A 142460-nucleotide genomic window follows, 5' to 3' on the forward strand; every position below is an offset into this window, starting at 1 on the left:
AGCGCTCACCTAGCATGTACGAGGCCCTGGGTTCCATCCTCAGCACCACATAAAAATAAATAAATAAAATAAAGGTATCGTGTCCAACTACAACAACAACAAAAAAAATGTTAAAAAAGAATGAAATTATGTCATTTGCAGGAAAATGGATGGGACTTGGGATCATTATGTTAATAAGTGAAACAAGCTAAATTCAGAAAGCCAAGGGTCTTATCTTCTCTCTCATATATTGGAAGCTAGAGAGGAAAAAGGAAAAGAAAGGTGAGGAATGGATCTCATGAAAATTGAAGGGAGACCAGTAGAGGAAAAGAGAGTAGAGAGGGAGGGGGAAAGAGGAGGGAATGATGTCGAACAAATTCTATTGTTGTATCATGTGCATGTAATAATAAATCCCTCTACTATGTGTAACTAGAGCTCTAAAAATCATGGAATAAATAATAACACCTATGGCCGTTTTACTTCGTGTGCCTGCTATGTGACAGGCACTGTGTGAAGTCAGCTCATTTTCACAGTCACCCTCTGAAGTGACCATTAATGTCCCCATTTGGTGGTGGTGGGGAGGAGAAGGTGGGAGGCTCTCAGACATTCAGCTTGCCTGAGTTGGACTCAGAGAGATAGACCAACTTGCCTGAGGTCCAGCAGTTTTTCTTTTTCTTTTTCTTTTTTATTTATTTATTTATTTATTTATTTATTTTTTGGAGAAATCTGCCAGAGTGGGGGGGCTTGGAGTTGTGGCTCAGTGGTGGAGTGCTCGCCTAGCACATGCAAGGTCCTGGGTTTGATCCTCAGCACCACATAAAAATAAAATAAATATATTGTGTCCAACAACAACTAAAAAGCAATATTTAAAAAAAAAAAGAGAGAGAGAGAGAGAAATCTGCCCGGAGAACCAGATTCTTTTTGGTTCATAACTGAACCTCTGGACCGGTAAGTTAATACAGAAGGGAAGTTCAAGAGGTTTTCTAAGAGAACTACAAATTTGATTGTTTTCTCGGTGCTGGGTCCCTCACCACACACCAGGACACACAATTGTTGGGTGAAATGTGTCTTCTAATTACAGCCTGGGGGGAATTTGACAGGGTGTTGCCCTCCTGGAAGGCCAAGAAACAGCCAGCCTATGCCAGATGACTCCAGGCTCCTGACTTGGCCTCCCTCACCAGCAGCCAGCCTCCCACCCAGAGCAAACCCTGTAGTATCTTTGGTCAAAGGCCCCCTTTGTTGAGTCTCCAGGGCCCCAGCATTTGGCATCATTGTCTCCGACCCTCCCATTAATCCCTGAGGACAGGGAGTATTAGCTCCAATCTAAGGCTCAGGAATCAGAGGCCCACAGGGGCTCCAGCTCAGGATCACTCAGCCAGGAAGCAACCCAGGGCCGCCAGACTGCAGCCTGCTCCTGGTGGGCCCTGCCCTTTCTCTGGCTGCACCTTAATCCAGGCTCTTGAGGTTTCCTATTTCAGAAAAGCCTTCTCTGCAGAATTCCAGCCTCTTCCCATCCCTTAGGGAAAGATGCTAGTGCAGCAGGGGGAAAGTTTATTTTAATCCGCTCCTCCCTGGGGCCCTCCCAGCCTCTGTTTCCACCCCAGCTCCTGTGCCAGACCCAGGGTCTTGCATGGGGGTCAGTCAAACAGAGCTGCTCCAGCCCCTCCTCAGGGACACAGCTGCAGGGACTAGGTTGGGACAGGCTGGCAGAAAGCTGAATCCACCCCCTCCCCCATTCCCTGTCCCAGCCCTAAACTCCAGGAGTGGCATAGGACGATGTGGTGCCCAGGAGGATATCCAGCCCTGAGAAAGGGGACCAGCTCAGCCAAGCGTCCCCATCCCTGTTCCCTGGGACCTCCTTGTGCCTGGAGCTGAGGCCTCCCGGCTCTGCCGAGGAACACACAGGACTTGAAATGAGGGTGCTGGGGCCCCGCCAGCGCTTGCCTTTTCCTCCAAGTCTGGGCAAAGCTACTCAAAACCCTCTCATGCCCCAGCAGGAAGAGCATATGTTCTTTCCATATAGAGGAGAAATTGTTCCATTTGTGAGTAAGCCTCTTGGCCGTGGGGCCCACAGGAAGCAGGGCAGCTCCTGGAACGGGGACTTCGCTGGCCGACAGACCCTCGGCAGCTAGCCTGGGATGGGGCTGGGGGCCGGGAGGGAGCAGGGTAACAGTGTGCCCAGAGACACAGCAGTCCAGGGCCAGGGGGCACAGGGACACTGCAGGATCTTTTCCTTGAAGTGGGAGAACTTTTCTCCACTGGGACTGGGGCTGGGTGGGAGGAAGAGGAGGGAGACAGGGGTTTAAGAGGGGCCAGCAGCCTTTCCTGGCCCCTCATTCCGCCCGAGAGATTCTGGGTCTGAGTCAGAGGTGACTCAGGTGTGTTCCAGCCGCGGTCAGTTTTACAAGGTTATTTCCAGCCACCTCCCAATTTTCCTCGACGCTTCAGGGTGAGGTGGCAGGAGATGGCTCTTGTCCCCTGAACCCTCACTCATTCTGCCAGTGCTGCAGGAGCCACCGGCCCTGGGCTGGAGGGAGGAGGCTGCTCTGCCTTAGTTCTGCTGACTCTGTTTTTTGGTTTTTTATTTTCTTTCCCACCTTTTCCCCATTTGTTAAGGATCCACTGAGAGTAGAGTGGGGGGAATCGGGCTGGGGAGTGGGCCAGGGGAGCCAGGGCGTTGACCTGGGAGGTGGGTCCACCGGTGGTGGGGAAGAAGGGAATTGGGGAGAGTCTCCACAGAAAGCAATGAAGAAATCTGGGACCTTGAACTAAAGTCAAGGACTCAGGGGAGAGGAATAGCACAGAAAACCACTTGAAGGTATGTGACAGGTCATCCGGTCAAAGTAGGATTACCTTTATCCTGGGTGGGACTTCAGGGGAGCAGACCCTGCTGTCCATAAACCCAGAAGCACTCCAAGGAGGATTTATATTTATATTTATATTCTTGCAGTACTCGGGTTTGAACCCAGGGGCACTCTACCATTGAGTTATATCCCCAGCCCTTTTCATTTTCCATTTTGAAATAGGGTCTTGCTAAATTGCTGAGGCTGGTCTCTATCTTTCAATCCTCCCGCATCAGACTCCCAACTCCTGGAATGATAGCTCTGTGCCCTGCTCACTTTTAAGGTGATTAACATTTGTCATTGGATACATCTGGGCCACAAGTTGATGGATCCAGGCAAAAAAAGGCAGGTGTCACCTGGGAGTTGGAGTGCAGCTTAGGTCTCATGCTGGTTGCCTATAGGCAAGACAGGGTCCTTAAGATGTGCCTCTGGCCAGCCTTTCTGCGTGGCCATCATCAATTGGGGTTTAAGGGCAACTGCCCACTGCAACAGGGCAGGCCCCCCAGTTCTCGACAGCACAGACAATCCTATTTGCTTTTTTCTTTTTCTTTTTCTTTTGGCAGAACTGGCTCCTGAGGTATTTACACACGTGCCCTTGGAGAAGAGGGGCTGATCACACACCCTTCTCACCCGACTGAGCAGGAGGAGGAGAGTCAGAGTCTCCTAATACACTGATGCTTGCTATGGGCTCAGGTAACACCACACAGCGTGAGCCATCCATTTGTCTGACTCCAGCTGGGAAACCAGATAGAGCTCACCTGGACTTGGAACCACCACCTCTGACCCCATGCCTCCATCAGGCCAGATCTGTCATGGCCTCCAGAGACAGGCTCTTACTACCAAGGACAGCAATCACTCTCCTGGACTTCCTGCCGGGAGAAGAGATGCCCCCTCCTCCGGTCTAGAGCCTGGAGAAAGGACCCAAGATAGGGGCACTGTGCATGGAAGAAAAGGGACAAGAGAAAGAGAAGGGCTGGGCCCAGAGCAGGATGCCAGTCGCAGAGGGGAGGGGGGGGGTGGGGCTAGGGGAGGTGGAAACTAATCTGGGGAAACTGAAGGGTGGGAGAGAAGAGCCCAGAACAAAGTAGCTCTGAGGAGCCCAGTCCTGCCTCCTCCCTGTGTGGCTGGGTGGACCTTGATGGGCACTTTTCAGAGGACAGAACCAAGAGGGAGCAGCATCCCCAGGGAGCATGATTTCACCTGACAGTGTACAGGTCAAGGCAGGTCTTAAAGTGGTTCTGCTTCCTTGGGCTCTGTTGTTAGGCTAACATTCCCATTTTGCATGAGGAGGTGGGGGTGGAAGGTGAATTGGGACGAGCCTAGTCACCAGGTAACAGCTGGGCTCCTGGGGATTCTGGTTTGCTTCCTGAGGCGCTACTCTAGGCCGTCCATAAGCTGGTCTGCTGGGACGACTGAGCTTGGGTTTGGGCTTGCTTTGAGCAAAGATGGAAAATTATGCCACGTGGGGTTCCTAGAGGACTGTGTGCGATTGCGTGGATAAAACACAGGAGGTCAGGCGCCCTGTGAGTGGAATCAGAGTCAACTGCTGTCCTCTGGGGTCCTGACTCTGACCTCAGTGACCCCCATGGGAGGTGGAGCACAGGGCTCCCCAGGTTTCTCTTCCTCAGGGCATGAAGTCACAGCCTGAAGGAGGAAGTCCAGGTAGAGATTTCCCTTAGAAATTCCTTTGGGAATCTCATCTTGTCCCAACCTTCAAGTGAACCTGAAGTTTCAGAAACAACTTTGGGCTGGGAGTCATAGGAGCCGGGTGGCCTCCCAGGACAAACTGCATCATGGTATGCCCTGGGGCACGGTCCCAGCCCCTCTCTGAGCCTCAGCATCTGTAGCTAAGGGAGGACAGACTAGCATGCTCATTCAAGCAACCCTCAAGGCATTTTTGAAGGCACTGTCCCTAGCTCTCATCCCCAAGTGCCCTCAGGCTGGTTCTGCAGGCAAGGCAGCTTGGCAGACAGATGGCCCAAGGGCACCACCTGGTGGCCAGAAAATGTTGGTACACCCAGCTCTGAGGCTTCATAAGAAGCCACAGACCAGCAGACCTTGGTCATGACTCTGGAACTCAGGAAATAGGGCAGGAGAGTAAATGGCACCCTCTTAGAAGTAGGAGGGATTCTTCCAGGCTCCCAGAGGTCAGCAGTGCAGATGGGAGGCGCTGCAATCATTAAGCAACTGAGAAGAAAAGAACTATGGTTTGGGGTTGGTCAGGTCTGCATCTGAATCCCTATGAGTCCTTAATCTTACCTTGAGTTCCTCCTCTGTGCAGGAGGGCTACCTAGGATCATCTTACAGGGCAGCAGACCTCTCTGCATGAGCAAGCAGTCAAGGAAGAAGATGCTGGACAGGTGGCTGAGTCTACCCCAGTGGCGCCCAGCTCTTTGGGCCAGCTCTCAACTGTTGCTGCACATTTGGATCACCTGATGCTTAGGCAGTGCTTCTCAGAAGAAGCATCAGTATTGATAGGGACCTTGTCAGAAATTCTTGGGCCCCAAGCGGGGTGCTGTGGTATAAGCCTGTGATCCCTGTGAGTTAGGAGTCTGGGAGGAGTATTGCAAGTCTGAGGCCAGTCTCAACAACTTAGTGAGACCCTGCTTCAAAATTTTTAAATTAAAACGACCATAGATGTGGCTCAGTGGTAGAGCGCACCTGGGTTCAATCCTCAGTAACACACACACACACACACACACACAATTTCTCTGACTCCATACCCCAGATCCACTGAATCAGAAATCACAGGGGATGCTGATGAGCTGGAGTGTGAATACAATGTGCTCTGGTTCTGGGATCATTAGAAAGTACACCTCAGGGGCTCAAATGGCTTAAGATTAGAATCACCTGTGGACATTAAAAAACTGATGCCAGATCCCACCCCAGTGATCCTGGTTTAGTGGATCTGAAGGGGCAACCAGTCAACTCTAATGAGTTCAGATCCTCTGCACATACACTATGCCCTTCCCCAAAGAGCTGGGTCCTTGGAATACAGTGAGCTCCCTTCCTTAGGTTCCCCCACCCACCCATCTGCAGGTGGTCCAGGGAATAACCACAGTTATTCACATTTGGTGGGTGCTTAAGCTAGGACAGGTGTGGTGCCACGGGCACCATCTCATAAGAACCCAAAGACTTGTTATCATCTGGGTCTTACAGATGAAGAGAGAGGGAGCAGTCGTCACATTGCTACAAAATGGCAACGTCAGGATTCTGAACTAGTTCTTTCTGATCCCAGAGTTCACTACCTTCACTTCCTTGTTTTATAAAGGAGACACAGGGTGGCACCCTTCGCACTCATGGAACCTTTGCTTCAAAGCTGTGGATCTAGTCTCCAGATGAGATAGGTGGATCCTGGATCCCTGAGCAGGGTGCCACCTCAGCAAAGAATGCTACCCCTCTACTTACAAACTGAATGGGAATAGGGAGTAGAGGAATCCACTGAGGCACAGGTCACTTAGATTCCCAGGTGGCTTCTTGATACCCAGGATTGAAAGTGTGACGGATTTTGACCCTTGCCCACATCCAGGACACGTGTCTTCATTCCCTCCGAACAGCGCCCAGCCTGGGTCCTGGCACAGTTAACCTGGCTCAGAGAAGCGAGAAACAACAGGATCCACTCATGGAATAGACAAAATATACAGCCATTTTACTGCCAAAGATGCATTTTCCAAAAGCAAGAGATGCCATCTTGAAGATAAGAAAGCCTCTGGGGAGGGGAGTGGTGGAGCTTCAGTACGGCACAGCCACACGGGGCAACCCTTTGCGAGCTCGGATTCCCTGGGAGATCTTGTAGAGTTCCATCGCTGCCCGTGCATCTTCCACTGAGCTGTGTCCCATATGGTTGTTCTGAAGACAGAGGCACACAGTGAGGACTTGGGGTCCCAGTGTCACACCCCAACATCCCAATTCCTGGGGTGATCTGAGGTGAGTTTCCCTGAGCCTCTGACTCCCTGGGTTTGGAAGAGTGTCAGTGGATGACAGGAACTGGCCTGGCTTCACCCTCTGGGGTCACCGGGCACTAGGACCAGGCATTCCAAGACAAAACCCAGCATCCTGAGAATCAGGCTGTGCCCTACCACCTAACATCTGGTGGGGGAGAGGAGGCATCGGTGCAGGTGGGAGCCAGCTGAGTCTGGGGAACAACCAGGCTTCATGAGCCCAGGGACAAGCAGACAGAGCCTGAGACGGGGTTAGGGTCAGATTCAGACTGACAGCCATAGCGTTCGGCACTGGAGCAGGTACACAGAGATCCACAGAGTACACCTAATACCCACGTGTGGACGGCACCCCTCTGCCAGCCAGAGCCACCAGGGTTGGTCCTCGGGTGCCATGGAGCTAATGAGAAGCCCACCCCTGCTTCCAACCCAATTCCTGCAAGGAGAGGGAGGGCTCCGTGCTCCCACACCCAGCCAAGCAGTCTCCATTGCGGACTTGGTTCACACTCCATGCTCCTGTTCTCTGTGACTAAGACTCATCCAACTCTATCCACACCTGGTCTCCGGCCGGCCAGTCCCACCCTTCCTTCCTGCTCCCAGAGGACAGTTCTTCCTTCCACCCAGTGTTCCTCGCATTCTGGGCTGATGATTGGGCTCGGTGCCACCTCCCTTCCAACCAAGGGTGCCTCTGGGACAGAGCCTGGTCTTGCTCACCCCTGCGTCCCTTGCACCTGGCTCCATAAGAGCTGCTGACCTGGATGGAGGGCCCCAGGTGCACCGCTGGCTGTTAGCATCTGGAGGTCTCCCTGAGCCCCTCCCTCCAGGAATTCCCACCCCACATCCGCGTGGCTTCACCTGCTGGCTCTGCTGGGGCCAGCTTTGCCCACCAGCCAGAAAGGCTGGGGAATTGGAGCAATGCCTGATGGGAACTAGGGGGTAAGTACCTCAACTCCTGAACCCCACCTGGGGTACATCAGAGGTGCTGGCCTGACACCATTTCCCAGAGTTCTGTGGTGGCATAAGCTTCATTGCCCACAGGGCAATGGCTTGATTTGAACCAGCAAAAGCAAATGCCTGTTGGGTACCCCCCGCCCCTGCCTCATTCGCTCTCTCCCAGCACCTCCCGGGCCACCTCTCAAGTCAATCTCTGGCATCTCCATCCTTGCTTGCGGAAGCCCAAACGAAACACTCTCCCCCTCTCACAAGCACACACCTCTCAGGAGTAGAGGGAACAGAGTCTTGGGGGCAAATATTTGTACTGAAGCTGTCCTCGGGGTTGTGCACAAAGCCTGGAGGGAGGGGCCCGGCCCTTGGAGCAATGCCTCAGACAGGCTGCCTGGCTTGTCCTGGGTGGCCCCACCCTGAGGAGCAGGAGGAGTCCTCACCTGGATGAGCCTGTGGAGGAGACGTTCGCTCAGCACCCGCAGAGAGACCCGCATGCAGTGGTCCAGCTTGGCCTCGTGCCACAGCAGCCTGTCTGTGGATGTGTCATAGATGGCGTAGCTGCTCATGTCCTCCTTCAGGGCCTTGAAGTCATGCTTCAGGTCATGACCCACCACCAGCTTGCCTTTCAGGATCGACAGGATCTGCCCAGGAAGACACAAGCCTCACACTTATCCATCCTGGGTCCTCCAGGTAGATGGGGGACAACTGGCTACAGTTAGGGGGCTGGCAGGGAGCAGCCCCACCTCCACTTGCTGTGTGACCTTGGGCAAATCATCATCCCTCTCTGAGCTCAAACATATCTAGGAAGAGATTGGACCAGGTCCCTTGTTATATGCCATGCCAGGCAGTGCCAAAGGGACTTGTCCAGTGGCTCAGATGCATATGGGCAGTGGCTGGTACCTACTGTTTCCCATGTGCTGGCATATATCAAGATGCATCACTTAGACCACCTTTGTGTGTGTGTGTGTGTGTGTATGTGCACCCACTGGGGATGGAACCCAGAGGCAGTTTACCACAGAGCCACATCCCCAGTCCTTTTTTAAAATTATGAGACAGGGCCTCATTAAGTTGCTGAGGGTCTTACTAAATTGCTGAGGCTGACCCCTAACATTTGATCCTCCTGCCTCAGCCTCCTGGGTTGCTGGGATAACAGACAAGCACCACCATGCTCAACGGTCACATCTTTTGATATCCTCAACAACCCTACTGTGGCAGGTAGAATAATGGCCTCCCAAAGATAGGTATGCCCTAATCCCCAGAATCTGAAAATATGTTCCACAGGCAAAAGGAATTAAAATCATGGGTAGAACTTAGATCTCTAATCATATGACTTTAAAAAAAGGAAAACTTTTGAATTATCCAGGTGGGACCAACACAATGGAAAAGTCCTTATTGTGGAGGTCAGCGAGATTCCTTCTAAGAAGAACTCGCATGTTGCTGGCCTTGAGGATGGAGGAAGGTGTCAGGCAGCCTCTGGAAGCTGGAAAGGGCAAGCAAGTGGTTTCTCCCCCAGAGTCCTGAGGACTCCAGACCTGAGCACCTTAATTTTATCCCAGAGAAACCCACGTTGGACTTTGGAACTGCAAAACTGTGAGCTAATAAATTTGTGTTGTTTTGAACCATGAAGTTGATGGCTTTGTTCATCAGCCAGAGAAAGCTGCTCAGCCAGGAGGGGGTGCTGCATTTATCTGGATTTTACAAATGAAAAAACAAAAACAAAACAAACAAAGAATGGGAGCATAGGGATTTGAAGGCATTTGCCCAAAGTTCCTCTGATGATTTTTAAATTAGTTTAAACTCTCCTCTCAAAAAGATGAACTCTAAATCCCCTCACATCCAGCTGCCCATGTGACTTCTGCTCTGGAGCTGAAATCCTGAGGGCCTTTTTTTTTTCCCCCCAATTCTGTGAATTGACTCCAGGGGTGCTCTACCACTATGCTATGACCTCAGCCCTTTTTATTTATTGTTTTGAGTCAGGACCTCATTAAATTGCCCAGGCTGACCTTGAGCTTGTGATCCACTTGTTCCAGCCTCCCTAGTTGCTGGGATGACAAGCAGGCACCATCACTCCCAGCAGAATCTTGAGAGTAAGGAATGTAAGTTCAGCCACCCAGAAGCCACCATGCTAGAGACACCATGGATAGGGAGAGGCTACACAGAGACATGCCCAGGGAACCCCAGCATTGTTACCAGACAGTTCCCCTGAGCAAACTTTCCTGGGACTCCAGCCCCTGCCTTCACTATGCCATTCCTGCCCTGCTCTCCCCAGATTGATTGCAGGTGCATGAGAGAAATAAATATGGACACTGTTTGAACCACTCAGTGTTGGGTGACTTACTAAGCACCATTAGAGAACTAGCACAGTGCACAGCTAGATAGTGGCAGAACCAGGCACCTGCTTGTCACCGTCACAGTGAGAAGATCAAGCAGGCCTGCTCTAGGCCTCCAACAGCCCAGTGGCCCAGCTGCCAGGGCAGGGACGCCCTAAGAACACCCCAGTCCTGTCCTGTGCAAGTGTCCAAGCCTCTGCTCCAGCCTCCTCTCCCATGTGGACAGCCTGCAGGGCTCCAGCCACACCAGGTTGGCTGTCCAACGTGGCTGCATTGGAGAGGATGGCAAAGGGCACCTAAGAGCAGAAGGTGGCTGTGTCAACTGGGCTGAAGGGCAGCTCTGGCTCTTCAGGCCCAGTGTGGACAGTTCTATCACCTTTCATCTTTTCTCTGTATGGAGCCCCCCAGCTTAGCCTGTGCCCCAAGAAGGTACCTCGTGGCGTCTGACCTTCCCACCTCCTACTTCTCCTGGTAGCTGGCTAGTGACTGGGGACACCAAGGAGTTCCTTTATAAACATACTTTCTTGGTGACCACAGGAAGCCCAGGCTCAGACGGCTCATGACTTGTCTACAGTGACAATTAGAAGCAGGCCTGCCCATTTACTGTCACCAGCCCACTCTGCTGTTCACATGGCTCTGTTGGAGTCTCCTCTGAACAGAGGAGGAGACTTAACTCGGGGGACGGTGGAAAGTAGGCCAGAAGAACTAGGAACACTGCCCCTGGGCCATGCTGGTGCCGCTTCAACTGGAGAACTTGGGAGTCACCTGTGGATTGTCACTACAATAAAGTCTTCCCTTGGCTGCTGTAAGGGAGTGGCTTCGGGACCCTCATAGATACAGAACCTGAGGATGCTCAAGTCCCTTATTTAAAATGAGGCAGTGTTTGCAAACAGCCAACGCCACCCTCCCGTGTACGTGAAATTGCCTCTAAATCCTAACAGCTAATACAATGGAAATGCTGGGTCAAAAGTTGTCATGCTGGTCACTGGTCCCTGGTCCCTGGTCCCTGGTCCCTGGCCCCTGGCCCCTCAATGGCTTGACATGGGGAGCAACGCTGACAGGAGGCGCTGCTGAGCCCAGGTTCCCCGGAGCCCAGCGCTGGGCCCCGCCCCGGCCCCCCCCCGCCCCCCCCCCCGCCCCGGCCCCCCCCCCCGCCCCGGCCCCCCCCCCCCCCGCCCAGCCCCGGCCCCCCCCCCCGCCCAGCCCCCCCGGCCCCGCCCCGGGCCCCCGGCTCCGCCCCGGCCTCAGGCCCTTAGGATGCAGAGCCGCGGACTCTACAGCGCCTGCCCCGCCAGCGGCGAGCGGCGCCTTCCAACTCCAGAGCAAAATCTTCAGAACATAAAGCAAGAATACAGGGCTGGGGATGTGGCTCAAGCGGTAGCGTGCTCGCCTGCCATGTGTGCGGCCCCGGTTCGATCCTCAGCACCACATACAAACAAAGATGTTGTGTCTTCCGATGCAGCTTGCACTTTAGAAGGCCGGCCTCACTCACAGCACTGATGCCCAGGTCCTCCTGATGAAGACGGACCGGCCCAGCCCGCCTTTGCCCTTGACAACTTGTAATAATATGCGAGAGGCTTTTAAAAGACAAGGGAGATAAACGGGAGGAGTATGAGCAGATCCTCAATACCGAACTAGCAGGGCATGATCTGATTATGCAGAGACTCGGGTCTCTGAAGCTTTCTTGCATTATCTGCGCACCAGGTTTGACCTCAAGAGATGGCCCTGTACACTTTTTGCAACTGGCTTGATATCACATTTCAGCTCCAAAACTTTGCATCCTGAGAACACATGAACGTTTCTGAGGTCCATTTTATACAACTTGAAACATCTTTCTGGTTGCCACAAGCATATCTTTCTTTTCTGCTCATCCAATAAACAGCTGTGCCCTACTGGGACACAGTTTCCAAATAAAAATACCTGGAGCATCAGTTTAGCAAAATATGCCTTCAGTGGCACTCAACAAATGGAGTTCCCCCAAGCACAGTTCTGTAAGAAGTGTGTGTGAGAGAGAGTATGTATATGTGTGTATGTGTATTTTAAGTTTTTATTTGTATTGTGCAAAAAAATTTTGTTTTGATCTCCGGGATTCTGGCTGTGAATTTGATGCACAACAATTATGGTTAAAAACACTTGCTTGTAATTGGGAGTTCATAACCCACTTCAATCTAATGTATGAAATATGATATGTCAGGAGCTTTGTAATGTTGTGAACAACCAATAAAAAAAATAAATAAAAAAAATAAAAAAACACTTGCTTGTGGGGCTGGGGATATAGCTCAGTCAGTAGAGTGCTTGCCTGGTATGCACAAGGCCCTGGGTTCAATCCCCAGCAAAGAAAGGAAGAAAAACATTTGCTTGGTCTATAGACTAATCATTGAGGTTTCCTGATCATATAAGTTGTAACAGTGGATTATTTATGTGTAGGTATTATTGTTAAATACAGGGACTGTTTCCAGGCATAGAATATAAATCCTAAGTTAGGATGGACATTAGATGTGATTATGATAATATAGCAAAGGTCTGCAGTCCTAGATCTACAAATGTGAGGTAAGAAATTAGAACAAGAGACAGGCCATTGGCACATGGACTCTACCTAGTCATGTTAGAAAAAAAAAAATCTTGACTCCAATCCTTAAATACCTCGTGGAGTCGGCGCTCACCTCATTCATATAATCAAAGAGCTCCCTGAACACTGAGCCTCTAAAGGGAGACAAGTCTCTCCTGGAGCAGAAGCACTGGGGTTTGCTCAGGAGCAGAGTATATGTGAGCAAGGGACTGGGCCAGGCCCTAGCAGCACTGACACTTGGGAGGAACCACTTCATCTTTGTATTAGTTATTAAAAATACAATTAAAATTCTTTGGTCAGTTCCCCCAAATTCTTCTGAGGTGTCCATGTTCAACTGCTTGAGCTTTGTTTTGGCAACCCCACACCCGAAGTTACTTATAGGCTGTTCTTCACCTTGTTTCTAAGGCTGCAGAGCAGAAAGTAGCCCCTGTTTTGAGGAGGAGGAGTTAAGTAAACATTTATTTTTTGACTGTGACTTGTTCAGGACCACATTTTACAAAATGCCTTATTTCCTTATTATTATTTCTGGAAAGGAAAGTTCTATTAAAATCGTTTTAGTTTGAACATGGAATCATTTTTTTAAATTATGGCTTATTTTGAAAATTTTTGAGTTTAATTCAAAAGTATGCCAGTACCTTCCAAAGTAAGGTAATATTCAGAGACAGTTGTTCTGATCATATGGCTTAGAGAAATTTCTGGAATATTCACATTTAAAGATTCCTTATTAATGAATGACTGACTTAAATCTAACCAAAAACTGCAACATTATTCCTTGCACATTTTCATTCTATAGTGTTAACAAGCTTAGTTGCAAATAAAATATTTAAGCTATTTTTTAAAAAATGTTGTCATGCCATATTGTTAGGCAAGCAGGACAAGAAGAATGAGTCTGTTCAGGTTCAGTACAGACACTATTTTTTTTTCCCAATTATTTTCCATGCATGGTTGGTTGAGTCCACAGGCGTGGCACCGGGAGCAGAGGGCCCACTGCACAGGCTGAGGTTCAGGGGGTCTGGGCAGGGCCCGGATTCTGCACGTCTAACCAGCCAGATATGGTCTGGAGGTCATCGTGAGGCTCTCAAAGACGACTCGGGGACCCATAAGACCTCAAAGCAGCGCTGGAGGGGAATCCTGTGGGGGGAATGGGGCGGCACCGGAATCCGGAATCCGCAGAGGGGGATGCTGCCGGCTGAGGTCACTGCTTTTGCTTGCTGACATCCTTTATGTTGCTGAACAATGTGGCCTGTTTTCCCGTCTAGCAGCTTGGCTCAGGCCCAGTTCACACAAAGCCCCGAAGGAAATCGTCTCCATCCCAGAGACAGCTACAGCCGGTCCCAGACATAAGAGGACCAAGTCATGGTGATGTGGATTCCTGGGAAATTCATCACTTCCTGGACCCAGAGTCCCCCCGGGTTGGGCTTGAGGGGGGGGTTCCCTGGCACCACGGGACTCATCATGAGGGGTGTATATCCAAGCCACAAAATAAGAGGGGGGAGATAAGCAGAAGAAGGAAGAAAAAGAAGGAGAAGAAAACAGTCTAGCTGTTAGAGAGATACCTATGATTCTCCGCACAACCATGCTGGGACCTGGTCAGGGACAGAGGGCCAGACTTGCTGTGTGGCTTCAGGATGTTAGGAACCCTCTCTGGTCCTCAGATTTTCCATTTGTAAGCAACCAGGGTTCTGTGATTTCCTGAGGCTGGACTAGGGAGGGATGAGGTGAGGTGACCAGCTAGAGCCGAGGGAAGGATTGGGGGAGGGGTCGACCAGGAGGTGGGACCTGTCACAAGGCAGGCATGCCAGACTTTACTGCCAAACACAGGGAGTGGAGACTCTCAAATTCCTGGAAAGAACTGAAGTGCAGTGGGGTAAGGGACATTTGTTGATCTCTTCTTATCAGCCAGGCACTGTGTCAGTGCTTTGCTTAACTAACCACAAGCGTCCTCAGCAAGATTATTCTTCATTCCAGGAAGGAGGTGAGGATCAGAGAAGTTAAGGGGCTTGTCCAAGTGACACAGCTTATAAGTGGAAAGCTGAGATGCAGTATCTGAATCCACCTAACACTGTCATTTTTATTGTCATTGTTATTATTACCACTACTGAGTGCTTTGGGACAAAGAGCACATCCAGGCCCATAATGGCATTCACTGAGGATTTCTGGAATCAGGAATAACAGCCCCCATGAGACAGGGCTTGCCTGTCATCTGACCCAGTGGCGACAGGGTGCAGAGGGGTGTATATCCAAGCCACATGGCCGGGGAGTGATCTGCCTTATACTCCCTCTGTGGTTCCATGCTCCTTCCAAGCATTCCCCAGGCGGGCCTGACCCAAGCCATCCCAATCGCTGGGCCACACTGTCTGCATCACCGTCCCTGGGGAAGGGTTGGTGGCTGCCGTTCCAGGGGGTTCTTCCTACTGCCAAGTCTGGCAATCTTTGCAGACCAGTGTGGAGACCTCTGCAGGAGCCTGTGGGCTCTTGGAGACTCAGCCTTCCCGTCAGCCTTCCCGTGTCCATTCATGCTCTCCTGGCTGCCAGGAGAGCTGGCCTAGGGGGACCCCGTGCCCCTCTTTCCTTGTTTCCTGCCAAGCTGCTCAGTTCCCCTGCCCTCAGTTCGTGCCACTTACCCTGGGGTCAACCTGGACAATAAGGTCTTCTTCCTCCATCTACCAAGAGACCCAGCAGGTGGCAGAGCCCCAGCAGGACACCCTGACCCGTGCAAAAGTCACTGTTACTGAGCTCACTCCCCCTTCACAAGCCACCAAGTCCTCCCCTTGTGAGATTCCCTCCTAAGCCACAGGGGAAGTGCTGCTCATCATGCCCGGTTGGCATAAAAAGTATTAAATCACTTTTGTGCATTACAATCTATTAAAAGTTACTGTTAGATAATGCTGAGCACAGTGGAATATGCCTGTAATCCCAGCTACTTGAGAGGCTGAGGCAAGAGGATCACAAATTCGAGGCCAGCCTCAACAATTTAGCAAGACCCTCAAGCAACTCAATGAGACACTGTTTCAAAATAAAAAATTTAAAAAGCTGGGATAGAGTTCAGTGATAGAACACCGCTGGGTTCCATCCCCAGTACTGGAAAAATAAAAATGAAAAATTACTGTTAGTTTAAAAGAACAAGATTTGTGGTTCTTGTTTCCAATACAAGTGTGTTCAAAATCCAGAGTGGATTTTACACTTACAGCACATCTCAGTTCAGACCAGCCAAACATCAGGTGCTCACCGGCCACATGGGCGGCTGCTCTGGCCATCAGTGCAGCTCTGGAGGACAAAGCCTGAGCTGTTCTCTCTCCTTCCTTCCTCTCTCCCTCCTTCCCTCCCTCCTGTCTTCCTTCCTTCCCTCTCTCTCTCTCTCTCTCTCTCTCTCTCTCTCTCTCTCTTTCATATGTACAGATTTTTGTCCTGTCATTATTCCCTAAACAAAACAACTATTTACATAGCATTTACATTGCATGAGGTAATTAAGTATTTTAGAAATTATTTAAAGTATACAAGAGGATGTATGTAGGTTATATGCCAATAGCATGCCATTTTGTTATCATTTTGATTGATTTTACCCTTTTATTTTATTTTTTGCAGTACTGGGAATTGAAATCAGAGGTGCTCTACCACTTAGCTAAATCCCCAGTCCTTTTTTGAATCAAGGTCTCACTATGCTGTTGAGGCTAGCCTCAAACTGCAATCCTCCTGCCTCAGCCTCTCAAGTCACTGGGATTATAGGCGTGTGCTAACTCACCTGGCTATTGTGCCACTGTTTACAAGGGACTTGAATATTTGTAGAATTTGCTATCCTTCAGGATCCTAAAACCAATCTCCTATATATACTGAGGCATGACTATATGATTACCTTCATTTTCCAAATGAAAACCAGATAGGGTGAGAATAAGTATTTTACCCAATATCTCACAGCTTGTAATAGGGACTTCAGGACTGAGCCCTGCACTCCACTGAGTTCTCTAAAACGACAATCTGAGTTTTAAATCTTGACCAGCTCTTGCACATTCTAGCTATCTGATCTTGTGCAAACTACTTAGTGTAATGGGCTGCAGTGTGTCTTCTGCCACCAACTTTATGTTGAAATCCTAACCCCCAAAACCTCAGAATGTGACTTGTTTGGAAACAGGGTTTAGGTGTCCACCAAAAGCTCACGTGTAAGACAATGCAAGAAGGTTTAGAGATGAAAGGTTTGGATTAAAAAGTCTCAGCCTAATCCATGCATTTAATCCCGATAGGGTGGTAACTGTAGGCAGACAGGGTGAGGCTGGAGGAGGAGCGCCTTGGAGGGTATGCCTTGGGGTCCATATTTTGTCGATGGTGAGAGGACTCTCTCTCTGCTTCCTTGTGTAGTTCCCAGCTGCTTTCCTCCTCCATGCTTTCCTGCCATTATGTTCTGCCTCAACTCAGGCCCCAACGAATGGAGTTGGCCATTTATGAACTGAGACCTCTGAAACTGTGAGCCCAAATAAACTTTTCCTCCTCTAAAATTGTTCTTGTTGGGTCTTTTGGTTGCAGCAACAAAAAAGCTGACTACAACAAGTGTCGTGGCAGATAGACAGTTGTCCCTCAGTATCTAGGAGGATTGGTTCCAGAACCCTCTGTTGATACCAAAATCTGCAGAGGCTCCAGTCCTTTATAGAAAATGGCGTAGTATTTGCACACCTCCTACACACATCCTCCTGTAGACTGTAAGTCATCTCTGGATTTCAATAACACCTAATACAATGTAAATGCTACGTCAACAATTGTTGCGTTGCTTAGAGAAAAGTGACAAGGAAAAAAGACTGTTTACAGTTTTTACACTGCTTACAATGTTTACAGACTGATGCAGTTTCTTTTCAGATGTTTTCTTCTAATACCTGTGTTTGGTGGAATCCACAGATACAGAACCTGCCTATATGGAGAGCTGACTGTAACTAGATTACTTAGGATAAGGTCATGCCAGAGTAGGTGGGCTCCTAATGCAGTGTGACAGGAATCCTTTAAAAAGAGGAATTTAAACAGGGAAAAATGCACAAGGAAAATGCCACATGAACCCAAAGGCAGAGCCGGACACAGTGATGCAGGGCCTGCAATCCCAGCAAAGTGGGAGGCTGACACAGGAGGATCGCAAGTTTGAGGCCAGTCTGGTCAACTTAGTGAGGCCCTGCCTCAAAACAAAAAATAAAAAGGCTGAGCATGTGCAGCTCAGAGATAGAACGCCCCTGGGTTCAATTCCTAGTATTAAAACTCAAAAACAAACAAACAACACGATGGCAGAGGTCCTGTGATATTTCTACAAATCAAAGATTGCCAATACCACCAGTGAGGAAGAGAACCATAGTAGATTTTCCATTGTAGCCTTCACCTTGACTTTAGACTTGTAGCCTCCAGAACTCTGAGACAATAAATTTCTGTTGTTTAAGCCACTCAGTTTGTGATGCTTTGTTACAGTGTAGCCCTAGCAAATTAATATGCTTAGTTTAAGCAAACCTTAGTTTCCCCATCTGTCAGGAGCCACTCTGGACAGGAACTATGTACGCACCTCTAAGTCCTGAGTAAAGAGGTACTGAACTGGTATTGCACACATTGCAATGCTTTTGGACCTTACTTCTGCCCAGATAAGAGAGGTGCAGCTCCAAGAGTGGGCGTCACCCAATGGGGTTGGATTACACCCACTTGTTTGTTGTAACCCTACCCCTTGCCTCATTTAAATGGCTCCTCCCCGATAAACCTGGGTTTGAGGTGTGCTCCCTCTCTTTCTTGCCTGCCTTGCCCTCCTTGTGGGAGCTGTGGCTGAGGTGTGGTCACTGAGCCCAAAGAAAAGATGCTTTCTGTGTCTGTGTCTTGTAGTCAGCCCAAATTCACTTGGAGTGACCCTGACGGGTTTAGTTGTGTGTCCCAACAAATGGTGGCCCATATAGGAAATCTAATATGAATTTTGAGAACGGTTGGTTTGTTTTTTCTCTCTCTCTCTCCAGTAGTGAGGCCGCATATAGATTTTTAAAATATTGTGGGTTGATTTCTAAAAGGGGAGAATTAGAAGAAAGTCAGCAAATTTTTTGTTCTTAGAAAGAGAATAAATTTTTATTTAGCAATTCTAGAGACCATAAATAAATGTAAAAAATTATTAAGATGATTAATGGGATATGCTGCTAAATTCAGTCTTCTCCCATGGGAAAAGTGCTTTTGTGGGTTTTTAAAATTGTTTTTGTGAATTTTTATATTTTAAAATATTAGATAAAGATTTTTAGGGTTATATGCTAGGAATCTTCACTTGGAGAGTGAGAGAAAAGAAGGAAAAAAAATTGTGAGACTTGATACAGGGGATACTTTTCCTATAGAAAAGTGAATTTTATTTTTCTCGTTTTTAAAAAATACTAGGGGGTGCTGGGGCTGGGGCTGAAGGGTAGAGGACTCGCCTAGCACATGTGAGGCCCTGGGTTCGATCCTCAGCACCACATAAAAATAAATAAAATAAAGGTATTGTGCCCAACTACAACTAAAAAATAACATTTAAAAAAATACTTGGAGAATTTATACTGAACCTTTCCATGCATTCGTATCCTACCGGGATCAAAATGACTTGTGACCCAACTGTTGTTCTGGGACTGATGCAAGACTGGCTGCTGTTCCCTATAGGGTCTGTAACAAGACCCACCACCAGCAATATTCTGCCCTTTAAAAACCCTAATTTGACGAGTACGGTCTGCCCTGGGGCCCCCAGCTCCGGCGTCTGCAGAGCGGCTTATTTGGGGGTTGAAGGATTTTTGAGATGCTAGCAGGACTACGCACTGCTCGGGGAGGATGCCCGCTTACCCTGGCCCCGGGTTCCTGGAGCCAGATGCTTGCCCCAGGCGATGGATGACAATTTGCTGGTTGTGACCCCACAAGTGGAGGGCCACCTGTCCACAATGTACTTGCAGAGGGACCCCAGTGGCCACAGGAAGGCAGAGGACAGCTCACTGCTGGGGCGGTCATTCCCCTGGGCACAGCCATGCCCCCCCTCCCTGGGCGCAAGCCCTGCTCCAGCAGGACCAACACAAGCATGTGGGACACAGGCGCAGACAATGGCCAAGGGCCACACCAGCCTGAGCTGCCCCGCAGCAGCAGCCACAGGCTTCACTCTTGTTTCTGGGCCAAGCCCGGCTTCCGCCTCAACCTGGCTGGCCTGAGAACCCGACAGCGGGGCCATCCTCTCAACCTCCACGGCCTGGGGGACTGGCCAAGTGCCCACACAATGTGGTTGCAGGGAGATTTGGAATGGATGTGCGAACAGACAGGCCAACAGGGGGGACTCTCGCCTGGAGGCTGATTCCACGATTCTACACATAGAAATTCTCAAGCCACATGGAGAGAGCAACATGGCAGATGAGTCCCACCTTCCGCATTTTTCCTGGGCTTCCCATTGGTTCTTCCACTGTCACTCAACGGGGCTTTCAGCCTGGCCGCCCAACTGTTAACCTGCACTTCCTGTTTCACACAGGCCGCTGCCTGAGCTGCACGTCGCCTGCGTGTATATCCAAATATAACTGGTCAAAATCTTTCCCCCATAGATCTTCAATACTAACAAAATACTTCCTTTCCAGGTACAATTAGATTTGACAAACTTCTTTATTGCAGCCATCAGCCTGACTGCTCTCAAAGCTAAAGAATCTGATTTTTTTTTAATCCTTCAACAGGTTCCTTTAAATTCCTTCCTTTTCGTCTCTACGGTTGTGTTACCAAAAAATGTTACCTTGACAAAAGTTGTATTACATATGCTTCTTTGTATTTTGCTTTTATTTTTGGACATTATGAGGATACATTTTGCTCATCACAGGAACAAAAGCCTGCAACCTGAGACAATTTTCTCACAATGTTCCCATAATGACCAAAAAATCCTTATCCTTCTCATTTCTGACTATATAAATATAAAAAATAAATAAAATTACACAAGGATCTTATTTTCACTAAATCATGTGATGTCGTAGAGATAAAAAATGCACTCTTGATCCAAAATAAGTTAAAATGGATCCAAATATTTTGAGAACCATATGGTTTCATAATTATAAACTGTACCTTTATTCTTTTTTTTTTAGAAAGAATTTTAATATTTATTTTTTGGTTATCGGCGGACACAAGGGCGCGATACCGCTTGAGCCACATCCCCAGCCCCCCTAAAAGACTCTTAAATGTGAGAACTAAGAGAAAGGATGATCAAATATCCTGTAACCTATAAAAAATACAACTTGCCTAATTTTATCACTAGTTATGATAGAGGAAAAGGGCATTGATCCTTCATCAACGTTCCTTTGTCCTATTGCCAGCTGACACGCTGAAGTTAACATTCATGCTTTGAAACAGGTGCATGCCAATTTACCAGACCTGGACAAGCTCTTGATCTCATGATCCTTGAAGGGGCTACTTTGAATATTATTCCTTTTTTCTACGATTACAGCCTTTGTGGCTATGTCTTAAAACTTACAACATGTGAATTTTCTTAATAATTTGACTTAAACTACTTCCAAGATCCTTCACAGTCTGGTAAGTGCTGATGAAAGAATTGGAACTAAGTCGGACACTCTAGAAGCCACTATAATGAATAATGCAAATGAGCCCTCTGCTTATGGTTTGAGGAAAGGCTTAAATGTCATGCCAATTAAATATGTCTGTGTTACTATGGCCAAACACAATGGTCCCAATAAAATTAGGAAAACACTAAGAATCTTCTGATGAGTGTTTGGCAGAGTAATATGATAACATGAATCTTTCAAAGCTAATTAAATGACTTTAATCCTAAAAATATGTTGAAACATTCTATATGATGTTATTGGAATGATATGTTTTCTACTAATTCCCTTTGTGTCTCAATAGTAGGTCATGACAACCTCGAACCAAGAATCCAGTGACTTGAAGATATAATTCTCCAATTTCCCTTTTATATTAAGAAAGGGGGGATATGTTGGGAGCCACTCTGGACAGGAGCTAAGTACACACCTCTAAGTTCCGAGTAAAGAGGTACTGAACTGGTATTGCACCCATTGCAATGCGTTTGGGCCTTACCTCTGCTCAGATAAGAGAGATGCAGCTCCAGGAGTGGGCATCACCCAATGGGGTTGGATTACACCCACTTGTTTGTTGTAACCCTACCCCTTGCCTCATTTGAATGGCTCCTCCCCAATAAAACTGAGGTTTGAGGTGTGCTCCCTCTCTTTCTTGCTTGCCTTGCCCTCCTTGAGGGAGCTCTGACTGAGGAGTGGTCACTGAACCCAAAGAAAAGTTACTTTCTGTGTCTGTGTCTTTATCTAGTCAGCCCAAATTCACTTGGAGTGACCCTGATTCCATTTAGTTGTGTGTTGAGACACCCATCTATTATTATAAGGGAATAAAAAGTTAAACAATCATAATAGCTAACATTTTTTTAGTAGAGTTTGCCCTTGTTATCCAAGAGGCAATGATTCCAGGACCCTCTCTAGATACCAAAATCCACAGAAGCTCAAGTTCCTTATGTAAAATGGTGTCATATTTACATGTAATCTATACATATCATCACACGCCCTTGAAATCATCTCTAATAGCTTATGATACCTAATACAATGTAAATGCTGTTGATAGTTGTCATACTGTATTGTTCAGGGAATAAGGACCAAAAAAGTGTCTATATTTGTTCAGTACACTTACAATTTTCTTTCCAAAATTTTCAATCCATGGTTTGTTGAATCCACCAATGTGGAATCTACAGATACTGAGAACCAAGTGGACTCACTTGGGCACTTGTCTTCATCACAACCCATGATGCTGCTACTATTATCACCCCCAATGCCTTTTAGGAATGAGGGAAGTGGGTACAGAGAGGATGAATAACTTGCCCATGGTCACTCTTACCTGGTAAGCAACAGAGCTGGGATTCAAATTGGCCCTCTGAACTCTGGAATTGTTAATGGCTGAAAGCCCACCTGGCAGGACTGGTGGTGCAGTGAAGCTTGCTGAGGGTGACTGCAGGAGAGCACCCAGCGCATAGCGAGTGTTCAGTAAATAGTAGTTACTGTGATCTTATCTCCAGTGCCCAAAACCTGGCATGCACTGCATGTGTGCAGTTGAGATAAACCTCAGTCAAGTGTTCCTGGATTCCCCCAAGCCCCACAGATGCTGATGAGCTCACTTGCCCTGGGGAAACTCCTACACTGGTTAAGTTTTATTTTCCCTTTAGTAATTCAGAGAGCACAGTCATTCCTGGAAAAGCTATTACCACTAACTAAAGGGCAAGAGGGTGGGAAATCTTGGGACCACAAACTTGAGCTTCAAACTTAGTGGACAGTCTGTGGTGGGCCACAGTGTTGCATCAGGAGCAAGACCCCTCTCAGCCCAGGGAGCTCCGATCTCTTCTCCAAAACAGGCTCAACACAGGAGCCTATGCAGCCATCCAGGGCTCATCCGTGGCAGCCTGGCATAGAGTAAAGAATGGGGAATATAGCCAGGTCATTGTGTAGGGAATGTCAGGTGGGACTCAGTTTCCATATCACAAGACTAGGAAGTGGAACCAGATGTGAGCAGCTCCCAGATGTGAGTCTAAGGTTCTCTGTTGGTTGGAAACTTGTCAAGACTAGGATGGAGACCCCTCCCAAGTTTGTCTACTCAGCAATGTGGGGAATCCTTCGTGGTGGGGTCACAGACTACAGATGCCAGGGGAGGAGCTAGGGAAGTGGGATGGGGTTGCAGACACTTGGTTTGGCTGGCTCCTAGCCATTCACTCACCTCTTTTCTGGCCTCGGCAAACGGGGTGGCCCTTGCCATGTTCTGAGGTGTGATCCCGCTGACCCGGGTTCTGTAATCTGTGATCTCTCCCTCTGGCTGGATGAACTTGTCATACAGCACAACGCCATAGAAGTTCACAAGGCTGCAGCGAGCCAGGCCACTCTCCCGGTGAGGACCCAGCCCCACCATCTCACAGTCCATGGCCACGACCTCGGGGCTGCCTGCCATGCTCCGTGGGGTCTCTCAGATGTGCTAAAGGGGCAGGAGTATGGAAGAGCTATCACATGGGGCCAACAAGTCTCCTGGTGTCCTAGGCCACCACCCAGCTGGCCTGTACCATCTGCCCTGCCCTATCTCCACAGCTACCTGGCAACAGAGGAAGCTGGCCTCTTGCCACCCTGTCCAGATCCCCTGGCCTGCGGGTCCCAGGCCCCTATCTTGCCCAAGAGGCTGGGAACTAGAAGGCCCCCTCTCACCACCTCCCAGGCCACTGTGGCTGCTCAGTGTCCCCTTCTTACCTGCCTGCCTCTCCACCCTCCGCTCACGTCTGCCTCTCTGCTGCCACTTCGCAGCTACTACGGTTGCTCTGAACGGTGACTCATCTCCAACTCCAAGCAGGGCATCCCGACCCGTTTCAGTTTCTAGTGTTATCAAGGGAAGTCAGGGGCGGGAGGCGGCATGTGGGCTGGGCCGCTCCTTCTCTTCAGCTGCTGGCAGGTGGGGAGCTGGCAGACTGAGTCAGGGCTGGTCGATCTGGACGTTGTCCCTCCTCTGCCCCTGCCCTCCCCCTCTCAGATGACGCATCTGACGTGCATGGAGTGGATTGCAACATCTTTCTTTGCTTTCTCACCCTCCACCCAGAAAATAAACATCCCCAGCATTGGAGCCTGGGGAATGTCCCGCAACTTCTGGGGCCCGTTACCAGAATGATATTCTGTTGGTCTTTTATGAGGGCAGGGCAAGCTGTTCTTGAGTTGCGGAGGCCACTACTTGGGAAGGGTGGGAGGAGGTAGGGGTGGAAAGGGGCTAGTCCCCATCCCTGACCAGGGAACGCAAGGAAGCAGCATTGGGACTCCATTGGTTCAGGAGTGCTTCTGTCCACTCTGTCTTCAGCTGGGTTGATGTTGTTTGAGGACCAGAAGCAGGCATCGAGGGAGTACCACCAGCCCAGCCAGGCTTCTTTGGAGCCACACTCATCCAGGCCAGAACATCTAATTCTTACAGGAGTGCCTGACATGTAAAGAGCACTCTGTATTTACTGAATAAATGAATGAGCTACAACTGGGTCCAAAACTCAAGTTTGTTTTGTTTTGTTTTGTTTTGTTTGCTTGTTTCTTTGCGGTACTGGAGATTGAACCCAGGGGTGCTTTACCACTGAGTTACATGCCCAGCCCTTGGTTTATTTTTTATTTTATTTTGAGACAGGCTCTTGCTAAATTGTTGAGGCTGTATTCAAACTTGCAAGCCTCCTTGCCTCAGCCTTCAGAGTGCCTAGGATTACAGGTGTGCACCACTGCACCCAACGTCAGACTCAGTTTTCCATGAGAAACACACGCATTGCACCATATACTATGGTGTGACTTATTAGAGCCACCATGCTCACCTCCTACCTCACATCTATACAGAATAAACACCCATCAGTCTGATCTGGTTGCTCTCATTTTCACAAAGATTTGTGATTTGTAAGGGGACTTCCCTAGTTTCATGGTGTTTTTTTTTTTTTTTAACCAAGCCAGATGTCTGACTTAGACTTCAAAAATAAACCAAATAGGAAGTATGTCTCAATGATACAGCATTGTTTCTGTTTGTTGCGCTGTTGATTCAAGTCTGAACCAAAAAAAAGTACTTTTGGTTCCCATCTGAGTGAGCAACTCTTGCTTGGATTCAGTTTGGGGACTTTCTGCTTTTCAAAGGCATAAAGGTTGTTATGCTGATTTAGGGAGAAGTGAAGCGGCATAAACAGGAGACAAAACTCTTGTTACTTTATAAGAATGTGCATTTAAAACGTAACCCCTGCCAGCTGTGGTGGCTCAGCCTGTAATCCCAGAGACTCCTGTGGCTGAGGCAGAAGGATCACAAGTTCAAGCCCAGGCAATTTAGTGAGACCCTTTCTCAAAATAAAAAATAAAAAGGGCTGGGAATGTAGCTCAGTGATAAATGAAGGATATGAAAAACAACAACCCTCACGGGTGTGTGTGGGGGGGACAAGAACAATGAGTCCCAGGGAGAGAAGGAAAACAATGGGCTCCTGACTTTCACAATTGTTCCCCCTGACTGCCCAACAGATGCATTCTTCGATGATTCAGTCTAACTAAACCCTATAAAATTCAGACCCCTGTTGAAACTGAAGGACACGGACAATAGGCCCCAAGGAACTTCCCTAACTGTTCCCCTTATTGTCCTACTACCCTTCCCTAAATAAGCCTACCACCAAAAACTCCCATGACTTGGCAGTGCTGCCAAATAGGGCCACCAAAAGGAACTAACTACTCCCATGACCAAGCTCTGCTAAGACCCTATAAAACGCAAACCCACGTGGCAGCCTTCTGCCATTTTCTCCCTGAAGATGTGCCCCTGGGGTGCTGAATAAAGCATTGCTGGTCCATTGAGGTCTGCCTCTATTTTCTTTTAGTATTCACTTTCATGTGCTTTCAGTAACCATTGCCATATTCTCTCTTGCAAATGTACCCCTCCAGTGTTTGATAAAGCATTGCTGATCTATTGAGGTCTATCTTCATTTCTTCTTCTTTCAGTTTGCTTTCAGTAAAGCAGCCCTGGGTTTAATCCTCAGTACCAAAATAAGAGTCCCCCTAAAACAAAAACACCCCCAAACTCCCCCAAACAGTAAGCCCCTAAAGATTCTCTTGGAGATTTGTTTCTTCAAATTCCCATTGGACCTCAAGCAGCCAGTGGTGATCTTTAGACATCAACATCCTGCTGCAGACCCTGTGCTTCACCTGGTCCCAGAGCACATTCTTCTCCCAGTGGTTCTGTACATGGTCTGTGCAACTTGCTCCTGATCTGCATCTTCAAGTGCTTTCCCACATGGCTTCCAAGTTTGGCTTTTTCTCTTTTTCTGGGCTTGTTTTACTCATCAGTCCTCATCTTTCCATGTTGCTGCAAATGGATATTCTCCATCTTCAGGTCCTGCTTTAAATTGTCCTTTGAGCCCTACCTGATCAAGTTTTCCAAAGTCTAATCTCAGGTACTGTGACACAGCTCTTTTCTGCTTAAAAATTTAGGAATTTCCTACTGTTCAAAAACCCTCATACCTCAACTCCCAGACAGTTTTCAGGCCCTCCCTCAAGTGCCCCTTGAGCCCTTTCCAATCTCGTTTTGTACCAGGATCTGATCTACAACCTCTAGGTTTAAACCCACTCTCAGGGTTGCGTTCATACAAGTGTTGACACCTCCCAAGCCACATGCAGGTCTTGTCACCTCCTTGAAAAATGCTGGTCGCTACCCCAGTGTGAGAATGGCTAGAAGAACCAATAAAATCAGGTCTGCTTCAGAAGGGTATGTTCATTTGGGCACACTCCTTTCTCAGGGCCTGGGCTATTTGCTGTCACCTCTTCTGGAAAGTTCCTCCCCCAGGTCATCTGCCTAGCTTACCTCTTCTTCTCTGGCAGGTCTCTTCATGGAACCATCCCTGATCTCTTATTTAAAAATGTACTTCCATGGGGCTGGGGCTGTGACTCCGTGGTATAGCACTCACCTAGCATATGTGAGGCCCTGGGTTTGATCCTCAGCATCACATATAAATAAATAAAATAAAGGTATTGTGTCCAACTACAACTAAAAAATATATATATTTTTTAAAATGAACTTCCTAATCTCTTCCTGGTTTTTCTACTAGAATGAGCACCCCCCCCCAGAAACACCATACATTCTACTTGTTCATTTAATTCCATTTGCCCTCTTTTTGGTTCACTGCTGGGCCCCTAGAACCTAGTACTCTAACTGGCTCAGGCTAAATTTTTGTTCAAATGTCCTGCGTGCTCTGATGTTGGACCCAATTGCTGGTGATTAGCAGCACTTTAGGGGCAAACGTCAACCCCAATAGTCAGGGTGCTCCCTGTTGTGGAAGTTCCCAAATCTTGTTGGATCAGGTAGCAGGAGAGTGAGTCACTCAGCAAACTTGTCAGCCTTACAAAACACACATCTTGGAACAGCTGCCCACTTGTCACAACTGTAGCAGGTAGAAGGCTGTCACTGCGTGGCCCTCTCTGCAATTCCTACCACTCAGAATCCCCAGGATACAAGCCAAGCAAATGGTTTGTACTATGGTTTGGAAGTAGTTTGTGTCCCCCAAAAGTTCATGTGCTGGAAGCTTGGTCTCTAGCATAATGCTGTTGAGGTGGCACTTAGAGAGGTACAGTCTAGCCGGTGGTAATACAGCCATGCAAGCACCTCTTTCACAAATGGATTAATGTTTCTAGGGAATTCAAGGTCACGTGAGACTAGGTTAGATGCAGCCACCAGGTACCCCCATCATAATTGTACCATATAAGCTTCTCCCCTAGTCAATAAGATTCTTACAAAGAATGTCAACAGGATTTATGCAGAGTTCTTTGTGGTTTGAAGCTTCCTCTCCCTTGTAAATGCCAAGTTTGCACACAAAAGGTGTGACAGACTGTCTCAAGAGTTTGCTGTGCAAAAGTTACTGTTTTTCTTAGTAAAAACTTGTGAAATCTGTCTGATCTAAAATATGGGACAAAGTGTAGCTGTTACATACCCACCCTCATGTAACCACCCCACTGAGTATAAATCTAAGAATTTCCAGACCTCAAGGTCCAGAAATTTTAGACATTAGCCCCTTTGGACCACTGTAGATTAAATATATCTGATTCCTGAAAATTCCACAGGTGTCCAGCTTTATCTGTCCTAACTCAAGCTCATTGTTCTGCTTCCCGTCTTACCATGTGATCCATTCTACATGCAATCCTGCCATGGTGCTACCATCTGTCATGAGGCCCTCCACAAAGCTAATCAGATGCCAATGACAAAATCTTGAATCTCCATAACTCAACTAAATAAACCTCTTTTTATAAAGACTTGGGTATTTCGTTATAGTAACAAAATAGGCTAAGAAAATTCACAATGGAGGGTCAGAGGCACTTTTCCCTAGAGGCAGCTCTGCCCTCTCCAACCTGGCTGAACATGTACCTCTAAAATGTGCACATGTATATCTAAACTATATATTATAGGTTGAGTCACATGAAATGAAAACTTCAGCAATAATCAAAATCATGTGGTTCAACTTAATATATCTAAGACTGGGCCCAGAGAGGTTGGGAATATAGCTCAGTTGGCAGAGTGCTTGCCTAGCATGCCCAAGGCCTGAGTTCAACCCCTAGCACCCTATGAAAAAAGAAAAGACTGTGCTAATCCATACACATAAAAAAAGATGAAGTGAGTTAAAAACTAACTGTGTGGGGATATGGTTGTGGCTCAGTGGTAGAGCGCTTGCCTAGCATGTGTGAAGCACTGGGTTCGATCCTCAGCACCACATAAAAATAAATAAATAGAATAAAGGTATTGTGTCTACCTATGATCAAAAAAAATTTTTTTAAATGAACTATGTACAAATAAGCACTCAACATCACAACACATAAAACCCTATCATCTCATACTCATTAGAACAACTATTATTTAAAAAATAAAACAAAAACAATAGGTGCTGACAAACATGTAGAGAAATGAAACCCTGTTGGGTGAGAATGTAAAATGGCTCAGCCACTGAATTAAAAAATTACCACAAGATTCAGCAATTTCCCTACTGGGTGTATGTCCAAAAAAATTTAAGAGGATAGCAAAGGGATATTTACACACTCATGTTCACAGCTGGCATTTTCACAATAATAGCCAAGAGGGATAAACAACCCAAGTGCCGCTCACGGACAGAATGGATTAACATGGTATGTGCAAATTATTCAACTTTAGAAATTCTGATGTATGCTATAACATGGATAAACCTTTTCCTTGAGTATTATGCTAAGTGAAATAATCCAGTGACAAAGACAAATATTGTATGATTCCCCTTATGAGAAATATCTAGTCAAATTCAGAAAAACAGAATGTAGGGTGGTGGTTGCCAGAGGTTGTGTGGGTGGGAATGGGAGTAACTACTTAATGGGGAGACTTTGTTTTGCAACAGGAAAAAAGTTCTGGAGATCTATTGCACAACAATGTGTATGTATTTACACTATTTAACTGTACACTTAAAACTGGTTAAGATAGTAAATTTTAAGTATATTTTATCAATTAAAAATATTTTAAAGTAAGTACATAGTTTCAGTGAGAAAATAAACTTGTGCTCTAAACAGGGCAGCTATAAAATAAAACTGTAAGTTCTTTAGCTCTAAAAATTTTCTGCTACATTCCAGTGCATCATCTTGAAAGATGTCCTTCTTTGAGAACAAGCACTTAGCAAAGTCTAGTGCCCACCCCAAATCCCCAATCACCCTAGGTTGAGAATTGATGGAAAGAACCATTTCACCCACTTTTCCAATTGTGTTTTATTCTAGAACAAATGGTTCTACAACAAAACAATTTTCAACAATACATTTCCCCACTATAATAGCTCCATTTTCCTTCAATCCACAAACCAATTTAAAATGCTACTTAGCTGTGTTTAGCAAGGTTTTCAAAGATTTCAGATGTCAGTCCTAGAGGTGGCTGGCCAGCTTCCTCCTCTGCTGATAGGGAGGAGCTGGTGACCGCAGTCTCTGACCTGGGTTTGTGCAGTGGAGCCTCGGCTGACGAGTGGGTGGTGTGGTTTCAGTAGTGTCCCTCCCTCCCTGACCCTGTGTTGCCTTGCTCTGTCATCACTTCCTGCACACAGTGACAGGATGCTGACAAGAAACCAGCAATTGATAGCATTAGACAAGATACACTGAAGCTCCATGCCCTGCCCTCATCCCAGCCTGCATGGGCCCAGGCCCCACCTGCTGGGACAGGCAAGCAAAGACAGCTCTCTAAGCCAATACTGTTCCATCTAGGATTCAGTGTCTGGGCATTGTCCTGAATGAACAGTAAGTAGCCCATTCACTCAGGACAGGTGCAAGGCACCTAACAATGAATCCTCCTAACCACCCGTAGGCTTTATCACTCTGCCCATTTTACAGATGAGGAAACAGGCTCAAGGGTAAAGTCACAGGCTTGTCTGAAGTCTCAAAGCTAAGTGGCAGTAAAGATGGGGACTGTAAGTGGCAATAAAGATGGAGTTTGGAGGTCTGTGTCACCTGAGCCCTTGGTTGTCCTAGTAACCCAAAATTTCCCCTCAGAAAACATTTTTATAGGAATTAACCCCCCTCCCAAACCACAGTGTAACTGTTAATTATAAAGCTGAAAGGCACCAGGTACAGGGACACTTTATAGCTGCCATACCTGCCCCAGCAACTGTAGACTGTTTCCAAGGCTGGCACTTGCTCTATGTAAGGGCAACACAACTCCTCAGGGGGTGGGGGGGGGGGCAAAATTAAACCATACTGTTTCTCAGGCTTTGTGTAAAGGAGCCTAGTGCTGGATGGGCAAAGAATTCCTGATTTGGGATAATAAATAAATATGCCAGTTCTTATCCAAAGCTTCTCTGCTCTCCCTTGTGAGCTGTGACCTGTGATTCTGATGTCACGCTTGTGAAGGGGCCAAGGGAGGTGTGGGCTCTCCTATTCTATTGCAGCCTAGAAGGCAGGGGACAGGCACCATGGGACATAAAACTTCTTACAATGGCTGTAACCAGGGTTCCAACTCAATATGAGAAGAAATGTCCCCTTCAGAGGCCTTAATTCTTTTAACTTCAGAACATATTTATTCTGAATCTGAACATGACTATGGAGGAAGAGGCAGCAACAAAAACTAAATAAAATTTTGTCACATAAATTAACATAAGGGAACTCCGGGGACTGAACCCCATCCCCCCACCCCAGGGAGATGTTATCCCTGTAGCTAGCACAGCATGGTCCAGGACACATGGAGATGGAGAAAGCCAGTGACAGTCCACCTGCCATTTCCATGGAATCTATAAAGTGCCATCAGCAAAATCACAGGAGTCAGGAGAAAGAACTACAACAGCCCTCAGGGACAGAGGGCTGTTCTGTAGGCGGAGGGTGTAGAGGACAATGATCCTAGCTGCTGTGACCTTGGGACAGGTAGGCTGCATCCTGCCAGTCCTGCCCAGGATGGACAGCCCAGTGCTGCCCTGAACCCTACTTCCCACCCACCACACTCCTTTGTCTCATTCCCTTCCATCCTGTACTCCCCCGGTGCCTCCTGTGGTGTCCTGGGCCAGGTCATCAGGCCAGTATTGGTCCTCCATATATTGCTCCATGTCAGTGCTGCTATCAGGCTCTCTGTCCTCAGGATGGGCCCAGAAGCTACTGGCCGCCTGCTGTTCCCACTGCGCCTCCACCAGCCGGTACAGCTCCATGGCTGTTGTGGCATCTTCCACGGATGAGTGCCCATGCTGGCCCACCTGTGGATGAGAGCCACTACATCAATGCATGGTGACACAGGCCTGAGAAGCAATGCCCACTCCCAGGGCTTTTTGTAGGGATCCAAGAACACATACCCCAGAATGTGTTCAGAGAAGAGTTAGAACCTTAGCTGCCTACCACAGGCCACCTAGCTTCTCCAAGCCTGTTTTCCATGAATATAAGACATGGTAAAAAGTCTGATTCAAGTGCTATAAGACCAGATGGATAATGAATATGAAGCACAGTGGGAGCAAGAGTTACCAGACCCCTGATCAAAGGTTCTATGTCTGATAGTAGGAGAAAAGAGAGCAACCTATGGGGATACAAGGACAGAGCCAGGACTTGGGTAGGTGACAGACCTGGAAGAGATCTGGAAGAATGTGGCTATCATAGTGACACTGGGAAAGGTTGTAGAAACACAAGGGCAGCCTGTGTAAGTGGGAGACCCATGCTTCATGCAACATGACCTGGACCAGAGAAGGAAGAATGGCAAGGTACCCCTGTGGCCCAGCAGCCATGGAGGCCAAGTGGGCCTTGCTCCCTCCCAACCACCCCTGTACCACACACCTGGATCTTCTTATGCAGCAACTGCAGGGCCAGGTCCTTAAGAGAGACTCTGGCTCGGGTGTGGAGGTCAGGCTGACTGAGCAGGTTTGGGACATAAGTGGTATCACGGGTCTGGCTCCGAGGGTGGACGTACTTGAGGGCCTGGAAGTCATTGTGCAGCGCATGGCCCACTACCACCTTGCCCTTCAGGAGCTTAAGGATCTGTAAATGGAGAGAGGAGGCATGAAGGCCCCACTGTCAGGCTAGTAGCAGACATACCATGGAGGGCCCCTCAACAACATGTGCATGGACCGCAGCATTTGGAGGGAGGCAGTACAGAAGAGGGAGACCATGCTACCCCAAGTTTGAAACCAGGCCCTTCTTCTGAGTAAATTAGTGGTACACTTCAGTTCTCTGCACTGTACAAGGGGAACACTACCAATAGCATTCCATGGGGTGGTTGTCAGGATTATGCAGAGTCATGGAGGGGTCAAGTCTTCTAGTCTCCAACTACAAGCAACTCTTCACTGCTGGCACAGGCTTTGCTCTCCACCTAAAGACTTCACCATCAGCCTTCTCACCCCACCTGGCTCCTCCCCAACTTCTCTCAGGCTGCAAATCTCAGCTTCAATGCCGTCCTCAGGAGGCCTTCCTATGATTTCCCACTACCACTATTCTCTCCTTCAGGGGACACATTTTCTAATCACATATTTAGCTCTCAAGATGATCTAACCACCTCTTTCTCCCTGTAATTCCCAGGAGTACAGGGACTCTACTTGATTTGACTAGTAATGCTTTGATGAAAGCATTCCATTTATTTAATATTAATTATTGATCAATAAAGACCTGTTATTTGGCAGGGTGTGGTGGCACATGCTTGTAATCCCAGCAGCTTAGAAGGCTGAGGCAGGAGGATCATGATGTTTAAAGCCAGTCTCAGCAATAAGTGAGGCACTAAACAATTCAGTGAGACCCCTCTCTCTAAATAGAATACAAAATAGAGCATGGGATGTGGCTCAGTGGTCGAGTGCCTGAGTTCAATCCCTGGTACCCAAAACAACAACAAAAACAAAAATAGCATTATTTGGGTGAATTCAACATAACAGTATCTCGCACAAGCAGACATACCATAAATGGAAACTCTTGTATTAAAGAATACAGTCCTTTTTTTCAGGATATTGTCACCTTGCCTCTCTGTGCACTAACTTCCTTCTCACCCTCTACAACTGCTTTCCTTTGCAGCTCTGGCTGCCTGCAAAGGGAAGAGTATGCTTCTTTCCTCCCTGGTCAAAAATCTCCTCATACCCAGGGAGGCTGTGTCCAGGGTCATGGGCCTGGGCTTATCACCAGCTGCTTATCTCCCAAGGTCTAACTCTGCTGGCAATAAACTACTTTCGTGGCAGATGGATAAGACACACTTAGACTTTATGGTGGGGTGCATAAAATGAGATCAAGCCCACCCCAGGCTAGCTCAGTCTGGACAGAAAGTGGTTCTGCTCCTGAGTAAATGGAAGGGACCAAGGAGCTAGAAGGCTCATCACAGGTCTACCTTCCTTTTTTATTTTTAAAGTACTGGGAACTGAACCCATAGGAGTTTTACCACTGGCTACATCCCTAGCCCTTTTTATTTATTTTGAGACAGGGTCTCACTAAGTTGCTGAGGATCTCATAAAGTTACTTAAGTTAGCTCAAATTTGGAATTCTCATTCCTTAGCCTCCCAAGTCACTGGGATTACAGGTTTGTGCCACCACCAGTGGCCATAAATCTACCTTCCTACTGCTTCTATTCCTGCTCCACCTGATTGATAAATAATAATCTTTTCAAAGAAACATTTGGGCCATAGATGTATGGAAAAGGAAGACAAAGATGAAGTATACCAATATTTTCCAAACCTGCCTAATTCAAATAACCCAGAATCATTAAATAGCAGTTGTAATGCTTGTTTTAAAAATGCAAATTTATTATTTTTGGGGAGATACTAGAGATTAAACTCAGGGGCACTCGCCTACCAAGCCACATCCCCAGCCCTATTTTGTATTTTATTTAGAGAGAAGGTCTCACTGAGTTATTTAGTGCCTCACTTTTGCTGAGGCTGTCCTTGAATTCGAAATCCTCCTGCCTCAGCCTCCTAAGCTGCTGGATTATAGGTGAGTGCCACCTTGCACAGCCTAAATTTGTTCTTATATTAGATCAATCTATCAAATATATCAATTATATTACTGATGTAATAGAGCACAGCCTAAGAATGTGAATTTCACCTTGGCTTATGCATAATTTTATCCTTGAGAAACACTAAATAAAAGCAGGAAAAACTAGCCAGCTGAACTGGATCAGTATAAAGGCACAATATATGCAAACCTCAAATAGCTATCAGCAACTTTGTTCACTTGTGTGATGTCCCATACCTCTTCAAATCTATTTCTATTTGTACCAGTTTTTTTGTGTGTATGTGCATGGTATTGCAGCCTGAACCCAGGAGTGCTCTACCACTGAGCTATATCCCTGCCCTTTTTATGAGAAAGGGTCTTGCTAAGTTGCCTAGGCTGGCTTTAAGCTTTTGATCCTCCTACCTCAGCCTTCAGAGTTTCAGGGATTATGGACGTGTGCCACCAGCCTCACTTTCTTGTAGCACTTTCTGAGAAAACTCTTCTTCCACACACCAACTTACAATTAACCCAAACAGCAACCCTCCTGACACCTGTTTCCATAAGCAAAACTTCAGGTCTCTGTCAAGATAAAGTGCCCAACTTATTAGTGCGTTATGCATTTCTTAACCATTTAACATGTGCAAAACTGTGTTATCATTTATTATTAGATTTTGCTTACATTTCTGTGATATTGCTGACCAGTTCTTTTGAATATTGTATACCAACACCATTTCCCCAGAGATGCTATGATTTTTACGACACAGGTTTCCTTAGTATGATTGTTTGTAGAAATGCACACTGGAGCCCTCCCTAGATTTGAGACATCCTAAATCAGAATCTTCATGGAGGAACCAGGTGGCAAGGATCTAGATTGTTAATAAGGCTTTAGCTATTTCCTATGGTCAAAGGTATCTGATAATTCCTGTTAGAGTGGTCCCAAAACTAATCAATTTTGTTCAAAGCACTTAAAAACTAACATAAGGAAGTATGTCAGAATATCAACATCTAAGGCAATAGTACTGCGAGCCTTGATAATTTTACACAGGCACATAGCACTCTCATAACAGAATTCAAGAAAGGCACAGTGATGCACACCTAAAATTCTAGTGACTTGGGAGGTTGTGGCCAGAGGATAGCAAGGGTGAGGCCAGCCTGGGCAACTTAGAGAGACCTGTCTTGAAATAAAAAATAGAAAAGGGCTGTAAGTATAGCTTAGTGGTAGAGCACCTCTGGATTCAATCTCTAATACCAAATAAACAAACAAATAAAAATAACAGCAAAATTCAACATGGAAGTTGCTTATGTCGCCACCATCCCCACAGCCCTCCCACAAACACCAACCCTCAATCCTTTCTGGAGGCAAAGTCAGAATTTTTCACTTACCCTATTCAATGGAAAAGGAAGCTACTATTTGGAAAAGTGAGGTGATTTTTTCAAGGTCTCTCACAACCAGAGGCAAGGTGGTAACTCAAAGTCAGGGCTGCTCTGCCCAACTCTTTGCATAGACCTACAAACCCCCAACCCTGTCCTCACCTCTTTTTGGGCCACCTGGAAGGGGATGGCCTTGCGCATGTGCTGCCGAGTGATGCCGCTCCAGCGAGTGCGGTAGTCAATGATGGGCATCTCAGGCCGAATGTACTTGTCATAGAGGACATCACCATGGTAACTCACCACAGAGCAGCGGGCAAGCTCACTTACCCGCCCTCGAGGTCCTGTGCCCACCATCTCACAGTCAATAGCTACACACTTGCTGGGCAAGGGCCCTGAAGCTTCCCTGGAGGTGAGCCTTTTGCTATATGGGCCACCACTGCCAAATTCAGCCCTGGGATGCTGCCTCCCACTGCCAGCAGCTTCAGCGTCTGAGGGCACCTCCAAAGGGGCAGGCAGCAGGGAGGAGCCTTGTTCCGGTGGCATGGTCAGCAGCCCCTGCTCCTGTAGCAAGGCCTTCCGGGCCATGAAGCGTTGGTGCTGTCGGCTCCTCCTCTTGTGCCTTCTTCGAACCACATCCCTGGCACTGGGGTTGGTAAGGGACAAGCATGGGCACTGAGCAGACTCAGGGGCTTCCTCAGGTACCATGCCAGTCAGCTCTGAGCTCAGGGCAAGGGAAGCCTGGGAAGCAATCTTTCAATCGGGTGGCAGCCTGGAGAACACATAAGCAGAGGAGGTGTGTGAGGAGTGTACCACGTAGTTCTTCCTCTACCCTACAGTGCTGCATAGCTGAGCTGCCCTAGAGTGGAGAGCTCAAGGTACCTCATCAAGTCCAGGATCTACTTTATTAAAAACTGTACTCTTACGTAAACAAATACCAGGTGCAAATCACTGCTCTAAGTACTGCATGGACTCGCTCCATCTCTCCAATGACTGGGCAAAGTATTATTATCCTTGTTTTATAGGAAATAAAAAACAAAACCTGAAGCATAAAGGTTAAGGAATTTAGTAAGACATACGGGCTAATGAGAATCCCAAACCTATATTCTCAACCTCAAGCCACAGCTCACCTCCATATTATTTTACCCAAGAATTTTAGAGGTCCAGTTATAGGGAAATAAAATTCATAAAAAAGTATTCAAGTTGAGCATCCCTAATGCAAAATCCAAAATCTGAAGCTTTTTGATCACTGACAATTATACTGTGAACAAGGCACAACAGGATTTAACCTGGATCTTTATAAAACTGACAACAGGCAGAAGGAGGATCCATGGATGGCTTCCTGGAAGAGGTTATATCCATGTGATGAACAGTAGTAACCCTCCAAGTAGAAGGGAGAGGACTAAGTGGAGGGCAAAGGCTTGACAATGGAGTAGCCCACAGGTGAGGTTGAGGGACCCACCAGCCACTTGATGCCACTGGAGTGTAAAGCATAAATGGTGGTAGCTGAGTGCACTACTCCTTTTTACCATTTTATCTTCTGCCTCCAACTTTGGTGGCCTTTCCACAAAGCATCCCTACCCCAGGCTGGTGTCCCCAGGCTGTTTTCTGCTGGTTAAGGGAATGAAAGAGCCCCAGAGGCACCTAGAAAAGTTACTGAAATGTTGCTCAGTATCCCTGACCCACAGCATTAACTGTCTAGTTGAGGAGCAAAAAAATTCACCCTATGCCCTGTGCTGGCTGCATGGGGAAATTACTTTACTCCTCAGTAAGTTACATGGTCTACCTCAGGGCTCTCTGAAGGTAGGAACCGAGCCCTGTTTGTCTCTGTCCGTTTTCTAACAAGTCAGCCTGAAACCTGGCTTGTTATAGGCCACCATCTTCAGAAGCTTCCTTGAAGGAAGCTCAAGCTGGGCCTACTATTAGCCAGACTGGGGACTAGAGAGCTGGAGGTGACTAAGTTCCCTAGGACACAATCACCTCTAGGGAATTCGTGGCTTGGTAGGAATAGAGAGAGTTCAAAAGTTATAAGGGCATGCTCAGGATGGGAGTGATGAGTTGAAAAGGAAGGGTACCTGGTAGCTTAGGGAGCACAAAACAAGCAGAAGACCTGGAGTAGGGAATGCCTGGCAGTAGAGGGGACACTCTGCAGTGTTTTAGACAAGTCATCCAGGGAACTCAGGAATGGAAGGACATTCAGAAAGAGAAATCACAGGCACAAGGCCCAGAGCCAAAGCACACCCACTGAGGGAGGGCAAAAGGGTTCAGTGCAACAACTAAAAAGCCAGGAGGTAGACAGCCAGGAGAAAAGTGAGTGGGGATGGCAAGAGAACTGTTTCTGGAGAGTGAGTACAAGTTTGGGCTTAATAAAAAATTGATGGGGAACCACTGAGGGTTTTAGAAAGAGGGGGAAAGAAACACACCTGCCTTACAGGAAAAAAAGCCTGGATTGATTAAGAGCAAAGGTTTAAAGAAATGGGAAGGGGGCAGGAAGTGAAGTGAAGTGCCAAGTTTGCTGATGCCTGCATTTGCATGAGGATTCCTGGCACCTAAACCAGGGCGAGGCTTGGTGACCCCATCCTGACTCATCTATCCTCAGCTGTTCATGGCTTCCACAAGAAGTGCTCTCCTTTAAAAAAAAAAAAAAGGCTTTTAACTGTAAGCAACTCCCTCATACTGACAAAACACACCTTAGAATTCAGAACCTCAATTTGCCTTAGCCTGGCAATGCAAGAAAACCTGGCCTAATGAGACCTATACCAGTAACTGACTAAGTGAGGAGCTTTCCCCTCCTCTACTTGGGGTTGAAAGCTCTGTGGGTCAGGAGCTGAGACTGTGGTTAGAGTGAGTAGCTTTCTTGATCCTGCTGGCAAGGTTTTAAAGAAGTCAAAATTCGATTCCCTAAGAAAAGGTCTCTATGGCCTTGTACCAAGAGAAAACAACAGTCCTTTTCCATATATCCTGGTCTTGATGACACGTCACAACCAACAATTATCATGGGCACATCTTGGGACCCCAGATGTTTATAGCTGGGGATAAGTTTCGCTCAAATGGCACAATCCTTCAGCAAAGACAAATACAAATTCGTTTTCCAACCTGGATCCAGGGCTCTGAGAGTCAGCGCAGACAGCTGGCTCTCCGATTAGGAGTCCCAAGTCTAAGGGAAGGGCCTCAGCGCAGAGTCCTCTTAGTACAGGCCCCATAAGAACCAGAGTCAGAATCATCAGCGGGCAGATCAGGAAGGAGCGAGCAGTCCTAGACCCTGCCTTGGGTCTAGGACTACATGACCTCGGGCAAACCCAGGGCTTCTTACTAGGTTAAGGCTTCGGAAAGACAGTTAATTACTCGAAACATGAGGTTTGTTACGCTGCCGATTCTCAGGCCTATTCCTACCCAGTCTGAACTGCCCTTTGGCGACCAGGGACCGAGAGAGAATCTGTTTTTTAAAACCGCCTGACCTCACCCCCCAAGCTATGATTCCCAAAATCGCCAAATTTGAGAAAGCCTGGCTCACTAAGGTTCCTCGCATTACTACAAACTTCTCAGGATCAAGAAAAACAAAGCGAAAGAAACACCACACGACCTCGCCGCCCGCTGGGCGTTCTCCGCGGCAAGACGCGAGGGAGGCCCGGCTATACCGGGAAGGGCTCGGGCGTTGGGCACTTACTGGCCGCGGCGTCCAGGCCGAGCCGGGATGAGGGAGGCGGTACCCAGGCCCGGCCCCCGTACCTGCCCGCCCGAAGCGTGTGGTCGGCGGAGGCTAGGCGCCCCTACCCCACCGCGACCGCCAGCGGCCCTGGACACGCCGCGACAGCCCGCCCGAACCGGCAACGCTGACCAGGGTCCTAGTGCTCACCTGAAACCGCGGACGTCTCTTCCGGCGAGCACGTGGCGCCCAGGCAGCTGGCAGCTCCCGCAAGCCCGGGCAAGTCCGGCTACGGCTGCCCGCCCATTGGCTCACTGGACGCAGCGCCCGCCTAAGACCTCTTCTGATTGGCTGAGCCTGCCCAGATGCGGTAGGTGTTCGCGAGTCGAAGGGCGGGAGCTCGCGGAGAGGGCGTGTCCGAGCCGCCGGGTGGGTGGGCAGTTTTAAAGAGAACCCGGCGGAGCGTGCTTCAGCTCCCGGTTCCATCCCGCCTTGCTGCTAGAGTGGAGATGGTGTTTCAGTGAGCCAGCCTCGTTCCACCCAAGGCCGAGTAAATTACAGTGTACACCCACATCTGCAGAATGAGAGCAGCAGCCACTGCCTCCTCCAGAATTACGGAGATTGAGTGAGATCACAAAAGTACACCGATGGGCTCTATTTACTTTCTGTGCACTACTTTTTCATTTATTCTTTTGTAATTCTTTTTTAAATTTACTCTTTTCCTTCTGTAGCTTCAGTAAGTATACGTGTGGAAAAAACTGAAAATAGGTACAACAGGAAGAACCTACAAATCGTATTTTTTGCCTGAGACAGGGAATCCTGAAAATACAAGATGACTGAACCCTATGTGGCGCTCCTGTGGATGAGGGTTTGTGCTCCAGGGGGAAGGAAGGTGGTATGAAAGTTTCAGGGGAGGAAAGATGTGCACAGCAAGCAACTGTTTTCCTGTTATGCAGAAAAACTGGTTAGAGCCACCAGTTCCTGCTTAACCCCTACCCCTTTCCTTGCCCCAGTCTTCCTGTGGAAAGATCCCTCCTAGGTAAAAAGTGTAATATCCGATAGGAATGCCTCCGTCTGAATACCTTGTTTACTAATATTGATAAATGTAAATTTCTTTTACAAAAGGATGGCTTTTCAAACATTCATGTGACAGAATTGGGGTGATTGTGGAAATTTGAAAAATTCTCTCATACAATGAAATGCTGTATGTTTATTTTGATCTTGTCTACCACTAATAATTGCAATACATCTCAATCTGGAAGGGAAAAAAATGAACATCGAACCTTATGTTCACAAAGTTTTTTTCAGTTAGCAAATTTAAATTTATTGACATAATTTTGTGGGAGAAATGAGTGAATGCATCATAAAATATTGCCATGCATGAAAATATATTATGGTTGGATTAAACTTCATAACAGAAGTCGAATGTAAATTCGAGGAGGAAAAAAAAACATTTTGCATCTAATGTCAAGTCAGAAACAAACCCAGATTTATTTGAAAGTATTATTTTGGGCATGGAATGGGGAATGGTGAGCTGAGCACTCTGGCCATGACCTCTCCATGTTCCCAAGGATTAGACAAAAAACATTTCTTTTTTTTAAGGAAGTGTAAACATAAGCTAGAAATGGGATGAATAGAAGTGACATGATGGGATAGTAAACAAGAAAATGTTTTATTTTGGGACCATTCTATTCTTAGGAGGCTGTTAGGAGGGATTGTATAGTGGTTTAGGCTGAGAGAGGGCCAAAATTGGGGGAACATGGGGAAGGGAGGGAGCCAAAAGCTTAATTAAAGTTTAGTCATCCATATTGTTTCAGTTATTCAGTGGGCCAAGCAGTTCATGAGATCACTGATGAAGTCAAGAATGGGATCCCAGGCACTCAGAAAATAGGAGGAGTGCAAGTTCAAGACCAGCCTGGGCAACTTAGATCCTGTTTCAAAATAGGTCTTGAAATGTGATCAGCATCATCAGAGGACACAGTGGGGAATCCATGAGTTTTATCTTAGTTGGAGAAGGGTGTTTCTTTGTAGTAATTCATTGCTAACACAAAAGGGTGAGGGGTGGGTTTCTTAACCATTGCTGTTTTTGAGGAGCACAGGTCTTTGGGTAAAATTAACATTGTCAGAACAGTTATTTCATGTACTTTAAAAAAGGATAATGTCAGTATATGTGCAAAACCAGGGCTGCAAAGGCCCCAATGTATGATTTTTGATCACAAAGAAAGAACTTCTGGACATTTTATTACTTATGTGCTCTTTGGAAGTAGAGGGCCTGGATACAATGGAGGGCTGCACATACCAGCAGGAGAATATATCTACATGAGAGATTGCATGCCTACTGCACACATGGGTTTCTTCATATGTTTTATGAGTATGTGATTCTGTTTCATAACCAAGATCATTCTGCTTCAATCCCCACTAAAGACTGGAGATGAGGGAAGCGGTCAGCTTCCTTCCTTCTTGCCCCTCACAACACATTCTTGGAGGTCCTTCTTAGTTCACCTTCAGAAACAACAAACCTTCTTGGCACTGACTAGTGTTTACCCCAACCGTATCAAATCATTACCTAATTTAGAGGTGGTTGCATTCCTTTGATGTATTTCTTAAGAGGTCAATATTTAACTGGGTGTGGTGGCACATGCCTATGATCCCAGCTACTCAGAAAATAGTAGGAGTGCAAGTTCAAGACCAGCCTGGGCAACTTAGATCCTTTCTCAAAATAAAATAGGTCTGGGAATATAGTTCCTGGGTTCAATTCCCAGTGCCGCAAATAGTAATAATAATAATGACACCTTCATAACTACTCAGTTATGATAATATTATCAAGCAAAAAGTTTGAAACCTCAGGTGTTCAATAAGGATGTTATCTTGACTGTGGATGGCAGTGCTCCTAGTCCTGCTTCCTTAGGAAAACCACTGATCTCAACTGCCCACTCCTGTACTGGAAATATCCCTTCCTTCCACTTCTCTAGGGACCTTACAATCTGGAAGCACTTGAGAGGTAAGACTTGATTTGTTTACTTATAAAACATTATGCATGAACTGCTATTCTTGCTGCTATGTATACCTATTGTGAGAACTATTCTGGGCACTGTGGGGATCCCCATGGTGCTGGACCAAATACAGACCTGAAATTAATTGTTGATCTGGTCTGGGGGCTTTTTTGTTTTTTTATTTTTTAAATTTCTTTTTAAAAAAATTATTCATTTATTCTAATTTGTTACCCATGACAGCAGAATGCATTTTGATTCATAATATACAGAGCACAATTTTTCATTTCTCTGGTTGTACAGAAAGTAGAGTCACACCATTCGTGTCTTCATACATATACCTAGTGGTCTGGTATTTTTAGAGCAACAGTTTTCTAAGTGTGGTCCTAAACTAACATCATAGGCTTGACATGGGAATTTGTTGGAAAATCAGGAGGTGGGGCCTAGCAATCTGTCTTTGATCAATCTAACAGCTGATTCTGATGCATTTAAGATCATTGTGTTAGCCAGGCATGGTGGCACACACCTGTAATGCCAGTGACTCAGGAGGCTGGGGCAGGGGGATTGCAAGTTTGAGGCCAGCCTGGGCAATTTAGAGAGACCCTATCTCAAAAAATAAGAAGGGCTGTGGATGTGGCTCAGTAGTAGAGCACCTCTGAGTTTAATCCTTAATATCTTCCCCACCCCAAAAGAAAGAAAAAGATCCTTTGTGTTACAGGGTATGAAGCTGCCTAAACTCTGGGAGCTAAATGTAAATCACTTATTTTATCCAAGCAATTTCCCCTCTCTTAGCTCTCTTGACCCAACAGTGGCCAGATTTTGGACATAACCTGTCAACAAAACAATTGTGCCACTTTTATACACTCAACTCTTGAAAAGTCTCAAGATTCTTAGACCCAGGTGAATCTCGAATTGTTAATTTTTTAATGGAAATCGGACAGATTCAACCCAGGGAAATTTCTATGCTAGTTTCTCCACATATAAAAATTACTCCTTCAATCAGTGGTCCTCAGTCTCAACTGAACGTGAGGAGCTTTAAAAATTACTGGAGCTCAGGTCACACCCCAAGGTTCTGTTTTAATCGGTTTGGGGTGGAGCCTGAACAGGGAAATTTTCAAAGCTGGTCCGTTCTATTGCATTGATGACAGAACTGCGACTAAAGAAGTTACCTAGAGAATCCAGCAGAGGGCGTTACGTCCATGCTTATCCGGGGAAACCTGACAGCTGCAGTAAAGGACCAGGCTGCCGCATTGCTGCGGTTAAGGCTAGAAACTCCTGCCCTGACCCTGGAGTCCTCCGACCCTTTTGAGTATGTGATTCTGGGACTCCTAGAAAGTTACTTTGCTGAATGACTGAGAGGCAAGTCGAGTCCTCTCTAGTCCTTGATTTCTGTGTTTTTAAGATGGGAAGGGATTTGGCCTCCCTTCTTTCATTGTATATTGAATACCTTGAAATGGACAAGATGCTGATTTAAGGAAGGGAAGCATCAACACTGAAATGGATAAAACTCCTACATGAGAAGGGAGACTAGTAGTGAGATGGTAGTTTCCATCTGTTCCTATTTCAGGAAAGGAGACCTGTGGTGCCCAAGGATGATAAAGAAGACAACCAGGAACAATATAAAAAAGGAGGCTGAAGAGACCGAAATATGGAGACCTTGTATACCTTGATATATTATGACACCTCATTTGCCTAATTGTCATAATGCCTAGCAAGGTGATTTAGTTCATTTTACAGTTGAAGAATTCAAGGCTCAGGGATGTTAAGTGACTGGCTTAAAATCACACAGCTGTTAAGCAGTAGAGTCAAAATTGAAACTGGGGTATGTTTGACTTAACAGGGACTGTCTTATCCATCTCTCAAATTAGGAGTGTACTCCACTTCCCTCCCCAGATGTGTTAGCAGAGAAGGATTTCTTCCCCTTCCTTTCCACACCAGCCCTAGATACCGAGGGTTGCCTGGAAAAGATTCCACTCTGTTCCCTAGCTCTGCCCATCTTGTCCATCAGACCCCTTTCCCCCTGTGAAGGACAGACACCTGCTGAGTGACACCAATTTGCAGACTTCTCAAGTGTGAATGAAATTTCTAATAGGACTGGCTGCCCACAGATTTCAGGCAGTTAGAAATAAAGAGAAATGCAAGAGGCAGGAAATGGGACAGAAGACAGCTTGTTTGGAGAAACAGCGGAGGCAACAACAGCAGGAGCCTCTGGGTGGAAGTGAAGGTTCAGAGAAGTTAAGTACCTTTCCAAAGGTCATACAGCTAGCAAGCAGAGACGCTGTGTGAGCTCAGTTAATGGTTTCATTTTTAGCCTTCCCTAAAAGTGCACAATTCCCAGCCCAATTTAAGTCTCTGCTGCATGGGTAGAAGAGGAGGGTAGAAATAGACTGGAAAGGAAGAGGGAGGGCCTTTGAGTTTATTACTTGAGAAATGTATCTCCACCTAGCGTCTCAGTATAGGGTTTGGTGCCCGCAGAGGGGCAAGGTGGTTTCCAAGCATAGACATCAATAAAGGTTCCCAGTGGCTCAAGAGGCTAAGACAGGAGGATCACAAGTTCAAAGCCAGCCTCAGCAACCAAAAAATAAATAAGTAAAAAGGGCTGGGATGTGGCTCAGTGGTTAAGCACCCCTGGGTTCAATCCCTAATAGCAGTTTTTAAAAAAGAAGAAGAGGAGGGGGAGGAGGAAAAGAAAATGAGAACAGAAAAGGCTGGGAAATGGTTACTCTGATCGCTTTTGCCACAGTCAAGGCACTGGGTTTCCCCACCCTAGTTTTTCGTCTTCTTGACACCTCTGAGTGTCAGGACAGAAGCAGATTCTGGGGCAAAGAAATTCCTTGCACACAAGTCCGTGGCCCTCTGGCTTCACAAGAGGACCGGGCAGGTCTGACCAGCTCCATGCGGGCCAGAACCAAGTGTGTTGTCCACCTTGCCTGGGCACTCACCATCTGGACACCTCCGCATCATGAGCATGTGCCCCTTTGTGCCAGCACTCGCTGTGGCTCTCAGGCCAGAATCCACCTGGCCTGTGAGTCCCACGTGGGGACTCTTACAGGTTTGTTGTGTTAATGGGTGAATAATTAAGGGGGATTCTTTCTCCTTGCCCTGTAGTTGGGATGCAGAAGCAGCCAGGGCACTGTGAGGACAGACTTCGTCCCCTCCCCTCACACACTATAGACCATCCTTGTTTCCCGAGGAGTCTGCCTGGGCACAGGGGCATGCCGAGTGGTTTCCTGTGGTGGTTTCTAGGAGATACAGAAGGCACAGGAAGGAACCTGTGGAAGGACAGTCAGAAAGGGGGCCCCGCCCATGCCCTGCACCCTGATGCTGGGGCCAGCACCATGCGGCAGACTGGGACTTGTTGTTGAGAGGTGAAACAACAACAAAATCACTAGTCTTCCAGATGGGGCTAGCCGAGATGCTTAGCCTTGGCAGCCACCCCCCTCCCAGCCTTGGACCCACCACGGGTGGAGGTGGGCTAGCCCAATGGACACTCCTGCAAGGACGGCCAGCATTTGCCCCTTCTCCCATTACCAAGTTCATCTCTTCTCATTGCTCCTCCCTTGTTTCTGCACAAGACAGGGAGATATTTTCTTACTATTTTTTTTTCTTTTTGGAGTATTCTATTTTCTATAATAAGCATATTTCCTGTAATAATGGGGAAATCTTATCTTTAGAGGGAAGCAGACAGGTATCTCATTTTCTCTACCTTCATGAATCATAAGGCACTTTACTGTTTCAGAAAAGGGAGGAAAAAGAAAACTCCAGATAATGGTGGCCCCCACACCAGGTCCCACCTTCCACTCCTACAGGTTTACTTAATTCAAGGTGAAAATCCTCCCGGGGGTTAAGAAGTTGCACTTGTGGTGCCCAGGGAATGCATGGCAGAAATAGGAGGAAGAGGGAAATGGTAGCGGGAGGCTGGAACTCCAGCCCAGGCATCCCCTCCTTGCAGGCATAGGCTGAGTCCCCTGGTTCATTTCTCTCGCAGTGTGGCACTGATGGAGGAGTGGCGAGGCCCTCCCTGCCTGGGCCAGCCTCTAATTGCACTGGCAGGACACATCCGCTCCTTAATTAGCAAAAGCCACAATATCCTGGCAGCCCAGAGAGCATGGCCCTAATTGCATTTCTGAAGCAGCTGAGGGATAATTACCCTTCCCTATTGGTGCTTTTAATTCTTTAGCTTCTTAATTGCGAGCTCTTCCTTTTGAGTCCACCCCTCCACCCTTTGGTTGATTTTCCCCATCCAGAGTGGGGAAGGGCTTTCCTGGAGATGGAGAAAGTGAGGGTCTGGGGAGGGATGATGTGGAGAAAGTTGGCAGCACCAGCTCCGAGGCCAGCCCCTTCCAGCCATCAGCCAGAAACTGGGCACAGTCCTGTGTGGGTCTGAGAAAACACCAGGAAGTTCTTTCGCACCTGGCACGCTGGCGGGTCCTGTGATCCAGGTGACTTGGGAAGCTAGGGCAGGAGTATTGGAAATTCCAGGCCAGCCTGGGCAATTTAGTGAGACCCTATCTTAAAAATAAAAAGGGCTAGGGGTGTAGCTCAGTGTTAAAGTGCCCATAGTTCAATACATAGTATAACCCCCCCCTCAAAAAAAAAAGTTTTGTATATGGGAAAAGTATCCCTCCCTAGAAGGATAAGACTCTTTAAGCTTCAGGGAGCCAAGTCTCACCCCCTCCCCATTTAATCCATCATGGGATAGCAAGGAATATATTGTCAAATTTCTCTTAAAATAAAAAATAATAAGCTGTGTTTCCTCAACACTGTTGAGAGAGCTAGTACATCAACCTTGCTGTATTATTTCACCAACAGACTCAAGCCTAGGACTAGAGGGCAAGTCTAACTAGGGTGTAAGGTACTATTAGGAGAGGTTAGTACCCTAGTTCTTTAGGAAGCTTGCAGATGAACTTCAGGTGGTAATAAGCTAAACAGTCTCACAAAGGGGATTTGGAGAGAGTCTCTAAAGCTCCCTGGACCACCTTACAGGCCTGTCCACAAGAACAACCCTGGCTTGAAAGTCATCCGCAGGTGACTTCCCTGTTCTAAGCTCACCCTGCTTAGCACACAGCCTGGCCCTTGATGTATGAAATAGTTGGCAAAGAGGCAAAGTTCAGACAGTAGGATTCTGTGATGTGAAAAGAATAAATCCATTTTCCTTGGCTTTTTCTATACAAAACCATTGAAGATGGACTTGAGTTGATAGCACTGGTTTTCTAAAATTTCTAAAAGTCTTTAACCTGGGTTGAGAAAAATCTAAATAGTGGAAAGAAAAGATAATACTGCTATCATCTCAGAGAAATGTACCTTGAAAAAGTGACCTGCCCTTGAGCCTACCAAGTCCCACTACCCACTTCTAGTTTCCTTCCTCTGAATTTAGAGCTGTCCCCTTAGCAACACTTGTTTCCATGGTTTCCTCCATGACAACGATTCCCCAACCCCTCCTGTCTTTTGCTTCATGACAGTAATGGGTGATAGGGATCCTCAGTGTGGCCACTCCACGTAACCATGGTAACAATTAACTGAGCCTTCATTTATCTTTTGTGAAGAGGACTAGGGAATATGAAGCTTTTGATTTGGAGGGGGAGGCAGAGAAAAGGGGGGCCTGGGGCTATAGCTGTCATTTTCATAAAGAGGAGGTTAAAGGACTTGTCCTAATACTAATTGGTCTAGTTCATACATGTGTTGAACCTCTACTTTAAACATGACTAAGCTCTAGGGAATCAAAGGTGACAAGATATAGCCCCTAATCTTGAAAAGTTGATAATCCAGCACTGAAGCTCCCGGACCTGCTGAACTCAGGTGGACTCCTTTAGGAGGTGGCTCCTGATAGTAACATCATAATCAGGCATCTATTCGCTCCTAGCATCTCCTCTTGCAGCTACCAAAACAAGACTGCCAATGGCATGCGTACTCACATCAAGACTTCTTCAAGGATGTTATCAGAGAGTTTGCCCTAGAAGGAACTGTGACTCCCCTTTCTTTTAAAGAGGGAACAAGTGCCTGTCCCCCTAAATAGTGCACTTGGTGCAGGGAGAAGGAAAATTAATAAACAAATGGACCTGTCCAACTCCAATGCTACAAGGAACTTGGATGAGCTTCAGTTCCAGAGATCACCAGTACTTACCTGTCAAAGCCTTCCTGGGAAGTGGCAGGTCTGCTTTTATACTGAATTAGAAGGCCGTCATCTCCATCTATCCAGCTTTTCTACTTGTCAGTGAAAATTCAGGCCAAAAAGACAGCTGCGAAGAATGAAAGTGGAAAGAAAAAGAAAAGGTAAAATAACCATGGGACACTGAAGCAGAGTGGAGTGAATCTAAAAGTTGGGATACCTGTTTGTCATAGTTAATGCTGTTCTTCCCTCTTCTGTTTGTCCTCACCTCTGGCCAATTCTGAGGACCAATTCTGCACTTCTAGGGGAAGTCACAAAAATCCCTGGGTCCCCATATACTGATACCAATAACCTGCTCTGACTTGGAAAGATGATCATGATGCACCATTAAATAAAATTTTAAAAAGCCATGGAGCAATGTATTATGCAAGTATGTACAAGTAGCTAGGTAGAAAGGTTCATCTTTGCAAGTCAAACACAATCTGAACTAACCCAGGTAAATCCCAGATCTTGGGTCCCAGAACTCAGTTCTGTCCTTTGCTTCTGAATAGAACTAAGGCAGATTCAATCATTCTGGGTACCCTGTTCACTCAGCTAGTCAGAAAAGGATAAATGGCATCCTCTTATTGGTTAACAAGGCAATATACACCAGCCAATAAGAGAATCGTTCTCCTTTCTGGCCAATAAAATCTCAGTTATCTTCTTGAAAGGAAAGTAAACCCTTTGTCCATAAAGAAATGAAAAGAAAGGGAATACTAATTTAAAAAAAAAAAACTACTGTTGCTATGGGACATTACTGATGTAATCAATGATAGGCTGCGCCAAAGAATTAATAAAGAAAAGCACTTCTTTGGGAAAAAAAGTACAAAAAGCAGACCAGCTGTCTGGTCTGGTGTACAAGGAAGTTTCTATAGTAACATGTAAGAGAAAGGCATTTTAATGTAAACGCCCCTCAACTATATCTAGCCTGTCCACTTAGGGCATTTTTGGCCTTAAACTCCCATTGAAAATATAGAATTTTTTTTTTAAAGAGAGAGATTATTTATTTATTTAGTTAGTTAGTTTTCTGCAGACACAACATCTTTGTATGTGGTGCTGAGGATCGAACCCGGGCCGCCCGCATGCCAGGCGAGCTCGCTACCGCTTGAGCCACATCCCCAGCCCCGAAAATATAGAAATTTTTAAAAATTATATTAGCAATGGATGAAGAAGAGAAAAGGAAGGATGTTTATTTGCTGATGAAAGGCATTACAGACAAGGAGATGATGGTCACTATCTGAAACATGGAGATCTCCTTCCCTGCATTATTAAGTGATAACTCAATTTAAAACAAGGTTTAGTTTTAGAAATAGAAAGCTATCAGCTCTTTAATAAGAATTCTAGATGAAATAATGCACAGAACATAGGTCATTCTTAGTAACCTACTAATGGTTTATTCTTAAATCATTCTGAGATTGCTATGATTGCTTTAGTGAAATTATGGGTAAAATGGTTTTCCACCCAGATGTTACACATGAACACAGGCAGGTGAGATTGATAAGTCAAAAGTGGAGTCAATATTTGTCAATCAAGGGAAAGGTAAAAGATGGGAGGATTAGAAGCTCTAAGTGCTATGTTTGCTAGTTATGAAGCCAAGGCTGGGGAGGAAGAAAAGAGAATCTTGAACAAAGTGCAGGTAATGCTAGGGACTGCTTGTTAAGAGGAAAGTGTTTCTACCTCCCTGTGCTTTCTTTGAGGTCTGTGGGTAGAGGCGATTCAAAATCCAGGTTCCTTCCCTTGCAAAGAGGTGTTTGCAGGGGATGACTGACAAACCAAGGAGAAAATATCTCTCTGCAGTAGACCACCTTGGACAACATGCCTGTTTCCCTCTTGTTTACCCATGAAGAACAAGCCTATGGGGGATAGGGAGGAATCAGCTTCTACAGTATAAAGAAAGAAATTGGGCAGGGGGTGCTGAGAACCAAACTGCGAATCCCAAAGAAACTACAGGGAAGGCTACAATTACTTCTGTGAAACGTGGGTGGGGTGGGGTGGGGTGGGAAAAATTGCAAGGGTATTTGCCTGGCGCTTTGAATTAAATGGAAAAAATTCACCCTCCAGGATTTCCCTGGCCGGGCCTTGTGTGCGGTGGGGGCGGAGGGGGAGTGGATTATGTGGGAGCGGTGGTGACTTTCACTCAGCTAGGGGAAGGCAGGGATTCCCAGGAGACATTTTAAAGAATCAAGGTGCTTATGAATAATCAGTGGCCAAAGCCCCTCCACTCACTGTAACCAAGGCAACTGGAGGCAGGGGCTTGCAGTTGGTTGCCTGGTAACCCAAGTCGGGTCCGCTCTCCTCCTCCCCCACCTTCGTTAGCCCTTTTGTGACAGCTTTTTCCCCTCTGCGGCTTTTTTCATCCCTGGGAAAACAGTCATCTCTGTTCCTCGTACAAAGGGCATTTGGAGCTCCTTTGGATTAAAACAAACAAAAAAACAAAACTTGATGTTCATTTTGGGCAAATTTAATCTATACCCAAAGGTTGGCGCCCATATAAAATGTGCATCTTACCTCAGCTTCAATATCTTCTCTATTCCACGCTTTTTCCTCCATTCACTCCCAGCAAGGGGTACGGAGATTGTGGGGAGGGAGAGAGAGGGAGAGGGAGAGAGAGGCAAAGAACTCAGATGCGGCGAGTTTTCATAGAACACCAAAGCCTGGAGCTCCCAATAAACTGTCTCGCTTGCTCCTGTGCTCACCGCGTGCAGGCGCGCCTTTTCTTCCCCCACACTGCCTGCACTTGGCGCTAAGTTTTTCCTCTGGCTGTAACGAAAGGGAGATGGAATGATCTCCTGGAAACCAACACAAACTCCTGGAGAAATGAGGAAGACAAGTCCTTCCTTCCTCGGCAAGCCCTATCTCACCTCCTGGCCTCCTCTGGATTGTGTCTGAGAGATTGTAGCGAGTAGCTGGGAGGTCGAGGTCAAGTGCCAACACCTCCCAGGCTATGCGGGAATTGGGCGCTATCCAGTTTCTGATGCTGAAACTGGAATATTGGATTCGCTGGAGAGGGGTTACAAGGATTTTCAACAGTCAGATTCAGACCTCAGGCAGGAACCCGACGGGTGGAAAAGCGGGATGAGAACCTATCTGTACTAGTTGCGGTTTTGATTTTTTTTTAAAGCAGATGGGGCTCCCCTGGGAGAGATTCCCTGCGCTTCTTCATCCCCCTTCCCATGTTAATGGGATCATTTGCTGCAATCTCAAAGGGTGGAAAGAAAGGCCCTTCGCACTGAGATGATTACCTATTTGTTTTCCAGCACTTTCCACATCCACGTACACCCCTCCCTGGTCGGTTCTGAGCTTTCAGAGTGTTTGCAAGCAGAGTCCCGGAACTCTCGGTGCACAGACCTTGTGGAACGCCGAATCTGGCCGCTTTTCTTCACGCAACAGGTCTGCTGCACCTGGAATCTAAGAAACAAGGAGTACGAGAGCGCAGCGGCGACCAAGGGCTTGGAGTTGCTGGGTTTCGAGGGCGTACATTCCCGATGCCTGTGGGGCCGCTTCTCTCCCACAGAGCAGGACAAACAGCAAAGCGGCTTCATCCCCGGGTGGATAGAGAACTAGATGCCCCCACAACTCGAATTGGCAAGCACCAAGTTGGGGCGCTCTGCTGCCAGGCTCCAGAGCCTCCTTCCCTCCCCTTCAGTTTGGTGGCGTGCACCTTACCGTCAGCGATGCCAAACTCCGCGGTGCCCTCCCTAGCCTCCCAGGTTCGGATTAGCGAGTCTCAGCTCCAGCTGGCCGCTCCTCCAATTCGTAGCCCTTAATCTGGGGAAGGGGCTGGACAGGATCTTTAGCTGAAATTTTACCTGGCACAGATCGCTACAGCCCGGGAGAAAGATGGTTTGCTGTCCACTTTTTTTCTGGAAGAAAGCCCCCTCACCACCCTGCTGCCGGCCCATTGCTGCTCCCCAGAAAGCTACGAAGCAAGCTGCAGAGCAGGGGCGCGGAGAGAGGGATGGGGTTTGACAAGCTATCTTGTGAAACACTCCTTGAATACTTGCCTCTCTCGGGCGGTCTGTCTTATCCCTAGGAGTGGCCGCGCTGCTAGAGTGGGAGGCAGGTCTGGAATTTCGGCACGATCTCCCGGTGTAGACTCAGTGGACGTGGCTGCGGGGGCTAGGGGAGAACAGCTGCTTTAAAGCCGAAACCAACCCACAGGTGGCCTGTCAGGGACACGGACGTTCATGACGTCATCCCGAAGGCGAGCGGAGGGGCGGGGGTGTCACAACTCTTCACATCAAAAGTCCCTTGTGGCCATGGTAACAGCTCCTGGGGGTCCGCGCGCGCCAGCAACCAGCTGCCAGCAGCCTATTTTTCTCTCCGGCTGATGTAGCGCTCGGCTGGAGTCCGGTCAGACTTAGTTGCGAATCCAGCGAGGCTCTCACCAGTCCGGGGTCCACCTCTCAAACTCGTCCTTGGGAAAGATTAGACTCCCAGAGGGCAACCATGCAGAATCCTTCATTTCCTCAAGGACATTTCTATCCTCCTTCCACCCGACCTTAGCAGGCTGGATTTGGTTCACCTGATCTCATACAGAGGTATTCTCCCTGAACTCAAGGATGCGAAAGCTCCGCTTCTCATACACTTTCCACCCACACTGTCCCTGGGCGTCCACACAGAACCCTCTGGTATTTCAGAAAACGGCCAACACTACGCGGAAGGGGGGCGGTGGAGAACATCCACCGATCTAGAATGCATTTGGAGGTCATAAACTGGTGGGCAACAAACCAACTGAGACACAGAAGTATTTACCAATCTCCTACAAGATTTTAAAAATTGATTGGAAGATAACACACAGAAATATGAGTTTTCCAAATCTCTTGAATCTGGCGCTGGTGTTTCTGCCTGCTGTGGAGAAGTCCTGACCCTGGGTAGGAAGGACTAGGATGGAGGCCTGCATAGGACCCCCCTTCTCCATTTTTTTTTATCAATGTCATCAATGCTATTCGTCATTTACCTTTTCTATTGTTTCCTGTAGTTTAAGAGCGTAATTCCCAAGAGGAAATAAAATTGTATGAGTAGGGGAAAAAAATGTTCCCACCTCACTTACTTACTTACTTCATTGATGTTACTTCTCAGTTTTCTGTGTATGCCTCTCCACGCTGGTCAACAGGGGCTGTCATGGCTTGGCTCAGGTGTCATTATTCTGTATTCACTATTGGCGGATGCCCAACAGGTCCAGCCCTGAACTAACATTCACATCTGCGCTGCTTACATCCTGACAACACAGGCAGTAGGACATTTCCTGCTAGTACCACAGGGGTTTTGTTTTAATTTTTTCTATTTCAAAATATGCAGGTATTCGGAAACATTTAAAGATCATATTTTTCATTCATCACTCAGATATTTGGTCACAAAGAAATAATAATGATAATAATAATAATAATTATATTCTTTATTTTTTTTATGATGCTGGGAATTAAACCCAGAGCTTCCAGAAATAACATTCTTTACATTTTTTAATTTAGGGAAAGCTATTTTATTTATAAATACATGGAGAAATGGAAAGAACAAAAAAAATTCAAACCACTTCTAGGCTCAACTGTGTCATTATGTAAACCTAACAGTGTTTTACATTTTCTGATTGGTAGGTTAAATATAGCTGTAAAACATATTTTCATGAACCCAACTAACCAACCAAAGTAACAATTAAAAAATCACTACCAACACCAGGTGTCATGGCATAGGCCTGTCATCCTAGCAACTCGGGAGAATGAGGCAGGTGAGGCCAGCCTCAGCAAATTAGAGAGGCCCTAGCAAATTAGTGAGATCCTGTCTCAAAATTAAAAAAAAAAAAAAAAAAGAAAGAAAAGAAATGGGGATGTATCTCAGTGGTAAAGTGCCCCGGGTTCAATTCCCAGTACCGAAGCAAAAACAAAAACAAATAAACAAAAAACCCACTACCAACTCTCTCCCACAAAGTCACAATCAACAGTCATTAAACAGGCATTTTGAATATATGCAATGATCTCTCCCCTTTAGAATTTCCCCCCCCCCAAGGAAAAATAGACTTCTATTTATATGTACTTGCTCTCCTGTGCAATTGTCTGGAAATATTGGTTGAAAGCAAATGTAACTTTATACTAGAGAATTCTAAATCTTACCCAGTGTGGATTATTTCTAGGCTATTTAGGAAAATGAGTGCAGGGGAAAGATCACACCATCTCCATCTCTTGGTAGGAAACAGGTTTCTGGGTAGTTTAGTGTATGGGATCCTTCAGCCTTTCTTCATTTCACCAGATTGGTCTCTAACAGCACGTTTTTCTTGGAGCTATTCCATTTGGAATCTTAGAACTGTCAGCTATAGATGAAATGAGAGTAACTGTATTGATACTTTATTTCCTGTCTTTATAAAACCCTTGATATTTCACCACACATTTCACGTGGTATATCCAACTTGATTCTAAATGCTGCCCATTCTATACATGAAGAAGCAGAACTCAGACTGTTTAGTTCATCTCGAAGTACTAGGGATCTTTCTGCTGAAAAGCCCTGATTGTTTTCCTTGTATGAGTTATTGAAATTATTCATTAAGTAGAAATAAAAAAGACAATTTATAAAAATGGAAGATAGGGCTGGGGTTGTGGCTCAGTGAAAGAGTGCTTGCCTAGCAAGTATGAGGCACTGGGTTCGATCCTCAGCACCACATAAAAATAAAATAAAGATAGTGTGTCTACCTAAAACTAAAAAATAAACATTTTTTTTAAAAAATGGAAATACAACTGACATACGAATATTTGGACTTGTTCTGCTTTATTTAAAATAGAGCCAGGCACAATGGCATACTCCTAAAATCCTGGTATCTCAGGAGGCCAGACTCAGCAATTCAATGAGATCCTCAGCAACTTAGCAAGAACTTGTCTCAAAATTTAAAAAACTTAAAAAGGTATGGGAATGTAGCTCAGGGTAAAGCATCCCTGGACTCAATTCCCAGTACCAAATAAATAAATAAAAATAAAACAATATAAATCATTCAATTTGTGGTATCATTTTTCACATACTGAATTGACAAAAATAGAAATCTACTCCTAATGCTGGAGAAGGTGTGGTAAAATAGAGGTTGTAAGTTGTATAAATTCAGTGAAAAGCAATTTTACTAGTTGTATCAAGAGGCATATGCATGTTCACACTCTTTAGGTGGGTTCTTCTTCTGAATATCTATTCTAATTTATAAAATAATCTTAAATAGAGAAAATTCTGGATACACAAAGGAGTATTATTTAATATTTTTAAAAATGGAAACAACAGCTGGTTACTGTGGCCCATGCCTGTAATCTCAGCAATGCAGGGGGCTGAGGCAGCAGGATCACAAGTTCAAGGCCAGCCTCAGCAACTTAACAAGACCCTGTCTTAAAATAAAATTTAAAAAAGAAAGAAAAGAAAAGAAAAGAAAAAGCAGAAGCAACATTAATATCCAACAATAAGGGATTGGCATATCAGCTATTGAATGGATAAAATATTCTACCAACTCTAAAATGCTGAAACATGAATAGAGAAAATAGGCATCATAAAATGTCAAAGAAAGAAATGAGTAGAATACAGAACTACCTCCATAGTTGTGATTAAAATAATGGCTTTAAAATTTTCAAAAGCTCGATTACATTAAAAAAATACAAGAGAGATACATCAGAGTGTGATAAAGTTTCTGCTAAAATACAGAGATTACAGATGGCTTTAAAATTTTTTCCTTTTATCATGTTTCCCAAATTTTCTGAAATATGATCATGTAGTTTCTATAATTAAAAGTGTAATATGATAGAAATAGGGGAGTAGAAGGTGTTTGTCAGGCATCTATTACTTATCTAGTGCTGTTCCAGATGGACATAATCAGGACAGGTGTGGAGGCTGGGTCTAAGAACTGTGCAGGTCATTTCAGATCTTTCCTGGGGTATTTGGTGACCATGAGATGGTTTGAGTTTATCAGCAAAAAGCTGATAAGGGACATTTGGTTGTTAGTCAACTCAGATACACCATCAACCCAGCTGTCCTTCTCTCCAATAAGCTTGCTTCTGTTCCTGGCATCTATTTTTCCATCACATTTCCTTCCAAACTCGAATTAATAATAATGATATGTTAATAATAATATTTTCCTTACATTTTTATAGTGACATTTCACATTTTTTATGCTCTTACATACAGTGTTTCGTATAACTTTATGATAGCTACTACTAAAAAAAACCCTGAATTAGATGTTACATCATTTAATTACACAATTGTTTAATCTCTGGTTAAGTAATTTGCCAGAAGCCACACAGCTGGTAAGTGATGGATTCATCCATAATTTGACTTCTAGACACTCCCTCCTCATAGGAAAAAGGCAGCTTAATTAGAAGTAACAATGCTCCTCCTTTCTGTTACTGTAACCAATACCTGAGACGATCAATTTAAAAAGAAGGAAAGTTCATTTTGACTTACAGTTTCAGATGTTTCAATCCATGTTTGATTGGCAATGCTGCCTCTGGGGCTGTGGTGAGACAGCACACCAGGGCTCATGCACAGTGGGAGCAAAACTTACCACTCCATAGTGGCCAGAAACAAAGAGAAAGGAAGAGGAGCTAGAGTCTCAATATTCCCTTCAAGGGCTTGCCCCCAGTGACCTAAGACCTTCTACGAGGCCCCATCTACTACTATCACCAAGCTGAGACTAAAATGTATGATATATATATATACACACACACATATAAAATGTACATTATATATAATGTAATATATATGTGTGTGTGTGTGTGTGTGTGTGTGTGTGTATGTATATATATATCATTGTAACATTTTTTAAGCTTGCAGTTAAGTGACATTAAGTAAGTACTATATATTTTGAGATCCAGGGGCCTAAGTTTTAGCTTGCAGACAGGGTGGCCAAAGGTAAAAAGAAGGCAAAAAGTTAGAACCAAGGCACTAGCATTAACCTAGCATAGCTAGATTGATGATGTATCTGTGCCAGCATCTGTGTTGTGAAGAATAGCTGATCTCTTAAGAAAAATGGAGCAAGAACAGTTGGATCCATGGACCCAGAGAACCAGTAAGGAAACTTCTAATAACTCAGACTCTGGATGTAGATTATTTTATGTTTCCCCATGGGAAATAAAACTCCAAGACTGAGCCTTGGTGGAGGTCTGAATTGAGAGCATGTCTTGGTGCAAAAACCCCAACAGAGGTATTAGACTCAAATCTGTGGTAGGGGCAGGTAAATCTCTGAATTCCATAAAGGCAAATGCAAAACTGTGGCTACAGTTTTAAAATAAGACCATGATAGCTATGAATGAGCACCATCAGACACTGTATAAAGGATTTCCAAAGAACTTCAGATAGAGAGACAATCAGTAAAGTCTAAATATAAATACAGTCATCCCTAGGTATCCATGGAGATTTGTTTCAGAACCCCTGAGGACACAAAAATCTGCAGATGCCCAAGCCCTTATTAAAATGGTATAATATTTGTATATAACTCATAATATCCTCCCATGTACTTTAAATTATCTCCAGATTACTTATAATACAGAATACAAAGCAAATGCTAAGTAAATAGTTGTATACTATATTGTTTCTGGGAAAGAAAAGCTATTCAATACAGATACAATTTTTTTCAAATATTTTTATTCATAGTTAGCTGAATTCATGGATGTGGAACCCATAGATATAGAGGGCCAAGTATATGCTTAAAAAATAAGCTTCATAAAAGGAAGGAATAGCTGGGTACAGTGGTGCATGCCTGGAATCTCAGCAACTGGAAGGCTAAGGCAGGAAGATTACAAGTTTGAGGCCAGCCTCAGCAACCTTAGTGAGACTCTGTCTCAAAATAAAAAATAAAAAGGACTACAGATATAGCTTAATGATAAAGCACCACTGGGTTCAATCCCAGTGTCAAAATATCCACAACAAAAACCAGAAGGAACAGAATCCATAATGAAACAGCAGCTGATGCATTTTTAAAGTAATATGTAAATTAGAGAGAAAAAGAATTTAAACGAATGAAGCTTAATGGATGAGTTAAACAGCTGACTAATCACAGCAGACGAGAGAATTAGGATTCTCACCATCATGTATATCCACAAGAATGGAGTCCTAATTAGAATAAGATATATTCCATACTTGTATAATTATACCAAAATTATAATTTTGTATAACTGAAAAGAATGAATAAAAAAATTTGAAAAAAGAAATTATCTTGAATTTAGCAGAGAGATAAATTGATGGGAAATATCAGACAGTAAGAGGCAAGAATGAGTAAATGAGAAGGACCAAGGTATTTCTAACAGGTATTACAAAGGAGAGAATAAAGAGATGAGGAAGGAGCAATATAGAAATGACCATGGTTAAGAATGTTTCAGAATTTATTAAAATTCCAAAACCTGACCACCTTTCACAGTGTTTCTTCCAACTTGAACCTGGAAGAATGGCTCCCTTGAAGAAGGGGTCAAGAAGAGGAAGATCCACTCTGTCATCAATGAGTGCTTCCATGGAGTGGTCTTTGAGAATCATGCCCCTTGGGAACTCAAAGTGATCAGAAATTTGCCCTGAAGGAGATGGGGACTCCAGAGTTATGCGTTCATAACAGGCACAGCAAAGCTGTGTAGGCTAAAGGAATAAGGATCGCCCCATATCTTATCCATGTGTGATTGTCCAGAAAATATATTGAGGTTAAAAATTCACTAAACAGACTCTGGATGTAAATTGGGTAAACCTAAGTATCTGTTACCACATCAAAAACTCTACAGACAGCCAGGCATAGAGGTGCACAATTGTAATTCCAACAACAGGGAGACTGAGGCAGGAAGATAGTCTGAGCAACTTGGCAAGACCCTGTCTCAAAATAAATTTTTTTTTAAAAGGTCAGGGGTGATGAGGATGTAGCTTAGTGGTAAAGAGTCCAGGATTTATTCACCAGTATCACAGAAACAAAACAAAAACGACAATATGGATAAGCACTAACCAGTATAGTCCAACTGCCTTAAAAGTCAAAATAAAACAAAAAACGAATACCTGACCCTTCAGGTTAAAGAAATCCACAAGTCTGGAAAACAATAAATTTAAAAGCAAATTTCAAATACAGACTTAAGTAACCTAATTATAGAGAATTTAGCACTCTTTTTCAAAGCAAAAGCCATAAAAATATGGGCTTTTTCTTTCTTTCTTTCTTTTTGTGGGGTAGGTACTGGGGATTGAACCCAGGGATGTTCTATCACTGACCTACAGCCCCAGCCTTTTGTATTTTAAAATTTTGAGACCGGGTCTTGCTATGTTGTCCAGGCCGGCCCTGTTGGCCCTGAACTTGCCAGCCTCATGACTCAGCCTCCCAACTCACTGGTTGGGCCACCATGCCCAGCAAAAGGATGGACTTTGAGAGTCAGAAAATGGAACCCAAAAAGAAAGAATGAAATGAAAGAAATTATAATTAGATTGGAAACTTGAAAATAGACTGATAAATCAAAAAAATGCACAGACTATAAAAATATAATAATCATGTCTAACTTTGGAGGTGGAGCCAAAATACTAGACAGTAAGTCTCAAAATATTTTAACAAATCAGTGTCACATAGACCATGTAGAAATGGAGCTATAGAGCTTGCATTCTAAATTCCATGTTTTATTCTAGAATGTTTTACAACTATGAACTTTAAATTGCAATAAATCAAATGTGCATGTTAATATTTTAGAATGTAACTAGGCATGGTGGTATACGCCTGTGATCCGAGGGGCTCCAGAGGCTGAGGTACGAGGATTAAAAGTTTAAAGTCAGCCTCAGTAACTAAGCAAGGTCTTAAGCAGAAGACCCTGTCTCAAAATAAAAAATAAAAAGAGGGCTGGGGATGTGATTCAGTGGTAAAGCACTCCTGGGTTTAATCCCCCATATCAAAATAGTAGTAGTAGTAGTAGTAGTAGTAGTAGTAGTAGTAGTAGTAGTAATAATAATAATAATAATATATGAAGAAAAGGGATTAAATCAAGTGGGACATTGAAAAGAAAAAGGAGGTAAAACAAAACTCAAGGTAAATAGAAAACAATAAATGAAATGATAGAAGTAATTTTAATGTTACTAAACGTGATAAATTTAAGTGCACTAGCTTTTTTCAGTTCAAAATCAGAAATTTTGAGAGATTTTAAAAGCCAGCTGAGTTAAGAGATGTAGCTTACAGATGTAGCTAGCTTCTTAGTATGCACAAGGCCCTAGGTTCAAACTCCAATACTATGAATGAATGAATGAATGAATGAATGTATGAATGAATAAAAAGCCAGCTATAAGCCAGGCACAGCTGTAATCTCAGCTACTCAGAAGCCTGAGGCAGGAGGATCTCAAATTCAAGGCCAGTTTTCAGAAACTTATCAAGATTCTGACTCAAAATAAAATAAAAAGAGCTGGGGATGTGATTTATTGGTAGAACGCTCCTGGATTCAATCCCAGTACTGGGGAGGGAGGTGGTGTTGGGAAGAAGCAGCAGCAAAGAAGATCATATCTATAGAAATAGTAAAGATTTTAAAATGGTAATTGATTACAATGAAAAGCTTTATTCCAATACATTTGAAACTTTAAGTGGACAATTTTATAGAAAAATGTAAATTAACAAATGTAACTCAAGAATATATAGAAAATCTTATGCTGGGTGTGGTAGAATACCTGTAATCTCAGTGACTTGGGAGGCTGAGGCAAGAGAATCCCAAGTTCAAGGGCAGTCTCAGCAACTCACTGAGACCCTGTCTTAAAATGAAAAATAAAAATTGAACTGGAGAGGTAGCTCAGTGGTAAAGCACGGTTGAGTTCAATTTCGGGTAAAATAAACATAAATACAAATATATAAACATATATATAATCTTAATAGGCCTATAGTGATTAAAATTAATCAATCTTTAACAAAAATATACCATCACCACCCTTAAACACACATATTTCCAGGTTGAGATAGTTTTGTATGCAAATTCTAACATAAATTTGAGAAACAGAGTATGTCTATATTACCAAATCACACAGAGAAAGAAAGAAAAAAGAAAGAGGGAGGGAAGAAGAAAGGAAGGAAGGAGGATAAATAATAAGAAATATGGGAAACAAATGTGTAGTCCAATCTATTTAGAAATATAGATGTAAATAATCCTAAATAAATTTTAATAAGCCAAATTCACAAAATACACAAGTAAGGCTTATTCCAGGTATTGTTAGCATTTAGAAATCTATTCATGTAAATTAAATCGACTTTAATAGATTAAAAGGGAAAAGAATCTCATGAACACTGAACAAATCTAGAAAGCATTTGATAAGAATACATATTAATTTAAGATAAAACCCTTAGCCAATCTGGAATGAAAGGAAATTGCCTGTCCTTAATAAAGGGCATCTAGTCACAGCACCACACAAAACAGTGAAATTGGAGAACCGTTCTCTTTAAGATCAGGAATGTGACCTCTTCTGGTCACCACAATACTGGATTAGACTATGAAGATATCAAATTGTCCTTATTTCAGGTGGTGCACACCCATGAATACAGAAGTAATCATGGAGGCCAGCCTCAGTAATTCAGCGAGGCCATGTCTCAAAATAAGAGGTTAAAAAGGCTGGGGTGTAACTCAGTGGTAAAGACTTGCCTAGGATGCATGAGGCCCTGGGTTTCATCCTCAGCACTGCAAAACAAACAAGCACAAAGATAAATAAATGAGCCTTATTGGAAAACAAGAGTGAATGATCCTAACATAAAGATAAACATATAGATCAATGGAATAAAATCAAGTGTTCAGAAAAAAAATTTAAGGTTAATTGACTTTTTTAAGAAAAATAACTTTATTTTATTTATTTTTATGTGGTGCTGAGGATGCAACCCAGTGCCTCACACATGCTAGGTGAGCCCTTTACCAATCTGCCACAACCCCAGAAAGAAGAGTTGCTTCAGTAAATGGTGCTGGAACTGGATATTCATTTACAAATGGATGAATTTGGACCTGAAAGTCACACCATATACACAAATTTACTCAAAATAGATCAAAGCCCCAATAGGGGAACTCTTAGAACAGGGGGAACTCTTTGTGATATTATTAAGCAATCATTTTTTAAATGACTCTTCAAGTATAAGCAACCAAAGAAAATGTTAATCAAAACTTAAAATTTTGTGTTTCAAGGACACTAGCAAGAAAATGCAAACACAACTCACAGAATGAGAGAAAATATTTGAAAATTTTATATTTGATGAAAGCCTAAGAGTCAACTGGAGATGTGGCTCAGTGATGGGTTTTATCCCCAGCACCACCAGGGGGAAAAAAAAAAAAAAGCCTAAGATTCAGTGTATGTAAACAAAGTCTCAGCTACCCAGGCTGGCCTTGAACTTGTGATCCTCCTGCCTCAGTCTCCACAATAGCTGAGATTTGGGCATGTGCCACCAGGACCAGCTCATTTCTTTTCTTGTTTAAAAACAAACAAAAAAATTCAGCTGGCGCAATGGTGCACACCTATAATCCCAGTGACAGGGGAGGCTGAGGCAGGAGTACCATAGTTCAAAGCCAGCCTCAGAAACTTAACAAATCCCTAAGCTACTGAGTGAGAACTTGTCTCCAAGTAAAAAAAAAAAAAGGCTGTGACATGGCTCAGTGGTTAAGAACCTCTGGGTTCAATGCCAGGTACCCAAAAGTCAAAACAAAAACAAAACCTGAAGCATCTGTTAACAATCATTAGACATGTGGCTTTTTAAAATATTTTCTGTATTTTAAGTATTCTCAATATACTTAATAATAATTTACTTTGAAAAAGTCCATGCAGTCTCTGCACAATGGTAGAAATTGGTGTTTGTTCTTGGGGAGTCCTTTAACCTCTGTCTCACAGGTCTTCTTCACCCAGAAGAGGATGGTGACCCTTCATTTTCCACCTGATAGGCTTTTGGTGACAATTAAGTATGCTCCTACACAAGAGAGCCCTTTGAGAACTGTAAATTCAGCTTAATGCTGGATACCATTGTTATCACATAAAATGAAATGGCCAAAACATAATGAGCTAAGAATGACTCCGTCTGAGATTTAGAACTCTAGCTCATACTAATTTTGAATTAGGTTACAGATAAGGAGAAGGTATTCAATTTCCCCTTCACGTTTCCCCAGGGTGTTCCAAGCAGGGCAGAGAAAGGCCACTTGGCCAGGGAAGGAGGTGAACATAAATCACTCCCCTGGCAGGCCACAACACTATCCATCAGAGTAGCCTTTTAATGGAAAATGCCAGAGGCAGCAGCAATCCAAAGCAGCTTGTGAGAGTCATCAGTTTGCCACTGAAGTTTGAGAAAAGTGAGTTTCTGACATTCTTGGGATAAGAAGACCTCTAAGACTCACCTCTAAGAAAGGGCTGTCCTGCCTTTGGGAAAAGTAATTGATTCATTAATATGTGCAGGGGTGGGAGATATGCAGCCCTGATACCCAGAGCTTCCGATCCTTATCTACTGTCATGAAGATGGAGTCAGCCTGTCAACTTGATTGGGAGAAACCAGTTTCCTGGGAAAATATCAATAAAATCATTGTTTTCCTATCATCAGTGGAAACCTGGTTAAGTCCTCCAAAAACGTTTAGCTTTATAGGATTGTGTTTCACAGCTCTGGGCACCTTGGTTAGGATTTCATTCTAAAATAACATTTCCTTTCTCTAACAAATGTGTTCTTGCTCTAGGCTCTGAGGCTCGGTGACCTTCATGTGTTTTTAACTGCAGGAGAAACAGAGGTGAACTGGAGGTTTGTAATTTATGGCAAATATACACACAGAGACACACAATTTGATCTGTTCCCTTTGCTTCCTCTTTTTTCCCCTTTATCATATGTAATTTCTTAGAAGATGAGGTAGAGACTCCTGCTGTGACAATCATGACAGTATCCCCATTCGACAATTCAAAATTAGTAGTGGATGTAAATCTTTTCCCCCTTTTAAATAGAATCTGTATTTCAGAGCAGTTTTAGGTTTACCGCAAATTGGAGCAGAAAGTAGAGTTCTCAACACACCCTGCCCTCTGGTATGCATAGCCTTCCCCACAATCAACATAATGAGCTAAGCCCTTTTTACTTTTTATTTTGAGACAGGGTCTCAGTAAGTTGCTGGGGGTGTTGCTAAGTTGGCCCTGAACTTGTTGTCCTCCTGCCTTAGCTTCTGAGCTTCCGGGATCACAGGTGTGGGCCACCATGACTAGCAGTATGAAGCTTTTTCAAATTGGCTTCTTTTACTTAGTTGTAGATGGACACAATACCTTTATATAGTTTCCACCATATCTTTTCATAGCTTGATAGCTCACTTCTTTTTAAGGCTTCATTATTCAGTGCAAAATAATATTCCACCATCTGGTTGTAACACAATTTATGTATCCACTTACCTATTGAAGGACATCTTTTGTTTTTTGTTTTTGGGTACCGGGGATTTAACCCAAGGACACCTAACCACTGAGCTACATCCCTAGACAGGGTCTTGCTAAGTTGCTGAGGCTGGCCTCAAACTTGCAATACTCTACCTTCTGAGTCACTGGGATTACAGGCACGTACCACCACACCTGGTTGCTTCCAAGTGTTGGCAATTATGAATAAAGCTACTATAAACATCTGTGTACAGATTTTTATGTGGATATATATTTCATTTGAGTAAATACCAAGGAATATGATGGATCACATGGTAAGAGTATGTTTAGTAACTTGGTTATAAGTGGCCATACCCCCTGTAGTTTTCAGTACTGGGGATTGAATCCAAGGGTGCTTTACCACTGAACTTTATCTCCAGTCCTATTAGTTGGTTTGTTTTGAGACAGGGTCTTCCTAACTTGCAATTCTCCTGCCTCTTCCTCTCAAGTAGCTGAGTTTACAGGCCTGCCGCCACCATGCGTGGCTCATGGCTGTACCATGTTGCCTTACCACCGGCAGTGACTGAGGGTTTCTGTTGTTCCACATCCTCCACAGCATGGTGTATTGTCAGCGTTTGGGATTTTGGTCATTCTAACAGGCAAGTAGTGGTGTTTTTTTGTTGTTTTTATAGGCATTTCCCTAATGACATGTGGCGTGGTGCATCTTTTATAAGCTTAATTACCATTTATATGTCTACTTCAATGAGGAGTCTGTTTAGGTGTTTGAACCATTTTTATTTATTTTATTCCCTTCTTCCTTCCCTCCCTCTCTCCTTAATCCATTTTTAAATTACACTATTTTCTTATTGTTGAGTCTTAAAAATTCTTTGCACAAAAAACTTCTTTGCACATTTGGATAATGGTTGTTTATCAAATATGTTACTTGCAAATATCTCCCAATCTGTAGCTTGTCTTATTCTCTAAACTCCTTTAGATAGAGCAGACGCCCCTAATTTTAATAAAGTCATCTTATCAAGGTCTGTGTCTAAATTTGCTTTTCTATATATGGATGTCCATTTGTTCCAGCATCATTTATTGAAAAGATTTCCTTTGTTGTTCTGTATTGTCTTTGCTCCTTTTTCAAAGATCAGTTGACTATATTCATGTGGATTTCTTTCTGGGCTCTTCCCACTCCTTTTCAACATCATACTAGAAGTTAATATGATAAGACAAGAGAAATTAAAAAAAAAAATTTAAAGCCTGGCAGGATGGTGCACACCTGTAATCCCAGCAGCTTAGGAGGCTGAGGCAAGAGAATTACAGATTCCACATTGATCTCAGCAATTTAGCAGGACTCTGTCTCTAAATTAAAAAAAAAAAAAAAGAAAGAAAGAAAGAAAAGGAAAAAAGAAAAGGGCTGGGGATGTAGCTCATTATGGCAAAGCAACCCTGGGTTAAATCCCCAGGACCTTCAAAAACAAATACAAAAAAGAAAGAAAAGAAAGAAAAAAGGAAGGAAGATAAACTATTGGTAGAATTCACAGTGAACCTATCTTGGAAGTAAATCTATTTTTTAAAATAAATATTTTTTAATTGCAGATGGACACAATACCTTTATTTTTATGTGGTGCTGAGGATCAAACCCAGTGCCTCATATGAGCCAGGCGAGCGCTCTACCACTGAGCCGCAGCCCCAGTCCTGTAAATCTATTTTTAACTCATCTTGACTAATATTATTGTTATCAGTTTTGATAGGAATAGCCCTTATAATTGTCTATGACATCAATATCAGAGTAGTTATGGGAAGAAATGGCTACCTAATTTGTGGGGCCTAAGGAAAAATAAAATGGGCCTCTTTGTTTATAAATTAATAGTAATTTCAATATGATGACCACAGAACATTAAATCAAAGGTGGAGCCCTGCTAGCACAGAGTCCTGTGTGACTACCCAAGTGCATGAGGCTGCCCCTGACTACAGAGCCCAGAAAAGGTAACCAAAAACGTATGCAGAGTCCTTTGAACCTGGGAAGGAACTTGCATCTGCTGTGGCCTGCACTCTCATATTGGTGTCCAATAAATGTTTGTTAAATAAATCTCACTAAATTCTCACGATCAACCTATGTATTGTATGCTATTTTCTTCATTTGACTGATGTAGCATTTGAGGCTTGAAGAGTTAAAGAAATGTGCAAAGCTAGGTACTGGCAAAGATATAATTGAAACCAGAATTTTCTGAGTTCTAAACCTCTCCCCAGGCCAAAACAACATGCTGGAGATTATGCCTCTAAAGCCTAAGACAACTTCTTCCTGTGGAAATTGGTCAAAAGCAGAGCTCCATCACAAAGCTTTGGATCTAAAATGGAGGCAGGTGGATAGAGACAGAGAAAGCAAAGCAGGTGAGTGGTGAAGGCTGAGCCTTGGAGGTAGGCTAGGGAAGACAATGAACTGGGAGCCATGAGGACCTGTCCCACTTCACACCTTCCCTCTCAACACCTTCTTAGTAGAGGAGAAGTATGTATATTCTGTTCATAAAGCTTCCTACCCTTATGGGCCCCTAGTGACCTACCTCAAAACAACCAATCCTCCCTGGCTTCAAGAAATGAAGCCCTGCCCTGGAAGGTTTTGGGGACTAGTCCTCCAGAGAGAAGACTTGCGTCCCAAAATGATGGGCATCTTTATTTCTGTCTCAAGCTCCATTCTCCACCCGCCCCACCCCCACCCATTAAACTGCTGAGGTTCAGATGGAAAGGCATGTGGAGAGGTTGGTTTGCCTTTCCTCACCCCCAGTTTGAAGTTAGGTCTTCCTGCCATGTATTTCCATGGCTCTGTGGGATTTTCCTCGCCATGGTTCATAGGGTGTTTAATTTACCTCTTTCCTAGTCCATGTCCCCAGCTGGCCTGAAGCCAGTGTGCAGTCGAGATTCTGTTTTGTTCAGTACTACATTCCCAGCACGTGATAGTACCTGGCATGCAGTGTGTGCTGATAAATGTTTGATGCTGAAGGAAGGGGGTCAGGGGCTTTCCAGAGGCTTCCCCAGCATCACATCACACAGCGTTACGATAGTGATGGCAGGTCCAGAACCACAGCAGACCTCAGATGTGGACCCATATTCACTGAGCTCCTAGAGGCTGTTGAAAATGCATGATTTAAAAGAAATCTTCCAAGGAGACAGGGCATATTTCTCCCTATATATGGGTCCAAATGATTGGTTGGTGAAATTTAAGTAAGGCCTGGAGCTTTCCTAAAGAAGGCAATGTTAGACCAGGACGCAAGAAAAGACCACTGACTCCAATTAAAATCAAATTAAAGCAAGCTTATTATTTCGACCGGCCGGACTGCCTTTTCCTCCCAAAACGGCAGGAACAAGACAGCAGCCCCAGCTTTCCTACAGCCCAGCTTTATAGCCCAGAAAGTTACACAAAAGGGGGGTTACAGATAACAGAACTCTGACAAGCATCACACTAATGGTAGTTTACATTTTTTGCTGGCCCCAACATCAGAATTTATGAAGACCATTAGAGCCTCAGAGAGGGTTGTTGTCTGGCCAGGGAAGGTCAATATTTATGAGGTGTCACTAAAGTTTCAGAGAGGGCTGCTATCTGGTCAGAGAGCCAGGCATGGGTGAGTTCAAGGCACGGGCAGGCATTCCAAGCAGGTTCAGAATTTGCAGTAATTTATAGTAAAGCCGAAATTAGCTTTTCATGGCTTTGTGGTGAGAGGGCTCCCAATTTAATAAAAGATCAGGTTGGGTTTATCAGCAACAAGAAGCAGCCTGAGCATCCATCTCCTCAATAGGATAAAAGTCCTGGCGGGCTGAGTCATTTCCTCAAGTTAGGACATTGCTCACTGGACAGAGGTATTGAAAGCACTGTCATTGGGCTTTTCTGATTCTTTTTTTTTTTTTAATGTTTCACCAATATTCTTTCTGTTGAATATCTATATTTCTTTTTGCATGCTCTCTTTCTTTTTAAGACATTTTAGACTCAGAAAAGTTGACATAACAGTACAGCGATTTCATGGTTATCTGTTTGCTGATCCTGTCAACTACTTACACAACAATCAGTTGATTTTAGAGGTCAGAAAATGAGCAACTTTATAAAACTATTAATGAAACTGCAGATTTTACCTGAGTTTCACCATTTTTAATTTTTTATTTTAATAACCTCCCCTGACTCCAGGATCTCACAATACATTTAATGGTCATATCTCTTAAGTTTCCAATCTGTGGCAGTTGTTCATTCATTCATTCTTTATTTATTTATTTTTGGTACCAGGGATTGAACCCAGGGGCACTTAATCACTGAGCCACAACCCAGCCTCTTTTTATTTTATTTTATTTTTAAATTTAGATATAGAGTCTCACTAAGTTGCTTAGGGCCGTGTAAGTTGCTGAGGTTGGTTTTGAACTTGCAATCTTCCAGCCTCTGTCTCCTGAGCCACTGAGATTACAGCTGTGTGCCACCGAGCCTACCTTTCTTTCTTTCTTTCTTCCTTTCTTTCTTTCTTTCTTCCTTCCTTCCTTCCTTCCTTCCTTCCTTCCTTCCTTCCTTCCTTTCTTTCTTTCTTTTTCTTTCTTTCCTTCCTTTTTTTTTCTTTCTTTCTGTACTAGGGATTGGACATAAGCCCTCCAATGTGCTAGGCAAGTGCTCAAACACTGAGTGCATCACCGGCTCCAGTTCTTCATGCTTTCCTTGTCTTTCATGACCTTTGAATTTTAAGGAATATTCAAAATGGGGGTCAGTTATTTTGTAGAGTGTCTCTCAACTTGAGTTTTCTCATTGGTTACTTTGATACGATGTATTATTGGGAAGAATACTACAGAAGAGAAATTGTGTCCTTCTCAGCACATCATTTCAGAGAGTACATGGTGTCTATCTTATTACTGGGGATGTCATTAACTTTTCTCACTTGGTTAAAATGATGTCTGCCAGATTTCTCCACTCTAAAGTCATTTTTACCTTTGTCATTGATAAGTACCTTGGAGAGATGCTTTGAGATGACGCCAATATCCTGGTGTCCTGTCAAATTCCTGTCTTCACGATTAAAAAAAAAAAAAAAGTGGAAAAAACAAATTCCTGTCCCCTGATGTTAGACATTGTCTAGTCTGCAACAAGTATTACTACAGACATAATTTCTTAAAATAATGTTTTAATTTCACAGGTAATACATGAATATAGCTTCATGTTCACTCTACAGAGTATAACTGTAAGGTTTCTGTTTACTATACCAGCACAGGGGTAAAATCTGCTACAAGGTGTCTTTCTAGTCCTTTATCTATTTATATCAAGAATAACCTCCATCATTTTCCTGGTCTGTGGTTGCCACTTTCTCTCTCTGGTGGCAAACAATGTTATCAATTTCTTGACTATTATCCAGGAATATTTATGCATCTATAATCATTATTTCTGTATGTTATTTGCCCTTTTTTATACCAGTTATAGTATACCATAGGTATAGTTCTATACCTTAATTTATATTTTTACTTAAAATACATTTTGGGGTGGTGCATACCTATAATCTCAACTGCTGGGGAGGTTGAGGCAGGAGGATCGCAAATTCCAAGCAAGCTTTAGCCAATTAGTGAGGCTCTAAACAACTTAGCAAGACCCTGTCTCAAAATAAAAAATAAAAAGGGCTGAGGATGAGGCTTAATGGTTAAGTATCCCTGGGTTTAGTTCCTGATTTAAAAAACAAAACAAAACAAACAATAACAATAAAAAAACTACCTTGGAGATCATTCCATATTAGTGTATTTAGTGTCTGTTCATTAGATCTAATAGTGGCAGAACATTTTGTGGTATAAATTCTACTGTAAGAATATCCCATTGATGGATGTTTAGTTAGTTTTCAGTCTTTTGGTCTTTCAGTGATGTGACACTGCATTATGCAGATGCTTCTCAATTTTTGGTGGGGTTAGGTTCTGATAAACCCACAATTTAATTTGGAAATTTTCTAAATGGAAAAAGTACTAAAATCAGGTGTGTTGGCAAATGCTTGTAATCCCAGCAATTTAGGAGGCTAAGACAGGAGGATTGCAAGTTTGAGGCCAGCCATAGCAACTTAGTAAGACCCTGTCTTGAAAAATAAAAAAAGACTGGGGATATAGCTCTAAGATAGAGCACCCCTGGCTTCAATCCCCAGTAGTGAAAACAAACAAACAAACAAACAAAAAAGTCACAGTTTAGCAACACAGCGCACCATAGAGGATGGGGTGTTCACCCCGGTGATCCCGTGGCTGAAGGAGCTGTGGTTTGCTGCACTGCCCAGTATCACAGGAGAGGCTCCTATTGCAAATTGCTAACCTAGGAAACAAAGCAAAATTCAAAATTCTGAGTATAGTTTCTATTGAATATATATCATTCTCAAACCATGGTAAGTCGCAGACCATCTCTGTGTTCATACAGGTGCAAGTATTATTTGGTGGGGGGAGTTCCTTCCTGGAGATGGAAATTCTGGGTAGTGGGCAAGAGCATTTACAATTCCCACAGATATTAATGAGCTGGCTCCCAACTGAGGTTTTATCAACATGTGCCCTCATCTGCTATATGTAAGAGGAGATTCTCCCTCTATAGCTTTACTAACCTAATGCATCATCAAATGACTTGCTCTTTGCCAACCTAATGGGTGAAAAATGATATCTCAGTGTAGTATTTTAAAGTAATATTTTATTGACAAATAACCTAGATGCATAAATATATACAAATAAGAATTCAGCTCCATTATGGGAAAGGGGAGACTGCTGGGGTAGTGTCCTGGCTCTTGGGTAGGGGAGACACACAGACCTCTCTCCTTCCCAGACCCCAGGCAGCCCCTCAGCCCCAGTATCACACTTCTCCTTCCAAACCTCCTCATCCCTTGTTCTGTGACTTACCTTGGCCTCCACCTCACTTCTGCTTTCTGCCCTGCTCTGAGGTGAGGAATGGCAAGCCCTGCCCTGAATCAAGGGAGCAGAAAAGGTAAACAGATGAAGTGCCATATTTCAATATATTATTCTGCCACCATAGTATCCGCTTTTACTACTCTACCTAATGACTTACACTACTTTATTTTTTCCCAGTTCCCTTTGAGTATGTGTCTCACACACACACACACACACACACACACACACACACAGAGTCTTTAAAAAGATAGTGGAACAGCCTGGCATGATGGCACAAGCCTGTAATCTCAGTGACCCAAGAGGCTGAGGCAAGAAGATAGCAAGTTTGAGACCAGTCTCAGCAACTTATTGAGACCCTGTCTCAAAATAAATAAATAAATAAAAAGGGCTGGGGATATATAGCTAGTGGTAGAGCACCCTTGGGTTCAATGCCTAGTACTAAAAAAAAAAAAAAAAAAAAAAAAAAAAAAAAAAAAAAGTGGAGCAATCAGAACCAATATCAGCCAGAACTTTCTTGCACCTTCTGGTAGAGCAGAAATTCATACTCAATAGTTGCTAACTAGGCTCTCTTGCCCTGTGGCACTTAGGAGTTTGTCTTTCCTGTAGCATCCTCAAGGTTGCCTGGCAACCACCAGCAGGTCGGCCTCTCAGATGGCTTCCTTAAAGAAAATGGCAAAGCTCTCATTCTTGTTACAGTCCAAGCAGGGCCTAATTAGTGTGAATCAGGAATCAATCCTGGAGGGGGATGCAGGGGGGGCGGTGCAGAATGGAGAAAAGGGTGAGAAGAGCACAGAGGAGGGCCTGAAACCGGCACGTGGGAGCCAACGTGATAATAACCAGGAGTTTTTAAGGGTCTGTCTGTAAATCTCTCACAGATGAAATCTTATTTTCATCTCTTATTGCTTCCATGATGGAACATGGAGAAGACAAGAGGGATTTTTTTAGGCTCATGTCTGAGCTAACAGTTGAAAAAATATAGGATCTTTAACTTGAAGAAGACTCCTTTCAAGGATGGAAGACATGATTGTCTTCAAATATTTGGAATGCAACGTGAGGATTCAAATGGTGGTATAAAAAGAAAGCAAAGGCAGGCTCATACGGAGAGAATGGTTTTGAACATGGAAGTGGTTCATAAAGGAAGGGGTCTATCTTGGGGAGGTGGTGGTTCTCCACAGCATAGGCTTGCCTGCTGGGAAATGACATGCGCAGATGAGGCCGACGTTTTTTTGGTTTTGTTTTTCTTTTTTACCAGGATTGAACCCAGGGGCACCTAATCACTGAGCCATAACCCAAGTCTTTTTTACTTTTTGAGGCAAGGTCTTGCTGAGTTGCTTAAGACAACTCTCAATTGAGCATTTTTTCTTCCAAATTTATAGCCAGGCATGGTGGTTTACACCTGTAATCTCAGTTTACACTCAGGCTCCAGAGCCTGAGTGTCGAGAAGGGGCAAAATTGTGACGCATGCAGTTGAGGGGAGAAATAAAGAATGTCCATGTGTTTTCGCCCCTTTCAATGCTTTGTTCACTCAAATTACTCAATATAGTTTCATTCTATAGGTTCTTAATAAAAAAAAATGACAATCCTTAATGCTAGGCACTACAATAAACATAATTAATTCACAGCAAACAATTCTAGATTAATTCTAAGCACTGTAAAACACACTTAATCATGATAGGCTAATGACAAACATTTCCTCTGCATGCTAAGTTCAAAAGTCTTAAGCCTTAGGCTTTAAGTCCAGCAGATGCACACTCACCCAGACCACGGTGATCAGGTCCAGAACCAAGTGATGGGTGGTCGAGCACCCTTGGATTCAATCCTCAGTACTGAAATAAAGAAAAAAAGAAAGAATTAGGGATAATGGAGTAGGTATATAAAGAACACTTTTAGCATACAGTTTGATGACATTTTCCAAGTGCATATACCTACAGAACCATCCTACCATGATAAAAGCCAGAATACACAAAACTTCCAGCAGCCCCATTAGTGTTTTCCTTAACACAAATCAGAATTCTATTGGCACAGCTAAATGTATATGTTAATGGTTCACGTGCCATAGATAGAGCCTAACACAATTTGCTAAACCAGGTACTGTGTTTTCTCCCCAAACATCATGGTTTCCAGAGCCCCAAGGAGGAGGGGGAAAAGTGATTGTACAGCAGATAAATTTTTGAAGCCCAGCATTTGAGATGATTAATGGTCCCTGGGCTGCTGCTGTGATTCAGCCCGATATGGATTCAGTTTTGTTTAAACTCTCCCTGTTCCAGCCCCTATCACCACATTACTCTGTTATCTCCACGAGGTCACAACGATATGTGTTTAAACTACCTGGAACCTTAGCAGGAGCTCCCACCGAGGCTGCCTCACAGCTAGAGAGCCACCTCCCATGAGACAAAGAAATATTTCTAAAGTATTATCTGGGAACCCAGAAACCTGCTTTTCAGTACTTGGGGCTCCTCATTTTCCCAGCAGGTGTTCTGGGACCTCTGCAGCCCACTGTCTGAGGAGGTGGGTAAGGAGGCCTGGGTGGCCCTGTCTGGAGTGCCAGATGGCTGGGCAGGTGTTCTGGCCGCTTAACAACCTTATCAGATGCGCAGTGGGGCCCAGCCCCTGGCAGACGTTGCTGATTTGTGAAGGCCAGGGGAAGGTGGCTGCCTGCTCCTTCCCTCCTCCCATCTCTTCAACCTGCCCATCTAGTGGTTCTCAGTTGCTGACTGACAGCCTATCCCCACTGTGCCCTGTCCCTGCAGAAGCTGCTCTTCTGATCCCTAGAGGCAACTCTGTTTTCTCCCAAGCTTGCCACAGACTGGCAGGGAAATGGACTAGGGCAAAACCCTTCCTGACTGACTATGAGGAAAGATTTGTGTTAGAGCAGCAGAGATCACTAACTTCACTGTGGTTCTGGATGGATTTAGTGTTTCCAAACACCCATACTCTGATTGTTTTGCTCTCATGTGCTGGACCTAGCCTCTCGATGTTTAGTTTTTGTCACTCCAAGATGATCAGTGAGGTGGAAGAAAAAAGAGAGTAACTCTGGGTATCCTCATCCATGGAAGGGGGGGCAAATTTTGTGACAACTACAATAGTTATTGGTAACATTGATAAATATCAGCTTTCTATGACCAATGCCTGCTCCAGTTATCTTAGGACAGAGCCCAGCCCAATTTCCTTATGAATATATCTATTTTTTTTTTAATTCAACCATTGGGGACGAGAAAGTCTGATGTCTCCAGGTCTGCAATTCTTCCCAGCACGCTTACTCCTATAAAAGAGAGAAAGAGCTTCCCGGTCAGAATGGTACCTTGAACACATGTGCTTTCCCCTTTCACCACCAGAGTACCATGGTAAAGGAGTGACATAGAGAAAGAAGAAATGTAGATTCATAGTAATGGGGAATACAGGAAGAAGGGTCAGAGGCACGAAGCCCAAGCAACAGAACACACTCAATGCTGCAGAGAACCTAGATGTCACTTCCTCAGAAAAATCCCAAATTCAGTCAGATGGAAGAGAGTGGCTCACAGCTCAGCATCTGTTCCAGCAAGAGGCGGAAAAGCTTGACTGGGGATAGAACCCCCAGACTCCTGTGTGTTGATGGTGCACTAGAGTGACTTGCAAACTTGACCGCACATCAGAATTCTCTGAAAGCTCTTCAATGTTCCAGTGTCCCGGCCTCCTTCCATATCAATTAAATCAGATTACCTGGCATTGGGAGCCAGGTCTCAATATGTTTTTAAAGCTCCCCATTGAGTCCATTGGGCAGACAAGGTTGAGAATAAAGGAAATGTAATTTGTCCGTGCTGAGACACTGTAGCCATGAACGGCATTGTACTGAGGAAGAAGGGGAATCATAAGCACTTGACAACTCAATATTTTTCCAAACGTAATGTCATTTGCTGTTATTTTATTATTTTGGTGCTGGGGATGGAACTCAAGGGATCTGTACCACTAAACTATATTTCCAACCCTTTTTTACTTCTTTTGCAACAGGGTCTTGCTAAATTGTTAAAGCTGGACTCCAACTTGTGTTCCTCCTGCTTTAGCCTCCTTAGTCAGTGGGATTACAGGCATGTATCATGGCATTCAGCTTGCTGTTAAATATTTTAACTAAATCCATCTGGATTGATTTTTACTGATTTATTTATTTATTTATTTTTAACCCAAGACACTCAACCTCCAAGTCACATCCCCTGCCCTTTTTATTTTGAGACAGGGTCTCCCTAAATTACTTAGAGCCTCACTAAGTTGTTAAAGCTGGCTTTGAACTTGCAATCCTGCTGCCTCAGCCTCCTGAGTCACTATGATTACAGGAGTGCACCACAGGGCCCAGATTTTTACTGATTCTTGAAATAAAAACATGCTCATTATAATTTTTTTTTCCAAAATAGAGGCGAAGAAGTATAAAGAGAAAGGGAACCGCCTCCTCTTCTTCCTACTCCACTGTCAACAGATCCATGTATAAACATGCTGACTTTTTATTACTCAGGTGCCCTGGATTGAATGTTTATCTCCCCCGTGAATCCATCTGTTGAAACCCTATCTCCCTGGTGATGGTATTTGAAAGTGGGGCCCTTGGGGGATAATTAGGTCATGAGGGTGGGGTGCTCAGGAAGAGATCAGTGCCTTTCTAAGAAGAGATAGAGGTATTCACAAGTTCAAGGCCAGCCTCTGCACCTAGGGAGACCCTTTCTCAAAAAAATTAAAAAACAGGCTGGGGGTATAGCTTGGTAGTAGGATGTTCCTGGGTTCAGTTCCTAGTACTGAAAAAAAACAAGCAAAAATCGCTCCAAACCAAATAAAAACAAAACCCCAAATCATAAAAAAAAAAAAAGCGACTGCAAGAAATGAAACGTTAGTCCTGATCATTGTGCAGGCACAATGGTTTTGTGACATTTCCTTCCAGGCAGGATTCTTCCCATACATTTTTGTTAAGACATTTTGGACTTGGTGTGTACACAACTTGGAATCCTCGTTAGCACTTATTTCATCATTAACTGGTGAAATGCTCTGACTTACTTTTACTATCATTGCTCCGTCGGCTGTTTAATGTTCCTCCAGGGGCTGTCTGGAGTCGCCTATTTCCTGACAGAGGACACTTTGATTGTAATGAACGTTTTTGGCACTGATGATTCTGATCCCCCGAGAATCGGAATAGCACTTCCTAGTCAGGGTGATGGTGCTTCCCCCAAGTTGCTTTGTTGTTGCTCCCGCAGCCCTTTTCATAACTGCTCTCTCAAACTCAGATACATTTTCTAGAAGGTGTCTCTTGCCTGTGCTTTCCTACCTACTGTCTGCTTTGCTGTCTCCCGGCACAGGTGTGCATCAGACCCAATCACAGACCTTCCCTAACTCCTTAACTAGGAATCCTTGGGCTGGGCAGTCACCTGCTCTGTGTATATACCTGGTTCTGTGCTTCCTACTCATCATTGTCTGCATTTTATTCTCTGTTTCATGGTGGGAGTGACGCAGTACTGTTTCTTGTATGCTCAGCAGGTGAAAGAGAGGACAAAAGTGGGGAAAAGGAAGGAAGAAAATCCAGTCTCCTATAACACAGACTGCTCCTTGGCTCCTTGTAGGGCCTCCGGGTCCTGTGGCTTATAGGTGGCAGGCAGGTCAGTCCTTAGCATGGCTGCCCTCACTAGCCTCCTGTTCCCAGAGCAGGTTCCAACTCTAGGGGACTCCTAGACCTTAAAATTGAGGTGGTAGTCAGTGGGGGGAGGCTCATCCCTGTGGATAACCAAGCCACCCCTCTCCTCCATCTGTCTCGGTTTCCCCCATTATAGGCAGCAGCTCTGGTGTGGGTCCAGAAAGGGCTGTTTTTTCAATCCTCACAGTAGAGGGGCGATTACCAGCGCTGTAGGGGTGAACAGCTGTCCATCCCCCCAGCCAGTCCCTGCCACCTTCACTTCATAGCCTCCTTAGGTGTTATCGAATCTCAGTGTCTTGCAATTACTTCTAATTTGATTGCCTTCATTGCAAGGGAAAGAGCTTTCTCTGCAGCTGTTTTTTTTTTTTTTTTTTTTTAATATTCCCTGGGCTTTGCCTCCGTAGCCCCTAGCTTCTTCTTTTCCATCCCAGCAAATACAGTGAGCCAATGTTTTCCAAGACAGGAACTCTGCCAGAACCCCCACCCCTGGCTACTCACACATTAAGATGCTGTATTTGGGAAGTTTCAGATCTACTAGGGCATAAACAATCTTGGGTTGGATGCTAATGGGGTCCAGCACTCTCCAAGGTAATTCTATTATCCCTGCTCCAGAGTTGAGGAGAGTGAACCTCAGAGCCCTTATTCTCTCTGACCACTTCCCACATCTTACTCTGTGCTTCAGGGATGTCAATCCATGCTTTGGACCCTGGAGATGCTGTGCTGTTCTCACTCTCAGTACCTTTGCCCTTGAGGTTCCTACTGCCTGGAACCCCATCCCCCCCCCCCCGTTTCCTTCCACGTCTTCTGCATCATCGGTTTTTGGAGCACTGGGTTAAGTGCCATTCACCAGCTGCACCAGGCCTCTGACTGAGCGCTCACCACCTCCTGTGGAAGGGCTGTTGGCCATACCTCTCCAGCCCCCCAGCCCATAGATGACTCCAAGGCAAGAATCATGATTTCTCCTAGTCCTACTATCCCAGCACAGAGCTGTTATTCTAAAATTATTGGCTGAATAGCACAGAAAGGCAAAGTCACTTGTCTACAGCTGTCCTGCCAGCCTGGGGCATAGCTTTGAACCATGGTTTCCACTGACAGAAGACATCTTTGCGTGAGTTAGGAAGTCTCTCCTTCCGAGTGGAACTGCAAAAACACAAGTCCTCTGGTTGACCAGATGGAAAGAGGCACTCCTTCCCCGGCTGCCACAGCCTCAGTGGCGTGGCCAGGCCAGTGTGGACTAGGTTTCAGCGCTGACTCATGCTCTTTGGGCCAGGGGTCCCAGGTCAGGCATGGCAAGGGGTGGTCTGTTAGAACCCAAGTCAGCTTGGTCCTCAAACCCACAATTTTCTTCTCTGCCATGTGAACAAGAGAATGTGCCCCAAAACATTTTCAAGCTAAGAAAAACCTGTGTGTGTGTGTGTGTGTGTGTGTGTGTGAGAGAGAGAGAGAGAGAGAGAGAGAGAGAGAGAGCGAGAGAAGGGGGGGGGAGAGAATTTTTGTCTTGGCAAGAAATGGGTAAAATAAATGACCCAAACAGCCACTGCCATGTGCCTCTTGACCCAAATCTAGAAGATATTCCCCCTGCAAACCAAGCAGAACAAAACCCATCCCTTAATTGGTGCCAGATGCAGTGGGGCCAGAATATCTGAGAGCTGAGCATGGGCATGGTGACACACAACTGTAATCTCAGCCACTTGGGAAGCTGAGGCAGGAGGATCAAAAGTTTGAGGCCAGCGTGGGTAACTTAGTGAGACCCTGTCCCAAAATAAAAAATATAAAGGAAAAAATATATATATAAAGGACTTGGGGTGCAGCTCAGGTGCAGTGCCCCTGGATTCTATCCACACTATCAAAGTGGGGAGAAAGAGTATCTTGAGAAAGACTGAAGTCTTACAGGGGCAGCAAATATCAAGCAAAGCCACTCCCAGGGAGCAAGTATTAAGCAGACAGCATGTTGCTAAGTATGCAGAGGTAAATCTTGCAGGGCCAAAACAGGGCTGGTGAACCCAAAAAAGGGTTGAGTGTAAACTGAGCCTCAGTTTTTGCCTCTGTAAATTGAGAATAATAATACTTGCCTCATAGGGTCCTCCGGGGGATTAAATGAAATAATGAGGGTCTGGCATACAGTAGGTATTTATTAAATGGTGGTTGCGATTATTTTGATTAAAGAATTGATGATGACCACAGTGGTGAGGGTGATATAAAACTTAGAGTAAGAAATGTCTGCCCCTCAATGTAGATGTGAGAGGCACAAACTCTTCTAGAAAGAGAGAGCACTCATCCTTCTCTTGGTCCCCATCGCTCCTTGCCAGGCTAATGCAGGTATTGAGGTGAGTTGTCAGGAGAACCACAGGTGGGCGGGAATTGGAGGAGGGCCCTTGCCTTCACCGTTCTTCCTCACTGGGGTACCCTGTGGGCATGGAGGAATCAGGAGTATGGGTTAGAGTGGGATTCAAAATTTAGATTTCCTCCAGGGGTGAGAAGACAATGGGAAGGGAAGGAGGGAGCCAGAAGCAGGATCATCTGGGAGAGGGGAGCTGGAGATCTGTGGAAGTCCAGTGCGTCAGTGTGGTGTGCTTGAAGACCACGCTGCTGCTGTGCTGTTCATCTGTGTTAGTTAGTATTCGGCAGATATTCACTGAATACCTACAAGCCTGGCACTGTGCTAGACCTTTGGGATCCACAGTCACACAGCAGGAACGATCCCTGTCTTTGCAGAACTGACTTGAAATTTAGCCCATTGTGAATATTTTATTCCTTTCTGAGAGCAAAAGTACCCACGGTCACGTAGGCCAAATCTTGGTATATTCTTGACTCCTTGCCAACAGTTTGGACTGTGTTAATTTTCTGACATTGTTTGTCCAATCTGTTGGCAAGACTGGCAGCCTCCATTTTCAGTATATATTCCGAATTTGGTCATTTCTCAACACCGCCACCCTTACCACCCCAATCTAGCCCACTGCCGTCTGTTGCCTGGACTACTGCAGTGGCCTCTTGGTTGGTCTTCTGCTTCCAGCCAGGCCTCTCAATAGTTCCTTCTCCCTATGGCAGCCAGAGTGAACCTCCTAAAAACATGACTGCTTATGCTGCTCCTCTGCTTAAAGCCTTTCCATGGCTCCTCATCTCACTCTGAATTGAAGGCAAAGTCCATACCATGACCCACAAGGTAGTTGTGGTCTTGCCTCTGGTTGCCTCCACAGCCCCATCATATTCTGAGAGCACTGAGAGCTGGAAGAATGGTGTGAACTCCATCTCCTGGAAAAGGCAGGGAGAAGACCACGTTGGGCCTCCTTTATCTGCTAGCAGGTTTTTCAGGAAGCATCATGCAATGACCTCCCCCAGGTGGACTGTGCATTAAATTGACAAGAAGCAAGAGCAAAGAGAGGTCATACTACCTTAAAGCCATCGCTGTAAACAAAGTTTAAAAACAAAGACAAAGATTGGGTGTGGTTGGCATATGCCCACAACCCCAGTGACTCAGGAGGCTGAGGGAGGAGGATCACAAATTTGAAGCTAGCCTGGGCAACTTAGTGATACCCTGTCTCAAAATAAAAAAATAAAAAGGGCTGATATAGCTCAGTGGTACAGCTATATGTGCCTTAAAATATTAAAAAATAAAGTCATGGATGTGGGGTGTAGCTTGTGGTGGAACACTTGCCTGGCATGTGTAAATTCAATCCCTAGCACTGCCAAAGAATAAAAAATAAATAAAGACAAACCCATAGAAAAAGGGATCAGTATCTAGAAATAAATAGTTCTTATAAATAAAAAAGAAAAAATATGCCAGTAGAAAAATGAGCCAAACATATGCTACAGCAACTGAAGATAGAAATGTAAATTGTCAATGAACATCTGGGAAAAAAAAAGTCAACCTCATCAGGAATCAGAAAAATTAAAACCAAAACAATAAAATATCATATTTTGCTAATAGAACTGGAAAAAATAAGAAAGATACATGAAATAAAGTGTGGGTGAAAATGTAAAGAAATGAGGGTGCAAATAGGTATAATCTTTTTATAATTAGGATGCTTCATTAATTTTTTTTTTCTTTTTCTTTTTTGCCTGGTGTTGGGAATTGAACTCAGAACCTCCTTCATTCATGATAGGCAAACACTCTACCAGTGAACTACACTCCCAGTCCTATTCCAATTAAAAAAATTTTGACTTAGTAATTTTTTTGTTAATATGTCATGTGTTTGTATCCAAAAATGTATGTAGAAGATTATTTGCTGAGACAGCTTTTAAGAGTCTCTCCCTTTATTGCCTGAGCTAGCCAGGTGCTTCTGAGACAGCTTTTAAAGCTTTTAAGGCTTTTAAAAATTAGAAGCAATTTAAATGCTCACAAGTGGGGTTATGATTCAATCACGGGGCATTCATTCTGTGGAGAAGTGTGCATGAGTTAGATCTCTACATGCTGATATAGAACAATCTCCAAAACACATTCCTCTTTAGTTTTCTTTTTGTGGTGCCGGGATGGAACCCAGGGCTTCACACATGCTAAGCAAGCATTCTATCACTGAGCCACATCCCCAGCCCCAAACATATTTCTAAATGTAAAAAGCAAGTTACAAAACAATATGTAAGATAGTACCTGTTCATTTTTACAGAACAAAGTGAAACAAAAATTCCATTTATAGGTCTCTGTCTGTTCATACACTCCTGTTGATAGTGTTCAGGACCAACATCAAGTTCCTATAGTGGAAGGGGTGGGACTGAGGATGTGAAGAAGGAGTTCCTCTTTTTATTCTATTTCTATGCTATTTGCTGCTTTACAAGAGTAATACATTCAGTATTATTTGTGCAATTAAAAGCTGCACATAAATATGCCCATATAGGATATATTTAATCTATAAACTCATATCAAATTAGGTCTTTCACAAACACAATGGCTTCCCTAGTTCACCAATATACCTATTTCACAGATGGGAAAGCGGCAGAAAAAAAGGACTTGCCAGGCTGCACAACAAGCCAGGACTGGGGGTGGGGGTGGAGAAGAATATCTACAGATAAATCAGAGTGGTCAGCCTGGGCAGAGAGGTCAGGGGTATGAAAGAGTCTTCATTCTCAAGGAACTTACAGATTCACTGATGGAACAAACCATTCCTAGACCAAGTGGTCTATCTTGGTAAGAACCCATTTAATTAGGGCTCACATTGCTTGAGGGCTAAACATGTGCCAGGCGATTGCTAAGGTCTTTAGATGCAATAACTAATTTTATTCCCCACTGATTTTCTGATGTAGGTACTCTAGTTATTATCCCCATTTTACAGATAGGACCAAGGCACAGATGGGTTAAGGAACTTGTAGGTAGGAAGCACTGGAGGCTGAACTGAATCCGTCTTGCTCCACCTTCCTATTGTCTGGGAAAGCAGACAAGCTAAGAGGCATTAGGAAAGAAAAGGCACATTTGCAGTTCTCCTGTTGTCTCCTCGAAGTGGTGGACCAAGGATCCTGCAGAGTGGCTCTTTATCACAGGGGAGGGAGTTCCTTCCATGGCTCACTCTTCTTGTAAATCAAACATGAAAAGCTCATCAATGAAGAGTTAACAAGTTGCTTGGGTGCCAGGCAGGCTGGAGGGGACCTTTGCTTTTTTGTTTTGTTCTGAAAATTTTCAAACATAAGCAAAAGTAGAGAAGAAAGTTGGATGAGCTCAATGTTCCAGAATGCTTTGGGTTTAAACCCCGATGCTCAGCAGGGAAGGACCTCCTGGGAGAATTCAGAGAAGCTTGGGGAAGCCCGGCCTCCCTCATGGGATGCAAGGGAGGGGATAAGAGAGTGTCGAGCTGAACCCCAGGTGGGGTACATCTGACTGCTGAAAGCCCTGCATCCACTCAGTTGGCTCTAGACCACCCCAGCTCTGTGGGGACTATCAAAAATTCAGAACTCTTCCTTAAAAAACTAAAACCAAAACAAACAAAAAAGATAATCCGCATACCATAAATTCACTATTTTAAAATGTACAATTCAGTGGTTTGTAGTATATTCACAGAGGTGTGCAACTATCATCATTATCTAATTCCAGTGCATCTTAATCATCCTCAAACAAACTCCATATCCATTTGCAACCACTCCCTATTCCTCTCTTCTCTTGGCCCCTGGCAACCACTCTTCTACTTTCTGTTTCTAAAGATTTCCCTATTCTGAATATTTCATATAAGTGAAGTTGGACAATATGTAGTTTTTGTGTCTGGTTCTTTCAACTATGCTTTTTCAGGGTCTATCTGTTGTAGTATGTATCAATACCTCGTTCTTTTTTTATAACTGAATAATATTCAATTGCATAGATACAATGCCTTTTATTTGTTCATTGATTTGTTGATGAGTATTGGGTTATTTCCACTTTTTAGCTATTACACATAATGCTACAAATATATACAAGTTTATGTGTGGACATGTTTTCATTTCTCTTGATTATATACTTAGAGATGGCATTCCGGGTTGTGTTTTAATTCGATGTTTAACTTTTTTTGTAATTGAAATTTTCACTGAAATAATTGTAGGTTTACCTTCAGTGGTAAGAAGTAACAAAGAGGAATTCCATGTGCTCTTTTCCCAGTTTCCACCAATGGTAACTTACAGAGGTATAGTACAATATCACAACCAAGACTGGACCTTGATATAATCTGTGGGTTACATAGATTTCTATCTATCTCTGTTTAACTTTTTGAGGAACTGCTAAACTGTTTTCCACAGTGACTACAGATTTCCAACACCAGTGTATGATGATTCTAATCTCTCCACATACTCACCAATATTTCATGTTTTCCTTTTTTAAGATATTATAATCATAGTAGCAGGTAAAATATCATTTTTTGTTTGTTTTTGAAACAGGGTCTCTCTATGTTGGCCAGCTGGCCTCAAACTCTTGGAGTCAAGTGATCCTCCTGCCTCAGCCTCCCAAGTACCTGGAAATACAGGCACACACAAAACACTTGAGTTTTAAAATCATTGTGGCTTTGATTTGCATTTCCCTGATGGCTAATAATATTGAGTATCTTTTCATGTTAAGAAGGTGAGTGAATTGCCTGAAGCCATCCAGCAACCCACGTGGGAATCAGAACTTGAATCTAGAGGAGAGATTCCTGGGAAAGGGAGATGGAAGTCCTGGGAATTAGCCAAAGTTCTGCCACTTGTTGTTGGGTGAACTTGCACAAATGATGTCCCTCTTGGGTTCTCAAATTCATCAGGAGATAGACATCCCTAGATAATTATAATATTAATAATGTACTGAGGCTCCATGCCAAGGAAGGACTTTAAGTATAACACCTCTAACTCTTTCAATAACTTTATAAGTTAAGGACAAGCTTCATTACCAGAAAAGGAATTGGAGACTTTGAAGCCAGTAACTGAGGACACTTGTCTTGGACATGTGAAGAAAAGGCCAGAAACCCATGCTCTTTCCATTCTACATCTCCAAATCTATTACCCTCCTTGAGCCTCAGTTTCCTCACCTGTAAAAGTCCAAAAACAATTAGGCACAGTGGCCTTCAGCTGAAATCCCAGCGACTCCAAAGGCTGAGGCAGAAAAATTGCAAGTTCGAGGTCAGCCTCAGCAAATTAGAGAGTCCCTAAGAAACTTAGCGAAATGGTGTCTCAAAAAAAAACAACAACAACAAAAAAAACTGGTATGTAGCTCCATGGTAAAGCGCCCTGGGTTCAATCCCTAGACAAAAACAAACAAACAACAACAACAACAACAAAAAACCCAACAACAAAACCAAAGTGAAAGGCAAGTAGAGGAGATTAATTTATTGTGAGGCGCTTTTACTGTATGACCACTATGTGCTAACATGTTGTCAGTACTGGACACTGAGTATTGAGCTCAACATGATAAATACGATCCTGATACACGAGGAGCTCACTATTAAGGAGAAAACAGGAAGAAGATGGTTTTTTAGATGGCAAAATGGAGTAAAGAATTATTATTATTATTTGGTACCAGGAATCGAACTCAGGGGTGCTTAACCACTGAGCAACATCCCCACCCCCTTTTTATTTTCTGTTTTGAGACAGGGTCTTTTAAGTTGCTTAGGGTCTTGTTAAATTGCTGAGGCTGGCTTTGAACTTATGATCTTCCTGTCTCAGCCTCCCGAGTCGCTGGGACTACAGGCGTGCGCCACCGTGCCCAGTTTATGAAGGATTCTTATTCGTGTATTTGAAGTGTGTCCTGCTGGTACACGGGTACTTCCACAGGAGAGCGGATTGGTGCCCAGGTTAGGACACCAGGTTAATATTTTCTTGGCAGTCACCAAGCCTCTATGACTTCCCCTCCTCCCGACGCCAGGGTCGCTACAACATTTCTCAGCTGAACGGGGCCGCGCTCTCCCCACTTCCCGTCTCGCTGGGCATAACTTCCGGTGTGTAGCGGAAGCCCGGTCTGTGGCCGCGGGAGCCCGGGACCCATAGGCATGGCGGGGGCGGGGCCGGGGGAGGTGCGCACGGATCTGGCTGTGGCGTCCCTCGCCCCGGCCCCTTGAACCAGAAGCCGACAGGTGAGGACTTCTGCTTTTTGGTACATTCTCCAAGCCCGTCAGACCGTCCGCGGCAGTTTCTCTCCGCACCGAGCCCCTGGCGACCCCCGCCCTCTCTAAGAATTCCCTTCCCATCGAGCTTTTCTTCCCGGGGGCGCCTCTTTGGGCACGCGTGTCCGACCCTTGGCGTCCTATTGTTGAGTTGGAAGCCGTCGCCTGGAGTTGAGGGATGTGTGTACATGGGGGAACTGAGACCCCCTAGGCGGAAAGGACTTTGTGTCACACTTGGGTTGCCCGATTCAGCCAGGCTTTCCCAGCTTCTTTCATTTCATAACAAACCGAAACGCCTAGTGCGCGACCCTGGGTGGACTGAGACAATCGAGGTGGGAAAGTAGACGAAGTTATTTCCTGTCTGGAGGATAGCGGGAGACTCAGACATTAAACACAACCATGCAAGTGAAAGTATAAATACAAGTTGTGACAGTTACTCTAGGGAAAACATCGATGAGTCCTAATTTAGATAGGTGGTCAGGGAAGATCTCTTGAAGGAGGTGACACGTCTTTAAGGGATAACTTGAGAAATTATAGCAAGGGCAGGGAGAATACATTTTAGGCCAGGGAATGTTCCTATTGGGTGCCCGAGTTTGCAGAGCACTTGGCATGAGGCAGGTCCAGTTCTTAAGAAGAAAGCTTTGCTCCGTGTCAAGCACTGTGATTGGCGTGCAGAATGTGATAGTGTTTGTGTAGAGCTCACCACCTGGTGAGGGCTTTAAGCATAAGTAAAATATACAGGCAGAGTTGCAGGTGAAATAGTGCGATGAAGGAGAGAGGTGGTTAACATATGGGGATTTTATCTAATGGAAAAGTGAAGGAAGACTTCCCTGAAGAAGTGATGATTAAGCTGATATCTGAAATAGGAGTTAGCAAAGCCAGAGGAACTTCTGTAAAGGGCCACATAGTAAATGTTTTAGACTTATATGGTCTTTGTCTCAGCTCCTTAGCTGTCCCTTCATAGGGCAAAAGCAGCTATGAAGGGATATGTAAATGAATGGTTATGTCTGCCTTTCCATGAAACTTTATCTACAAAAACAGGGAGGCAGGTTAGATTTGGTCTGAGAGCAGTAATTTATGAAGCCCCTCTTGTAGTCTAGATTAGTATATATTTTATATCCTTATCCAGTTATATAACTTATGTATATGATTGAAACAGTTTTACAAAGCAGTTTGTTACTGTATATATAAAGTTTTTTTGGGGGGGAGGGGACATGACATCAAACCCAGGCCCTAGCACCCCCTCCCCATTGTAGTTTTGATTTGAAGTTCTTTGATGATTAATTGTCATCACCGAGCAAATTGTCATTCATTTGCTTTTTGGCCATTTGTACATTATAGGGCTGAGGATGTAGCCCTGTGGCAGAACACTTGCCTAGCTTGTGCAAGATCCTGTGTTTGATCCCTGTTACTACAAAAACAAACAAACAACAACAACAAAAACAGAGGGGGGGAGGAGGGAAAATTGTATTTTATTTAAAAAAAAAATTGTGTTTTTTTTTTTTTTTCCCAGTACTGGGGACTGAACTCAGGGGCATTTTACCCCTGAGGTATATCCTCAGCCCCTTTTAAAGTTTTTGATACAGAATTTTGTTACGTTGTCAAGGCTAGCCACAATGGGTTCCTCCTTCCTCAGCCTCCTGATTTGCTGGGATTACAGGGATGGAACACCATACCTGGCCTACTTTGTCCATTTTTAAATTGAGTTTTATGATTTTTTTTTTGTTGTTGAGTTTTAAAAGTTCTGTGTATATTCTGGATTTCAGCTCCTTGTCAGTTACACGATTGGCAAATATTTCTTTTCATTATGTAGGCTGCCTTTTCACTTGTTGATTGTGTCCTTTGATGTGCATATGTTTTAAAGTTTGAAATGTTCCCATTTGTTAGTTTTTGTTTATGCTTTTGATATACCAAAAAAAAAAAAAAAAGAAAACTGCTCAGACCAAATGTTACTAAGCTTCCTTTTACGTTTTCTTTTAGGAATTTTATAGTTATAGACCTTACGTTTAGGTCTTTAATCCATTTGTGGTTAATTTTTGTAAATGGTATAAAGGTCCAGCTTCATTCTTTCACATATGAATATCAGATTTTCCCAGAACTATTTGTTAAAGAGACTGTCCTTTCCCTATTGAGAGGTATCAGTATGGTTGTCAAAGATCGTTTAATATGTGAGAGTTTATTTTCAGGATCTCTATTTCATTGGCTTATATCTATTTTTATGTCAGTATCGTGCTTTTTTGGTTATTGTGGCTTTGTAACATGTTTTAAAATCAGGAAGCATGAGTCTTCCAACTTTGTTATCTTTCAGCGTTTTGGCTCTTTGGTATCCCTTGAGATTTCATGAATTTATGTTTTTACAATATTTTTACATTGCAATTTTGATAGAAATTGCATTGGAATTGTAGAGTGATTTAGGTAATAGGACCATTTTAATAGCCTGGTAAATTTTTTTTGTTATATGAATGCACATTGAATGCCATTCTTTTTTTTGGGAATATCTTTCTTAAACTGTTCAAATTTGATTCACTTGTATTCTATTGAACATTGTTATTAGCTGAGCATACTTGGGAGGTATTCCTTGTCAACTCCATCCCTCAAACCTGTTTCTAGGCTTAGAAGTGTCAGAACTATTTCCTGACTATAATCTGGGAGCACAAATTGATGGTCACTCTCATCTCAGGGGCTCCTAGGTTCAGGATAGAAATCTGTTTCACTCGTGTATTGTTGGAGTCTGTAAACAAGTCAAGATGACACCTGGCATTTTGCCAGAGAGAGTGGTCTGTGAAGTAACGCCAGTGAGCCATTAAGTGTGGAGATTCCTTATTGGTTGACTGCTGTATCTAGTTTATGTTAATTAAGATAAGCTGTGTGTAAAGTATATATACCGCTCCGGTCCTACAATAAACGGCTCCCACTCCAGCTGTATCGATGTACACAAGTTGTTCATCACCCCCTGGTTATTTTGCCCAGCCAGCTGGGCTGCGGCAGTGTATCTTTACATTTTGGTAAATTTTGTTTTATTTTCTTGACTTCTACCTTACTTTTCTGGGCAGAGATGTGATAATGGATCATCATGTTTCCACTATTAAACCTCGAAGAATCCAAAACCAAAATGTCATTCACCGATTGGAACGGCGGCGGATCAGTTCAGGCAAGGCAGGTACTCATTGGCACCAGGTTCGAGTGTTCCACCAGAATGTCTTCCCTAACTTTACAGTTGTCAACGTTGAAAAACCTCCTTGTTTCTTGCGTAAATTCTCACCTGATGGACGCTACTTTATTGCTTTTTCTTCTGACCAGACATCTCTTGAAATTTATGAGTACCAGGGCTGCCAGGCAGCAGAGGACCTATTGCAGGGATATGAGGGGGAGATCCTATCCAATGGCAATGACCAGAGGTCAGTCAACATCCGGGGCAGGCTTTTTGAACGATTTTTCGTCCTGCTGCACATTACAAATGTAGCAGCCAATGGTGAGCACCTGAACCGGGAGTGTAGCCTCTTCACTGATGATTGCCGATGTGTGATCGTGGGCTCTGCTGCCTACCTCCCGGATGAGCCTCATCCTCCTTTCTATGAAGTATATCGGAACAGTGAATCAGTGACCCCAAATCCACGGTCCCCTCTAGAGGACTATTCCCTCCACATCATTGACCTTCACACTGGCCGCTTATGTGATACGCGCACATTCAAGTGTGATAAAGTGGTCCTGTCACACAACCAAGGGCTGTACTTGTATAAAAACATCCTGGCCATCTTGTCTGTGCAGCAGCAGACCATCCATGTCTTCCAGGTGACTCCTGAAGGCACATTCATTGATGTGCGGACCATTGGCCGCTTCTGCTATGAGGATGACCTGCTCACTGTGTCGGCTGTTTTCCCTGAAGTACAGCGGGACAGTCAGACAGGCATGGCCAATCCCTTTAGGGATCCTTTCATCAACTCCCTAAAACACCGGTTGCTGGTATACCTGTGGCGCCGGGCAGAACAGGATGGTAGTGCAATGGCCAAGAGGCGCTTCTTCCAGTACTTTGACCAGCTGCGGCAGCTGCGTATGTGGAAAATGCAGCTTTTGGATGAAAACCATCTGTTTATCAAGTATACCAGTGAGGACGTAGTGACACTGCGAGTCACTGATCCATCTCAGGTATGGGGTGAGCTCTCCCCTTTACATTGTCAATCTTGGCAAAATGGGAAGATTTCTCCGTTTGCCTATAGCCAGTCCCTCAGGGATACACATCTTAGACTGAATGTTGCCATCCCAGAACTCAGACAGAATCAGCTCCATTTTTGTTTTGCCACATATATTGATCTGGACACATGAAAACTAAATCTCAAACTATTGACATATAGGTAGTCCACTCTTTGGTTATTGTCCTAATTGTTTGGCATAGCATTTTCAGCACTCTTGAGATGGAAGCTCAAATGCTGTAAGTTCAGGGTTTGACAACCTAGGGATAATCCTGTCTTGATTTTGAAAGGCTGTGCTTATGGGACTGGCTGATTTTGGTTTTGGTAATGAGATGAGCTATCCATGCAAAAATGAAATTCCCCTAAAACTCTAACCTTGCTATCCTGCTTAAGTAGTTAAAGTCAATTTAGTTCTCAATAAAATTCTTTTTGTAAGGTAGCTATTAGATAATTTCATTTGATACAGTTTGGAACTTTACCCTGACCTTGCCCATGTATTAAAACATAGGTGGTAGATCAGTGGAAAGATCAAAGGGAATCCCAGATTCCCACTCCACCATGAGAATCATCAGGAATGCAGGTCTGAAGGAATTTGAGTCGGGGTGACAGATGTTGGTAGGTGGAGAGGCATTTCTCAAAAGGGAATAAGGGGATATTATGAGCACAGAAATCGCTAAGATTATGGAGTTGAAATACCATGTGGAAATTCAGGGTGCTTTGAGCATATAGACCAAGTAAAAGACCAATCTTTTTTGTACCTTTGCTCTCCCTGCCCCATTCTTCTATTTCCAGATTGCCTCCTTAGGTACTAGTTTGGAAATTCAGAACATCGAGCCAACTAGTAAACCAGGAAGCCAGCTGAGTCTGGCTTCTCTCATTGACCTGCTATTTAAAGAAACTGTATAGGGCTTTGTTCCCCAAGCCCTTACCAGCCTCCTGTGGTAAAATATCTTCCAATAGTTTTCTTTTGAATCAGAATTTGTATATTCTAAAAAAGCAGAATAATATAGCTGATTATTTTTTTGATTCTTATGATGAACTCACCCATTTACCACTTAAGCTTCTAGTTCACCTTATGTGTCATGGGAGATTGGTGGTACAGTCCTTGACTTCTATTTCCTTTTGTCCTTAATTTCCTAGTTTGCCCCAGAGGGAAACCTGGTAAATGTTTGTGTAATTTTATATTGATATAATTATGAGATTCTGGTAAAGCCCTGATATGATCAAAGTGTTGTCCTGGTCTATAGAAAGGACATGAATTAACCTTTTATTTAGGTAAACCTATAATTACCTTTTTATTTTGGAGGGAATAGGTTGTCTGATTATTGCATTTGAGATTATCCTTTTTTCTGTTGCTAACTGGTGATTTATATTTTTCTGGTAGCTACAGTAAATTGTAACTGGAAAGCTTCTAGGGCTCTGTCCTTTGCTTACAGAATTTGTAACTCTAAACCCAATCTCCTTGCCCCAGTTGTCCTTACTGTTCCCCCAGTTTAATTTGATAGGTTCCAATAAGGTTGATGAGTAAAAAATGCATCCAGACACAAAGCCTTAGTAACATTATGGGTATTATTCTCACGTTACCTCCAGTCTCTTTAATTTACAGCCAAATTTAATTCCAGGTGACTGAAAAAGCCATGTAATAGAAACTCTGGGAAGAATTAATTACTAGTAAAACAGGTGCACCTAATGGCTCTAGAAATTGGTAATGGAGATTTAAACAGAGGAGAGTGAAATACTAATCCTGGTGTTCTGAAAACTTCTAGAGTCCTGTTGGAAGCTTGCAAACTAATCCATTCTGCTACATTCACAGTGACAAAAAGTAGGTACTACTGGAGCTTCCTGTTAGAGCACTGTACTGGAGATTTGAAGGAAGAAGGCTAGTCACCTAGAGGCCCATTCAGAAAAAGCAGTAACTGCCATCTATGGCATTTGAATGCTTTTCAGGTTCCCCCTCTGATCTTAATTGCTACAAATCTCAAATGCATCTTACAAATGCTCTTGACTGAAGGAACATTTATGAAGAAAGAAATGGAAAATGCCTCTCTGATTTTTCATTTGTTCAGCAGTAGTATCCTGCGTGGATGCAACTTGCCCAGGCAGTTTTAGCACACAATGTACTTAAGGCGTCTCTCTGCATGTTAGAAATATTAAGAAGGAAAAATAAATGCCCCTAAATTGAACTTTCAACTGTACACATACAAGAGAAAATCATTTGCCAACAGGCAGCCCCAGGCTGCAAATCACTTTCTCAGCAGGAAAGAAAATTAAATCTGGCATTTTAAAGCTTTTTTTTTTTTTTTTTTTTTAAATCTCAGGATGGGTTGGGGAGCAAGAAGGGAATAAACACTTGGAAGGAAAAATATTGAATGTGCACAGTTTGAAATGAATGAAAACCTTTCTATACATAATATTCTGGCAACTCAATAATTCTAGCAGCAAAGATGCAATTGGGAAATCTGAAAATATTGAGACTCTTTATTGATAAGGCCACTAATGTTTCTTCCTTTCCCAGAACCACTGGCAGCCATGTTTCTACTGTAGTGCTAAAGCTGAGGATTTTGCTTCTTTTGTTTGGGTGGCATGAATTTTAAGCCAACTGATAAGTTTCTAGGCATGTCATTACATTTGGCTGTCCCATACCTCTCTCTCTACCTCCATAGGCATCTTTCTTTGTAGTGTACAATATGGTGACAACTGAAGTGATTGCTGTGTTTGAGAATACATCGGATGAGCTTTTGGAACTCTTTGAGAACTTCTGTGATCTCTTCCGTAATGCTACCTTGCACAGTGAAGTCCAATTTCCCTGCTCAGCTTCCAGCAACAATTTTGCAAGGCAGATCCAGCGCCGGTAAGCTGTACCACCAAGCTTCACAAGCTTGACTTTCCTTTAGAAAAATTGTTGGTAGGCCAGTAGTCATTTCCTCCAGGACACCCCCCTTCTCTGTCTATCTGGCCTTGGTTAGGTGTACCTGTTGTAACCAATCCCTTGTGTCATGCTGACTTCTCTCTCTTTCAATACTTGTGGAATTTGTGCATCATTATATAGACTCTTTCTAGAGTGTATGTAAGCTGTAGATAGTGTGTCTGTTTATTTATTACTATATCATCAGTGGTGCACTGTTGAACACTTTAATGTTTGTTGAATGAATGAATAAGGAAATCATTTTAGAACTTTTGCTTAAATATGGTGTGTTGAACACATGAATCTATTTCTCTTTCACTACAAAACTCTCTCAAAATGACAATAAAGAAATTAGAGGTGTGAACCTTAAAGAACATAGAGAATGAGAGAACAGACAGTTGGACACAAGATATTAACAAAATTTTGGAGGCTGAAGAGCCAGGGGATGAGTGAAAACTGACCTAGCATACCTCAGGGAGAAAGACTTAAGGCTTCTGAGCTTAGTTATCAAGAAACAAGCCTGCCTTAGAACACAGAGCTCCAAAAAGGGTCAGAGATTGGAGGAGGCTCTAGGTCCCTCCCAGGGTACCTGTGAGGTGGGTTGAAATTAGAATTGTCAGACTCTCTAAAGCCCTTCCCTAAGCCTTCAGCAGCCAAAATAATCTTCCCCTACCTTCAAGAAGGGTTTCAAGTTTATTCTCTGGACATAGTAAACCAGAGAGGCTCTGGTCTTCATGAGACAGCGCTGACAGTGGGGTGAAACATCAAGCTTAAAACAGAAATTAAGTGAAAGTTGACATACTGAAGGGTAAGATACCTATTCTCTTTTCCAGATATGATGTACAGGTTTATGTCCCATGCAGGAGATTTTTCCCTAAGGAAATTGACCACTCCCAAGAAGAGACCTTCAAGTATTGATACTTGGAGTTCCTTCACCAAATACCCTGGCCATCCTAAATTGATCCATACCAGTTAGCAAGGTCCTCTTATGAACCAGAGCTTCTAATAATTATGTTAGTTCATTTTCAAGAAAGAAATAGTTTCTTTGGGCTAAGGACCCAAACTAAATCTTGTGCTAGTCAAATAGGACCTCAAATACCTTAATTGTTCTAACCTTAATCAGGTATGGAAGATATTTGCCTTAGTTTCCAAGATGGGTCAAACCACAATAAGTGGTTAAATCAAATTAAGTATTACTGCTACTGGGAAAAAATGAGCAAAGCAGGTATCGTAAGTTAGTGGCCTCATATTTATATTAAAAGGATAGTATTCAACTGGAAATAGAGAGAGATTGATGTTCAGACAACTAACTTGCCTATCCTTTTTCTCTGGTGCACACAAATCTTTTGCCTTATTAGCATCTCTACTCATTTAGAAGAGTTTTTGGACATGGCTCAGATTCTGCTTTTTTCACTGTGGAATGAACTCTTTCTTTTATTTATTTGCAGTACTAGGGATGGAACCTAGGAATCTTCTTGTTTCAAAATTAACTTATTTATTTATTTTTTATTTTGAGACAGGGTCTTGCTAAGTTCCTTAGGGCCTTGCTATGTTGCTGAGGCTGGCCTTGAACTTGCAGTCTTTCTGTCAGCCTCCCCAGCTGCTGTGATTACAGGTGTGTGCCCCTGCACCTGGCCAAAATTAACTTTTAAATTAAGCAGATCATTAAATTCAAAAGGTGGGTACACTCAGAGACGTCCCTGAGAGGTAAGCTTCATTAGGGTAGGGATTTTTGTGTATTGTATTCACTACCGTATTTGCAGCACCAGGGCCAATGTCTCATTTGGGAGGAGCTCATATATATCTGTTGAATGAATGGAGCATCCAAAAAGTAAAGGAAACTATTTTCTGAAAAGTATTTCACAGTGCCTCTGGAATTAAGAACTGCAGGAGATGCCTGGAGGAGAAAATAAAGAGAAAAATTGTATATTTTAGTGCCGGGTTTCTGTTCTCGCGACTAAAAGGTTCAGGTGTCACTCTAGTTAAACTGGGCTAACTGGGCTGCATGAAATAACCACACAAGAGACACAAATACCTTTTTCTTTGGGGTTGCTGTGACGGCTCCTCTGACCTTAAGGGTCTGCAGAAAGAGAGAGAGCGAGAGCATGTGCTGACCCCTTTTATTGAGGAGAAGCTATTCAAATGAGGCAAGGGGTCAGGTTTCAGGGGGCTGAGTCTGTCTTCATGATGTCCACTGTCAGCAGGTTGACTGACACCTGAGTAGGCCACACCCAAGGGCACAGTAAAAGAAGGGGTCACACACAAGGCACTTCCATGGAAGATTCTATCCTAAACAGGGCAAGGGGTTATATTACAAAGGAACAGGTGAGCATAGCTTCACCCATGGGGCTGTAGCAAGACACACCCATTTCTGTGACTGAGCGCCTCAGCACCCAGCTAGGGAGTGTAACTCAGTCACCCGTAAGGTTGTCCTCCCACATTTTAGCTCAGTGATCTTCAAAATAATTTTTCTTCATATGATCAAAGGATTTTTAAGAAATATAGGTAACCTTCACAGTTTTTAATTGATCTCTAATTTTTTTAACTATTACTACTAAAATTAGTTTTAGAGGATACTATTCTCAGTCTATATTGAACATTAACATTTAAAAATAAAATAATTGCCAGGCATGGTGGTGCATGCCTATAATCCCAGCAACTAGGAGGTTGAGGCAAGAGGATTCCAAATTCAAGGCCCGCCTCTGCAGCTAGCAAGCCTGTGCAATTTAGTGAGACCCTATTTCAAGACAAAAAATAAAAAGGACTGAGATGGTAGCTCAGTTGTAAAGCAACCCTGGGTTCAATCCTCAGTACCAAAAATAAAATAATAATAATAATAAAATTATTGTTTGATTCCCAGAACCATACACACACATGCAGAAATAATAAAATCATTATGGCATTCTTTTTTTTTTTTTTTTTTTTTTGCACAAAGCCAACAGGGTTATGAGATCTTTTATGTAGTTCAACATAGAAGGTGACACCAAAGTAACTGAAGTTACAGTTTGTGTGCCTCCATCTCCCACCCCTATATTCTGATCCAGTGGCTGCCAAAGACAGAAGGGGTGAAGTAGGGTGCTTGATCATGGAGAAAGTTGCTGTGGTTGGCCCCCACAGATGGGAAAAGAAAAGGTCTCATTTCTTCACAATCTGAATGACATCCTCGTCCTCCAATGTATGGTCGTTACCCACTTTCTGTGGATTGTGTTTCACAGAGAGACCCCAGACCAGAGCGTATTTAAATTCTTTGATAAGATTTTTGTGGATCTTCATGCAGAAATCCTTCACCGTGGTCCTGGAGTAAGGCAGCACCACTGGAGATGTGTAATCTGGTAACTGGCCTTTGGGTTTGGTGTAAATTCTCACTAGTTTCAAATAGTCCCAGATCTTTTCTAACAGGTCATCAAAATTCCAGCGGTGATGGGCAGAGATGGGTACACAGTGAGGCACTTTATAGATGATATCCAATTCCTCAATGGAGATTTGATCGATTTTATTTAATACATAAATACAAGGAATATAAACCCTGTTTCCTTCCACCACATCAATGAAGTCATCAGCTGTGGCATTACTAGGCAAAGTCACATCAGCATTATGAATTTTGTATTTAGCAAGAATGCTCTTCACAGTTTCAGCATCCAGCTCACTCTGAGGGCAGGTAGCTGTGAGATTAATGCCTCCTTTATCTTTCTTCTTAAAGCCAATGTTGGGAGGTTTACTATTCAAGCGAATACCAAAGCCTTCCAATTCATTTTCAGTTACCTTCTTATGTCCTAGTGGCTTCAGGACTTCCAGAACAATCAGGATCAAATTGCATGCTCAGGTCACTGCAATAACCTGACAGCCCCTACCTTTCCCATCCTTGGCACCTTCAATGATACCTGGGAGTTCCAGAAGCTGTTTTTTGGCACCTTTGTATGTGATGACACCAGGCACAGTAGTTAGGGTAGTAAATTCATAGGCTGCCATTTCAGAATATACCCCAGCCAAGTTACTCAGTAGTGTTGACTTCCCCACAGATGGAAAACCCACAGACTTAATTCGAGATCACCAGTGTTGGCCACATCAAAACCTTCTCCTGGCCCACCACCTCTACCACCTTTTGGAGTAATGAGTTCTCTACGAAGCTTAGCAAGGCGAGCCTTAAGCAGCCCTAGGTGGTGTGCTGTTGCCTTGTTCTTTTGAGTCCGAGCCATCTCGGCTTTGATCTCTGCGATCTTTGCTAAAGTGCTACTCATGGTGGCGAGTCTTGGGGGTACAGCACAATCTCCCATTATGGCATTCTTTTGGATAATCAAAGGACTGTATCTATCATAGTAATTTGATGTTCAAGTTGTTTGATATAAGAAATATAGAGCAAATTATTCCCATTATCTTGGAAATTTTACACTGTTTCTTCCTATTTTCAAATTCATATATTATTCCATCTTAACCAAATAAGTGTATCCCAATATAATATATTTTGTTGACTACCCTGTCATACTTGATTCACTAAAAATATAATGTATATGTAAATAGAAATTATTTTTCATTTCGTATGAACACTAGACTCTAAATGCTAAATTTTATGGTACTCTTTTCTTAATAATCTTTTGATAAAAAATGGAAGAACATGGGCCCATTGTCAGAATTAAAAAAAAAAAAGATAATCAAGGATCATGAATCATTTCCTTTATCTTAAAAGAGAACAAAACAACAGTATAAGGAATAAAGGGAATCAGGGACTTAAAATTTGTTAGATGAGGAACTCTCCAAGGACATAGAATAAAAAGATAAGGAATATAGGGCAGAAACAGTTAAAAAAAAAAAAAGGGATCTGCCCATGAGGACCAGGATATGGCCCTAAATTTTTCTAATTCCAGAAGAATAGAAAAAAATGAAGGGGATGAACTCATATGAGCATTTTTTAGTACTGAGGGATATAACTTTCCCAATTGGCAGGGCCATCCAGTAGTTACTGGAACTGATTCATTGACTGTGTTTTCATGAAAGCTGAGTTAAACTTTCAGGAATTTTTGCAAGCCTATCGATAAACATAGCCATTATTAAAAATTATTTCATAGTTATTGATTCCTTATTTTTCCATAATTGGTGCTCTCAAGGTTATTTTTATCTTATATGTATGGTAAAAGCACTATATAATGATGTGCCATGGCTGATCTCTTGACAACTCCATTTGATGATGTCACATTATTACCTTGAAATTGACCACAGCAGGAAATTTTACACCACAGAAATTGGCATGTGCTACAAATCATGATTTTTCCCCCAGAGAAAAATTAATAACCTTTATCAGCATACCACTGAATCTGTCAGCTACCCAGTACAGTCAGTGCACTGAGGCATATCATTATGAAATTTTAGAACATTTAAAATAAGGGAAAATTGTAAAACCTTTCAGAAAGAACATTTCTATGTAAAAAAAAGCAAGCTAGATGACATTGGATTTATTAATAGCAATATTGAAAGATTTAAGCTACTAAAATCATTCTCTCAAAATTTTATGAAAAAGGGAATTTCTATTCTAGAATTTTATATTCAAATAATAGAGTAGAATAAGGATGTTTTCAGATTTGTAAGATTCAAAAAATTACTTCCTGTGTACTTTTTCTGAGGAAGCCTTAGGAAAATATATTTCACCAGTAAAACACAAAGGAATGGTATGCAGGAAATGGAGAGTCAGATACTGGAGAGAGGCTGACAGAATTCTGAGGATGACAGTAAAAGGAAGTTGCAGGATGGCAGTCCAGTAGTCAGACCAGATGGCAACAAGAGCATGGAAGATTGCAAGAGAATATATCCCAGGAGAAAACAAAATTGTGATAATATCTGGGGTTTTGAATATATTAAGAAATTATCACAGGACTGGGGATGTAGCTCAGTGGTAGAGTGCTTGCCTAATGTGCCCAAGGTCCTGGGTTCAATCTCCAATCAACACACACAGAAAATTGTCAGTTCTGTTCTAGTGGGGTTGTCAGTGGTATTTGAGTAAAAGCTTTTTAAGGAGATTAGGGAGCAAGCCATGTGGATGTGAGTAAGAAGAATATACCAAAGAAAGTAGGAAATCTAAACATCCTGAGATGTTTCTGATGCATTTGAGGCACACCAGGGTGACCAGGGTGGCTGGATTGGAGAGGGAATCAGAAACCAGATTGGGGGGGCTAGGTAAAAATGGCCATTCTATGGCTTTGACTTTCACTGTAGATAGATTGTACAGTTTGAACAGAGGAATTATGTAGTCTCACTTAGGTTTAACAAAATCACTTTGACTGCTTACATTCTGGTGTAAGAATAGACTGGAGGGCTATAGTAGAAGCAGAGTGACATCAGCAAAGAGAGTATTGCAAAGATCCAATAGATAAAATTGTTACATTGTTTCCTGCCACAGACTTAAGGTTGGTTGGCTTCCCCCCGCCCCCACTATCACTGATATCTCTCAGGCACATAGAAAAGTGCCTGGCACATACCAGATCTTCTGTAATTATTTGTTGATTAACAGGTAGCTTAACTGGGTGCAGTTAACATGTGCAATAGTGTACACATGTAATCCCAATGATTTGGGAGCTGAGGCAGGAGGATCCAAAGTTTGAGACCAATTGGGCAATTAAGCAAGACACTGTCTCAAAAAAAAAAAAAAATTGGGGGGGAATTGTTCAGAATCCATTGGTTTCAGTCCCTAGTACACCTCTTCAAAAAAACAAAACAAAAACAGGGTGGTAGCACTGGGCTAGAAAGTGATTGTATTCTCGAAGTAGTTTGAAGTTAGAGACCAGTAGGTTAGTGAAGGATGGGATGTAGGTTATTAAAGGGCAGAGTCAAATATGATTCTAATGTTTTTTACTTGGTCAGCTTGCAAGAGAGTTGCCATTAAACTGTAGTGGCAAAACCTGTGGATGGACCAGATTTGAGAGAGAAGATAAGGTTCTATACGTGAGAGGTTTAGTAGTTTGTCAAAATAGAGTGTTAATTGTGTCAGAGCCACCTGACAGGTAATAAGGACTGATAATTAAATATTTTTAGTAGAGATCACTAGTGAGCTTGGCAAGAACAGTTTCAGTTAGATGGAGGGGGTGAAAAACTGGGTATGTTTAAAGAAGAATAGAGGCTTGGGGCGTAGCCCAATGGTAGAGCATGTGCTTAGCATGCGTAAGGCTCTGCATTCAATCCCTAGCACTCCTGCCACCTCCTTCCACCACCAAAAAAAGGAACCAGGGAGGAAAAAGTTGGAGAAAATTTTTTAAAAAAGTATTTTTGTAAAGGAGAGCTGAAAAGTAAGTGGCTCATTAGATGAAGAGGAAAATGTTTTTATTTTCCTTATTATTTTGGTACTGGAATTGAACCCAGGGGTGCTTAACTATCGAGCCACATCCCCATCCCTTTTTTATATTTTATTTAGAGATAGGGTCTCTTTTGAGTTGCTTAGGGCCTGCTAAGTTGCTAATGCTGGTTTTGAACTCGCAATCCTCCTGCCTCCCAAGCTTGTGGGATTACAGGTATGCCCACTGCTCCTGGCCTTATTTTTTAAATGGGAGAAAAAGATGGCAAGTTTATATGCAGATAGAACTGATCCTGTAGAGAAGGGGGAAACTGACATTTGAAGCAAATGGAGAAAGAATTGTGTTAAGTATATGAGAGGGGAAGAGATCTGATGCCCACGTAAAGTGACTGGACATTTATATAGGGACAGACGTAGGGCACATGTGCTGGTGATGGTTTTGAAAAGTTCTGCTTGCTTCTATTTATCACTAACAAAGTAAGCAATGCCATTAGTTGAGAGGGTGCATGGAGGGGATGAAGTCATGGGAGAAAATGGGAGTCCTGGCTGGATTCTGGAAGTGTAGTACAAATGCCCGGCAACAGTAAGGGCCCACATGAGGTTCCTGGTCATATGTTTAAAGTGAACATTCCTGTATGCTTTTCTCTAGCCACAGAGAAAACTGAGTGGACACAGACCTGGAATAGGCAGAGTTGAGTCATGGTTTTTCTAAGCAAGTATGACAAAGGAGAGTTCAAGATTGTTGAGAATGAGTGTGATGGAGTGATTTTCAAGATCATGGACTACAGACAGGTTAAGGAGGAAAGGGAGGACATGACGAAGGTGTTGGATGGCAAAAAGTAGTAGACTATACATCCCATGGGGTTGAACAATTATTGAGGTAGGGATGAAGAGGGTAGGAGCTATAAAGATAGGAGAGAAGATGGTTGAAGAATGTGTTAGCCTAGCTGAGACTACAGAAGGGTTGTAGTCATTGTTAATGATGAGGTTGAGGGTGGGAAATGGGAACAACTGAGGCTGGGAGGAGATCAGGGCACTAGGAGTCTTTGGTGTTAGAAAGATTATGTCTGACAATTTTGAGACTACATAGAATTAAGGGAGGTTGATTGGACAGTGACATTGAGCCAGGAGTTAACCTGGCAAAGATGTTAGAGAGTGGCTGCTTCATCATTTAGGAGGGAGCATGGAGAGTGGAGGAGGTGGGTACTGCTGCAGAACAAGAGCTGTTTCAGTCTAAAGGCTATCATAGAGGCTTTGACCCACGATAATTACAAGACCTAAGCCAGCCTCCATCATTTTACCTTCTGAAGTCAGATATATGTTTCTGTCTGTCACTGTTTTCTGGAAACTGGTGTTTCTGCAGGATTGTATTTAGCTCATTCTTAAACTGTATTTAAGCATAGAGTAATTTGTCCAAAAGTTTGATGGAAACTAACTTATAACCAGTCCCAAGAAGAATTAAAAGCTGTTTCAGTATTCCCTGCTCTTTACTTCTCCTCTACTCACTATTGAGGATATTAAGTTCTTGAATTTTTTCCCCTAGTTGAGCTTTTATCAAAAGAGTAGAGTTGGGTGTGATGGCGCATGTGTGTAATCCCAGCGACTTGGGAGACTGAGGCTAGAGGATCGTGAGTTCAAAGCCAGCCTCAGCAACTTAGAGAGGCACTGAGCAACTCAGTGAGACCCTGTCTCTAAATAGGGCTGGGGACATAGCTTAGTGGTTGAGCACCCCTGAGTGTAGTGCCCGGTAAATGCCTCCTCCCCCACCCCAAAAAAGAGTAGAAATAGTTATTATAGAACAGTAATAATTTATCTTAAACTGGTTTGAGTGCCTTTGTTAACTTTTCTAAAGTAATATAATGTTCCCCATTTTTGTTTTCTGCATTTTAAGAGTATTCTGTAGCTAGCCAGTCTTATGGTATATGAGAGAGTCCTAACTTTATTTGATATCTGGAATTTAATATTTATTTACAGAGTGAGTGGTTTTTAGATGTGTTTTTCAATTTAAAATCCAAGGTTGCTGCTAGGAAAGCCTTCCTCACTGGTGCTGTGTTTTAGGTTCAAAGACACGATTATAAATGCCAAGTACGGAGGGCACACAGAGGCTGTGCGCCGGCTGCTGGGTCAGCTCCCCATCAGTGCACAGTCCTACAGTGGCAGCCCCTACCTGGATTTGTCTCTCTTCAGCTACGATGACAAATGGGTGTCAGTCATGGAGCGACCCAAGACTTGTGGAGATCACCCCATCAGGTACTTTGTCACTGCCACAGTAGCATACTGCTCAAGGGCTGAAGACAGCCTGCTTTCTGTCTTCTCTTCTTCCTGAACATCATTCCATTGTGACTGCCTCTGCTTGTACTGGTGGATTAGACTGAAAGGGTAGGCTGTATATAATGGACTGAGTGCTTTGATCATGTAGGTACTAGTCCTATAAATGAACTACTCCTATCCTTTGCTTGCCATCAAAACATCTAATTCAGATAAATGTTTTTTGTTTTAAAGGTATCTGGGGAAAGGATATGTGTACAGTAATGTGCTTTTACTGTACTCTGTGCTAAAGGAAGAGGAACTGGCACTAGGGGGTTTTTTCTGGGAGGAGGGAGTATATCCCTGGAGCCCTAAGCTTGGAAGGTGTTTTCACATAGAAGCCATGGTTGGTAGAGATTTATGGTAGATGTCTTTCATTATTCAGCTTTATTATGAATTAAATGGATCTGTGTGGTGTATTCTGCTTAATCACTGTTTTATAATATTTCCTTTGGGAGATTGCAGTCAATTCCAAAAACGAGTTCAACTTTTTTTTTTTTTTTTTTTTTGAATCATGGAAAGTTTTAAACTTATACAAAAAGTGAGAGAATATGATGACTTTCCATGTACCTTTACCCAGTTTCAGCAGGTACCAACTCATGACCAGTCCTTTTTCATCTCTTCCTACTACAACAACATCCTTCCCTTTCCACTGTCACCCCAGATTATTTTGTAGCAAATCACAGTAATCCTAGCATTTTGTCCCTAAATATTTCAGGGAGTTCTAAAAAACAAAATTTAAAATAACAACAACAAAAATTCTTAATATCATCTCATCTTAAGGAAATTAATAAAAAGTTATTAATACTACCAAATATCTGGTCAGTTTTCACTTTGCTGTGTTGCAACTATTCTTACTGCTTATTATTGTGATTATGGTTACCATCATATTTTGTTTATTCTTTGTTTTAGTCAGTATCTAAACAAAATTCATGCATTGCATTTGGTAACTGTTCCCTTAAATCTTTTTCATTCTGCATTCTACTTCCCTCTTTTATTTTCCTTGCAATGAAATTGTTGAAGAAACCGTGTTTGTTCTGTAGTATTCCCATATTCTAGATTTTGCCCATTGCATCCCTGGGGTAGTGTTTACTATATTTCTCATTCCCCCCTACTTCCTGTGCTGGTCATTAGTTTTAGAAGCTCAAACAGCTCACTTTAAATTACAAGCCCTTTGTGTGTTGGGGAGTGTGGAGTAGGGTTAATGTTAATGTGCTTTTACTCATAAAAGCCCATAATGGGCCTCATTTGATATAGTCATGTAGCAGGAGACATTTCTGTCCTTTCTGACTTCTCTGCCTTCTCGTTTGAAAACATGAACCCAACTAACACATCTGGCAGTGCCATTGTTTTTGACAAAGGGGTTTTCTTCTTGTTCTTATTTTTTTTAATTCAAAATGAGAAATGTAAGGATTAAGGTATTTGAAGAGGTACTCTAGCACTTTTATTCTTTATTGTCTGTTCCATTCTAGTGTTTGTCAGTATGCGTGTTTACATACATTTATATTGTCGTAATTATGATTAGTGTCACACTTTGTAGTATTTTCTAAACAATTTTCCATCTTCTTGCACAGTCCTCATAATTACAGACTTAATGATGTCATATTATTTAATCAAGTAGATGTGTCATAATTTATTTATTCCCTTAATGCTGAGCACTTATGCCATAGTAGCTGACTTTAACCAAGTAACTATTTACTTTATTTAAATTCTGAGGATATGAATTCTTGGGAATGGGATTATTTTGTCAAAGCCCATCTTTAGGTAGGCTTACATTTTGCTTTCTAAAAGGGAAATTATAGAGCTTTTAATTCAAGGTCGTTCATTTCTAGAACTTGTCCCCAATTCAGCTCCTAGCCTGCCAATTATCTCTAGTTCCTCAAACCAAAAGTCATTTATTTTGCAATTGGGAGGATTAATGTATGGGAGCATAATTAGTCTCACTGTACTGGAGGAAAAATTAAGCCGGGCGTGGTGGTGCATGCCTATAATCCCAGCAGCTTAAGCTAGCCTTAACCACTGTGAGGTGCTAAGTAACTTGGTGAGACCCTGACTCTAAATAAAATAAAAGATAGGGCTGGAGATGTAGCTCAGTGGCCAAATACCCCTGGGTTCAATCCCTGGTACAAAAAAAATAAAAAAAAAAATTAAAAACTGCTTAGCATTTTGTGTGTGAAAAAGAAGAACCTTCCAAAATAATTTATTCTTAAAAATGAAAAACAAAAAAGGTAGACTTAGAGCTGCTTTGTCCTATGTGGTAGTTGATACCTGCCTGTGGTTATTGGAGCACTTAAAATGAGATGAGTCTGGGTTGAGATGTGCTCAAATGTCAAATACACACAAGATTTCAAAGATTTAGTTAAAAAATGAGAAATATAGAGACTGGGGTTGTGGCTCAGTGGTAGAACACTTGCCTGGCATGTGTGAGGCCCTGGGTTCAATCCTCAGCACCACATATAAATACATAAATAAAGTGAAAAAGCCATTGACAACTAAAAAAAAAAGGGGGGGGAAATATAAAAATGGGAAGTATATATATTTTTGTTGAACATAGGTTGAAATAACAATATTTTGGATAATTAGGCTCAATAAGATATTTTATTATAACTAATTTCACCTTTTTCTTATTACTCTTTTAAATGTGGCTACTTGAAAATTTAAAGTTACACATGTGGCTTAGATTTGTGGCTTGAATTTTATTTCTAGCCCTGACCTAGACAGTGTTTAGGCAGCAGCTTCTGGAAGCCGAGAGGCTATGATTAAGAGTGTAGTAAGGGTCATCTTGGGAAAGAGAAATAACCAGTGACTCAGGACATTAGTAAAATCTCTCTGCCCCCAAAATGAATTGAGTATACCTAGGGGATTTTATAGATTGATAACCTGGGGCTGATGTATGAGATTTCATTAATGAGGTAAAACAAATGACTTGCTGTATCCCCCACTGTCTAGATTTTAAGGTGGTAGTGAATGTCAACATGATCCTCTCTTTCTGTCTCCTTTTTCTATTTAGGTTCTATGCCCGGGACTCTGGCCTGCTTAAGTTTGAGATCCAGGCAGGCTTACTGGGCCGCCCCATCAACCACACAGTGAGACGCCTCGTTGCCTTCACCTTTCACCCTTTTGAGCCTTTTGCTATTTCTGTGCAGAGGACTAATGCTGAGTATGTTGTCAACTTCCATATGCGACACTGCTGCACATAGGTGCGTGACCACAGCCAGGTTATCTGGCCTTCCAGGACTTTGCCCTCTGCTCATTTCAGTGGATTAGAGTACATGTTGCCAACTACCAGCTCTGTGGGTTTTGTACTGGTATACCTCACATGGAACAGAGCCAGGGAGGAGCAGGGGCTGAGCATAATGGATTTGTTTACTGTATACAATACTGCTACTGATTGATTTGAAATCCTTTTGCTTTTTCCCTGTGGGAATGCCCAGCATTAATTGAGTCCATTTAATTTGTATTTAGCATTTTATTGCTGTGAAGATAAAAGCATTACAGCTTAACTCCTTTCATGTCACTTCTTTGGCATTATGGTATGCAGCCCAAAGCAGGTAAATCTTGTTCATAAGAACTGTGTACAATTTTCCACTTACCCAACAAGCAGAACTATCTTTATAATAAAAAATTAAAGCCTTGGTATTTTCTTACTTAAACATATCTTGTCTGATGACTGCCTTATGTTCCCATCGCACAATGGTTTTTGAGTGCTTGGGTTCCAGGAGGGACTGGAAGAGGCGAGAGTCCTTGATGCAGCAGCTGCCCTGGGAGCGTAAGAGGTGAGTGCCAGCATGGAAGACATTTACTTCCAGGATTCTTTCCCTCCCCAGGGTTTTCTCCTGGTAATTGTTACAGCTGGAGGAGTGGGGCATAATTGTGTGTTCTCATGTGGAAGCATGCTCGTGTCTGTACCATCTGTGTCATGCAGGTGGAAGAGCTAGCAGCCCTTGTTGGCCATAGTAGAAACAAACACTGAGTAGCACGTATTGTCCTTCCATTAGTGGGAGCTGGTAAACTCTAGGTGTCCCTAAAGAGATCAAACTGGTTGTCCCTGTGACTGAGCTGTCACAGCTATACTATAGACAACTGCTGGCCCCTGGCCTGCGTCCTTCTGTCACATTTTTAACCAGTCTCCTCTGGAGAGCTTCTCAAACTATTTATGTTTTCATCTGCATAATGCATCCCCTGGTAATATAGTCAGTCTGTTTAGCGACATCTGCCTTTGAAGGTAACTTTGAAATGTTGAGTTGCAAAGCAGGCTGTGAAAGGAGCCATGGATACAAACAGCTGGATCCTTTATTCCCTGTGCCTTTGGGAATGTAAAGACTGATAAGAGATGCTGACCCCCACCAAAAGACAATATGGTTAATTTCATCAATATTGAACAGCTAAATCCATTCCCATTCAACCTTTAACACAAGATTTGAGCAACTACTATGAGTCAGGTAGCTACTATGCACAGATGCTAAAGATAAGGAGAGAAATTGATTCTTGTAATACAATATAGTTAAAGCTCTAGTAATGTCTCTCTGAGGATAATGGAAGGAGATGGAGTAGAGGCAAAGAAAGAAATACTGGGGAAGGGGCACTGAAATTGGATAAATAGGAGTGCATTGTGTAGTTCAGGGTAGAGGATATTTCAAGGAAAAACTACATGTACAGAGGCAAAAAAATGAAAAGGCCTTAAAGGTGGTAGCCTGGCAGATAATCTAATAAGTCTACATGAGCTGGGGTGGAGAGGCAGGCTGACTGAACAGGTAGGCTGCCCCGATATCATGAGAGTTCTTGTGCATAGTGCTAGCATTTTACATTGTGGAAGGCATAACATGAATTTCACAAAGGTAACTTTGAGCAGAATGGAAAGTGGTGGGAGTGAACTAGAGAGAGAGGGAGGCCAGGTAAGTCACTGGTGGTCATCTAGAGGAGAAAAGGAGGGTTTGAGCAACATCCCTGGGCATCTCTGGATGGGTGAAATACTTTGTAAATCATGATGAGCTTTGGTTCCAGTAGTGCAAGTGGTCAAATCATGTATGAACAGCAGTCCTATTCTTGTGTTCAACTACTTATTTCCCTAGGAGTCTGATCATGTGTTTGTGAGGCCACACTAAAAAGAGGGAGGTCAGATAGGCAAGGGCAGCACTTAACTCTTTCTGAACCCCACCACAATCAACTTGAGACTCCACTGACACCTCTGGCCCCTGACCCAAACTGGGTTAATTAGAGGGTTAAATTACTGGAACAAGAGGCCCCTCTAGGCAGTGATTCAAACAAGATTGGACTTTGGTTTTCTTTCTGTCCCTCTAGTCAACTTAGGGCAGATGTTCAAAGTTCAAAGTGGTTCTTTGACACACTGCCTTTCAAAGTCCTGAGGTCTTTTTTTCTCTGCTGTCCTCTGTGGCATCTTCCTGGGAAGAGAGTGAAAGAGCATGAAGGAAGCTGCCTGGTCACAGGCTCCTGTCTGTCCATTAGTGACATACGTTACTTCTGATTCACAGTCCATGGGAGATGTCTCCTTAACCATATGGCTGCATGTAATAAGCAAGAGAGCCTGGGAAACACAGTGTACCTACTTAGCCATGTGCCGGTTATGCTTGAATTCAGGTTATGAATTCGGTTATGCTTGACTTTGTGTCAATCCTGTGTCTTGCATCTGTTCTTGTTCCTTGCATTTTCTCCTGATACAGTGAATGACATATTCCTGCTTCTCTGAAATGCCAGCTTCTCTATCTTCCATTCAATCCTATTTCCTTTTCACTTATCAAAAGACTTTGGACTTTATTCTTATAATTATTTTCTCTCTGTGGTATCATCTCTTGATAAGCTGATGGATATGCTCTAAGACCTTCTGCCTTTAAAACCTCCTGTTTTGGTTCCCTCATTCCCCTTTAGTTAGTGCACATTTCTCTGTTGTCATTCATAGCAGAACTTCTCAAAAGAGTTGTCTGTCTGTTTTCATTTCTCTATGTTCCATTTTTCCACAACCCACTCCAGAAAAATTTCTCTTCCCCCACCCCCTCATTGCACTGACACTGCAGTTGTCTGGATTTTCAGTGATTTCATGTTGCCAGTACCTCTTCTCCCTCTCTTATTGAACTTCTCAGTGTTGGACATAGTTGCTTTCTCTCTGTATCAGAAACACTGGGTTCTCCTGGTTTCTGGGATAGCATATGTCTCTGGTGTTCCTCCTGCCTTCCTGATTTTTGCTTCTAGGTCTCTTCTCCTGGCTTCCTCTCTGCTCTACTTTAGTTGTTGGAGTGCCCCAGTGCTCACTAAGTCTTGGATTCTCACCTTTTTTTCCTATTTTTAGTCAATTTCATCCATTCCCATCATCTTAAATTCTAGCTTTATATTGACGACTCTCAAAGCTATAATTCTAGCCCTGACCCTTTCCTTGAGCTCTAAATTCATTTATCCCATGACTTACATGACCTCTTCATTTAGATACTGAATAGATATTTCAGAACTAACATGTCCATAATAATTCTCTGATTCCTACCCCTACCTCCAGCCTATTTTCCTTTTAAGATTTTCCATATGGCTGAGCATGGTGGCACACACTTGTAATCCCAGTGACTTAAGAGGCTGACTTGAAAAGATTGCAAGCTCAGAGCCTTGGCAAACAAATAATAATAATAATAAAGGGTTGAAATCTAGAACCATCCCGCCCCCCCAAAAAAATTCCATATGGCTTTAAGATCTACCTATTTATTCGAGCCACCGCTTATAAATTGTTCTCAGTTTCTCTTTTTCTATCACTTTCCACTCCTGCCCTCCAATATCTGACTTTACAGTAGGGATGTGCCCTGAACAATCTAAACTAATGGTATCGCTTCCATATTCCTGCCAGTGTCTAAAATGGGATCCTAGGCCAAAACTCTTCAGTTAGTTTAGGGATGGATGTCCTGTGTCTTAATTCAGGCTTGTGATACCACAAGGTAAAGAGTTCTGGGGGAATATTTCTCTTTTGAGAATGTCAGGAAACACTTGGCCTACATTTCCATCATCCAAGACCCCATGACCATACTCAAAAAGAAGCTGCACCAGGATAAAACTGACTTCTAGATGCAGAATGAAGAACAGGAAAGAATCTTGCTCCTTGATGACGTGCTGGTTGGCTGGAACACATAACCCTGAAACCTACTCTATATCTGGATTTCTAGTTCTGCAAGACAGTACATTTCCTTAATTGTTTAAGCCACTTTGAATGGGGTTGTCCATTTCTTGGAATTGAAAGCAAATTAACATTTGGAAAGATAATAATCTTTTTTTTTTTTTTCTCCTTTGCGGTACTGGGGCTTGAACTTAGGTTCTACCACTGAGCAACTTCCCTAGCGCTTTTGTTTGTTTTTAAAATTTTGGGACAGGGTCTCACTAAGTTGTCGAGGCTGACCTTGAAATCATTTTGCCTCAGCCTCCCAAATTTCTGGAATTACAGGTGTCTGCCACTATGCATAACAGATTCATGAAGTTCTTGCTGGGTGGGTACTTTCTTAGAAGCAGTTTGAGTTTCTGTGAGGCCCTATGATGCAAGGATTCCTGTTCTTGAATTTCCATGTTTCTCTGGCTCTTCTATAGTTCCTTGCAGCCATACTTGAATTGGCCTGAGTGTTTCTTGTAACTAAGAGGATTTAACTAAATAGGACATAAAGCACCCAGTCCATTGTGTACTTGGGTGGCTTGAAGTTCTCAATTCCCGTATGTGTGTGTTTATATTAGCTTTGTTCCTCAAGGATTAAGGTAGCTATCAGTAGATTCTTGTATCTTCTCCATAAATGTCTAAGCTCAAAAATCTTTGGAGAAACAAGTTCTTTTGAACCAAAATGTTTAAGATAAGCAGCGACAGACTCAGAGAATCTGTCTTTAAGATCTGAATTCTTTCTTGAACTTATCTCTGCTGGCCGGAGAGCTGGCATGTCAACATGAGTGAAGCTGCTCTGGATCTTAGAGAGAAAGATTCCATTGAAATATAGCAAAGCCTCTTTAATTTGGAGCTCTTACAGAGAAGCACAGTATAAATGAGTGAAAGGCCTAAATTAGATAATTTTAAAAAGAATGGTAGCTTCATTATTTTCGAGTACATGGAGTAACTTAAACTCAGCAATGAAGTGTTCCATTGTAAAAACCCTTAGGGACATTCCTTAATGAGTAGATTATAATTATTGGTAATCAGCATAAAGGTTCTATGCAATTCGTGCTTTGACATCAATTGAGCTTATTAAATGATTTTGATGTTCCAGGGGCAATTTTGTTTACAACATTAATTTGCTCAGTATATATCCTTTATTGGCTATAATTCTCTGTTGCTTAAAAAGAAAACTTCTAAAGCATCTCCATCAGACAACATTTGATTTTCTTTGTAAGAGACTGATAAGTATATAGTAGGTTTGGGATTGTTGTGTTTTGTTTCAGTGCTAGGGATTGAACCCAAGGTCTTGAGCATGCTAGGCAAGCACTCTAGTACTGAGCTACACTACCAACCTTTTTTACTTTATTTTGAGACAGCCTCTCACTAACTTGCCCAGGCTGGTCTCAAACTTGTGATCCTCCTGCCTTAGCCTCTCAAAATTGTAAGATTACAGGTATGTGCCACCATGCTTAGCTGGATTGGGATTCTTTACTCATGGTGCCCTGATAGAACTGTGGAAACAGTTCCATCTTGCATGAAAAGCCTAGTGCAAACCTTGGCTGTGGAATACCGGGTTTAATAATAAGAAATTTACTGAGTCTCAGTTTCTCCTCTGAAATGGGGATAGGTTTTCTACTTTGCAGGGTTGATGTGAATGCTGAATGAGTAATTAAAGCTCAATACAGTAAGTACTCAGTAAATACTAGCTGCCTTCTTCCTTCTCTCTAGATCTTTTGGCCTATATGGGAGGTTCTCTCAACTCTTTCATGTCCCAGAGATAGCTTTCAACCCTGGTATTAACTCTTTATTCCCTGGTGACCAAGTGACATAAACTTGACCCTTCTCCAAGCCCAACCCCTGCCCACCCACCAGAGATTGGAAGCATCTGAAATACTGCCATTCTGCTGCCACACACTCTACTCCTAGCATATACAGATCTTAAACCAGAGCATTCCTAATCCTCTTTGTAGCCAAATATATTGGGTGCTTTGTTTGTGAGGGTTTGTTATTGTCGTATTGCTGATTAACATTATTAAAAGCTTACTATAGGCTGGAAGCCATGGTAAGCATCTTATGTAGGAAAGTAATGACTGCATTTCATAAATTCTGAGATGAGTTTTAAAAATTTGGAGTCTAAAAATTACATTTATCAAGGTCAGCCAGGCTGCAGTCATCACCTGTGCATGTGCAAATTGGGCATATTCTTACCATTTTGATTATTTTTTTAATGATGTGCATTGTTGGTGCTACAGGTGTTCAGTGTAAGTGCTTTTTATACTTTCAGATAAATTATACTATGATTTGGTATAATAGTAAAGGGTTGTTTTGTACTAAGAAAGGCACAGATACAGAGCAGTTGGGTAATGTTGATATTAGGCATAGATTTGCCATTGAGGAATGGACAAAGCCCATAGTTTTTTTCAAAGCAGCAAGTATTTTTTGAAATTAAGAAAGAAAGATAGGTGGGATGCGGTGCCCCACGCCTATAATCCCAGCAACTCAGAGGCTGAGAGGAGGATCACAAGTTCAAGGCCAGCCTGGACAACATAGATCCTGTCTCAAAGTAAAAAATAAAAAGGGCAGGGGATGTAGCTCAGTGGTAGAGCATCCCTGGGTTCAATCCCCAGTAAAACTAAATAAGAAAAAGAAATCTATATATAGAGAAAGGAACTCATTAGTAAATGAAGTTTTACTGACGTGCTGAGATTGGTGCAAAAGACTGCATATTAAACACGACCAAGGCAACTGAATGGAAGAGAAACCGTCCCGTTCCTTGGATTAAGTGGAAGAAGTTTTAATGCAGTGAGAGGCCTAGTGTGACCAATTCATGGAAAGCATAGGACTAATCATTAGGGTGTGAATTGATTTGTCAGAAGCATCCTGCTGACTTTGAACAGGAGCTGATTAACTCCCAGGACATGTGATCCAATATAGGAGAAAATGAAACTAGAGTTTAAGTCAAATAGGAAATGCTGATGAACTTGGGTATTTTTCAGCATGCCTTGAAATCTTGGGGAAGGGGGGTCCCTAAAGTGTTCTTTAAATAAGTATTGTTTTCAAGAGCTTTGTCTTCATCAAATATGGTAAGAGTCATAGGGATTTGCCCTCATCAAGTATGGTAAGACTTATAGGCATACAAGTGACTTGTCACAAGGGAAGAATTTCTTCTACTCATGTCTGTAGAAGCAGGAGATAAGGCACACCACACAGGGGCACACATGGCAGCACCTAGGGTCTGTCTAGAGGAAGTAAGGGGAAAATGTGAACATGATCCTTTATTGTGGTTTCTGCAGGAAGGAATGTATGAGGCAGGACAAGCAGGTTTGAGATTGGCTAACTTGAATAATTTCAATGGACTCTGGGGTATAGAAGCTGTCTCTAATTGTCTGGTATCTGGCCCTGAAGTGATAATGCCCAGTAGGAGAGCCCCGGAAAGGAGGTGGCTTGGTGTGAGCCCTAGATTGGTTTGCATATGTTCCTTGTGAGGGTAAAGGGGTACACACCTGTAATCCCAGCTACTTAAGAGGCTAAGGGAGAAGGATTACAAATCTGAGGTTAGTCTGGGCAATTTAGGAAGACCCTGCCCCAAAATTTTAAAAAGGACATGGATATATATATAGCTCAGTGGTAGAGCACCCTGGATTTAATTCCCAGTACCACACAGAAAACAAAACAAAACAAAGAACAACAACATAAACAAAACCTACCAAACATGTTTTAGGGTTTTTTTGCTCTCTTTAGAATTAGCAAACTCTGACACTGCCCCGAGAGAGGAAGTCCCTCCAGAATCAGCGAGGGCCCGAGATGTCAGACAATCGGGAAATAACAGGCATGATTCATACAGTATAAAAATTACGGCAAACATTGTCGTAGTTTAGTTGTTAGATTCTTTTTTCTTAGGGCCATCTGTAGTAGCCAGCCTCCAAGATGGCCTCCCTTCTAAGGGAGGAAAGCCCTGTAAACTTGAATATATACAAATAAAAACTCAGGAATGGCAGAACAAAGTCGAATGACAAATGACAATAGCTTTATCAAAGGATTGGTTTTCTAAGAAAAAAAATTTTATAAATCATAATGAAAACATGAATAATCCATAAGGAAAAAATAAAAATATTGTTAGCATTTATTCACAGAATAAATACACATGGTTCAACAAATATATGAAAAGTGATTATAGCATTTATTTCCTACCCATCAGATTAGCAAAGGTTAGGCATGTTTGATGAGCCAGTATTGACAGGATGTTGGGTGCTCTCGTCCACTGTTGGTGGGAGAGTAGATTGATTTGGATTTCTTTTAAGACAGAAAAGCAATTTCTTAAGTAAATGTACATAACTTTTAACCTAGCTGTAGTCTAATTCTGAACATGTATTAAGGCAAAATATTTGCATATGTGAACAAGGTGTGTGTTCATTGTAATTTTTTCATTATGAAACATCAGAAACATTAAATGTGCAGCAATAGAAGACAGACTAGATAAATTGTGAAACATCCATGGAATGGAATCTGTTACATCTGTTGAAGATAATGAGGCAAGGGCTGGGGTTGTGGCTCAGCAGTAGAGTGCTTACCTAGCATGTGTGGGGCCCTGGGTTCAATCCTCAATACTACATATAAATAAAAAAATAAAGGTATTGTGTCCAACTACAACTAAACAAACAAAAAAAAAAAACTGAGGCAAACTTGTACATATTGAGTTGGAAAGCCCTCTGAGACATTAATTGAAGAATAATGTTTAGCATGATGCTGTTTTAGTAAGAAGAAAAATCAACTAACGTCTACTGAATTTGAAAGTGGCTGCAAGTGAGGGAACATGAACTAGCTTATTTCTTTTACGATTACAGTTTTTTTTAACTGTGAATATGTATTTAACTCTTAAAAACTTTTAAGAGTTAAAATTATTTTTTAGTTATATGACTGGGGATAAAACTTAATTGAAGAGTGTTTGCCTAGCATGTCATCTGTTTAATTAGCTTTTTGTTGTGACTAAAAGACCTGATAAGAACAATGTAGAGAATGAAAAGTATATTTTGGCTTAGGTTCAGAGGATATTAGTCCGTAGGTGATCAACTCCATAGCTCTGGGCCCAAGGTGAGACAGAACATGGCAGAAGAGCATGGCAGAAGAAAGCAGCTTAGGATATGGCAGTAAGGAAGCAGAGAGGGCTCTGCTCATCAGGGACAAAATGTAAACCCTAATGGCACGCCCCTAATGACCCACCTCCTCCAGCCACATCCTACCTGTCTACAGTGACCACCCAGTTATTCTGTATCAGTGGATTAATCCACTGATTAGGCTTTCATAACCCAAACATTTCACCTTTGAAAATTCTTGCATTATCTAGCAGTTGAGCTTTTGGGCGACACTACGTATCTAAATTATAACATCATCTTAACTATTTCTACCTGTACTATATAGTTCCATCAAGTTAAGTATATTGACATTGTTGTACAACTCCTCCCTTCTTTTTTTTTTTTTTTCTTTCTTTTTTTTGGTGCTGGGGATTGAATTTAGGATTTTGGACATGTTGAATTTATGCTGTGTCACTGAGTTTTGCTTCCAGCCCCTGTAACTTTTTTTTTTTTTTAGTTGTAGATGGATACAATGACTCTATCTTATTTATTTATTTTTATGTGGTACTGAGAATTGAACCCAGTGCCTTGCACATGCTAGGTGAGGCTCTACCACTGAGCCATAACCTTGGGCCCCCTGTAACTTTTTCATCTTATAAAACTGAAACTTTATTTCCATTAAGCAGAAACCCCACATATTCTTCTTCCAGTCCCTGGCGACCACCATTCTACTTTCTGTCTCTTTGATTTTGAGTACTTTAGATATCTTCAAGTAGAATTCTACAGCATTTGTCCTTTTGTGATTGGCTTCTTTCACTTAGCATAACATCCTGAAGGTTCATTTATATTATAGTATGTGTCAGAATTTCCTTCCTTAAGGCCTGGATAATATTTCATTGTATATGTCATGCTTACTTATCCATTTATTCACTGATGAATGCTTGGGTTTCTGCTACCTTTTGGCTGTTAGGAATAGTGCTGCTGTTAAAAGTAGGTGTGCAAATATCTCTTAGAAATCCTGCTTTCATATATTTTGAATATATATATATATATTATATATCTCCAGAGTGGGATTAATGAATGTTTCAGGTATTTAACTGCTGCATGTGATAGTTACATGATTGTAATTCCTGTAACTCAGGAGGCTGACACGGGAGATTCTCAAGTTCAAGGGCAGCATCAGCAACTTAACAAGATTCTGTTTCAAAATAGAAAAATAATAAGGACTCGGGATATAGCTCAGTGATAGAGGGCCCTTTTACCATTAATATTAAAAATTAATACTAAAAAATAATAAAAGTATTTAACCAATGGATTCACCTGCAGTATCAGAGGTGATATTATCTAGACATTTTGGGCTTGTTGAACTGAGTTTCTGAGGTCAGGAGTTTCTTTATTTTATCAGCTTCCTGGGGGCTTAGCAATTTTATTCCTGTCCCCTGAGCCTTTCCTTTGCAGAGACAAGAGGAGACTTAGCCAGCTTGTGAATTGGGCTGCTCCCATTTGCATTAATTCAGCACATTTCTATAGCTCCCTGAAGGAAGAAACGCAGCAGCAGCATTTAATCAGTGGCCAGGAACATGCTTTTCCAAGGACACGACTTATTTCTCAGCCAGCTGTTGCTGGTTGCTTCCTAGCAACGTGCAGACCTCACATGTGATTGCTCTAAAGCCCTTTCTCTCCATGGCTGTCCACCTGCTGTCACAGTCAGATGGGGGTAAGGGGTTCCTGGGTCTGGGGCTAATTCTCCATAGGATGTGAGTGATCTGAAACTGTTATTTAGTTGTGGTGCTAAATCTCTTGACCTTTGAATGGCCTGTTGGTTCAGGTGTCTGCTACCTCTGTTCTTCAAATTCATGATTAGAGCAGGTAAGAGTGCCACTAGCTGTATCACAGTCAGAGCAATAGGGACTAGAAAAATCCGCTGGGATTCTAAAGTGCAGCTGAGATGAGACTCGCAGAAGAGAGATTGCTTTTGGCACACACCTGGTGGAACCTGCCTTTCAGGATGTAGTGGGGGCTGTTGGAGGCCCTGGCAGCACATCATCTATGCAAGAACAACAAGGGGCGGTCTCAGCCAGGTAGTCTGCAGTCTCTTTTTTTTTTTTTTTTTTTTTTAAAGAGAGAGTGAGAGAGGGGGGAGAGAGACAGAGAGAGAGAATTTTTAATATTTATTTTTTAGTTCTCGGCGGACACAACATCTTTGTTGGTATGTGGTGCTGAGGATCGAACCCGGGCCGCACGCATGCCAGGCGAGCGCGCTACCACTTGAGCCACATCCCCAGCCCAGTCTGCAGTCTCTTGACTTTCAGGGCCTTAAGAAGAAGGAGAGGGGAGGCAGATGTTAGCAGCTGTTACTAGTTTTGAGTTGGAACTTGCCATTCCCATGGGACCTTAGAGAGGACTGCTCTGGGTAGGTTCCTTCCATTGCTTCTGTGGAGGTGCATGCTAGAGGTTTTGGGATGAGGCCCGCTTACTGATGTGCTTAATTTGGCATACAGTGTTTTTACAGTGTTTGAAGTTTTGTGGAATATCCTTTTTTCATCAGGAGGTCCTCAGTCCCACATACCAATAGTCAGAAACCCTCTAGATTAAGCATGTGTGTTCTCTAGCATACTAAATCCCTACCTCTTGATTCATCAGTCTTGATGAGTGCTTGACTCTGCTCTCCTATAGCCACTGGGGTGAGCCTGGCTGTCTTTGTAGGGGTTGCCTCAGATTCACTCATGTATTCATCCCACTTTTACTGAGCCATAGTACCTGATCTTGAGTTAGGCACCAGGCTAAAAAGACCAGTAAGGCATTGTCCTTGCACTTCCTAACTTTATGAGCCAGATGGGAAGACAAACTAGTAAACAGGCTGGGGTGGGGAGGGGTGCACAGAGACCTTGAATATATGACCCAGACTGGTGGTGTTGGGGGAGGGGTGGAAGCTTCTGGAAAGCACCTGAATTAAAAATTCTGCAGGATAAGAGGAGTTAGCTTGATGAAGAGGAAAAAGAAGAGTGGAATAAGAAAAGTGTTCCAGCCAGAGACAGTAGTTATGGAGGTATGGAGGCATGAGAGAGCTTGAAAAGATTAGAGATTAGCAAAGAAGACCTTAAATTGTCAAAAGCTAGTGCACCTGTGGGGTGATCAGGGTGGCAGTGGGAAGAGCTTTATTGACCTGCTGAGGGTTTGTGCTGACAGAGCTCTTAGAGAGTTTAATCTGTGAAGCATTTGTTAGCTTTGTGTCCACAGATTGCTCTGGCTACAGAAAGGATTTGTTGGGGGTTCTGTGAGTTGGGAGGCAGGGAGGTTCAGAGGAGAGGCCATTGCAATAATACAGGAAAGAAATGATTCAGGCAAAGGGACCACATGACTCTCTGATCAGCAGCCCCACAAAAGGGAGGGATAGAAATCACCCTCTGCACACCGCCCATGCTCTCACTGATTCCCCTGCACACTTTGTTCCTGACTTCTCCTACCTCGACTGGGTTCCCAGAACTGTCAGCTGGACTCTAATCAGTGGAGGCAGCTCTTGTTGGATGACTTGGCTGGCTGAGAGCATGGCTTCTGTCCATCTGCTGAGTCCAAGTGGTGAACTTGGTGCTGGGCATTCACATGTGGCTGGACCTAGTCTAGCACATCAGGCCCACTCTCCCTCCCCCAGAACAGGCTTCAGTGCCCTGCAGCCTGGAAGGGATGGACAAGTATCTTGGACTAGCAGTATTGAGGGATGGAGAGGATAGGGTGAAGGAATGAGCTGTTATATGTGGAGTGAGGAGGAGTGGGAGATGAGTAAGGCAAGTCGGGGAAGTGATGCCCAGCAAAGACTGGGGAGCCAGGAAAGGAGCCTTGGGAGGGGAAGGTGCCAGACACAGTGGTTAGCCTCGCTTATCCAGTGGGGACATCCATGGGTGAGGGCTGGGAATGAAGCTGGAGAGTCAGAGCTGTAGTCTGGTGGGAGGGGGCATCAGGATCAAGGAGCCAGAGTTAAACCATGCTGCTGACCTCTATCAGAGTGGCCAAGATTACCCAGGGAAGTGTTTTGCTTGAGAAGAAAATAACAACAGCTAAGTTCCTTAGTGGTTACTATGGTGATTACACTTTACATTGTTAATATCTCAAATCCTCACAATAGCTCCATTAAACAGACACTACTATGGGCTTTTATTTTAAAAACGAGGAAGTGGAGGGTAGGGGACATTTCTAGGCCCTTCAGCTGCTGACCTTTTGAGTAGAGGAATCAGGACTGAGCCTGTGATCGGCCTCCAGAACTTCTGTGGAGAACCATCATAGGCCTCCATTGCTGCTTCTCTGGGCACCTGCCCAATGGAGTTGTCAGCCATTTGCACCAGTCTAATGATGAATCTGTGAGGGAAGTAATAATATTTTCTTGTTCAGATTAGAACATTGCCCTAGATAACACACTAGATGTAAAGTCAGGATATGAAACAATTTCCGTTCGATTCCAATGCCAAGCTGTTTTCATGAGCACACACTGCCTTTAGAGTCAGGCTAGACCTTGAAGGAAGTGAGGGCCCCATGCAAACCTGAGACAGAGGGGTCAGGTGACTAGAGGGGTCTGAGACAGAGGGCTAGGTGAAGCTACAAAGGAAGCAGGGGCAAGCAGGGAAGGGTGAGAAGGAGAGAGTTCCTCAGCCTTGCTGAGGGAGGGGGGCTAATGAGTGGGTTAGGGTAAGAGTTTGGTCTCTAGAATTCTGACTCTATGTTTTTTCGGCTGTCTGTCTTCCTATTGTGCTGCCTCTCTCAGCCATAGTTTCCTCATCTAAAAATAGGCCTTAGAACACTGATTTTCCATTGTTGTATTAAAAATGAAATAAGAGACTGTGTGTGAAATAAGAGACTGTGAGACATGGTGCTCAAAACACATAGTAGAAAGCACCTGCCAAGAGCCATCCTAGATTGCCCCTCTCCAGGGAGCTCAGAGCCTCTTGGTTAGTCAGGGTGGGTGTAAGGAAGTGCTCAAAGGGTTAACCTGGCAGGTTCAAGTTATTCTACTCATGGCAAAAAAAAGACTAGCTTTTTTCACTTCTAGAGAGACAGTAGGAGATTATGATTCTTGGTTCTGGCTTCCCTCCCAGCTGCTTCTTATTGATGAAGCGAAAATAGGAAGCTACCACCTCTCCATTCCCCACTGTGCAGGCCAGCCTGGCCTGCCTCAGCCTGCAGACACCTCGTAGGTGCGTGCATTTTATATTGTGTGAGCCACAGAACAATAGGAGGCCTGGCTTGGAGTGGGAGTGCAGAGAAGGCGGAGGGAGACTATATGCTCCCCACACCTGGCCCAGCACATACTAAGGAGCCATGTATCCTAGAGCCGAAGGTAATCTTGCACACACCATCACCTGAGCAGAACTGGAAAGGGTGTCAGAGGCCATGTAATTTGGGCTCCCACCAGTCTCTCCATTCACCCTTACAATGACTTTAGTGGGCTCACCTCCACAGTTCTACTTTCAGTACTCATTGAGTCATACTAATATTCATTGGGCTCCCCAGCATTTGAACCATTCTTTGGGTTTGTGGGGTTCTTCATTCATGAATTTTGACAGGGAGTAAAGTCCAACTTCCTTCACAGAAGCACTTAGCTGAAGTTCTGCCCACCCATGCCAAACTTTTTGAAGCAGCTGTGCCAGATGGATGGTGTAGGGAAGCTCCATTTCTAGGGCAGTGTCCCCTTCCAGATATTAATACTGCATTTAATTATCAAAGTAGCACTCTCCAGTTTATATCTGGAACAGCATAAAAATTGAGATTCTAGTGCTGGATGCTGGGCACAGTAGTGTACGCCTATAATCCCAGTGACTTGGGAGTCTGAGGTAGGAGGATCACAGGTTTGAGGCCAGTCTCAACAACTTAGCAAGGCCCTAAGGCCTTAGTAAGAGCCTGTCTCAAAAATAAAAAGGACTGGAGATGTAGCTCAGTGTAAAGTACCCTTGGATTCAATTCCCAGTACTAAAAAAAAAAAAAAAAAAAAAAAGGCAAAAAGAGAGTTTCTAAGCCAGGCACAGTGGTGCACACCTGTAATCCCTCCCCCTCCCCCTCCCCCTCCCCCTCCCCCTCCCCCTCCCCCTCCTCCTTCTTCTTCTTCTTCTTCTTCTTCTTCTTGGCAATGACCACATCTTTTTTCTTTTACCTTTATTTTTAAATTTTTACCAGGTACTGAGGATGGAACCCACCGCCTTGCATGTGCTAGGCAAGCTCTCTACTGCTGAGCCACAACCCCACCCCTCCACTAGATTCTTAAGATTCACTCAAGGGTTTCAAAATGCTTTGTGAAGAGGCTTAATAAAGGAGGGGGTACAGAGAAGCTAGAGCAGCAAGCATTTCTTGGGTACTTGAGCAAGACACTGTTAAATTCTGTGTGTGTTTACCAATTTAATCTGGCATCTTTCCAGTGCCTACGATGGTGTTTCCATCTTATAGATGAGGAACATATCAGGCAACACACTAAATAACTTGCCAGAGGTCACAAAACTGAAACCAGATTTCTAACTCAGATTTCTAACGTAGCTCAGTCACCCTTTACCCTGCCACACAATGAAGGGCACAGGCAAGGGTGTGGGATGAAGGAGGGGGAATTGCGTGTCTGGGGCTCAGACTGCATGGAAGTGGCCAGCTACACAGAAAGGATGGAAAATCCTCATCTGAGCCACATATCCAAACCAAGGGGAATGGACGATAGCCAAATTATGGAACCAGCCTAGGTGCCTGTCAACCAACAAATGGATATAAAGATAATATGGTGTATATACACAAAGGAGTTCTACTCAGCCATAAAGAAGAATGAAATTATGTCATTTGCTGGTAAATGGATGGAGCTGGAGAGCAGCATGCTAAGTGAAATCAATCAGACTCAGAAGTCAAAGGCTGAATGTTGTCTCTTGTATGCAGAAGGTAGAAAGGAAAAAAGAATAATAATTTTAAAAAAGGAATCTTTTTGAAAAATAGAAGGGAGATCAGTAGAGTTGAGGAGGAGGGAAGGAGGGGAGGGAAAGGGGTAGAACTGGGGAGGGAAGTAAGTGGACCAAATTATGTGTATGTATGAATACATCACAATGCATTCCACTTTTTAAAAAATATTTTTCATTTGTATTCCACTTATATAACTATAATATACCAATTGAAAATAAAAGGGAATGGAATGAGATGCTCCAAGGATAAGGACTATCTTAGAGACAGGTACGCATCTCTGGCCAGGGAGGGCCAATGGCAGATGGGCAGCCAAGGGGCCCAGCCCTGACCAGCTGCTGTTTGCAGGAGAGAGCTGACTGCATGCCCCCGTGGCAAGTATATGGTGTCAGTGGGATTAGGTGTACCCAGAAACCTCAGTGACCATTGGGTAGAGACACACAGGGGGCCCTTCTTGCTGACCTTCCAGTAACTCTGAGTTCTGGATGCTTACAGCTTGCTAATCTCCATCCCCATGGCAGCAGGAGGTGACAGAGCTATCACTAAGGCGGTGGAATTTTCTACCCCTTGATGGCCAAGCTGTTCACTCAGCAAGTATCTCCTAATATGAAGAGCTGAAAAGGAAAAGCTTTCCCCAAATTATCAGAGAACCTCCTTGTATTCAACCATCTAGAGATGAGGGTGTAAAACTAGGACAATGGGCCCATGGTCTGTCACTGAAGTGAGTGGTCTCTCTCCTGTCCTCCTTCATATTTGCTATATCCTCTTTGATTTGGGTCTGTTGATTTCATTTGTTCTGTCTGTCCTGTTTCCCAACTTATTTCACAAAGGATTTAAAGCAGCTCTCAAAAATGCATTCAAATGATAGGAAAATAATGTAAGTATATGAGTGATTTGAAGCCAGAGGAATATATGGACCAGAGGTAGATGGAATGCCAGGACTTCTTATGTAAGTGACCTCTTTTCAGAACATTTGACCCCTTCTGGAACTACTTTAGTCTGTCTTATGTCTTATTAAAATTCACATTTTAGTCATTTTTTTACATAATGCAAACAGTTGATTCATTAAGTATTTATTATCGACTTTTTAATAAAGAAATCCCTACCCTTTTCATTTCTGAAATTTTTTGGTATATCTTGGAGACATTTCTGTGTGCCCTTTCAGAGTCTATCACTGGCTAATGTTTCAGGTTCTAGTTATAATTCTAGAGTCCACTCCCATGTATCACCATGCATTATTTTGGTCATTTATCTCATTGGTAATCTAGTTTTACCATTTATTGTTTCGGAATGTTTCTTCAGAAACATTTTTGAAAATCATCTTAAAAGGCACATTTTTTAATGTTTCTGACATTTTCTGGAACATAACTGGATCTGGAGCTGGGTTTTTTTGCTTACCCACCCCTGTGATTCCTCTGCAAGCCCTACCTTCTTGATGAGGGCACAGTTGGAGCAACTTGGAGTTTCTGCAGGCATATGGAGCTAGGCCCTTCTAAAATGTAAACATCTAATTTCCAGTAACATCCTTTTCTGCCTAAAATAGCCAGAGTGGTTTTTGTTTGCTGCATCTGTAAGCCTGACCACAAGTGCGATTGGAAGAGTGTGATCTGGGCAAGGCAGCTCTCTGGGGCTGTCCTTGGTGCTGACAGCTTTCCCAACAGCAGGGGCAACAGGCCCTTCCCTGAGAAAGTATGGGTAGCATAGCTTCACGTCCACCTCAGAAAGGTCCAGGGCAGAGGTCTCTGCATGGGTGGGTGGGGACAAGTCTCTAAAGAACCCACCATGGGGCCCTACTTTCAAGAAGGGAGGTGTGATGACCAGTTTTGGCAAGAGAGCCCCACAGATAGCACCTGCTGAGAAAAAACAACTTCTGTATTTTTCTCCAATTCCATCTTCCATTATCTCAGCCTTGGAAATGGGGAAGGGGGAACAGATGGGGCAGGGAGAAGCTTTGAAAGGGTTGTTAGACTGAAGTCTTGTTTTAGATTTGACTGAACTTTTAGATCTCTGACAGTTATAATTGTCAAAATGGAAATTGTGTGTGTGTGTGTGTGTGTGTGTGTGTGTGTGTGTGTGTTGTGTGTGTGTGTGTGTGTTGTTGGGGACAGAATCCATCTAGTATGGCTTGCACATACCAGGCAAAGGCTTTATCACTGAGCCACATCCCAAACTCCAAATGGGGCTTATTCTCACAATTAAAGTTAAAAAAAAAAAAAAAACAAACCTGGGCACAGTGGCACATGTCTGAAATCCCAGCAACTCAAGAAGCTGAGGCAGGAGGACAGCAAGTTTGGGGTCAATTCAGACAATTTAGCAAGACCCTGTCTCAAAATAAAAAATAAAAGGGCTGGGTGGGGGTATAGTTCAATGGTTCAATCACCAGTACTGCCAAAAAAAAAAAAAAAAGGAATAAAGGCAGGGAAAATTGTCCTGTGATGGTGGTGCTGCAGGAGATGTAACCCACATAGTTGACTTAAAGCAGTGATGGGAAAACAATCAAGTCCCATCCTATGAGTCTTCTGGGCTCAACCTGCATAGTGAACTTGCTGCACTCACTGAGGGACTGGGCAGTGAAGGGGGCTCAGCCTGCAGAGACTGGCTATGTCCTCCGGTGGCAGGGAAGTGAGCGAAGCTGCACTTTTTGCTTATCGAATCCTGGGAGATGTGGGAGCTGCATGGTGACCCAGTTTTCTGCCTCTGTCTGAGCAAAGCAAGCTCTGATTATAGGAGGTGTGAGGGCTCTAAATGACTGAAAAGTACTTTTCAATCAGACAGAAAATAGGTGAGAAATGCATTTCCGTTAATGCCCCAATTATCCCAGTCCCAACAGGACAAAAAATGTGCTTTTGCCTGCTCCCAGGGACTTGGTTGTCAGGGTCCAGATTGTCCTCTCCCGGATGTGGCTTTGTGCTCAGATAGCACAACTGAGAGTGGCTGGAGAGGCATCCTCATCTGCCCCTTTCAGAGGGCCCAGGATGTAGGCCCAGAAAAGGAGCCTTGACTCTCAGAAGCAGAACCCTCTAAGACCAGGGTAGCTAGGAAGAGCCACAGGTTCCTGTTAGACTCTCCCTGTAGCAGTTTCAGAGCTTCTCTTCCATCTTTGACCCCAAAAGGGCATCTTTGCCTCCTCATCAATCATCTGTGTTCTTGTAGGTCTTCCTGCCTTTTCCTGTTCCCCATTCCCTCATTCCTTCATCACAGGGCCCCAGGGAGGTCTCCCTACCATGCTGTGACCCTAGTAACTCTTACAAGGGCTCCTACTGCTTACTGGCCATGGAGGGCCCTCTAAGGACCCCAGTGGACCCCCTCGAGTGGCTGGCTGCCTTTTCCCCACCCAAGCCTTGTCCCTTTGTCTCCTAAATGTCTACCCACCTTCTTCTCTCCACCCTTACTCCAGCATTCTTTCCTACCCCTCTGTATTAGACTCCTGTGGTGCTGGAACATATGACCACAAATGGGGAGGAGGACAAATCATCAACAAGTGTTCCCCTGTAGTTCTGGAGGCCAGAAGTCTGAGGTCAGTTTACTGGACCCAAATCAAGAGGAGTCAGGGGGCTGGAGATATGGATCAAGCAGTGGCGCGCTCGCCTGGCATGCGTGCGGCCCGGGTTCGATCCCCAGCACCACATACCAACAAAGATGTTGTGTCTGCTGAATACTAAAAAATAAATATTAAAAAAATTCTCTCTCTCTCTTAAAAAAAAAATAAGAAGAGTCAGGGCTCTGCTGAAAGGCCCTAGGGAAGAATCAGTCTGCTTTACCAGTTTCCTACAGCTATGGACTCTCCTTGATTGTGGCTGCCTCTTCAGTCCCTGCCTTCGTGATCACAGGGCCTTCTCTTCTGTGTGCTCAAATCTCTCTCTACCTCCATTATATAAGCGCACATGTGATCCAATGTAGGACCCCTCCCATCCTACCCTCCAGATAATCCCCCATCTCAAGATCTTTCATTCAATCACATCTGCAGAGACCGTGTTTTTTTTAAAATTTTTTTTAATATTTATTTTTTAGTTTTCGGTGGACACAACATCTTTGTATGTGGTGCTGAGGATCGAACCCAGGCCGCACGCATGTCAGGCGAGCGTGCTACCGCTTGAGCCACATCCCCAGCCCCCACAGACCCTGTTTTTATTGTGACATTTGCAGGCTCCTGGTGTTAGGACCTGATGTCTTTGGAAGCCTTTATTCAGCCTGCTACTCTCTCCCTACTTCACAATGTGCTCTAAATGGTTTGTAGTTTATCAAATAGACGGTGTCATTTCTGTTCACTTTGTTCGTGCCATCCTCTCTGCTGGAAGCTACCCATCATCCCCCATTATCCCATCCCCCACATTCACCTCTCAACTCTTTTTAAAAATTTTCTCCCAGTACTGGAAATTGAATCCAGTAGTACTTTACCACTGAGCTACCTTTTACTTTTTATTTTGAGACAGGGTCTTGTTAAGTAGCTGAGTATGGCTTTGAACTTCTGATCCTCCTGCCTCAGCCTCCCAGTAGTCACTGGAATTATGGGTGTGCACCATTACTATGCCTGGCTCCTAACTTCTATTCATATTTTGAGCTCAGGTGTCACCTCTTCTAGGAAGTATTCCTTGATCTCTCTTCTCATCACCCCTACCATCATCATACTCACTCTCAGGTGCCCCTGTTGTGTGGTAGCACCTACAATAGACTTTCTGAATTTGTCTTTCCCTCTGGCCTCGAAGTGGTTCAGGGCAGTTACCTGGGCTTGGTCATCTTGTTTCTGAATACTGATAGATGTTCAGGGAAGGAGGAAAGAAAGACTCTTGGGGGATACCCTCTTGAATCATTTGGCTTTTTAATTTCATTTCATTTTTGGCTACAGATTTTTAACAATCTGGTTTAATCTACAGTTGAGTGAACTAAAGGAAATAGGAAGATGGGTGGTTGGCTCCTGTACAACATTTTCTAATTAAAAATTACAGGAAAATGTTTTAGAGTAATAATAATAACAACAACAGATGGGTGTGCATCTGTATTCACCACTGTGTTCCCAGCCAGGACTGCAGAATGGAGCCGGCCTCTGTGAGGACAGAGCTACCAGCTCTGCAGTGTTGGAGCAGGAGGGCAGGAGAGGCAGAGCCATCCTAGATGACACCAGCTGGGTACAATCAGAGTACCCAGTTATCTCAGTGAGCTCCCCTAATAGCACCTAACAGGAGGGAGTAACTGAGGCTCAAAGAGATGCAGTCATCTCCTTATGCCTAGGTCACAAAGCAGAGCACTTAAACCTGGACCCAGTGATTACAAAGCTTACCTCAGCAGGCTGAAGGAATAGATGACCAGAGGAAGCACTGGCCAGGAGTCCAGGGGATAAGAACTAATTGTATTCTCTGGGACATCCAATATGGCTTTTACAGCACCCTTGGGTTCTCCTCCAAGGTGATCTAATGCATTAAGACCTGGGCATTCCTCCAGGGGTGAGTTGTAGGCTCCTCAGATGCCAGAGTTGCATCCCACTCCCCTCCTCCACTGTTCTCATGGGGAAACTGAGGTCTGATGGGTAGGGGAGTAGTGGGTGGGCTCAAGTGAGAATAGATAACAGGTATCCTTCTAGCCAGGGACCCTTGTGACACCACACTGCTCCTCACTTGACATTTCAGTTCAAGGGGATTATGCAGATCCAAGGTGGTTAAAATGCTACAGGGCACTATGGAAATGGAGCACCCTGCTCTGTCTGCCCCTCCTTCCAGCCACAAAATAAAGACACTGAGCGGCACTGTTCTGGAAAGACTTGTATGATAATTTGAGAGTTAGTGCCCAGTTTGATTGAAACTAAGCTGGCAAAGGGGAGACACCACGACAAATGTTGGTAATTACCACATCAAATTTCAGAGGCAAGTCTGGTGTCTTTCCCCAAATCCTGGGCCAGCAATGGGGGAAGGGAGTGTTATAGGGTCTGAGTGTGTCAGAATGTATACTCAAAACATGTTATGAGCACATTCAGATAATCTGCATAATGCCTGACTGCAGCTTCTATATACTTTTCTTAAAACAAAACAGCTTTTTATTTCTTATTTTAATTGGCTCGGTGTAACAGCACACACATGGCACCCACTTCTAAAGGTGAGAAAGGTAGAAAGTTCTCCTTCTATTTGATCCCCACTCCTCAGCCCCTCAGTATCTCTCTCTGGAGTAGAGCATGCTACCAATTTGGGATATGTCTTTCAAGATATCCAACGCATCAATAAACATATGTGGACACATGTACTCACTTTTCTACAAAAACTAGTGACTATACAATGCACTGTATTCTGTCACCTACTTTTTTTTTTTTTTTTTGGGTACTGGGGATTGAAGCCAGGGGCACTATACCATTGAGCTACTTCTCTAGCCTGTTTTATTTTTTATTTTGAGATAGGGTCTCACTGAGTTGCCCAGGCTGACCTCAAACTTGTGATCCAACTGCCTCAGCTTCCCAAGTTGCTAGGATTACAGGTGTGTGCTACCATGCTCAGGTCTGCTTCTTCATTTTTCTCTTAGCAATACATCTTGGCTTGTTTCAGGGATTCCATTCCATGTGGATGTACTAATTTCTTTCATTAAACCCTTATTGATGGATATTGATGTTCAAATCTTTGCTGTTAGTCACAGTGCCTCAGTGTCTGTCTTTATATACTTGGTACACATTGGAAAATATATCTATAGCTGTGCTATTCAAAATGGCAGCCACCAGTCACATGTCTATCTAAATTTAGTCAAGTTAGATAACGCTGAAAATTCAGTTCCTTGGTCACACTAGCCACATTGGAAGAGCCACGTGGGGCTGGTAGCTTTTACACTGGCAGAACAGACAGGGAATGCTTCCATCTTGCAGAAAATTCTTGATGAATAGTGCTCCTCTTGCTAGAGGACATGTTCTTAAAAAGGAATTAGGAAGCCAAAGATCTGTGCATCTTATGTGTTGACAGATATGGCCAAACCTCCGCCCTGAAGAGGCTCTAGTTATACGCATTTCCCCCAATGACAGCTGAAGGAGAGGAGAGCTCTTTTGTTTGAGAACAATTGTATGAAATGTTGGAAAGTACAAGAAATGTTCCCTGTGTACTGATTCCAAGGACATTCTGTTTCTGTTGAGGTGTTCGTGTTGCTTATATCAGATGCTGCTGTTCCCAAATTAATGAAGGGCATACTTGTCCCTGGGGTCCCACCTGGTGTTGTCTCTTGAAGGCCTGGCCTCTTGGTACCTTGCCAAGATCTGCTTCTCCCCAGCATGTGGTCCACCATGTCACAAAAAGAAAGTGATGATTCCCTCATACTCCATGTTGCCAGGATGCCCTTTCCTGGAGACTCCACTCTTGGCCCACATCACCATTTCCTCCCTTCCCATTGTCTCCCAAGCTCTCACCCTTTGGTGAATCTTGCCATACACGTTGCCAAACTCCATGGGCACCTTCCAGGGCTCGTCCTACAGTGGGCCTAGCTGACCTCTGGGCAGCATTTGCCATCCACTCTCTTTCTTCCTGAAGTGCTGGTCCCTTTGGCTTCTGAGATGCTGCACCCTCCTCTCCATGACCACTCCACCCCGCACCTTTGCCAGCTTTCCTCCTGGTGGCATTTAAAGACGGGGCATCTTTCGCTTGTTCTTTACTTTTCCCTTGCCAGTTTCATCCCCACTGTGACTTTGATTAACATGTCTACATTGGGGGAACGATGGTAATGACTAGTTAGATTAAGTGTCTTTTCACGGTGTGGAACCTTCTGTTTCTTCCTATATAGAAGCAGAGTTGACACTGGATGTTAGAAACAGATTCCAATCCAGATCCTGGCTCTGGCAAGGCTCTGGCACTAGCCCTTCTGGCACTGCTTGACTCTTCTAGTTATATACCTGTCAGCATCTCCACCCCCCGAGTCTCTATGTGGGCACCCTGCTCCAGCTTACAGCCTGCCTTCTGAACTCTCACCCTCTCTCCCTTGCCTCCTTGGTCCTACCTCCATTCACCCTACTAAGAGAGCCTCTCATGGCTGTCATTTCCCCAGGCTCCTTGCTCCTTCCTTTTGCTCACTTGACAGTGCCCACTTGCACATCCCCAGTGACCAGCATGTTCCCCAATCCTCACCACCACCACCTGGACATTGTTTTGCCCCTCCATGCAGCATTCCTTTGCCTCTGAAGTTCCTATTGTCTTTTCCTTCTCTCTTCTTACACTCCTGTATTTCTTCCTAGACTCTGGGACACTCCACTTTGCTTAGGGACGTTGAATGTCATAGACCTTCTCTGTCCCTTGCCCTGGCATCAACTTTGGGTTTCAGCATGATAACTTTCTTGGTCCACATCTTGTAATACTTGACTTAAAACTGTTTTATTTCAACTGAATTTTTGACACTCATGTACTTTATTTCATACTTTTACTCTGATTCTCAAGTTTCTAACCATATCCTTCTACTCGCCTCCCTCTTTTTCATTGCATCCGTTGAACGTGTTGGTATCCTCCATGTTGACTGGAAATTTTGACCTCTATTCACCTCCTTATTTAGTCTAAACCTCATGACCCCTGTTATGCCAACTAAGCCATAACCAGTAACCTGATGACCTTCCACCTCCCTTACCTTGGGTGTGTGTGCTACTTTGCTAATTTCTAATCCCAAGTCCTTGCATTGACCCATCTGTTTGCCTTGAATGTCATTTTCTCCTAAAGGTCTTCCCTTCTGTTCCCTTAAATGGAGATCACTTGCAGTCAAACTCTAACATTTATGCCTCTTTTAAGCTTTATGCTAATTCAGCCGCATCCCTGCCTGGTCTCCATAGACCGTGAACTCCAGCATGGTAGTGATACACAGTGCCCTCAGTTCCCAGACTCTGTTTGTGGCTAACCTCTGTTGGCTCAATTTGGCTGAAAGGACAGTTTTTGCTTTTGGCAATGACCACTCCATCACATTGAGCTGATGGTATCCAGATTTAACAAGCAACATGTCCTTCTAAAATGAAAAATAAAATAAAATGAATAATGAAACCTGTGGGAAGATATATATACATTTTTTAAAAATGGGCACCTCAGAGCTAGGTTGCAGGGAGGTGATTTCTCCCTAAGTGCCAAGTGACATTCTGGTAGCAACCAGGGACTCTAGTATTAAACTGGCTTATTTTGGCAGTGATCATACATCTCAGTATCAGGTAATGGCCTTGGCAAAAGGCTGCAAAAACACCCCATCTATGCTGAAAGATATCGGATTCGTACTTATGCTGTGTAGGACAGATATCTCTGGTGTAGCCAGGCCTTGTGCCACCAGCTTTAGAAGCAAAACTGCAAATATACGCATAGAAATTATCCAGGGTTCTGCTGCCAGGAAACAAGGATGCGCGTCACACACGCTTATGCCAACACTCTGCTTGTGCAAACACTCAGGACCCAAATGTGGGGCTTTGCCTGAGGGAAGCACAAGTACACATTCCACAGTTTTCTCAGGACATACCTACTGCTGAGAGCTGGTGGTAGCAGGGGAATGGCAGCCTTACTTTAGGTAAACAAACACTGCCTTGCTTGACCAGTCTTCAGGGGAGATGCCTTGGTTTCCCCAAGGGGCTGGGGACCAGACTTTGAGAAGCCAAGAAGAAATGGTTAACAGTTGAAGAGAGAAGAGAGCACAGTTTTGTTGGCCACTCAAGAGCCCAGAAAAGTGTGCACTGACAGATCACTACAGAAAGCAGTGTGTTTCCCTGTACTTTGGAAAGGAAGGTTTGTGCAGAACTGACTTCTGGGACTTGCTTGGGCCAGGGACTTATTTCTGGGTTCAAGACCGTTGATTCCTTTGGGTCCTCTGTTTCTTGTCCACGCTTGCAGCCTTTTTTCAAAGCTTTCTTGTGAATAAAGTGACACTTTCTCAAACGAGTGTATGGAGGATCTCTTTTAGGAAGCACAGGAACCCCCTATATTTGCTATTTGTATGGGGCCCTCTAGATTCATCCTGTGGCTTGAAAGGCTGAGCCCCCAAAAACCATGCCACCAGGGGAACCCCAACCAGAGACCAGCAGGCAGAAGCAGTTGAGGCACTTTTTCTTCTCTGCCAGGCCAAGCTTTGACATTCTTCTGTGACCACAGTTCTTGTCAGGTACCTGCCCCATTCTGGTGACTGTTCTTACCCTGCCCCTTAGGTCCAGGCTGGATGCTAGGTTGGGCTCATGTTAATCCTGTGTTCCCTTGTGCAAAAACAAAGGGAAAAACCTTTGCTTTTTCCCTCAATTCTGCCCAATCCTCTGCAAAGAGCCTCTATTAAGTTTTTATCCTCAACTTTTTCAACTGTGTCCTGCTTGGGGTCCTTACTGATAACCGTTCAACTGCTCTAGGCCCTCTATGCACCTGAATAAAGGCCAAACCATAACAAATCAGAGGGAACAACCCCCCCCACCTTACTCATATTGTGTTTGAAATCTTTACTTTTACTTTCATAGATATGACTGCTACAGAAATTCTCACGTCTTTTACTGTATAGCAGTTGTTTAAAATGTTTATATATATATATTTATTTTGTCTTCAGTGCCGGGGATTGAATTCTGTGCTTCATACACTCTAAACAAGTGCTCTACTATCTACACCCACATCCCCTATATGTAGTTTTATGGTAAAAAGAATATAACTCCTTTTTGGTAGTGGCTTTAAAAGTAGAAACCTCCAGTCAGATTTATTTAGTCATTAGTCTCGAGATAGTCTTGATAGATCCTACTGAGGAATAAGATAAGGTAGAAGGGAAACATTTTTCCTTCTAAGCTCCAATCTGGGTTCCTAGTCTTTCTCTTTCTCTACCTCTAACAGCTCTTCCTGCCAATGTGAAGGGGTATTTGTGGATTTCACTATGATGAGTACAGGCAGATTCTGGGGCTCAACCGGCAGGGCATGGAGGTACACTCCACGGTGCCTTCTCCTCTAGGAAGCCATTTCAGGGAGCAGTGCTTAACGTACAGGACAGCCCATCCTGCCATCTTCCCTAGTTTCTAGAAAATTCTCTCATTTCTAAGCCCACCATTCTCCATTTTGATATACTCCCTCCTGGGTGCTGGGACTGTCAAAGTCTATGAAGAACTGCCACTTGAGGGTGGGGAATCTGTGTCTACTACCAGAATATCTGAACTGCAGACAACCATCCTGTACTGTTGGGGCTAACTTTAAGCATGCACACTGACTGAAATCTTCTGTCAGAATCCAGGGATTGATAGTAAAAATGCTTTCCATTTGGGGTCAAATTACAGGCCATTAGTATGAAAAGTTCGTAAGATGAGCTCTGGAAACCCTGGTTGAAGGGTTATAATAGAAATATGTGAAACCAAAGAAGGGGTGTGGAAAAGAGCAGCTCAAATTTACACTTTAACCCTTCCATTGAAGGTCTTGCTTCAGTTCACAGTCCTTTTAGGAGGAAGTGGGGATTAGTTTGTCACTCCAAGAGTAAAAACTCACAATTGCTACAGATGGTACAGATGGTCTTTTATTTTCACAAAGCAGAGACTGAAGCCTGGGCCTCAGCTGCCCCTTCAGCTCTCCTGTGTATGAGAGAAGCATGTGACTTGTAATTTGGCTCCTGATGGAGAGCTTTTTGCTGTCCACCTCTGGATACTGATAGAAGACTTCACAGTTAGTGGGCATGCTAAAGTTAGCCCTGACAATGCAGGAGAGGTCTGAACTTGCTTGTGGGGCACATTCCCCTCTGTCGGAGGAGCCGGCAAAGGCCATGGTATGCGGAGGCAGAGCTCGCTGTGTGAGAGCCAGACGGGTCTCCAGCAGGCCTTCTTCTGGAGGCAGCTTGGACAGGAGCTTCCTACAAGGTCCAGCTGAAGGCAAGACTTGAGGTCAGGCTCCAAGCAGGCTTTCTTCCCATTACAGCCTCCGAGCCTTCCTAGGGCGGCAACCGTTGTGTGGGACGGGGGTGTTGTCCGTGATTGAGATCACTTCCAGGCCCCCCATAGTCAGTCCTTTGATGGCAGACTGGAAGCAGAAAACAGGAGATTGGTGTGGTCGCAGAAGTGATGACCCAGGACCTCAGGCTTGGGTTGAGAGGGATGGGGTGCTGCAGGGAAGGGAGAAGAACAGGGCTTGGGATACCTACTATCCTGATCTAATTCTACTCTCACAAAACTCTCTTGTCCAAATCCCTTAACCAATCTCTTAATATTGTGTGCTTCTCAAATCACACTGGCCACTTCCCATCTTATGCTTTATAAACTGAGGACAAAGTCTCCTTGTAGAACATTGGCGCAACTTAAGGATCTATTGTAGCTTCACCTGAGCAATTTCCTCTCCCTGGAATATCCACACACACACAGGCCTCTTCATTCTTGTAAAGTCAGAGAGATGTCCCTGCAGGGTGTGGGACCCCTCTACAGAATCCAGTGCCCTGGGCACATGCTTCACCACTGTACTCACTCACTTAGGGATCTGTTTGTGGTGGTCCCTGGGGAACCATTGAGTAGTCACTCAAAAGGGTCTGATGAATTAAACTAAATGATCTAAGTTTGTTTTGAGGGGCTCAGTAAATTATAGGAACAACAGAAAGAAACTTGAAGCCATGTTGTGGAATCCACTAACGGAGACTTTTACACTTTCTCTACACCTAGTTCTCAAGCCCCAATTTTTCTCACTAAAGCAAGCACAAGCACCATGGAGAACTGAGGTTACTTACCCAGCGCCCTGGCCCGAGGCCTTTCACCACCACTCGGATATGGGTTACACCCTTTCCTGTAGCTTTCTGGAAAGAAGCAGCAAGTGGTTAATGCCTGGGTTACTGCACCCCAATCTCTTGCTACTGCCATAGTGGGGCAAGAGGGAAATGGTACCTACAGAAGTAAGAAGTGGGGCAGAATCAGAGAAGGAAGCAAAGCAGAGATGGATGCAGTGGAGGACAGAGTCAGCAGAGACCACAGAATGTCAAAAGTCCAAGAACTAAATTGACTGTGATCTTTTCACTCAGGATAGTATCGCCACCTTATGGAGATTTTGAAATATCATTCAGTTCTTCTCAGGTTCACAAAGGTAGAATTTCAGACCATGAGGTACCACCCTGAACTTCAAGACTGACTCTAAATACCCACTTAAAAAGTGTTATTTAGGGCTGGCCGGGGTGGTGGGGTGGTGGGGGGTGGTGGGGTGGTGGGGGGTGGTGGGGGGTGGGGGGTGGTGGGGGGTGGGGGGTGGGGGGGTGGGGTTAGCTCAGTGATCTAGCACTTGTCCAGCATGTACGAAGAGCTGGCACCATGAAAAATAAAAGTGTTAATTAGTATTAATTAGAGTTAAATTTTGCTTTCTTGATTATAAAGGCAATTCTTTCTAGAAACTAAAAAACACACATAACTTACCATGCAGAAGCCACTGTTACTTGACCTTTAAAGCATTTTGATTTTTGATGATCATTATTATATAGCAATCAACATCTTTGGATATCGAGTTTTAGTTGAAGGTCAAGGTTTTCATTTGTAAGGCCTCTGTTATAGCAGAAAGTATGCAGGTTTTGGTCATAGGCCAATCTAGCTCCAAATCAGGGAACTGAACTGCAGCTTGGCTTTAAAGTCACACACATTCAGATTCTCAACTGGCTCTTGAAAAACTAGATAATACTAAAGGCTTTTTGAAGAATTATGGTAATAAATTAAAATTGCCTGGAACATAGTAGTTGTTCAATAGCAGCACACTGACAACTTGCTTCTAGAAAAATCTACTACACTTCATGGTGGAACTGGTACGGTGTGAGTCCTCATTAAGCCACATGTTCCCCAGGTAGAGTACTATCATCCCTTCCTCACTCTTCTGGTCTTTAAATTGAAGGGTCTTTGGTTCTTTAGCCTTTAGCACCCTGACTCTTACTCCTAAAACAACCAAGTGTTTTACCTCTAATGAAGCTAAAAAAAAAAAAGAGAGAACCCTGCCACATAGACCTCTTCAAGCTACCTGCAGAGTCAGGGTATCTAACAGGGTTGCAAATTCCTCATTGCTTCTGAATGACCAAGGAGAATCCTTTGCACTGATCAGTCATGCAAAGAGTGGAAACACTGAGACAGAACCACAGAGCATGTGTACTTACTGCTGCTGCAGCTATGCCCGCTGTCTGTGCTGCGATGCCTGTGCCCTTCTTGGCATTCCGAAACCCCTCAGTGCCACAGGAAGCAAAGGCCAGGGGCTGGTGAATGGCAGATACCACCTGAATCTGTGTGCTGGGTAAAGGAGAAGAGACAAAATGGATGTAACTATTGTTCAGGGAAATAAAAGAGACCTAACTTATGCCCTTAGAAGCCCGAGTAAGAAAGAGAAATTCATTTGCTTTATCTTGAGTTTAATGCTTTTTAAATCCCTTTAAGAAGTATCAGGAAGGGTCAAATCATCCCCTAAGCCTAATAGAAAACTGACAAGTCATATGATCTGAAGAGAGCTCCACAATCTGAGGGTGGTTAAGCATCACCAGAGGAAGTGCCTTCCCCGTAGCTGCCATTTAAATTAGGTGTGATATCCTTGTCTCCCCCCCTCCTAAAAAATTAGATGTTTAATTATCAGGGAATTTTTAAAGAGTTTTCGTTGAAAGTTTCAAATATGCTTTCCCTACACAAGTGAAAAGAGTACATGAACCAGGGACTCATCACTCAGCTTCAATTACCAACTCATCTCCAATTTAGCTTTGCCTATAAACCTTGTTCCTAGTCCCGTCACCAATGGCTTATTATGAAGCAAATCTCACACCTATCATTTCATCCGCAAATATTTCAGTTCATACATCTAAAACAGAAGGAATACTAAAACAAAACCCACAGAATGATTGTCATAATCAAATTGTCACACTGGATAATTCTTATGCTTATTATGACACTCTATTCCGTGATCAAAAGTAATTTTAAATAAGTGAAACATTTTCCCTAATTATCTCTAAAATGTTAAATTATAATTAAGAATCACTTTTAGAAATCCTAAGACATGCCTTCTGTTTCCCTTTCAGTAATCATCCCCCTATTTTCTGGTCTGGAGAGCTGCCTGGGAGCTCAGAGCAGAGGGGAGTAGAGGCCGTTGTATGGGCCTCCTCTGGGAGGTGGCCTTGGGCTTAGTTCCTTGTTGGCCTGGCTCAGCTCTGCCATTCCCCCTGCCAGGGCTTCCTGCATTTTCTATCTTGAACAGGAGGGTAAGATCATTGCTTGTTTCTGAGATGACCTCAACAGTGATGTGTAGAAAATGCCACTGAGACATCTAGGGGTGGGAGGAGGAGGAGGAGGAAGAGAAGGAGAAAGAGGAAAGAGACACTTATACAAAAGCAGGGATCTAACCTGTGTCCCTAATAGCTTGAGACGGGGAGAGGGAAAAGGAAAAAAAATCCAGTTGCTCTCATTTCAAGTTTATCCAACAGATGGATCCTACAGCATTTCCTCTGCCACACACTCTAGCCTGTGACTACAGTCTCCTGTACTGTTCTTTAAGCTGCCTGGTGGTCAGGCTGTGACCAAATACAGATTTCCAAGTGAGGGCCTGATCTGTGAGGTTGTCACTAATGCCAGCAATGTTTCTATAGTCCACACATGACCAAACACCTTGGACATCTGTTTATATGCCACACAAGAACACCAGTCTTGTCACTCTGAATTTACTATTTGCAGGTAGCCCCTACAAGGCAAGAGTCAGTGCATAGTGGCCCAAACATTAAAGGGGGAGCATGTATTTGAAGTTTTATATAAGGGTTAGTTTATTAATAATGTATTTATAAGTCTCTCTTATTCATATTTCATCCACCTCATTCCCTAGTACTCAGCTTGAGATCCTTCTGCCTCAGCCTCTTGAATAGCTGGGATTATAGGTGTGCACCACCATATTAGTGGAACCATCGTCCCTAATATATTCCCTCCAACCACCTTTAAGCAGGACCAGGAAATATTATTCCCAAGAAGGCAAAGAGATTGTATATTTCCTTAAAACTTAAGGAAATTTTGTAAAGACAAAGTTGTTTTCCCCAAATAAGAGGTATTTGCCTGGGGAACCCCAGCTCTAGCATCATCAACAGTACCCAGACCTGACAAGGGGTGGAACAGCTTCCCTTCCCACCTACTTGTTGTAGGATGCTTTAATATGTGCGATTGGGATCTCCTCAAATTTCTTTCCTGCCCATCTCAGAGAACTCTCCTGGCCTGGAACTGGAGGGTAAATGCTGCAAGTAGAAAAAACATTTTATTTAAAATTGCCCTGATTTTTTTAAATCAAAGAAATACATCACATGGTTAAAGAAATTAATAAATCAAATGGCACAGATGAACCCAGATGAAAGACAACAGCCCTATCCTATTCTGAAGACAGCTGCCCCGACCATTCCTTTTCAATTCTTCCAATATTTGTGAACACAGTACTTCTTAGGTTTTTTTGCAATGCTGGGGATCACCCAAGGTCTCACAAGTACTAGCTGAGCACTCTACCACCAAGTTTCATCTCCAGCCTGGGGCTATTTCTCAGCTTGTTGACCTCAGACATATGGAGTAACTTTCTACTATAAGAAAAGGAAATTTAATTGATACTCCTTACCTCCTCTTGTCTCTGGTAGCATAATTATATTATTGTTTTCAAGTCCTTTATGGACTACTTTTTCTGCAATTCAAAAACAGTCAAACTTCTGTTTCTTGTTTCATCAACCCAACAATATCTTATCTATACTTTATAAAAATGAGATAAAGAAATTTTAACATTCATCATTATTATTAAAAAAATCCACAGGCTAGGGTTGTGGCTCAGCAATAAAATGCTCACCTAGCATGTGCGAGGCCGTAGGTTTGATCCTCAGCACCACATGAAAAAAAAAAAAAGGTATTGTGTCCAACTACAACCAAGTATCCCCTAGAATTATAGACATTAGCACATAAGGGACAGATAAAAATATTTTATGTTTGGCAGGCCAAGGGGGTTATTTATTTATTTATGGTACTGGGGATAAAACCTGGTGTCTTGCGTACCCTAGGCAAGTGTTCTACTACTGAGCTACATCCCCAGCCCTTTTAAAATTTTATTTTGGAATCAGGTGTGATGGCACATGCCTGTAATCCCAGCAACTCAGGAGGCTGAGTAGGAGGATTGCAAGTTTGAGACCAGTAAATCAGCAAGGCCCTGGGCAACTTAGTGAGAACTTGCTTCAAAATGAAAAAAAGGGATGGGGCTGTGACTCAGTGGTTAAGCCCCTAGGTTCAATCCCTGGTTCCAAGGAAAAAAAAATTATTTTGAGATAGGCTCTTGCTAAGTTGTCCAGGTTGCCTATAGCTTGAGATCCTCCTGCCTCAGCCTCTTGAATAGCTGGGATTATAGGTGTGTACCACCATGCCTGGCTTCTGTCACAACTACTAAACTCTGTCATGCTATCACATAAGCAGCCATATACAACAGCAAATTAATAAACTTCATTTACTAAAACAGACAATTGGCCATAATTTGCTAACCCCAACTCCAGACCAGCGACTCTCAATGTAGACTGAATAGCAGAGTCCCCTGGGTGCATCCAAATGCTTAATGCCACCCAGACTTAAGGATGGGGCCTGGGAACCTATTTACACATACTCCAGTTGACGCAGATGTGCACTAAGGGTTGGGAGCACTGGCCTAGACATTGTGGTTGAGTTCAAGACCTTCTGGCTTTGCCTGATCTATTTTCTAGTTTTCTTTGGGTAAGTACTCTTTTATTTTCAGATGGAGAAGCTCAGGTACAAACAGGAGCATAAGGTCGGCAAGAGAAGTCAGGCGGTGGACCTAGGAGATCTGCTTTAGTTGCGAGTTTTACTCACAAAGTTGTGCTTTTCACAATTTAAACACATATGGATGTCATTCAGTATTGCAGATGGGAGAAAACCCACTGTTCTACTCTGCCCATACACTCACATCAAACTCATGTGTGTACTCCACACAGCCATGCTCGACTTTTACTACAATGAACTCTGCCACTCTCCCTCAGCCCTACTGGCTTTCCAAGAGAAATGTTCAAAAACAAAACAAAACAAAACAATAGCACATTAGTTACAAGTGTATTCTTTCCTGTGGGTCTGATCTTAGAGATGATTTAGAACCTCCGCATGCTTTGGCTTATCAGTCTATATGCTGGGATGGAAATTGGGTGAATCTTGTAGATGACATTAACATTTATAAGATGATCATTTCAGCTGGGTGTAGCGTGATGGCACCCACCTGTAATCCCACTGGCTTCGGGGAATTAGGCAGGACCACTGTAGGTTCAAGGCCAGCCTGGGCAACTTAGTGAGACTATCTAAAAGTAAAAAAGGGCTGGGTATGTGGTTCAGTGGTAAAATGACCCTGGGTTCAATCCTTGTACTATGGGTGGCGGGGGGAAGAAATGATAACCATTTCCCTACTGATAATTACCCCCTGTTGACTTGGGGGTCAACAAACACAAACCTACTAAATCTGAGTGTAAGCAGTGTAATGCCTTTTGTAGATAGTATGGTTTTGGAACTAGGAAGGATTCAGATGTTGAGCCATTTAATTGAAAACATAGGCAAGATCAGGCCTTTAAACCTCCCAGGTTCAATGTGTAAACAAACAAGAAGTTTATCTAAGGAAGTCCCTAAACATAAAAGACAAAGCTTTTTGGTACTGGTTGCTCACCTCTTTCTATTTACACTCACACCAGGAAAACGTAGAAAGGCAAACCATTTTGTAACTGCTGCCAGAGATAATTTTTTAAAAATGCAAACAAATGTAGAAAAAGGCAAAGACCACAGCTCCTGGCTTAGTGGTCCTTAACAAAACTCCTGTTGGCTTCTATTTCTAAACATTGTTTCCTTCAGTGATCATGTCTTCTGTTCTAGTTTGGCTTCTTACTGCCCTGGTCATACCTAACCTTTGTCATTACCAATACTTGTAACTCCATCATAACTTTGGTTTCAAATACTATACTCTCTGGCAACCACCTCCTGACACACCCACTCACTTCCCCTGCGGTCTTCACTCTGGAATCTTTCAATCTCACAAGGACTTACAATCCAATAACTCTACCAGCCTTCCATTGTCCCTCACACTCCTCATGTCCCCACTTTTCTCCTCACCTAGACTAAATCTTGTGGCCAATTTCTGACAATTACTCCCTTGCAGACACTCTTGATGCTGTTTCCTCTTACTTCATTGTATTCTCCTAGCAAATCCTTAACTGTGGTCAAATCCACCTTGCCAGTCATTCTGAGCTGTGCAAATACATAGCAATGCTGACTTACCTCTCTACCAGGGCTTCTGAACCTCAGCACTATTGACAGTTGGGCAAGATAATTCTTTGTTTTAGGAGGCTGCCCTGTGAATTGTGGGGTATTTAGCAGCATCCCTGGCCTCTACCCACTAAATACTGTCCCCAAGTTTTGATAACCAAAGATGTTGTCAAACATTGCAAAAAAGTCCTCTGAGGGCAAAATCAATCCCCATTGAGAATCACGCCCCTATATGAATGACTTCTAGCATCAGGTGGACACTCAGCACTGCCTGGCAATCATCCCTAGTCCAATTACCCTTCAATTTTTCTGGGTGACTCTTTTATTCCTTCTTTTGTCTCCCTAAACCTCCAACTCCTTCCTGTTTCCTCAATGCCAGCTGATGACCTCTACAGAGAAAGAGCAGCAATCAGAATTTCTTCTGGCTCCCACTACCAAACACCTGTGCCCACAGCCTTTGCTGTCTATCCCATTACCATGTTCCACTTGCCTTTTAGTCTCTCAAGGACAGTGCTCCAGCAATGTTCCACTTCAGTATTCATTCTTTCCCTTCTCTATGCATCATTCTAGCAGCAAAACATACTGTCATATCTAAAATCTAAGGAAAAACCCAAACCTCTTGAACCCAAAGATTCCTTGAGCTGCCCATTATTTTACTTCCTCTTACAGCAAAGCCTCCTTAAGGAACTAACTATATTCATTTTTTTCCTGTCTTCTATTCTCCTTGCACCCACTCTAATCAGACAGTAGCCTCTACCACTCCACTAAACGTGCTCTAATCAAGGTCACCAGCCACCTCCACACTTGAATCCAATGTGCAATCTTGACATTGTTTCAACCACCTATCATATCAGTGTGTTTGACACACTGATTTCCCATTTGACTACACTAAAAACAAACAAACGAAAAACAACAACAACAAAAACTTTCTTGGTTTTCTTACTACCTCTCTGGAGGTTCCTTGTCTCTTGCTGGTTCTTTTACATCTCTCTAATCTCTAACAGACTTCATTATATCTCCATTTAGTGACTAGGCATCTCAAATTTAACCAGCCAAACCTAAACTCATGCAGACCTCCCCATATTAATAAAATAAAAACTCCATCTTTCCAGTTGTTTAGGCCCCCAAATTTGGAGTATTTCTTCACTCTCTTCTTTTTCTCACACCTTATATTAACAAATCAGTCTATTTATGTTACTTCCATAGCCATCTCCATGGCCCAAACCTCCATTGTTTCTTGCCTGATTTATTTTTATTTATTATTCTAACTCCTTGGAAGATTTCTTCCAGCTTCCATCCTTGCTCTCTGTGATTTAATATCAACATAGCAAATAGACTCTCTTTAAAAAGTAAGCAAGATCATGTCAGCCATCTACTCAACTCCCCAGTAGCTTTCCATCTCAGTAAAAGCTAAAGTTCTAGAGATGGCCTGTGAGCCCTACAGAATGTTGTTGTACATGCCTGCTGGTATCCCTGCCTCCCACTGTTATAACTCCCATATTTTACTTATTTTCTATTTACTGTATCCTGCCCACTAAAATTTAACTGGC

At 43.6% G+C, this 142460-nt stretch overlaps 4 protein-coding genes, 2 long non-coding RNA genes and 1 pseudogene across 15 annotated transcripts in view; 1 reads left to right on the forward strand and 6 right to left on the reverse strand.

The window, feature by feature from the left end:
- Positions 1-6450: 6450 nt before the first annotated feature.
- On the reverse strand, positions 6451-40003 carry Isg20 (interferon stimulated exonuclease gene 20). Of its 2 annotated transcripts, XM_005320123.5 has the most exons (4): positions 23842-25012; positions 23324-23575; positions 8146-8346; positions 6451-6671 (listed from the first exon to the last, which is right to left on the reverse strand). In XM_005320123.5, exons 2-4 carry the CDS (start codon positions 23549-23551, stop codon positions 6555-6557), a joined length of 546 nt encoding a protein of 181 aa, XP_005320180.1. In that variant the 5' UTR covers positions 23552-23575; positions 23842-25012; the 3' UTR covers positions 6451-6554. The 2 variants fall into 2 exon arrangements, with proteins under 2 accessions (XP_005320180.1, XP_077907317.1); XM_078051191.1 differs by lacking the exons at positions 23324-23575; positions 23842-25012 and adding an exon at positions 39716-40003.
- Aen (apoptosis enhancing nuclease) lies at positions 29824-48714 on the reverse strand. Of its 5 annotated transcripts, none has more exons than XM_078051190.1 (4): positions 48620-48714; positions 36025-36631; positions 32365-32565; positions 29824-31796 (listed from the first exon to the last, which is right to left on the reverse strand). In XM_078051190.1, exons 2-4 carry the CDS (start codon positions 36565-36567, stop codon positions 31560-31562), a joined length of 981 nt encoding a protein of 326 aa, XP_077907316.1. In that variant the 5' UTR covers positions 36568-36631; positions 48620-48714; the 3' UTR covers positions 29824-31559. The 5 variants fall into 5 exon arrangements, with proteins under 5 accessions (XP_077907316.1, XP_005320179.2, XP_077907315.1 ...); XM_005320122.5 differs by lacking the exon at positions 48620-48714 and adding an exon at positions 39716-39846; XM_078051189.1 differs by lacking the exon at positions 48620-48714 and adding an exon at positions 39589-39709.
- Positions 48715-50011: 1297 nt separating this feature from the next.
- On the reverse strand, positions 50012-53236 carry LOC144378010 (uncharacterized). Of its 2 annotated transcripts, XR_013439436.1 has the most exons (4): positions 51886-53232; positions 51152-51403; positions 50870-51051; positions 50012-50496 (listed from the first exon to the last, which is right to left on the reverse strand). It is a non-coding gene; the product is annotated as an uncharacterized LOC144378010 (long non-coding RNA). The 2 variants fall into 2 exon arrangements; XR_013439435.1 differs by having other exon boundaries at positions 50012-51051; positions 51886-53236.
- Positions 53237-70770: 17534 nt separating this feature from the next.
- On the reverse strand, positions 70771-73620 carry LOC144377590 (uncharacterized). The gene is made up of 3 exons (XR_013438581.1): positions 73554-73620; positions 71789-71851; positions 70771-71219 (listed from the first exon to the last, which is right to left on the reverse strand). It is a non-coding gene; the product is annotated as an uncharacterized LOC144377590 (long non-coding RNA).
- Positions 73621-85798: 12178 nt separating this feature from the next.
- On the forward strand, positions 85799-106291 carry Det1 (DET1 partner of COP1 E3 ubiquitin ligase). 2 transcript variants are annotated; one of them, XM_005320121.5, is made up of 5 exons: positions 85799-85930; positions 89014-90106; positions 92814-93001; positions 102390-102581; positions 105649-106291. In XM_005320121.5, exons 2-5 carry the CDS (start codon positions 89024-89026, stop codon positions 105836-105838), a joined length of 1653 nt encoding a protein of 550 aa, XP_005320178.1. In that variant the 5' UTR covers positions 85799-85930; positions 89014-89023; the 3' UTR covers positions 105839-106291. The 2 variants fall into 2 exon arrangements, with proteins under 2 accessions (XP_005320178.1, XP_077907319.1); XM_078051193.1 differs by lacking the exon at positions 102390-102581.
- On the reverse strand, positions 96120-97294 carry LOC101967353 (developmentally-regulated GTP-binding protein 1 pseudogene; annotated as a pseudogene).
- Positions 106292-133171: 26880 nt separating the features above from the next.
- Positions 133172-142460, reverse strand: part of Mrps11 (mitochondrial ribosomal protein S11) — a 10929-nt gene continuing 1640 nt past the window's right edge. For 2 of the 3 annotated variants that reach the window (XM_040274615.2, XM_078051194.1), the window contains 4 exons: positions 137772-137870; positions 135774-135903; positions 134379-134444; positions 133172-133766 (listed from right to left, as the gene is read on the reverse strand). In XM_040274615.2, the coding sequence (XP_040130549.1) occupies positions 133596-133766; positions 134379-134444; positions 135774-135903; positions 137772-137870 (466 nt within the window). In that variant the 3' untranslated portion in view covers positions 133172-133595. The remainder of the gene's footprint in view (positions 133767-134378; positions 134445-135773; positions 135904-137771; positions 137871-142460) is intronic. The other variant, XM_005320119.5, reaches the window with a different exon arrangement.

This window comes from Ictidomys tridecemlineatus, chromosome 5, assembly GCF_052094955.1.
Source record: "Ictidomys tridecemlineatus isolate mIctTri1 chromosome 5, mIctTri1.hap1, whole genome shotgun sequence".
Lineage (NCBI taxonomy): Eukaryota > Metazoa > Chordata > Mammalia > Rodentia > Sciuridae > Ictidomys > Ictidomys tridecemlineatus.

Bases quoted from the DNA above. Each gene is read 5' to 3' on its own strand.
- Aen (XM_078051190.1), bottom strand. From the start codon at position 36,567: ATGGTACCTGAGGAAGCCCCTGAGTCTGCTCAGTGCCCATGCTTGTCC. The intron at 32,566-36,024 runs GTGAGGACAGGG...CTCCATTTACAG, and splicing joins TCCAGGTGGCCCAAAAAGAG to ATCCTTAAGCTCCTGAAGGG. The intron at 31,797-32,364 runs GTGTGTGGTACA...TCTCATCCACAG, and splicing joins TGCTGCATAAGAAGATCCAG to GTGGGCCAGCATGGGCACTC.
- Isg20 (XM_078051191.1), bottom strand. From the start codon at position 39,991: ATGGAACCGGGAGCTGAAGCACGCTCCGCCGGGTTCTCTTTAAAACTG. The intron at 8,347-39,715 runs GTGAGCACTAGG...CTTCCTGGGCAG, and splicing joins AGAGACGTCCGCGGTTTCAG to ATCCTGTCGATCCTGAAAGG. The intron at 6,672-8,145 runs GTGAGGACTCCT...CTCTGTCTTCAG, and splicing joins TCCTCCACAGGCTCATCCAG to AACAACCATATGGGACACAG.
- Det1 (XM_005320121.5), top strand. From the start codon at position 89,024: ATGGATCATCATGTTTCCACTATTAAACCTCGAAGAATCCAAAACCAA. The intron at 93,002-102,389 runs GTAAGCTGTACC...GCTGTGTTTTAG, and splicing joins GCAAGGCAGATCCAGCGCCG to GTTCAAAGACACGATTATAA. The intron at 102,582-105,648 runs GTACTTTGTCAC...TTTTCTATTTAG, and splicing joins TGTGGAGATCACCCCATCAG to GTTCTATGCCCGGGACTCTG.